The following is a 144179-nucleotide window of genomic DNA, read 5'->3' as shown; positions in this document are numbered from 1 at the left end:
TGATAATACATGTTTTTCAGCAACAGATGTACACAACTGTAATGATTGTCAGTAGTTTATTGAGGAATTCATCACCCCTTCCCCAAAAGTGTCTACCTTGGAGGAGTTAAGAGGGTCAGTGTTAAACCTGGAGCTGAAATAAGGGTACGATGTTGGGAGAACAGAGCTGTGGACTCACATCCTGGTGTAAAATTGTCTCCAGACTGATAGTTTAAAGAAGACACACACATACACAAGTTGACTACTGTGAGATTAGATAACACAGTACTTAACCCTAGCACCACTGCAGAAGTCTGTGTTTAACAGTGTCAGAGTGCAATTTACTGAGGATAAAATCATCATCATCAGTGTATGCTGAGAAGAAGATGTTGGGAGGAGTGTTGATAGAGCTGTAGACTCACATTCTGTTGTAACTGTGTCTCCAGGGTGACACACACACACACACACACACACACACACACACACACACACACACACACACACACACACTCAAGTTGACTTCTGTGAGATTAGAAACCCTACCTATCTAGTTAAACATGCTAGAAAACACTGTACTTTATGCTATCACCACTGCAGAAATCTGTCTTTGACAATGTCAGAGTGCAATTTATAAAGGATGACATTGTCAGTGTATTCTGAGAAAAAATGTTAGGAGGAGTGTCTGACATATCTGTGGAATCACATCCTGGTGTAAAATTGTCTCTAGATTGATAGTTGAATGAAGACACGCACACACCCACTAAAGCTGCTGAGATTAGAACCCCTACCTATCTAGGTACACAAGCTAAAGAACACAGTACTAAATGCTAATGGCACCACACAAGCCTAATTTGAATACTGTCAGAGTGTACTTTAGAGAGGATGACATCATCATCAGTGTATGGTGAGAAAAAGATGTTGGAAGGAGTGTCTGATAGAGGTGTGGACTGACATCCTGATGTAAAATTGACTCCAGACTGATAGTTTAAGGAAGACACACAAGCTGACTGCTGTGAAAGTAGAATCACTACCTATCTAATTACACAAGCTAAAGAACACAGTACTTAATGTTAGCACCACCACAGGACTCCGACTTTCACAGTGATAGTGTGAACTTTACAGATGATGACATCATCAGAGTATGCTGAGAAGATGATGTTGGGAGGGCTGTATGAAATTGCTTTCAAATCATAGCAGTGTAAAAGTATCCTCTGAATGCTACTTGCATGAGGACCTTAGGAGCTGGAGTCATGTTCTTCTGATTACTCACACCCCCCTCAGACATAGGCATGCACAAGCACAAGTTGACTACTGTGAGATTAGATCTCCTACCTATCTAAGTTCCACAAGCTAGAAAACACAACACATAACACTCATGCCACCAAGAAGTCTGAATTTAACAATGTCACAGTGCACTTTATAGAATATGACATCATCACAGTGGAATATGTGATATGATTGTGTGATTGCAATTTGCAAATGTACATATAAATACATCCTGGCAACCTAGCTGAAATAAGCTGTCATGAATGCATGTTGCAGAAATATACCTGTTTCTCAGGATATTCTGTAGATCATACACACACACACACACACACACACACACACACACACACACACACACACACTTTGCAAACACCAGTAATGCAATGATGGAGTTATGTGTCTTCATATTCAGATGGAGGTATGTCCACATTAATACACATTACTGGCAATAAAAATGGGATCTGATCATGGATGACCAATGTCCACTGTCACTATAAACCCATACCAAATGTACCAATGCAGTTATGCTCTGTATTTCTGTTGGCTGCTTGACAATGGCCCAAGTACCGCTATATCATATGCAAGTGCATTGCTGCAGTGAACACATGAATATCAGAAAGTATGTGTTCTGCAAGGACACATCATTACACTTTTCTTTTGTTTATGAATATACTTCCATGTATTTGAGGATTACAGTCCAGTAACCAGAGTTAGAGATGCTATACACCTCTTCACACAGCACATCGCTGAGAAGCTGACTTGCACAGATGACAGTAAAGGATTATCACATGTGTAATTCAAATTTCAGGAATTCAACTTGGACTTGTGAAGTAGTAGTGTCCAATGGTGCTCATTGCCAAACTGTTCATAAATAAAGACATACAGTAACTGACCTCTTTGGGTTAACTGCAAAATACATCTGTTTGTTTTTAATGTTTTATGTGTCAGGCTTGCAAGATAGTTATGGGAGAAATTGCTGGCAGAAATATGATGTGCATGCTGTAATCTATCTTTGAAATGTTGGGACTCAAGTTTTATTACATAAATAACTTTTGGCCTTGCCTTCCCCATTTGTATGAGGTTAAGAGCTGAGCAAACAAGGTTTTCTGTTTAAGGAAAACAGTGAAAGTATCAATGATTACACTAAAGTATGTGTCTTCCCTAAATTGTATCAGTAATACCTACCTCAATACACTTGTACAACTGATAGCTGTTTTGCAGGCCTCACTGCAAATCACAAGTTAATTGTGTGTACAGCTTGCTACAAATGACAAGGAGTGGTACATCTTGTGAAATGATTGCTGTGACTCCGCAGATATGTTAACTATTTGTGTAGTTCCAGATATCCAGAAAAGTGTATGCAATATGCTTTGTCATAGTAACAACAGTTTTCACATCACATTAGATGAACTTTTCATCCATCACCACCTGCACATGACAGAAAGGGAATCCTAAAGCAGATTCTGCACACTACAGGAGCACTGATAACCTATTGAATTAAAGTAACACATTGGTATTATCCATCAGCACAGTCATGTCAATGTGCAGAAACCATGAGATGACCTGTGCATCCATCAACCTAATAGCTGGACATACTCATAACAAGTTTATTGTAATGGAATGATCATGGACATCTTTTGGGTCTGTTCTCATTAATACGCTGCAATGCTGTGTGGCATGAAGTGAATGATATACGGGTAAAGAAGGGTTAGGAGAGGGACAACAGGTTCATGACAAGCAGAACAAGGTTGGATAAATTTATCATAGTTGTGGGGATGGCTGTCACTGTAAGTACTCTTTTAGGCCAGTACATCTCCTTGAGAACTTTTAACTGTGGCAAATGTTAAGATGTGTGTGGTTAAACATATCATATACAGTTGCATCTGGAATTAAACCCCTGATGCTAGGGCAAAAAAATATGCAGACAAGTGATTTATATCAACACTCCATATAAGAAGTTGCACTTTATTACATCGATCAGTCTAGGAACTATCAGAGTAACTGTCTCAAAGTAGTGTCTATGCTCTGCCTTCACTTTATATTCCAGTAGTGCAGCATGTTTAAGCACCACTGCATGAGGATAACTGTACTAGTGTGACCAATGACTAAAACTCATCAGATGTTGCCATAGAACTTGACCAGCCATTCACAGCTGCTCAGCATTAGTACACAATGCCAAACTCCATGCAAATTCAGAGGACAAAAAATTGAAGGCTTTTTCATGGGCCATTTCTGGCCATGTGATTATGTTTTCTGACCAGATTAAATGTGCAAAAATGGAGTTGAAAGGGAAGTGATGCAATGGGGTGGCAAGCAGAAGGAAGAACAAAGTGGAAGCAATACAGACATTTGCAAGAGGGATTCGGAGAGAACCACAGACATCCACTTCTTCATCACAGTAATGTGCACATGTAGACAAATTTGATGAATTTGGACTGTCACCACAACACGGATGGGTGACAAGAATACAATAATAGCCAACTGGACCAAATCAAGTGTGTTGAGAAGACACATATGAGAAGTGGAGAGCTAAGTATGAGACAATTTCTTTTTTGTGGGACAGGTGCTGATTTTTTTTTTTAGAAAGAGAAGAATATTGGGGAAGGGACCTAGGAATGCGAGGGTCTGGTAGATAGGGTAGGTGAGGAAACAGGTGCAGACAAACAGGACATACAATACAGATATGTGGATGGTGATGGACACTAAAAGGTTGAGGTACACTCTGACTGGGGATAGGTAGTGGACATCAAAAGCACTTGCCCGTCTAGTGTGGGAACAGTGAGAATCTAGTCCTCACCCAAAGAACTGTCATCACTGTCCCCTTCTACAGTTGCTTGTGAGACTATTTGACATGGGAGTCCGTTTTCTATTTTTAGAAGCAACTTCTCCAGTCAGCTGATGCAGGCACCAAGGCCAGTCTCTATTAGATTGCATACCATCCCACACAGCTCCTGGTGGGTGAGATAATCACTGCATCCACTAGTACTCTTGGATGGTACCACTGTACCACCAGCCAGGGCACTGCTACCTGACAAGGATGAACCAGGTAGGGCAGGGGTTATGGATCAAGTACTGCCAGGTTGAGTCCTGGAGGTACTGGGTGTTGGTGCAGCAGCCGATGGAGGGTTGCCAGGCTAAGCTGCAATTGTTAGCCCACCTTTCTGTGCTGAAATGGATTTGGTTTGCTGTCAAGAAAGGCATGACATCAGAAAAGTGTGATTCCAGGTACCCCCAACAAATAGAGATAAGGAGTGGGGTGACACAAAAAAGAATAGATAGGAATAGAACAATGATATGTCACATTCATGCTTTATTACTATAAATACCCTTTTATTATTATACTAGCTTTCACAATCCCCAAAAAAATATTGGAATTGTTACAAGTAATCCATGGAATATGCACATATTCCATATGCTTTTAAAGATACTACAACTTAACTTAACAACATGACATTAAAGTCAATATGGCTGCATTTCAAATTTAAAAATGATACTTGTTGAATGTACTATCCACGGTGGTGCAGCGGTAGCATTGTTGCCTCACAGCAAGAGGTTCTCCTGTTCGAATCTCGGCTGGAGTGCGGGGAGTGCCTCCTGTGTGGAGTCTGCATGTCCTCCCCGTGGTTGGGTGGGTGTTCAAAAGACATGCATAAATGGGCGTGCCTTCATTGAAGGTTGAACATCGAACTGGCACCTCGGTGTTCATGAAAATCTACTGCCAATCATTAGTGGACCGGAATTCTGCTGTGGTGGCCCCTAACCAGGAAAAGCCTAAAGACAAACAACAACAACTTGTTGAATGTGAATCTATAGGCTACTTGTGGGAACTGAACCCACATAATCTGAATACAGAATTACAGTTGCCTAATACAATTACCAACAGCTACAGAAGCAAGCTTCCTGTTACAATTAAGCTATGTATGCTGAAGTTGATATTGATCTATGGAATCACAATATTTACTACAATCAGGGTCAGTTGTGCTGCAGACATACCATTTGCCCCTCTGTATCACATAAATCTCTCAGCATATGCCTCCCTATTCTCTGTGATTTCTTCTGCAGTTGTAAAATAAAGAATGAGAGAAAAAGAGACACGGAAGTATTACACATACCAGTCTTGGCTTTCTACACCCTTGCATATCATTTCAGGTTGCTTGATTTGTTTATTTACACATTGGGGGTGGGGGTGTTAGCAGTTCTAAACTCAACCAGCCACTGGTCAAGTTTTGCCTGCTTGCACCTCTTAACATCACTGTAGTGGGACCTACACTGCTCCCCAGTTTGTGGTATGCCAGTTGTACTAGAGACAGCCTTAGCTAGGATGTTCCAAGCCTCAGCCTTGTACTGAGACCCAATACAGTCCCCCTGCAGCAGCCTAGGACTGTAAAGCTTCACAAGGAGTGCAACAAAGATTTTTTACTCCTTCCATACCCCATTTCTGTGCCCTGAATTTGGCACCATCCTTTCCATCTTCTCCCATGTCTGCAAAGGTCCATCAACAACAGTAGCAATGGTTTCCTGCCAGATTGTGAGCTTGCATTTTAGGACCACAGCACAAGCACAGGCATCCATGCCAACCACATGTGTGCAAGTTAAGCAAAGAGAAACATTGCCAAACAAAAAGGAAGGGAATTTGTGAAACAGTCATGATGATGTGACATTTGGCAATGATTCATGGCATCTGTGCTGATATACCTGGCCACACTTTGTCCAATGGTCAACACTGAAATACTAAAGGACTTGGCTTTTAAGCCATGACTTTGGAGGGATTAATAGGATGATTTGACTTGGCACATATTTTCTGAGGACATACACACTATTAAAAGTAATTTGTACAAGGTGGGATTCAAACCTATGTAAAACATAATGCATACATTTCCACACAGATAATTACTTCTCATTGCCACAGAAGTGTTTAGCAACCATGGTCATTACTGATATACAGCTTAAAGAGTGATGTATGCTATACTTCAATTAGGCCTGTGTGTGCATGGCATTAAAATGTCCTGGCTTATACATTCTCTGGTGTGATGCAGGACTAATGTGTGACAATATACTGGAAATGGATAGACCTGCATGACTTAGTTTGGAGTTATCATACATACCTGACAATACAGTCTGTTTTACAGTTATACTTGGGTTATGGGATGGATGTTAATGATTGCCAGTAAATATGGGAAGGGCGTAGATGATTGTCAGTAAATTATTGTGTCCATCACAGATATGCAACTGCATTTTTATTACATAATCATCACTGTCATGCTAAACCAGTTACTCACATAATCAACTGGGGTTCATATGTCAGTCATTAATGAGCTATGATACCAACAAAAGTGTGTGCATGCCACCAGTAATGACACCTTTCTATCAATCAACCTGTTATATGTAGCTAATGGTATGTAGTATTAACTTTACAGTCAAAGTTTTGTGAAAAATGACAGTGGGACACCTTTACTAAAAAGTAGAGCGTGCAAGACCTGTGTTCTGATCGTGAACCCACTGCACTTACACCTAGTGCCACAGGGAAAGCTAGGCAGTAGGTGCATTTTCCACACTCAGTACTGTCCAGAGGGTTGATGGACGTGCATTGACATTGACCCTGTTTGCGCAAAGGAATGCAAACCAAATTAAACTTTTCACTTTTTTCTTAAAATAGTGAACCCTGTTTTTGCACTGGTAGGCAATGACTAAATGTAAAAGGCAATAGCAAACATGCACTGCTTGTGTAAATAGTAATTATGACCACTCTTTAATGAAAATATCTACTTTAGGACTCCAACTCTGCTTTACTTATGTTCTCTCCTTTTTAGCTAAACATATTTACACCTTGTGCCATGGAGACAATCAGGTAACAGGTGTAATTTCTGCAGTCATCATCATCCATGCAGCTGACCACCTTGTAATGCCACTAAACCTGTTTGTGCTTTATAAGGAGAGTGAAATAAATTTTTTCACTTTTTCTTAAGCAGTGAACTGTTTTCACTATGCTATGCATGTGGTAAAGACAACAAAAAAAGAAAGATGAAAAAAGGGAAACCAGTTTAAACAATTACACATCACTGGATTTGAACCATGAGTACTTATACAGCATAGTCATAGTGGATCAGCTTTCTCTGCCACAGACAAAGCTTTGTAATGCCACTCAAATCATGTGCATACAAGCAATTCATATTTCATATACAGTATTAAACAGTTCATAGAGTTGGGCACTTTCAGTTAATTGTTAAATGTGTAGATAACATATTTAGTGGAATGAGTGATCACACAATATTTATGAATACGTTTCCGAAAGTGCATTTCTGCCTTCTTTTTATATTCTGGAAATCCTTCCTTTATCTCTGATTTACTATCACACTTTTCTTAGAATGCGTGATACAATAAATGACAGTCAACAGTTCTCAGCAAAGGCAGAAAACTATGTTATTATGCCAAGGAAATACACATGCTGGGTGTTTAGTTTTGTTTAAAAGCTCACTGCAGTTTGCTCCACACTTTATAAGTGTATCCTCACTGACACATCCACTTCAGGGAAGGGTGCCTGTGAAATAAGTGTTTTGCTTCAGTCAGAGTAATCATTCACAGTTGCAAGCCATTAGCACCTAAAAGTGGTGTAGAGGCTACACTATGTTTACATCTAGTACAAGAAGTCAAAATTTGGTATTCAGCAGTTCTAATGAGTTTGCACCTCATTTGCATATTCAGAGTGCTCAGACGGCTGAATCTGAACTGAAAGTCAACCATGTGGCTAGGGAACTTGAAGGAGGGGAGACTGTTTTCAAGCATGCTCATTGCTTCACTAGAGAAAATGTAGGGATAAGTAGAATTTTTGGACTGCTTTTTCTATAGTGAGTATTTCAGTTGCTTCATGCAGGCTATTTGGTAAAATGCATAATTATATATTACAGATGTCAGACATGTCAGGTATTGTTGGCATTGCTGGACAGCACATACACATTCTACATTGCTACATTTGCAAGTACCAGTTAGGCAGGTATATGCCAGCCATTCATATTCCTACACATGTATTTTTCTAGTACAGGTTCCACATTTACATTGACCGCCCATAAGTTACAACTGTTGTCATTCAGGCTGACTCTGTCTGATGATAGCAGTACGCAGCCATTAAATTGGTAAGTAAAGGCTGTGAGCATTTCCTGGTATCAATTGTACTGTATGTATTTGTATAGAATGAAAGGTGTACCCATTAGGTAGTCAGCATGTGCACTATCCATTGCCTCTTGGCCAGGGTGAAGGCTTATTGTGCATGCCTACATCTAGCTACACCCACAGCAGCTGGGGAGGGTAATCTTCTGATTCCTCACCTGCAAATGGATATGGTTACCCTGGCAGTGTGTTGGAATGTGTGTTCCTACTCTTTGGCATTCCTGCTGCAGCTCTTTTTGCAGGATGATTTTGTATAGGATAGCACAGACTGTAATAATTTTGGCACAAGTACTGGGTTTGTACTGCCTGGCTCTCCTGATGTATCTAGGTACCAAAACTGTGACTTCAGCAGCCCAAACACATACTCTATGGTGAATGTAAACCACCAAAGAAAAGAAACCAGTGAATAACAGCTCTACTTTCCTGAATAAAATTTATTCCACAATACAAATTTCTCTAGCGCTTAGGCCACAGCCTTTACAGAGTAAAAATTAATCTGTTAAAACAAGCTCTTTTTATATCCAAATATAGCATTCAAATCATTCAATCAAACAATTAATCAATTAAAAGGCATACACCCATTAAAGCTAAAAAACTAAATGAAACTTTGCCAGTTGCATTCTTTGTTCAATCAACAAGGAAACAATGTGTTATATTTCATTATTAACAAAGATTCTTTATGTCTCAACATATTTTTTTGTAATTCTGCATTACCATATTGCATTGGTATATGTTCCAACACTGTAACATATCCTGTAACACTCCTTTTTTCTACCAATCAGCAGACAAGGAGAAAGAGCGTGAGCTTTCAAAAAGGTAATACAACTACCGACCAGCATAAAAACAGAAGCTTCCTTTCCGGTGAGAGTGGTGCATCGTCGGTAGACGAGGAGGAAAGGGAAAATGAAGATTTTCCGAATTTACAAGGGGCTGCTAACCCAGAATCATTTCGGAGAACCTACAGGGGTTTGAATGGACAGAACACTACTACCAGGAAGTGAGGTTGGCAAGGATATGAACGCCAAAGAGACTCGGGCGAAGGACGATATAAAAACGTTAGATGGGCATAAAAATACAGTAACTGGTACTATGGTACCAGATTATGTTGTTAATTTATCTAGTTATGTATTTGATGCTATAGAACAGTCGGTATTGGAAAAAGGTTTAAAATTCATACCGACAAGTATCCCCAGAAGGCGTGAGATTAAAATAGAAATATGTAATTTAGTTCGTAAAATGAATTTAAGGGAATATTTTTTTTAATACTGATTATAATACTATAACTGAATGTAATGATGAAACAGATTCGGATAGCAATGAAAGTTTTTTTTTGTGTGATTCTGAGCAGGAAGTTAATGCATACAGTTTATTAGATACAAGTAAATTGAAAAATATTAGTTCGTTTATGCCTCCGTGTAAAAATGTTAACATACAGAGGTTTAATAATGCTTTAAATATTATATTGGATAAAGAACTTAGAGATTTTGAAAGTACAGACAAGGACTATAATTTAACAAAAGAACAATGGATAAAGTTGCAAAGTATGAGTAGAATTGAAGATATAGTTTTTAAACCTTCAGACAAAGGGGACAAGCTGGTGGTAATGAATTCTGGGGATTATTTAACAATGTGTATGGAACATTTAAACAATAGTGATATTTATAGTAGGATAGATGAGATTTATTTGAAAGAAGTGGAAAATGCTTTTCAAACTTTGTTAAAGAAAGGTATAAGATTACACTATTTTACAGATAGTGATGTAACTCGGAAAATTCTGATTAAGAACAGTAGGGTGGCAAAGTTTTTTTGTCTCCCCAAGATTCATAAAAATTTGGTACAACCACCAGGTCGCCCTATAGTGTCTGCAAATGTTTTTTTTACATATTACCTTAGTTGCCTATTGCATGAGATTTTATTGCAAGCAGCGCTGAAGTTACCTTCATATATAAAGGACTCTTGATTTTTTAAATAAAATAAAGGATATAGTATGGACCAGAGAAATGTATTTTATAACAGTAGATGTAGTGAGTTTATACACCAACATTTCTCATAATTTTGGTCTTGAAGCTATATTGTATTTTTTAGGTGAGAGTCCTAAAATACAGTACATATTAGAATTGATAGAGTTTTGTTTAACATATAATATATTTGAATTTAATGGTATTTTATATAAGCAGAAGATTGGAACAGCAATGGGGGCGGCCTTCGCCCCTGTTTATGCAAATTTATTTATGGGTTTAGTTGAAAATATGTATATTTATAGACATGAATTTTTTAGAAAATATGTAGTGAAATACTATCGATTTATTGATGATTTGATTTTTGTTTGTGAAGGTGGAGAAAGTTTGTCATCTGAATTTATAGAGTATTTGAATGTTAATAATTATGGTATCAAGTTTGATGGCATTCAAATAGGAAGTCAAGTTAATTATTTAGATATAACACTGAAAGGGATAATAAAGCAGAAAATTCAGACTAGTATATATAGAAAGTTTAATCAAATAAATTGGAAAATGTTTGGTAATAGCTGTCATCCTAGTCACACCTTGGCAGCTATTCCTTATGGGGAGCTCCTTAGGATAAAAAGGCTTAGTAGTAATAGCAAACAAGCACAGGAAGAACCACACAAAGTAGCCTCTATATTTATTGCTAGGGGGTATCAACAACAAGATGTACAAGAAAGTTTTGATAAAATATATGGCAATGATAGAACAAACAAACATATCAAATTTGATAATAGACATATAAAGATAACATATAATAAGGGTAAACAAGAAAAAGAAAAAATATTTCTTGTTACTAGATATACAATTTTTTCCCATATAATGAATGGGCTGGTGAAACAGTACTGGAGACAAGTAAAAGAAGAAATTGAGTCACTAACAAATGCGGATTTGATAGTATCTTATAAAAGAGGAAGAAATCTTCAAGATTTTTTAGTGCATAGCATATATAAAAAACCAAGGGATAATATATTGGTTAATATTAATATGGTGGGAACTTTACCCTGTGGAAAGTGTTCTATTTGCCAGCACATTGTTACTAAAGTAGACAAGATAAAACGAAAAGTTTTGATACTAGAGGTACATATTCCTGTTTGAGCAGAGGAGTAATTTATGTTATTTTTTGTTCATGTAGAAAATATTATATAGGTGAGACTAAAAGAACATTGGCAGATAGAATAAAAGAGCATGTAAGAGATGTCAAGAATAATAAAATTATGAGTCCTATAGCAGAACATTTTAATGATAAACATCAAGGAGATATAAAATGCATGAAAGTTACAGTGTTGGAATATATACCAATGCAATATGGTAATGCAGAATTACAAAAAAATATGTTGAGACATAAAGAATCTGTGTTAATAATGAAATATAACACATTGTTTCCTTGTGGATTGAACAAAGAATGCAACTGGCAAAGTTTCATTTAGTTTTTTAGCTTTAATGGGTGTATGCCTTTTAATTGATTAATTGTTTGATTGAATGATTTGAATGCTATATTTGGATATAAAAAGAGCTTGTTTTAACAGATGAATTTTTACTCTGTAAAGGCTGTGGCCGAGGAGCTAGAGAAATTTGTATTGTGGAATAAATTTTATTCAGGAAAGTAGAGCTGTTATTCACTGGTTTCTTTTCTTTGGTGGTTTGCATTCATCGTGTGTCTCATAGTAGTTGTATTTGGACATACTCTATGATGTTTCTTGTTTGAGTGTGTGTCTTATTATAGCATTCCTCCATGGGTGTGTGTACATTTCTGATAGGCATTATTAGCCATGGTGCCAATGCGTACCATGCATCCTCCAGTATATGGCTTTCTGAAACATTACTCCTGAAAAGCCTCTGGTAGAGCTGTGAGGTGTGCCAGATATGGGGGTCATGGTAACTGCTGGAGTTGCCAGTACACACATTCAGGATGATTCCGCTAGCATTACACACAACCTGGCAGTTAAGGAAGTGGAACCCTTTCTGTTAATGTAGACTGTTCCCTCGGTGTTGATTTGATCTCAATGTGGGTGCAGTCTATTGCACCTAAGACTTCAGGGAAGTGAGCTATGGGGTAGAACTCCTGCATAGTTATAGCTATGTCCTCGAGCGTATGGGGAAAATATATATATTCACTGGCCTAGCGTAGCATAGCATTCAGGAAATGAGGTGCAGTTATGGATGTTGATGCCCATGACGCACCCAGAATGTATTCTCTGGGTCTTTGAAAGGTTCCTGCAGCTAAAATTCAAAGTGCTACACATATCATGGTCTCCACTGGTATGGATTATCCTTGCTCTCAGGTGAGGATGACACAGGTTGCAGAGTTCCTAGAGTATATCTCTATCCACCCTGTTGTGCTCTACTATTTCCACTTCATGCAGACCATGAAAAGTTAAACAAGTTCTAAATACCTTCCTCCTCCTCCTTGCCCAAAGTCTAGCAGCAGCAGCATAACCAAGGCATTTACTATAGCATCTAAAGACAAGGGACACATTGCAAACACCACAGGACAAGCCACATGCTGTAACAACCAGAGAATAAGGAATACAGTATAACCACCAGAGAGCAAGGTATACACCACAGACACCAAAGGACAAGATCCCCAATGTAACCACCACAGAGTACAGCATACACCATAGCCACTAAAGGCCAATGCACACACACACACACACACACACACACACACACACACACACACACACACACACACACACACACATACTGTAACTTATAGAGAAATAGGCATACACTACAAACAGAGAATAAGGCCACATAATCACCAAAGCACAAGGCATAACTGAAACCACCAGAGCACAAGCCATACATCATGGCCACCAAAGGACAAGGCACACACTGTAACCACCACAAAACAAGGCCTAAATTCATGGCCACCAAAGGACAAGGCACACACTGTAATCACCAAAGAAAAAACATTCACCATAGCCATCAAATGACAAGGTGCACATTTTAACCACCAAAAGATGAAGGAAAAAGCATGCATTGTAACCATCAGAGAACAAGGCATATAGCATAACCACCAAAAACACAAGGCGCGCACTTTAAAGAACAGGGCATATACCATAACCACGAAAGGACAAGGCAAAACTGTAATCACCACAAAGCAAGATGTTCACCATTATTCACCAAAGTACAAGACACACTCTGTAACCACCAGAAAACAAGGCATACAACATAACCACCGAAGGACAAGGAACACACCAAAGCCACCAAAGGACAAGGCACCATTATAACCACCAGAGAACAAGACATTCAGCATAACCACCACAAAAACAAAGCACGCACTATAAAGAACAGGGCATACACCATATACACCAAAGGACAAGGCAAAACTATAATCACCACAGAGCAAGATGTACACCATTATTCATCAAATTACAAGACACACTCTATAACCACCAGAGAACAAGTCATGCATTGTAACCACCAGAGAACAAGGCATACAACATAACCACCAAAGGACAAGGTGCACACTATAGCCACCAAAGGACAAGGCATACACTGTAACTACAAGAGAACAAGGCACACACCATAGCCATCAAAGGACAAAGCACCATGGTAACCAACCGAGAACAAGGCACACACCATAGCCATCAAAGAACAAGGCACTACTATAACCACCAGAGGAAAAGGCATACACAATAGCCACAAAAAGACATGGCATACATTTTAACCACCAAAGGGCAAGACAGACATGTAACCACCAGAACAAGGTATGCAGCATAACCAACAGAGGCCAAGGCACAATTGGCAACCACCACAGATCAAAGCACACAACACAGCCACTAAAGAACAAGGCACATACCATAACTACTAGATAACAAGGCATAGACCATAGTCACCAAAGTAGAAGGCATACAGTCTAACCACCAAAGGACAAGCCACACACCATAACCACCAAAGGGCAAGGACTACACTGTAACCACCACAGAACAAGGCATATGTTTTAACCACCAAAGGATGAGTCACACAGTGTAACCAACAGAGAACAAAGCATACAGTGTAACCACCAAATGACAAGCCATATACCATAACCACCAAAGGGCAAGGACAACACTGTAACCATCACAGAATAAGGATATGTTTTAACCACCAAAGACAAGGGGCAAACAAAAACTGCCAAAGAACAAAGGCACACAGTGTTACCAACAGAGAACAAGGCATACAGTATAACCACCAAATGACAAGCCACACACCATAACCACCAAAGGGCAAAGGCTACACTGTAACCACCACAGAATAAGGATATGTTTTAACCACCAAAGGACAGGGCACAAACAATAACTGGCAAAGAATAAAGGCACACAGTGTAACCAACAGAGAACAAGGCATACAGTATAACCACCAAGTGACAAGCCACACACCATAACCAGCCAAGGGCAAGGACTACACTGTAACCACGACAGAATAAGGCTACGTTTTAACCACCAAAGAGCAAGGTACACCATTACCATCAGAGGACAAGGCACACGCTGTAACCACCAGATAATAAGGTTCTATATCATGCTATCGAACGATGAAAATAGCAAACGCTATTTCATTGGCCACTATTCAGCGAATGCTAAGAATAGCGAAGCTGCAGAACACAAGAATTCGGTTGGCCGTTTCTGTGGCTTCGCTATTCTTAACGCTGTGGTGGAAAGTTACAGGTCGGGTTCAGGTAAGTGTGCGATTGTGTGGATATTAGGGTTAGGGGCAGGTTAAGTGAGTTAGGGTTAGGACGTGGGTTAGGCAAGTGTGCAATAGTGACAGACTTTAGGGTTAGGGGCAGTTTAAGTGAGTTAGGGTTAGGGCACGGGTTAGGTGACTATGCGATAGTGACGGACCTTAGGGTTAGAGTTTGGGTTAAAGTAAGTGGGTAGATAGTAGTGTATGTTCAGTTTAGTGTAGGGTTAGTTATAGGATTTTAAGTGTATGCATGTGGATTGCTGTTTGTTTGGTGTGCTTGTGTTGTGTGTATGTGTTTCAGAGTAGTGAATTTTTTTCCATGGGAAAAAATTCGCTGCTCTGAATGTTCGATATTTTGGTGTTTAGATGTTTTGGGGCCGATGAAACAGCATTCGCTATTTTCATCTTTCGATAGCGTGATATGAACGCGATAATAAGCCATATATCACAGAGTATTCCTTTAATTTATTACATGGAAAACTAGCAGCATCAAATTACAACTTCAAACTCTGTGAAGCCTTCTTTCATTAATCTTGGCATATGAAGCAAAACAGCATGAGTGGCACAAACAAAAACTAACTTTGTCTTTCTTATTCATATGTTGACAAGACCATACAATACTATGATACTGTAATCCAGAGCTGCAGCAAAGTCAGCTAGTACCCTGGGCAATGCCCTTAATTGGCATCCCCCTTTCAGTTTGATGCCGAGGACAATAAAGAAGTCCTCTCACAGAGGAAGATCAAAAAAGTCCAACCCAAAAGAACATATTAGCTTTTTGCTGTTCAACACCTTTGCTAAACTTTAGCAAATACCCCCATTCTACAGTCTGAATTCTAGAATAGGATTTGGAATAAAACTTGCATAACTCATTGTACTCTTGTGTTAGTAGTCCTGTTCCTAGCTGACTTTACAGTTCACTAATCTGATTTCAGATAGTTTTAGCATTGCTATGTCTTACAATTTGTGCATTCCAGCAGTTACAGTTCAGTGTTATGACCTTCAGTAACCCTATTTCATATCTTTATATATTTAACTTTGCATTTAATGTTACTTTTAATTCATCCCTTTTGTTTAACCCTTCTGTGACTTTGTGTTTGAAAATTTGGACCTGGTCATGGATAAAATGGTCTTTGGACTGTTTTACGTGCCTACTTACTGAACAAGTGAAAACAATAAATAAATTATTAGCCTCTCATCACTAATTTTAAGATAGAGCCTGATTTGAAATGGAGGACTTCATTTCCCTGTTTCTATAATTAGACTCAGATTTTTGGCAAGCAACTAGTTCAATATATGCACCCTGCAAGACAGTAGAGATTATATGCAAGGACAGAACACATCAGGAACTCAACTTAACTACCCATTTCATTTTGCCTGCACAGTTTAAGATCTCCAGTGGGTAAAAGCATACTATGTTGAAATGAGTAGATGGCTGCTTTTAGGCTAAGTCCTTGGCAGGCAAGTAAGAGCTTATTGCATAAGCGGAGCTTCAGTTTTCTTCAACAAGTTGCAAGGTAAGTAAATGATCCATGTTCCATACTTTCACAAGATATTACAAGCTATATGATCTGTGTAAAGCCAAGAGAAACATTGTAAAGGCAGTATTTCAGAGGATGCTAGATAGTGCTTCCACACAGAAGCAGAGATAAGGGTTTGTTAGTCTACCCCAATATTATGGCTAGAGTGACACAAATAAAATGATAATATAGTATTGTGAGGTATTCATCATATCTGAATGTAATCTTTTCCATCCAAGTTAACCACTCATAATTTCCCTGTCAAGATAGGAGTATATTGTTCCTTGTGCCTGAGCTGTTATTGCCTTGCTCCTGCTAAAGCTGACAAAGTCATTCTTATCAGTCTTGCCACTTTAGAAAAAAAAATGGTTTGTGGAAGTACTTGTTGACTACAACAAGGAGCCATGTATTGTAGTTTTAATTGTTATCAGTCTAAGGACAATATAACATTTTTACGATTCCACCATCTTATTGCAGTGAAGTTAAAACACTTCATTACCATTTACTCCATTATCCCCGGATAAACATGCAAGACCTAAAAATAAATAAAACAGGTGATGCTCAGACTGAAACAGAAGTCAGAAGACAGAGGCGTACAAAAAGTGAAATGGAGAATCTACTTACTACCCACGGACTGAGAGGTTCGCTCTTATCTGCTAGATGTTTGGGCAATTCTTCTGAAATTAAAATTTACCTAGGGTGACTGAAAGATGTGATCTTATGAAGAACAAAATATTTATTTATTTGTATTTGTTTTCAGGGGTAGAGCACTGAACTGTATGGACCTTTTTCAGACACAGCCTGGGATTAACATTTGTAACCCCATGATCACTGGACATTAATGGAGGTAAAACTTGACATGAAGTAACAGTAATTTCTTTAGGAACACAATGTCTAGTATGTTCCATTCCCTAGTAGATTTTTTTTTTACATTCAGAAGCAATTGTTGATCCTGAACATACAATGTGAATAATTTCCTTACTAATGTTGTTGAATCGATGTTATTCTAGTCTGTTTCTGGTAAATTTAAGTCAGCATCTACTATTAGTCTTCCCTCTTGTATTTCATTCAAGAAATGTATGAATTCCTCTAAGTCATCAGCACTTAACTTTGGCGGTCTGTATACTCCAACAGTTGTTACATGTTCCAGGGATATCTTTATTGTCACAGTTACACAATTTATAGTATTGGTCTTAGCATTGAACTTAATTCCTATCAACACCTGGGAATTGTCTGTCATTGTAACAAAAAGGTTTAAGATGGACTCTTGACATAGTACTCAAAATATGTGCTCATGGATGGAGACACCATGGTTTTAACAAGTGCTGATATTTTCTTTGAAAAGGAAGAACTGTCTGCAGAACCTAATCCTCGCTGGTCTGACTGCTGCAACAGTGGTGCATTTGTCTTCAAGCCTTCCATTCAGATCTTTAACAACAGCAGGCCTCTGAAAAAGGAATCTTTTATTGTGGGGACAAGGATTACTGAACAGATTCCTTATTGGTTGGGCAAAGTAAGACCTGAACAAGTATCACCCATAGTTTACAACCTCAGCATAATTTTGATTTACTCATACCTGTCAACTTTTAAAGTTTGGGGTCATATGTTGAGGTGGGTCATTTTCTGGGCAGAGTGAAACTTTGGAACTACACATATATGCAGTCTAAAAGTGTCATGACTGGCATTCAGGGGTCTGATGTGAATAACTAAGACTTCTTTAATTTGTGGTGGAGGTGGAGCAGATATGAGGGTTGTTATCCTATCAAGTGTCAAACTGGCCCTTATGGAATCATTATCACAACCAGTGCAAAGAACTAGATGTCACTTTTTTGCCAAAATAAAAGTTTAGTCTTGAAGAATTTGAGTTGTTTCTGATGTTTCATATACTACTAAGATGTTTCAGATATAAAATATTTGTTATGCAATTGTTATAGGAATTAGAGGAAATTTAGGAAATATTTTTCCCAAAAATCTCAGGACATATGCCATTTTTCACGTTTTCATTGGAGACAACTGCACAAATAAGGACTGTTCTTTGTAAAGAGGGACAGGTAATATCCCTAAAACAAGCAATACATTTTAATAGAGAGCTCGGAAACACCCTATGTATATTTTTATTATTATTTTGGTTTTCTTTCTTTTTTGTGTATATGGATAATATTCTTCATATTTATTTCCTAACAGTGGAAAAATCTGGAGTTAATATGGCAAAGAACCATCAAAGAAATTATGTAAAATGTTTAACTAGTTAATAAAAAATATGCCTACTTCTTAGGCTTTTGGAAATCATTGCTCTCTTATGCACAATGGCAAATTTTTTTTGTATTATTATTATTATTATTATTATTATTATTTGCCCAGTTTTTATGAAATGTTGGGTGTAAGATAGCCAACATTGCTTAACAGAATATTCCAAAACTAAGACAAATATTTTGGGTACTCCATATACCATTACAGTTGCAAACCAGTATTGTACAGCCTATTACTTGTATAGCCAATAACCAGACATTGACTAAAGCTGAGAACCAAACCCTATACTTTGTGCTTGCGAGGTAATCATCTTAACCATTATACCAACTCCCACCCAAAGCAATCCATTTATGTGAGCTGGCATACCTTATCCACAGAATCAGTAATGTCCTGACATATGGTGGCTTCTTGAGAAAAGGAAATGGAATATAGTCAGAAAATAAAGGCAACTGGCAACCGTTACAGTTCCAGATTTTCTTTTACTTCAGAAAATGCATGCCAGTTCAAGTTATCTTACTCTGTTAAGTTTACAAGTCAGTAGCTGGGTTGCAGTATTTGAAATTTCCCTGATATGTGGCCTATGTTTCTGATTTTTGTCTTTGTCCATGAGGGCTTTGTTGTAATAAATAAAGCATTCAAGTACAGCATGTGACCTGAATGAGGAGACTGGAACTGACTGAGACTGAAGGCCATGACCACCTATTAGGTTAGTTATTTATTTCTGTGGCTGCGGAGCAGGTGCAGGAAGTTGACTGAAACTGAAGACTAGCTGTTGGGTTACTTAAGATGAACCACTACTGAGAGGTGTGGGGGGGCTGTTGTCTTGTTGTGGAGCAGTCAGCTTTACTCTAAATAATCGTAGCTTGGTATAGTGCTTTTGTTTTTGTTGTTCTATTACACTGGTGATTTCAAATTCTCATCTTCTGATGGCAGTAAATCAGCCAACTTCTCCAGGTTGCATCTTTGGAATTTGAAAAGGCTTGTCCTCAGAAAACATAGTCATTGTTTGTGCATAGAAGAGAAATACCTTGCATCTGGAGCAGACTGCTGAGTTTTTGAAACTGAAGGAACAAAAAAAGTGTTTGAGGAAATGGGGTCTAATCAGGTTTTCTCAGGATTTCACTACTAAGGTCAGTGTATGTATGTGTGTGTATATATAGATATATATATATATATATATATATATATATATATATATATATATATATATATATATATATATATAAAACTACAAAAATTACCACAAGGGCAGGTTGCCACAAACCAATAAGTCCAAAAACGATGAAATTGGCAAAGCACAGCAGAAAAGCAGGGAGGCATGTACTAAAACGTCAGTCCACTTTTAATAAACAGTAAAAGGTAAGCACTTTCACAATTAAAAATTGCTTCATCAGACGTTACTAGAATATACATCACTTCCTTTTATAACATCACACATTCAAATGAACCAATAGCATTTGCAGAATATTTTCCTGTGAACCTTAAAAATTCACTACTGTGATTCATATACTCAATCAGTTCTCGTAGTTTTGCTTCATCACCTACCCAGAAAATACAAAGGTCATCTACAAACCTTCTATAGACTACTAAGTATTCTCAGGCTAAGGGATATGTGAGCAAACTTTGAGAGCCCCATTCGGCCATTACCATGTTGGCGTAGCTATTGCCCATAGCTACTCCTAACATTTGTCTATAATACTTCCCATTGAACATGAAAACATTGTTTTTGTAAAATTATTTCAAGCAATTCACATATCAAATTTATATGCATTGCAGAATAAGAGCTATTACGCTTAAGGAAACTGCTGACCACCATTGTGCCTCGTGTATTGAGTATGGCTGTAAACAATGAGGTTACATCATATGTTGCCATCAAGACACCATTCAAAGACTTGTCATAGCCATCAATAAAACAATATAAATCTTGTAGCATTTGTTTTGTATCTCATAAAATATACTCATATTGTTCTAGTACTGGTTTCAATTGCTTCTCTACATAGATAGATAATGGCTCAGTGAGCCACCCCCCCCACCCACCACAATGGGTCTAAAAGGGGGTATCTGTGGATTCTTATGGACTTTGGGTAATCCCTGTAGCGTTGGAATCAAAGGTTTCTCAACCACAAGGTAACTAAATAATTCTTTAGTCATCATGCCACTAGTTACTTGCTGCATTAGAATACTAGTAACATTCTCAATCATGCCATCAATATCTGACAAATCAATATGTTTATATACAGAAACATCCTGCAGCATTTCAGACATCAACTCAAAATAGAAGTCACTATCCATGACAACTATCTGACCCCCCCTTCTCTGCAGATCTTATAACTATGGTGGAATTAGTTTCAAGTGCTGTTAAAGCTGTTTTTTTCATTAACTGTAAGGTTATCAAACCTCCTAGTATAATTATGTCTATTTTTATCAAAATAGTCATAGAATTCTGCTTCACATACTTTATAAAATGTGTCAAAGGTTGAATTATACTGTGGGTTAAATACATTTGTTTTTTTAAACACAGCATCCCTTGAAACATTTACAGTATTGTCCCTACATTCATCATTATACATTAGTCTTAGCTGAATATTTCTCAGACTCAGTTTAAAGTCAATTAAGGTATCTGCCACATTTGCCGATGTGGCAGGAATGAAAGACAATCCTTTATTAAGCAAGTCGCATTCAAAAGAAGTGAGATACCTGTATGAAATGTTCCACACTAAGTCATTTCTGTGGTTGCGAGATTTTCTTCAGTGTATTGCTATTCCCTCGACCCTCTGGCCTCCGTTTCGTTAACCCTCGGTTGTCCGGTGAACCTGTAGACTGTTTGTGCTTCACTCTGATGGATAGTGGCAGAGAAAAAAATGGTTGAAGAGGCATTGCCAGACAATAAGACTTCATTTATTTTCTCATATACTAGGGATAGTGGGGCAATAAGGGATAGTCTGCATAGGAATTGGAAAATTCTCCAAACTGACACCCATATATCCCAGATTGTGGGGGAGAAACCACAGCTGATGTATAAGAACATGAAAAACTTGAAATGTAGGCTATGCTAGCCGAAGACAGGGCCATATTCTGAATTATTAGTCTCAGGGCATAAATGTGGCCACTGTACCTTTTGTGATTACATACATGAAGGGATTGACTTTAAACACCCTGATACAGGAAATATATTTAACTTTTCTTTTAATGCCAACTGCAACAGTAGGGATCTTATTTATTTAGCTCGCTGCATATATTGTTATTCATTTTATGTTGGAAAAACAAACAGATGTCTGCATGAGTGTATTAGAGATCATGTATACTGTCACAAGAAAGGACACACTTATAGTGCCATAGCCAGACATATGCTGGAATCAGGAGACATGCATTTATTTAAATTCACTGTACTAGAGTTGGTGCCTGAGGGCATTAGAATAAGGAACTCAAATGGATTATTAAACTTAGAGCCCATTTGAGCAAAGGGCTCAATGGTCATCTAGCCATCACTGCTAGACTGAGAGACAGGAAACTTAAGAAATGATGGTGTTTTATACATTTTATATATGTCATTTAAGAATATGTTTCTTCAAATAATTTATATTCTGTGATTGGTTCATTTGAATGTGTGATGTTATAAAAGGAAGTGATGTATATTCTAGTAAGCTCTGGTGAAGCATTTTTTAATTGTGAAACCGCTTACCTTTTACTGATTATTAAAAGTGGATTGACTTTTTAGTACATGCATCCCTGCTTTTCTGCTGTGCTTTGCCAATTTTATCATATATATATATATATATATATATATATATATATATATATATAAATAACTTTGCCAATTTTATCATATATATATATATATATATATATATATAATATATATATATATATATATATATATATAGATATATAGATATATATATATATATATATTATTTATTTTTTTTTTTTTTTGCATTGCATTTAATGTTGTTAAAATGCTACATGTGTTATAATACTACAGAGGGATGGCTGTTAAGACTACATACTCAACAAAACAAAATGAACTTAGCAAAGTGCCAATAAAAAACTTTAATATGTCAAACTCAAGATACAACAGCAAAGCTTTCAGGTCGCAAACCCTTCTTCAGTGCTGAAACCATTAACAATATAAATATATTTAATTATACAATTATATTACACAGCCAATAAAAAAGCTCACCCGTATAATTAAAATAGTAAGCTCTTTGAAAAAGATATGACAAATATCCATAAAGAAACAACATAAAATCACTGACACCCTGACTGATGTGCTCACTGATTTAAAATTATTTACTCAGAATTTGGATTTAAAATTGACTTTTAAGGATTCTTTGACTACAACAAATACCACTTGTAAACATAAAAGTACCTTTTTTCCTATCAGTCACCCTGTAGTCAGGGCGTTCCATGACATTTGTGAATTCCATCTGCGTTGATATTACAATGAGCAAAAGTTCAAAAGATTTTATAACTTATCATGTGAGGAACGTACTGCTCTTTATAAATTGCAAGCAGATAATAATGTCTTGATAAAGGAAGCTGTTAAAGGTGGGGCAATCATTATAATGAACAAAAATGACTATTTGAAGTAAATGCATTTAATTTTGTCAAATTAAAATACTTTTAAGGAAATTGCTGATGTTGATGTAAATAAGTTCATTAGTCATAAATCTGTCAATTTTTGATCTACAGATGATGAATGATATTAATATTCATACTGTCCCTTCTCCTGTGATACCCACATTATATGGTCTTCCCAACGTGCATAAATCCTCAGAAACACCTTCCATGAGACCTATAGTCTCTGGGAGGGGTTGGCTCACTGAACCTATATCTGTGTATTTGTAGAATATTTTATGCTCTTATCTTAAAAATCTGAAGCGTTATATCAAAGATACTGCTGATTTTCTGAGAAAACGGAATGTATGGTTTAAAACTAAAACATGGACATGTTTTCAAATGGTTGTTCTAGACCTAATATCACTGTTTACAGTGATACCAAATGAATATGGTGTGTTATCTATTAGGGATCTGCTATTGGAATATGATCAGCTTATAGGTAGACAGGCTGAAACAATTTGTGAATTACTTAAAATTGTTTTAGAAAACATCTTTATTTTTGACAATAGGTAGTACCATCAGACTTCGGGGGTAGTGATGGGCACCTCCATTGCTAACACATATGCTACCTTAGTTTTAGATAAATGGAAGAATGAAACCATATATATAATGGCCCTGATTATTTTTCAAGTAAAGTTTGTGTTTTCAAACATTTTGTAGATGAAGTCTTTTTCATGTGGGATGGTGAGCAAGAACTTATTCAGTTTGTTGACTTTTTGAACAGTACAAATTTTTTGAAATTTTCTATGACTACCTCAGTGAATAATTTTGAGCTTTTAGATATTGCTATATGCTACAATGGGATTGATATGCATACATCCACATATAATAAAGCAGTTCACAAAAATAAGTGCCAACACAAAAAAGTATGCATGCACACCATGTATTTAACCGAATAGTAAATTCAAAGTTAAATATAGACTTCAATAAATATAAAGGGCAAACAGATGAGATAATACAAGAATTTATGGACAGGGGTTATGATACTGAATTATTAAGTAATACTTATAAAGGTGTCACTTTATTAAGAGACACCATAGCTAAATTGTATTTCAGTAGTAGATCAATAGTAAATAATACTGTTAATTGGATTCAAATGACAGTGCTATACAATACATAACTACATACAGCAGATGTAGCAGTGATGTAAGGAAAATTATATCTAACAATTGGGTCATTTTGAAAGCTATGCCAGAACTGCATAAAATAACTGGCAATAAACCTAAGTTTGCATACCGTAATTGCTCCGATCTTAAACAGCACTTATGTTATAAGGAGATGCATGCCAACTTTCCAACTAGACAATTTAGTAAAAATGGTACCTTTCTATGCTACATCTGCTGCTGTTGTAATTTTATTAAGAAGGATCCAAATTTTACACACCCGTCATTTAGTAGCACATATTATTTTAAATGTTCTGCAACCTGTAACTCAATCCATGTAGTATACCTTGTGACTTGCAAGGTATGTCCCAGTTTCTATGTTGGAAAATCAACAAGGATATTAAAAGGCAGAATTATAGAGCATAATTCTGATATCAGAAAAATGTATTGATTAATACACCAGCAAAACACATTAATGAGGCTGGGGCATCACATTGTTTCACTTTTAGAGTTATAGATACCATTACTAAAGATATCAGGAGGGGTGATTTGAATAATAGACTTGAAATGAAAGAATAGAAATGTATTTTACAATTGCAAGCTGATCACCCTCCAGGAATAAATCAGACCATTACACTAAAACCAGTACTTAAACACAGTCATGTTTAAGGTGATTTTATGTTGTTTCTTTACTGATATTTGTCATGTCTTTCTAAAAGAGCTTACTATTTTAATCAATTAACTGGGTCAGCTTTTTTATTGGCTGTGTAATATAATTGTGGTATTTAAATACATTTGTATTGTTAATGGTTTCATCACTGAAGAAGGGTTTGCAACCCAAAAGCTTTGTTGTTGTATCTTGAGTTTATACCTAAGCTACTCCACTATAGCCTGGTTCCAGAACTACCTCATAGATCGGCAACAAGCGGTACACTGGAACAAAGTTCTCTCACCCTTATTAGCAGTGACATTGGGAATGCCCCAAGGGTCATTTCTCGGTCCCCTCCTTTTTAACCTGTTTACAAATAATCTCAACAATGCTACAACTCTAGCCATCCTTATACAGCATGCAGACGACTCCACAATGATTTGTTCTGCCCCAACTCTACCCGAACTACAGAACATAACCCAAACATTCTTCAATGCTATTGAATCATGGTTGGCAGATGCCCAACTAATCCTGAACCCAAATAAAACCAAACTTATGCTCTTCCACTCCACTAAACTCAAAACCCAATCCACTTACTTCCGTATCACGTCTTGCAATAAGACTTTGATCGAACCAGTACCATCCACCAAACTTTGCAGTATTATTATTGAACAAAATCTGAGATTCGACTTACACATTGCCCAAACTATTACAAAAGTATACAAAAATAGGTACCCTATACAGAAGCAAACTCCAAAATAACTACAGCCAGAACTCATCTTCTGTCAACTTTACTGTATGCCTCACGCATCCTTACCAACCTTTCCAAATCAGACCTAAGCAACCTAGATGCCTGCTACAATAAGATAGCTAAATTTGCCACTAATTGTCCTCCTAGAACCCACAATTGTAAGGCCCTAAGACAATTATCTTGGTTAGAACTACCCCACCAACTCATCCTCACACAGCTCTTTACCACCCACCAAATGTTTTATAAACTCAATAAAACCCCAGCTCTACAAGGCCTCCTCATCCCTCATACAAGTACCCGTCCACTAAGATGCACTAATAAAGCTCTAACTGAAGTAACCAGGAGTAAAAATAACTCAGATAACTTTGTATACTCCTTCTACATTGCTAACTGTGGAATGCCTTGCCAATTGAAATCAGAACTATAACTAGCTTAGAAACCTTCAAGCATCACATTAAAGCCCATCTCATCAATTCCTGTACTTGCACATTTGGTGAGCATGGGTAGCCCAAATCATGGAACTAGCCGATGTTATAATTTGAACTGCTTATGTAATTGAGCATTTGAAATTAAGTCACATGACTACCTTATGTTGATTCCTTTCTTTCTCACTGTTAATATCTAGTAGATCTTTAGTCTTCCATTTGCTCTGTAACCTGTATATAAGACTAAGAAACCTAATTGTACTCTCAGTGTAAACAGTGTCACGACCTACTACTATTGTAAGAACGGTCTTCTAGATGTATTGTTATCTAGGATTATTGGTCTTGTCCTCCACTAGGCCAATTATTTTTTTTCAGTCTTTTTTCTGTTATGAATGACTGTTATTATTTTTTCTTCATTGCAGTATAAGATTTTTTTCTACTAACAATGGAGCTTTTCTCCCCAGGCCTCCGCTGAAAAAGGGTTTTATGCTCAGTCGGACTCTCCTGGTAAACAAATGTAAAATAAATAAAATAAATAAATATCGGTATATTGCTAAGTTCATTTTGTTTTGTTTTGTTGTGTTTGCACTTTTTATAAATTATTGCTTTACTTTGACTCTTGTTTTATTCTTGTGTTGAAGACTACTTACACACTTATTTTTTATGGCAAGATTGAACTTTAGAATGGGTGCAAAATGTTATATTGCTTGCTCTAAGAATTACCATAATAAACATTATCATAGCAAAAAAGGTACTGCAGTCATTGTTAAGGTTCAGTGTTCCTAAAATCTTAATATCATTTTAAATTTAATTGTCAATAGTTTGTATTCATGGATAAGTTTACAGGTAGGGTTGTTAATGCAAATGTAAGCTTTTTGTCCTTTTTATTGTATTTTTATGTATTTTATTGATATTTTGTTGATGCTTTGATGTGTTTTTGAAACTGGAATGTAAGTGTTGCAAACAGTAATTTTATTGTAATGATATACTTCTTTCTTTCTTTCCCTCCTACTTTGTTTTACCTGTACAAATGCACTGATCAAAACGTACCATTTACAGGCAGTGACTGCACCCCACATCACCCACTCTTTATACCATCTCTGAGATAGCACTACAGTGAAGACAATGGAAAACTTCCATTTCCACACTTTAGAGAGATCTCCATTGAAACATTAGAACATTTACACGTTCGATCATATGGTGTCGACCATATGATGTCCGAACATGTAAATTTTCGATAACATAATATAGGCCCAAATATATAATTTTAATAAGAGATAATCAAAGAAGGGTAAATATGTCAGGCTTTGAAAATTACATTACAGTTATCTGGGACTGAATTAAACAGCATTTGTGTGCCTTGAGTTTTGAACCATGAGATTATTTCTTGTACTATTGTAAGTTTGTCACAAATATATTTTGAATGATTCTGTATGCATGTTTGGAGGGGAGACATCTCTTATCTGTCATTATGATGTGCACACTGAATTTATTGTGCACAGTCTTAGGATTAAGTGGTTGTGGTGGTGGTGTGTGTGTGTGTGTGTGTGTGTGTGTGTGTGTGTGTGTGTGTGTGTGTGTGTGTGTGTATGTATATGGGGATTGGTAGCAGGATTTTTTCCCTCTGCATAAGGCTGTCATTCAGGTCTTTAGGTTCTTTAGATCTGTGATATTAATAATAAGTGCAGGAACTCTTACTGACAGCTGTGTGTGAATAGCAGAGACTCCAGCATTGCTGTAGTAATGTTTATAAGAGGATCAAACTTTATAAAATAAAACAAAATGGTGCAAAAACCACCCCAGAGTCTTTTACTAGAAAAGCATTAGCTACCAAATAGCTTTTGCTTCAATGCTTCAAGTATTTAAAAACTTTTAAAATCATTTCATACAGATAATTCATAAACTATGTGACAACTAACAAATCAGTATGTACATCACAGTAAAAATCTTGAGTATACTCTGTACTTATATTCATTTTATATATGAGTAACCTATGAAAAATGTGTATACAAATAATATTTAATACGTGTGGTTTTGTAAGGAAACAGAGGGGAGATATGCAAATGAAAATGGAAAATGTTGACTATACAAGGATTAATCTGCTGAGAGCAGACTAGCGTCCAGGTTTAAATGGTATGGTTACTGTTAACAGTATTTTAATCTAAACCATTAAGGACTTGTGTATGCATATATTGTATGTATATATATATGTGTGTGTGTGTGTGTGTGTGTGTGTATGTATGTATATATGTATATATATATATATATATATATATATATATATATATATATATATATATATTATAGAATACACTGGATACTTTTTACTGTGATATGCTGCTTGGTTGCTAGTTCTCACATGTTCTATGAGATATCTGTATTTAAATACATTTTTTAAATGACTGCTTTTAAACACTTAATGAAGCACTGAGGCAAAAAATATTTGATAGCTTCTGTTTTTCTAGTAAAAGACTCAGTTGTGGTTTTGAGCTGTTTTGTTTTATTTTGTGAGAGTTATTTTAACTGGCTTGCCATTCCCTATTTGAGCAACCTTTTTTGTTCAGGATTAAAGATGATAATATAGACCTGACGCTGGAGATCTGCATTTGACTTGGTTTACCTGTCTGTCATGGCAAACAGGATATTTTTGCTGTAAAAGGTAAATTGCTACAACACAAATAGTACAATATTCCCAAAGCTAGCAGAGGTGATTAAATGAAAAGTAAAGAACAGCTCAGGCTTTGATCATACTTGGTGGAATGTAAGAACACTGTTTCTATACTGGCCCAGCTTGGCTAATTATAGAGAAGGGACGTTAATGTGAGGAGTGGACCTCTGTGTGTTTGTCTGCCAGGTTAGTATTGTATATTACCATTTATGTGAATGGTCTTCTATGACTGGCCATGATGTGGCACAGAGGGGTGCTGACTGTCAGCAGTGATGTGAGTGGACCACTGTGGGACTGGCTACTATGGTGTGGTATAGAGGCTTGTCACAGTAGTGTGCTATAGGCCAGCTCTAGCAGCTTTCATACAGACCACTGTTGCACAGCAGAAATCTAACCACAAGCTAGGCTTTATGATGACAGCAAAGAGTTAATGTACCAGTGAGGGCATCCTGTGCTCTGTATTAGAAGGCCATTACCTGCTCTTTATCTTTTATTATGAAGAGAGTGTAAAATGGATCTGTGTATCATAATGCTGTGGCATGACCTACCTATACCTTTTGCAAGGGATGCAGTACAGCTCAAGTTTATACAGTTTGAAAATTCCTGGTTATACATCTGATGGTATCAATGGAAATATCAGCAAAAACTGTGGAAAAAGAATGGCTACAATTAGCAGCTGAGGGTTTAGGAAATAAGGAGTCAGATGCAAAGTCCAAAGATGGCGGTTATCATTCCAGAGTTTAAAAAAAACATTGTAATTGGCAATGCAAGGTTTGTGGCAGTGCAATGTCATATCACAACCAGTATTCATTTCATTATGCTAAGGGTGTGGATGTAACATGATGTCAGTGTAGCTTAATCATGACTGTGGACCTAATCTGTAGGATGCTTGCATTTCCACACGCAGCCCGTCCATCCTTTGCTAATGTTGTTTCTGTGGTCGCATCACTGAATCGGGAGAGTGAGCTCCACATCCCTCCTACCATGCTCACTGCTGTCTGTTATCAACATCTTTTGAGGATTCAAACTCATTGGTCATATGACTGAATCAGGAGAGTGAGCTCAACACCCCTCCTCCCATGCTTACTGCTGTCTGTTATCAACATCTTTTGAGGATTCTAACTCATTGGTCACATGACTGAATCGGGAATGTGAGCTCCACATCCCTTTGAGGATTCTAACTCATTCTGAAACTCAAGCCACAAGTGCAACCTGAGTGAGGCAGGGACCAGAAGCCTTACCTGTGTCCCCAGGCCAAGGGGTTCATACGCTATAGGTCTCTAATAGATGTTTGTGTATAATACAGTAAACCAATGCAGAATAATTTGTTTAACTAATAAAAGACACTGTGGCTTTTATAATGCATTCTGCAGATTTGAAATATGTTCTTATTTTACAATTGTAGAATTAATCCACTAACAGATAAATTGAAATTAACATAATTTCTGAGTAAAATAGAGATATAAAGCCAAATATGACAATCAGCATGAAAAAAAGCATATTCAAACTGGTACAAGGGAAGACATACTTTTAAAATAAATATTTTCTGTGTTTTCTTTTAATTGTATTTCATCTTATTTTTTATCACTCCTTTCTAATAACAGCTTATTAACTTTATTACAATAAAGAAATACAGAACAATCACCAAAGTCTAGGTTAGTGATTTCTGTTGAGTACTAAAAGATATAAACCGTACAAGTAAAAGACTAAAATGTTCATTGAAAATGTTGGCATCTTTTTAATGCAATTTTATTGATAAGTCACCTTTTGATTGAATTTTTTTTTTAGCTCTATTACTTTTATGCCAAAAAACAATGCACCATTCTTTATTTTATTTTATTTCTTGACCAATGCATTTGATTTTGAAGTTGACAATATTTACTGATTAACTGGGTGCTGTATCTTATGAATTACATATCTTTGTAGAAGGCATAGCTGTTTGCTATTAGAAATGTGCATTAGTACTACCTATGTATTCAGAGTATAAATCCAGTAGGTATATTTAACAAATAACTTCAGTAGAAAAGATTTTCAGATATTACAAATGGCAACCAGTTAATAGCGTGATTTGTTCATTATAAAAATAATCAAATATTTCAAGTCAATACACATAGCTTAATCTAAATATACACTAAATAATGTTCCACATTGATTATTACTGACACATTAATACTGAGACACATTTACCTGTTTCAGAATGTAACATATGTACCATATTGAAAATCATGTAAAAAGGCAAAACTTCCAAACCCATGAGCATACCACAGATTTACTACAATAAGTTATTTTTCATCTTAAGCAACTGTACCAATTAATGAAGAAATGCCTGAAGCATCTTATATACATTACATGCACTCAACATTATCATGATGAAAACATGGTTACTTCAACATGGATGTTAACAAAAAACAAACTGGAAATGATATCAAACCCTTAAATACTCTAAGCATGAAGTTTTACATGAATACAGATGCCGTACTGGTCTCCACAGTCACCCCATATGAACTACATGGATGTAAGCTAACTCTACGGCACGTTAATAATAGAACCCAGAATGTGGGTTCAATTTCCAACTCTGACTAGTAGTCAAGCAGGCTAGAGGAGGAGGGGATTTTGACTGAATAGCTCATACCTTTACTCTTACCAATGGAGTAGTAAAAGGAAGAATTTCAAAGGCCAATGAGTTTCACAGTTCCCTGACCAAAATACTAGGGAACAAGAAACAGACCCAACAGCTGCCACCAAAGAGGCGTGGGTATAGTGACAGTTGCCTCTCAGCACACACAGTATTGTATATGCAATGTGGTTCAATGTAATTACATGCTATATCCTCAAGAGGGAGTTGTTTAAGTAGGCATATGTCCTGTTCCTGTAGCCTTCACATGAACTATGTCAGAAGTACTCTATCCACCTCTCAGGTCAAACACAGGACCTAGCAACACTAACTATTGCATTTGACACAAGGGAGAGCTCAGTGTGGTACACAGGAATGTATGACTAACTGCTACGAGAAGTCAAAAGATTGGGGTTTGGAAAAAAAAGAAGAAAATAAGTAGATAAAAATGATTTATGAAGGTGTAAAACTTAATGCTACACCTGGCACACAGTTGTAAGGAACATCAGTGTTACAGCACTAGTAAGGGTTGCTCTTAGTCACTGTAACACTGAGATTTTACTCATTAACTCTAAATAAAGAACTTAGATTTCAAAACTGAGTAAAATGCTTTATTTCTATATTGCTTTACTGTTTATATGTTTGTTAGCAGAAAGGGGAACAGTAGGTGATACTGATTTTTATATATACAAGAGAAGGATTTCAGTCACAGCAGAAAGTTACAGGACACTGTAGTCATCCAAGTACTTGTCTGTGAGCTATTTTTGTGTATGTATTACCCACTACCATTACTACATTCCATATCTTTCCTTAGCTAAGCATGCTGGGAGAGTACAATGGCGGATGCATTATGTGCTAAAGATGTTCCAGGGAAAACAGAGAGGCACATAGGCAATGCAACCTCTAGTCAAGCTTTGAGGTTTTGATCTCTTGGGAGAGCAGTTTGCAAAATGGTGAAGGAAATACAATAGTGCATGTGTATGACAATAGTGCATGTGTATGCATATGAATATATATGGGGGGGGTCACATGACAAAGTATGGTGCATGAACAAAGCCCATGTCAGAGGTACAGAAACCAGGGTAATGCATACATGTAAAGGATCACAATGAAAATGAGACACAGGTAATTTAATGCAGTTGTGTTCATCCTACATGTTTTGTGCAACTATACCCTTCAGGATGTTGTCGATGAAGAATGTATAGTGCTCAGAATTTCCATTTATTCTGTGTTTTTCACTCTCACTGCTGTATTCCTAGTGAAATTTCCTCAGCAGGATTCACATCAAATTGAACTGTATCTCCCGATAAGTTAAATAACATTATGAAACCATCATTCATGTCATCTGAATGCTTTGCCAGTCTTGATGGTCTGCTAGGACTCAGTTTCGTTTGCACATGAAGGTAACTTTTGTAAACAGGCGGTGTCCAGGCCTCCCTGGGGACCATCGGGTACGGTACCAGATGTTGTATGTGAAATGCCAGCAGACTGTGGCAATGGCAGCCCCAACTATCTTTTCTGAGTACTGGTGGAAATAAACTACAGTGATGAGCAGCATTATATTCCACAGACAAAGCAGGATGCAGTTTAGTAAGAAGATGAGGTGTAAGGGCACGCCAGCAGGTTTGCCACGCTGTAGGTAGAAATAGAAAACATGGAGCTCTTCAACAATCACGAAGGAGCAATAGATGAGTAGAAATGTATGACCAGATATGTCATAACCATTCCACTGATGTCCTTCCTTTAAGCATTCCCTTTTGTTGGTGATGTTGTTAAGAAGCAGTCCCTCACTGACAGGATGAATACAGGAACCAGTAATATTTTCAATGAAGAAAAATGTCTCTGTGCTCGCAAACCAGATGAGGGTTCCCACCAGCAGACGGCTCAAGTGTCGCAGAGCAGTAAGGATTCGACGAGTGGAAAGATAGGCAAGCAGAAAGATGAAACCTCCCAGAAAGCTGCAAGTCCAGCCCCATCCGGAATATACAAAATATCTGCAAAAAAAAAAAAAAACAAGAAAAGCAAACCATTAATCTGCATATTTCTCTTTTTTGCTTATATCTACTGGTAAGGATTTGACGAGTGAAAAGTTAGGCCAGCAGAAAGATGAAGCCTCCCAAAAAGCTGCAAATCCATCCCCATCCAGAATATACAAAATATCTGCAAAAACAAGAAAAGCAAATCATTAATCTGGATATTTCTCTTGTTTTTGCTTATGTCTACCATTTTTTGTTTTGCTTTTTTTTTTCTGTCTCTGTCATTAAATGTTTTTATTGAGTGTGTGAATATGTCAGATAAGAAAAACATGGCCTTGTAAGTCTGCTTAACTTGCCATCCATGGCCTCTTTTCACAGCTTTCCATCCCACTGCTCACCTCCCTACCTCAGCCTCCATCTCACTCTATCCCATCTCAACATGAATGTTCATAGAAGCTTACGGTGCACCATCTCTTTTGATAGTATTCCACTCAACTACTACCCTCTCCATGAAGAAAAGTATCCTTACTTTTTTCTTGACTTATCCCCGCTCCAGTCTAAAACTGTAAGTTTGCTCACATTTTCCATACCTGTTATATTTTCTCTGCCATTTGACATTTTTCATTTAATATACCTAAACATCTTTGTCAGAGGTCTTCTGTGTTATTCCATCCATAGAATATGCTCTCGGGTCTGTCTGCCCATTCTCACATGGTTTACTTTAGGCTATGCATTACACTGGTGTAATGTAATAAAATATTGCCACATGTGCCTCAGTGTCAGCTTGCTTTTCATTACTAAGATATTGCCACAGCAATATATTAAAAGTTAAATACACGGTTCAGAAAGTAAGCCATCTAGCAGTTTTAAATTATGACCAAGATTTTCCCAAGATAAGTACCAAGGGCAAGGCTCACATATGGAATTCTACAATAAGGGAAGACTTACTATAATTCTGACAGCCTGTTCTTTTCAAAGGAGAGTATTAGTGGTTTAGCAATTGTCTGCAGCACAAGTGCAGGATGAGTACTGAAAGATAAAAAGCAAGGAAAATGTGAAAAGTGAAGGTTCATGAATTATACACTAACCAAATTAGATGGTCATTGTCCACTAGTCTGGAAGTGATTCCATTTTCTCTGTGGGAACTGAAACTTGTATTTGAAGGAAGCATGCCTTTTACAAAAAGCCTTACCTATCTGTGTGACAAACTGAGTGTATGTATAATAGGCTACCACCATATTCACTTCTGTGTTTTTAGATCCTTACTAGCAAACCAAATTTAGAGAACTGTAGGGATTTGTGTCACCCACAGGCCCACAGACATGAGAACTGTGTGCAATAACTATTACAGCAACTCAACATTTTTATGCACTGATAATGTGAACTTAACTAGGTGGGGGTTGTACTCCTTAAGGAAGAGTCACACAAAGACAAAACCCACAACCCCCTCCCCCCATTATAGTTATTTCAAAGAAAAAGAAAACATTGGCTAGAGTAAGGATACTGGGACTCAACCCTGGAGAGTGTTCTGGAGATGGTGTGTATTAACAAATGCCTAGTGCTGGCTATGTGATCTGTGTGGCCTGGTGAGATGCAGACCTAATCATTTTATGCACAGCTGCAGTGCAGACCCATCCCCTACAAAAGATCAGGGCCAGGTCCAGTCTTAGTAAAGTAGAAGGAAGCAGTCAGATGAAGTACAGCAGATTAGACCTTGATAATGGAAACTGGCTCATGAGCCATGGATTGCAACCTTACTCCTTGGAAAGCATTTAGAGCTTGTGTTTCAGTTTGAAGAGTATCCAGTTAGGTATAACTATTCTTAACCTCTACATACAGCATTGGTTCTAAAATAGATTTCTTGATGGGGGAGGGTTGTCTCCAACTCTAGAGTTGACCCTTGACAGAAGATATGCAGTTTCATAGTTGAATGCCAAATAGTTGGAGTTTTTGACAAAAGATGCTAGCATTGTCTTGATGTGACTGACAGATGCAGAAAGGAAAACTTTGTCATTTGTGCATAAACATCTCAAAGCACTTCAGGATATTCAGTTTTCCTGTACTCTTTGGTTGCAGTTCTTGATAAGTTACCTCAAACTGACTCTGTAGTTTTGCTAGAAGACTTAAGTATTCATGTGGGAAGTGAGGAAGATTCCTAGAGTAGTAAGACTGGGAGAAATGATTTCTTGATCTGAACCAAAATTATGACTTGTATTAAGCATTTGTGCTAGTAAAATAGAAAATCATAAGGAACAATCTGTCTGAATGTAAGGGGGCTTATTAGTGCAATTGGTACCAGAGCATCTCTGGCCAAAAGTCAATAACATGCTGACAAACGGTGTCGTCTGACTTGAGGTCATGTGTTCTTATGCTCAGGTGAGGTAAGCAGAGTTGATGAGCTGTCAAATGATTGCCAGTTAATGATAAGTTGGTTCAAGCTAAGTCAGCAACTGCATAGATGATAGAAACCCCCTAAGTGTAGTCAGGGTGCCCTAGAAATGCCTGCACATTGTATGAGTTCAGCTCCCACGTCCAGAATATATACTGGGGCAGTCAAGGACATGAAGTCAGAAAGCAGGCACTTCAAGACCACAGTAGATGGGATAGCAGGAAGGGCTTGGAGCCAAAAGGCTCAAACAGCTGTAGGGGGATACCAGCAGTGAGAGAAGCCATCAAGTTAAAGAAAAAGGCCTTCCTTATAATACTAAAATGGGATCTCCAAATCTGATACAGACTACCAGTCCAGCATTGCAGCAACTGCATCAGCTGCCAAAGCAAAGACACAAAGTTGAAGACATTTGACAAGGCTATGGAGAATGACTTCTGGATGACCTAAAAGAGGATCTGAAAAAAAACATTTGGTGGTCTGGGGAAGGAGATTACCCAGGCTGTTCTCAGCAGGAGTGGAGAAGTCCTTACTTTGAATAGAGGACATTGTCAAGAGGCAAAAGGAGTACTTTGAAAGATCCCTAATGTTGGTCAACATGCCCTCCTTTATGAAGGTAGTACCAGAAGGAACTAGTGGAGATTGGCACCATGCCTTTATATGAGATGGCTGCTGAGGTTCCCAGCCTGGGGAAAGGATGGGATTTATCTGGCTCTATATACATATTTCTTGATGGGGGAGGGTTGTCTCTTACTCTAGAGCTGACCCTTGACATAAGATATGCAGTTTCATAGTTGAATGGCCTGATTAACTTACCTTTGCAAAGACAGAGAGACAGTAACTCTATGCCAGCAAACTAGTGTGATGGTTCCATTTTTAATGGGAGAGAAGGGTATGTTCTAGTTCTATTGGGATCACATCTCTCATCCTCCCTAAGAAATCGAATGACCGCATGCTGGTATAGAACATTCATCTAACAGTTCATCCTTGGAGTCAGATGAAGAAATGCAGATTCCATCCTGGCCCTGGAAGAGTGTCTTGCACAGATATTGAAGGAGCTGTTGAAATTCAATGGTATAGTCCACGTATATGACAATATACCCAGGAATGTGCTGTAAAGGTGCCATAGGAGTACAGGGTCCATGGGTGCCATTGTGTTCCATTGGGTCACTATATTTGAGAAGTAAAAATTCTGAGAGCTAAGCTGACTATATTTAAGATGTGCACAGAACTCCTACAAGGGCCTTTCTTGCCTCCCCCCATGCATGATATCAAATAATACAGCAGAGGTGTGACAACTATCCAGTTTGGATTGTGAGAGTTGTATGTTTGTCATTTGCAGAAAATGTTTTCCTCCTGACCTCAACTGACCATGATTTCTGGCATGCAGTTTACTGCTGGGCGTGAAGGAGGTGGGATGAAAATTAGCACTTTCAAGTTACAAGTCTTAGCTGACTGCATGTTGGGGGGACATCTACCCAAAATTGGAGAAGTGTAAACATCCTGAGGGTTTGCTCATTTGTGGGAATAAAAGGAATCAGAAAACTAACAAAGGGATGGTTATCATGATGCTGATACTGCACTGTGGTGGTGAAGAGAAAGCTATGTCACAGGATAAAGCTCTCAGTTTGCCCATCAGACTATATGCCTGTCTTCGTTTGTGTAATTTGTGTAATGACCTATTGTTGCAGCAAGTAAGAAAGGGACAAAAGACCAGGCTCTCATGAAATAATTCTAAACCCTTGATTCTTGGTTTCGATGTAAATAAATCAATAACATCAGTTGTTTGAGAAATGGGTTTTAATTTCTTATCTATAAATGTGGCTAAAGGGTAAGTTTTGGAGCCCATTGCTGCAACAATAGATCATTATCTTAAGTTAAGGGTACCTTTGTGAATTTTGGCAATCATAAAAAAGTTGGGCTAATGGGTTTCTTAATAATTAAATCTAAATGAATATTCTCATCAGTCCTATCTTCCAGAAGCAACTCATCTACGAATAGATTGATTTTATTGTATGCAATATTTATATTGCTGCCCAAAGTGACAATGTACATTTCAGTGCCTAGTACCATACTGAGGATGGCCCCAGAGTATTGCAATCAATCCACTATAAAAAGCCCACCTCCTTTATCTGGTTTCATCATTTGAATACTTCTATCCTGTTTTAAGGAGTTCAAAATCTGCCTTTCCGGTAATGTTAGATTCCTTCCTTTAGAGGACCTACAACTCCCTGCCAATGCCTAGTAATCTTTACAACAATCATTTTCAAATTCTTGTAGAACTGGATGAGCTGGGAGATTGAAAGTACTTCTAATTTGTTTGCCTGGGGTCCTTCAAAACCCCTATTGCTGTAAAGAATGGCTAAATTAAGTTTTCTTATAAATAGTTTCAGTTCCAGTAAAGAATTTGCAATGCTAATTGAAGGGTTAGGGATAAATATGAAACCTCTGAGGAAAAGCTTAACGTGATCTATAGTAATAGAGATTGTACTATAGTTGTAAATATTAAATCCATTCTATGTGATGGTGACCCCTTTGCTATTTTTAATCATCACCATTGTCTTCCCTTTCATTTTCTCCTTGTGCTCTGTTGGTTAAATTCCATCAGCTAGGGTCCTTTGGATACACAGACTGGCAGGGCGACCTCTCTAACCTCCTCAATTCCGGAAAATCCTGTTTGGTATTTAAGTTGTAATCTGTCCTCTCCTGTGTTAATAGCCAGCACCTCCTGAGGATATACACTATTACATGAAGTGCACTGTCTACCTTGTTCATAAAATGTTTTAAAGGATAGGCTTTGTTTTCCTTGTATTGCTTAATATCCCTGTCTATTTTCTTGAATTTTCTATCCATATTTATTTTGCATTTCCGATCAATTCATGGAAAATTGTTGTTAAAAAAACTTCCTATTTTGTTCAAACAGCAAATCATTAATAATAATCCTGTTAATTTGTTCTGTCTCTTTAATTGTGTTACTAATAACCACTGAATTGTGCTTCATAATTAGTTGAATCAACTCCAAACCAAAACAATCAAACAAGTCTGTAAACTCCTTGTAAAAACTGTCACTGTACTGGAACTCATTAGGGGACTTAATGGACAACCATGACCTCAGACTCAAAAGACATGTTTATTTCATCATGGTTTGGTGTTTCCTACATTTTAACACCACTCTGGGACTATTTACAGGTTTTTAGATATTTTTATACATAATTTCTGAGCCTGGCCACATGGGATCTGGCATATTTAAGGAATTACAAAAGTTTAGTCTGCCTCTATGTATCCCAGTATGCATTGTTCATCTCAAAAAAATTGCATCACATCTGACACTATTTCCCTAGAGCTCCTGTCACTGCACTCATTTACAGGCATTCACTGCTGTGTTGTAAACACCTAGTTTTGGTTAACATTTTATCCTTTTTCAATGACTACTTTAAACCAAAGCAGTGCAAATGCCACAGAACAGAACTGGAAAGTGCATTTTATTGCTGTTTCCTCTTAAAAATGCTAACATGAATTCAGGCTTGACAAAAGAAATCTATTTCTTCAAGGTAAGCCCCCTCGCCCTTCACACCTACCTTCCCTAGCAGTCAAAGAGCTAAGTGTAATCTGACCCATTATCTGCATGTGATTGACAGCTCAGAGCAGATGACCAGACTAATCTACTGTTTGCTTCTCACAGCCTTTCCTTCCTTACAGTGGGACACTTTTTTGTTGCACTCCTCCTGTCAAATTTAGATCCAAGCTCTATAGCACTGGGAAAAAATCACTTCTTTGCAAACCAAACTCCCAGTTTTTTCCTTACACTGTGGTTAAATAGCTAACAAATGATAGATTATAAAAATATATATATATTTCAAGGACTTGCATGACAGCAGTTGCATGTTTTTTTAAGTGGTAATTTATGAAAATTACACTCTCTCATACTTCATGTAATCTTATGTAGTGTTCTCTATTAATTGTGACAAACATCTGATTCCTATGTAAAAAGATGCAATTAATGTCTATGCATGGTAATTTTTTAAATTATGCAGCTGTTACTGTACTTTTGCCTATACTTCCTCACTCAGCTTTGTCACATCAGTAGGGCTTTTTAGAAAATTGATATTAGTTTGAAATCTTTGCTGTAATATTTCCAGGAATGGAACACACACACACACAATGGCCTCCTTGCATGCATTCACACACACACCAGCCCCCCTGTGTGCATTCACACACACACTGCCCCCCCGTGTGCATTCACACACACACTGCCCCCCCTGCATGCATTCACACACACACCTACCACCCTGCGTGCATTCACACAGACACACACACACACACACACACACACACACACACACACACACACACACACACACACACACACACACACACTGCACACACTGCACACACACACACACACACACACACACACACACACACACACACACACACACACACTAAAAGCTGGAGAAGATGCAGGCAATGCAAACTTTCCTCAAATCCCTCAGATAAATGCAGCAAACAGGGTACACTTACACAGAAAAGGAGTTCCACACAGCATATACCCAGTAATATTAGGTTAAGAGTGGACTGGGCAAGGCAGCTCCGACATCACAATTCGGGAGGTTCACTGGCTCTTCTATTGAGCATGCAAATCAGGCAGTGCTTACATCACTTTGGGGGAGGAAACATCAGGGTAACTACAGCAAGTGCTCTGGCAGATGTGGTATCATCATTTAAGAGCCAGCTAGGGGGTTTTCACCTTGTTTTGCAAAGTGAAAGTAAAACAGTGCGGAAAGGTAGGAAGCCTGAGAGGTAAAACTGTTGACTGCATTACCTTTTAAAGCTGCAGTGAAGATTTTTTGTGGCTGTATCAAACAATGGGGACCAAAAGAGACAGCAGGTTGAGCAATCTGCTTTAATATGCCATTGTTATCCTTTAAATAATCTTAGCCCTTTTGGCACAATCCACATTTTAAGACATTCATTTAGATATGCAGTGTCGATTTGTAAGTTTTTCACCTTAGTAAGCTTCTTTTCAAACAAATGGATATACTCTTTCAGTGACTCAGGTCATTGTTGCTGAAAAGTTTTAAAATGTACATCTATATTAGTCTCTCAAGTAGAACGCGAAAAATTAACCACGTGATTAATCCAGGCACTAAAACTAAATTCTGGCTGTAATGTTTGGTTATTTACCCACTAGGAATAGAACAAGCAGTACCTTGTATAAAATTATGTTGTCCATTCATTCTGTTACTTATGTTCAGTAAATCCGATCCTGCCTTCTATGTAGAATTCCCAGGGATGTTGACTGAACTACTACTCCCAAGTTCCTGACTCGCCAGGGAATTCAATTTAATTTTCCCCTGTCCAGGAGGAATACCTTGACTACAAAAATCCCTGACATTCACAAATTTAGGCTGGTTTCAACAGTTCAATTAAACAGGTGAGATCTTGTTTAACCAACTACATCTGTCGCTACTTTGTAAAAATTTACCTCACTGTGGTCAGTATCTCCTACTGCCTAAAACTCAGTTTGTTACATGCTGGTACACACTCCATACACAAACCAATCACCTTTGAAGAATACATGCAGCTCCAACCAATAACCTCCAAATAAATACAAATTAGTCACATGAACACCCAAAAGGAAAACTGGTGGAATGCATATCAACAAACTGCAGGGAATATTATCACCACCAAAAAAGGCTTCCAACCACAGGGTTATGAAAATACTTATTTAATGTTGCAAAAAGATATTAAGCACTTTTGTTCCTACAAATGGGAGCGGCCATGGTGGTGTAGCGGTTAGCGTTGCCCCGTCACAGCAAGAGGTTCTCCGGTTTGATCCTCAGTTGGGGTGCATTCTGTGCAGAGTCTGCATGTTCTTCCTGTGGTCACGTGGGTTTCCTCCGGGTACTCCGGTTTCCTCCCACATCCCAAAGACATGCTGTAGGTGGATTGGACACTCTAAATTGGCCCTAGGTGTGAGTGTGCGCATGTGTGTGCCTTCTGTGGAAGGTTGTGCGCTATGCTGGCAACTCGACACCGCAAAACTCCACTGCCAATCATGAGCAGACAGATGATCTGCTGTGGCGACCCCTCACCAGGAAAAAGCCAAAAGAAGAAGAAGTTCCTGCAAATGGGAACTTCATCAGAATACATTGAAACCAGAAACATCATTGCCTTAAATGGTAAGACTTTTAAAGACACAATGACCCAATTCAACACCTATAATTAAACTAACTGCCAACCCTAAAAATCATCAGTTTTAAATAGTATGTATTTTAATGTTAAATAATAATGAAATTGTGTATGTAAATATTTTGCTTTACTAATAAAATTGTTAAAAAATACTAGAATTGTTATAACTGTTAAAAAAACATAAATCTGTGTGTGTGTATATATATATATATATATATATATATATATATATATATATATGTGTGTGTGTGTGTGTGTGTGTGTGTGCACACACAATAAACTTTTGTAAATTTCAAATTAAATACCTAAATACAAATCACAGAACGCAATTTTTGTATTTCATTAGAAAAACGTTAAATCCTTCTGCACCCTCTATAAGGTAGAATGAAACATAGCTAAAATTCAGTGTACAGACACCATATCATTAAAACCTGGTGAATTAATGGTGTTTAGCCTATATTGCTATAAATGTTTTTTAAACTCTTTTCTTGACACACACACACACACAGACACACACACACACACACACACACACACACACACACACACACACACACACACACACTCTGAACCTTCTCCAAAATACCAAATCTAAATTCACATTCCCCTTTACAGGTTAGGTGGTGTCTGTAAAGTGCGTTATTCACATTTTTATTTTTTACATCATACATATGTTCATAAATTCTACACAAAAGATTTTCCATAAACATGCATTGTTTGAATGATAATAAGTATGTAACTCTAACGTCTGTTATTATCGACTGACTGCACTGATGAGTAATTTACCAAAAAAAGTCACAAGTTTTATGAGAGGCAGGGAAAAATATGAAGCAAAATGAGAAGTCATTGAGGTACATGCTCTTTACTCATAACATTATAGCAATTTACAAAGGTCTTGTAAGTATGCCTTCATTCACGGCTTTATTACAACACCAGTCTCACTGTGTTCTGCTTCACTCCTGCAACACTGGTTGTCTGGTCTGCCTTGTCTCATTAAAGCCAACAGTGCTTGAAAGGCAGACCACTCACATTGTTATTGTTACAATGTAACTTTGTGTGCACTGAATTTGCAGCATTCAGTGTTGTAATTAAGCTGCTTAAATATGAGCAATTATTTAAACTAGGGTAAGGATATGGCCGTGGTGGTGCAGAGGTTAGCGTTGTCGCCTCACAGCAAGAGGTTCTCCCATTCGATTCTCAGCTAGAGACCCTTCTGTGTGGGTTCTGCATGTGCTCCCCATGGTCAAGTGACGTACAAAAGACATGCAGGTAAGTGCATGCGTCAATGGATGTGCCTTCTTTGAAGTTTGGGTGTCGGGCTGGCAACTCGGCACTGTATAAATCCACTGCCAATCATTAGCGGACCGGAGTTTCTCTGTGGCGACCCCTAACTGGGAAAAGCCAAAAGACATTACTATCTAAACTAGGGTAGGCTGGAAGCTGCTTTACTTGTTTAGTTTAAAACATTTTTCTCATAGATAAATGTAACTGACTTTGAGCTCCAGGTAATTGCTGTCCAGCCTATCAACCATCAGAAAATTGACACCTTAGTAACTGAGAGAGAGAACAGGTATGAAGAAGTTAAAAATGAAACTTTCTTGCCACTACAATGGTCATTATTTGTAAATGCCAGTTACAATGTAAAATAAACCATATTCTCCACATTAAACTGCATCATTGCCATCTGTTCTAATGTGCTTATTCTCTTAACTTAATCTTTGAACTTTAGTCGGCTGTTTTTCAACAGTGTGTTTTAAAATTTAAAAGTGGAGTCAGATTTTAACATTATCTTTGCTTCAGGACCCTAATGCACTGTTGAGAATAGTGATAAATTTTAACTGAATGCATATTGTATTAAACAACATCTGATGTTATCACTTCTCCTTCTATGTTACTGAAAGAATCTTGTACGTCGTGTACTTTGTATAAGTTGGAGTGCATTTTGCATAGTGGTGTGTTACACTGATTTTTCTGTTTATTATTATCTCTTCTGTAGACATTTAGAATTTTATCTCCTCTTTCCTTTCTAGCAATATTGTATACTTTTGTCTGGTCTCCTCCTGTGTTCTAATATATTCTCCCATCTTTTTACCACAATAATAGTCATATATACAGCCTCTCATCTTATTAAAATACTATTTTTCCAACTAAATATATGTTTTTCCTTATGGCTGACCTATTTACCTGCTATCAGCATGCTACTTTATACACACCACCTTTAATTTCCTGGTGTTTTTCCTCTTCACTAGACAGTAAGGGTTGGATAAAGTGTTTGGAGCAAGGATACATAATAAAAATACATTATTTGTTATTCTTGTAATAAGTGCCATCTGTAATACTACAAAATAAGAAGAATTCAAGTACAGGGAGAAGCTGCTTTTAAGTCTGACAAGCCCCCCCAGCAGTAAAGAGAAAAGTTATACATCAGCCTTCAAAGGCACCTGCAATGTACCCCTCTCTGCCTCCTTTCTGCTTTCAGTACTAAAGTATTGTTAAATACTAAAGTTAATTGTGGTACTGTTGTTTTATATCCTACTTTGCAGAGCTTCAGCATCAAGAACATCACCACAGCCAAGACTGCATATACAGAGGACATTCATTGTTTACCTGTATCTTTACTGATTTAATCTCCCCCTTTGTGAGCTGCTTTCGTGTTTAAACATCCTTGAGCACCAGTAATACGCCAGTGTTGTTGTATTGCTCCATCTCTGCAGAGTTTGCTTTATTACTAATTTACAGAGGCATACCTTTATTTTTAGTTTCTGCCTTTTAACAGCCACAGAAAAAGTCTGCCTCAGGCCATTTGATTACCTTTGTTGGGCTGGGTGTGCAGAATCACTGGGTTTGGGAATGCCCAGACTGATCGTTTCCCACTAAAGTGGGAGGTGTGGCCCACTTTGGTCCCTTCCAATACCCAATTCCCCAGCCACCTCCCACATCTACATATTTAATACCATTGCTCTCCTCCCACTTTTTCATGACATCACAAACCTGCTTAAAGACACAGCTACATATCAGTATACATTTTCCACACATTCACCCACCCTATATCATCCATCACAATAATACTAATATTCTCTTCCCTACTCACTCACTCAGTGTCAAACTGTTAACACAGCATCCACCACAGTACTTCTGACATTGCCTTTCTCACTCAGTCACTCTGACTGACCAGTAAATATTCACCCTTCCTTCCCTTTACACTACTGCAGTCCCCTCCCTTCTGAACTAAAAGCTTACCTTTTCCTTTACCAACCCACCTATAAGCTCATTTAAACAGCCCAACTTTACCTTGTTTGTTTTTACCCCTGACTTCACCACTCACCCCCCTTTTTCTACCTTACCACCTTATTCTTATTCATACTCAGTACTGCAAATTCTTGATTCTCAAATCTCTCTATCTCGCTCTTAACCAACTTGCTCAAAACTCTCATGCTTTCTCACCTGTATCTATCTCAGTTCATATCAAGCACACTCACTACTCTTATCACTCTTAATTTTCCCTAACATCACTCTAACACTTACAGATATTTAAGTCTAACTTCATTGCCTCCTCATCTCACTAGCTTAACTGGTCTACTTCTTCTGCTACTGGCTATCCTCACAGACTATCAAATTACTCCTAAACCCAACATTTCCTCACCTACCATAAACCTCCATTTAGACAATTCTCTCCAAACGTCTTCACCAGAAATTTAACAGCTTGCCTACTTTTTACTTTAATACAAAATGTTTACCTCTCCTCACTATCACCCCAGAACAAAGCAAAAATAAAAATAAAGAGTGCAATTATAAAACCAATTTACTCCCTCCACCATCCTTCAAGAATTAAAATATGTGGTGACATACACCATAACCTAGGCTGTCCTTCAATCTCTACCCCCATCATCCACACCCCCTCTGGTCACCTCTAATAACTCCAAACAGCTATACTTTACCTCAGTAAATATACTTTGCACTTCCAAGATGGCTGCACACTGATCAACAACTTGAATTCAGCTCTCCCAGTGTGTAAAAAAGAAACTGAAGCCAGACATACTAACAATATGAGTAAAATTCAGTTACTAGCTAGTAGGTACACTGCCTGGATGCCTGCAAAGAAAAAAAAAAACAAGAAAGCCTGAAAAAATCAACTAGAAAAAGTGAAGGGAAAACACACTGACTGGGAAGAATCTTGCAGCTATTCAGCAAAAAGCAGTTCAAGCTCCATCTGTGGTGCAAGGCATGCTTTCTAGCACTCTAGAGGAAAAGATACATCAAATATGCTCAGTGGTGATTAAAATAAACAAAACACTGAAGGAGTATATCAAACTTAAATAATAAAAGACTGGAAAAAATGGAAGAAGCTTTAAACAGATATTCAGATGAGATGATAAAACTGCAAAAATCAGATACTGAAATGGCAAAAAAGCTGGTAGAGGATGGACTCCTCAAGAAGACATGTTTCACAACATGGTAGAACTGGAAGACAGATCAGGTAGGGAAAATCTGAGATTTTCTGCTATACCAGTGAAACTAGAAGGCACATATTGTATCAATTTTATGAAGGAATTGTTAATTGAAAGAGTACACTGTGTTTATGCTCCAAATATGGTCATAAGAAAGCAGCCAAGACCTTTATTAGTAAAGAGGCAAACCTACCAGCAGAAAGGGTTGATCCTGACAAAACGATGGCAAAAAGGCAAAGTACTAAAAGTTTGAGACAGTGGCATGTTTGTGGAAAATGATTATTCACTGTACAGCAGGCAGAAGATAAACAAATTTATTTCAGTAATCAGAGAAAACTGAGAGGCATGTGTGAGATTCATGCTGCTGTATCCAGATGTCTTCAGAATATATTTTTTCCTGGGGGATCAAAGTCATTCTTTGATGCAGAACAGGCTAAGGAGGAAATGTAAAAGTTTGTTCAACAAAAAATGAGCCATCAAGCAGAAATGGACTCTGCTTCCCATTCTTCTGATAGTAAAGCACGGTGGATTCTTTTCCACTATTCCAAAGGAAAATGCTTGAGAGACAGAGAAAAGCATAGGAGTTATAAAAGAAGACTCAGGAATACCTTGGACTTAAACCGGAATCTGGAGATGGCCTATGGAGATGAACAGGAAGACCAGCAACATGGAAATTAATGAATAAATGTGAGACAGTAAAGCATTGGTCACATTTTGAAATACGTCTGTATAAAAGTAAGTAGAAAGACTGAACTTTTGTTGAATTTGATAAACTTGTCTGGAACCGAAAGCCATTTGCCTCACCTCATGTCATTAATGCTTGGGAGGACTCCAAGGGGAGAGAGAGGAGGAAAGAAATAGATAGCTGTAAGTGAAACGTTTTTTCTTAACAGTGTTTCTATGAAAGTTTTCACAATATAAATTGCATATTTTATAGTAAAACATTTTAGTTGTTTTTGTATGTGATACACTTATTAAACAGATACTTTTTTTATTTTCTATTTCTTTCTTTTTTTAATATTACCAAATGTAGGCATTACAGCACACAAAGAGAAGAAAAACTTTGTTAAGGTGGGTGTAAAAATATAAAAATCATAATATGTGTACAGCTGACTTCTATATAGCTGAATGTTGGAATTAAGACCCCAGGCTTAGTCTAATAACAAATTTTAAGTGGAAACAAGTAAATATGAGAAAACCAAATATAATGAAACGGGTTCCTTTAGCAATAAATGTTTCAGCTTATCTTTCAGTCTGTAACAGAGGACTTTATTTATCTTTTTTCTCTTACTTTTTCATGGAGGCAAGCTGATAATAGGGTAATAAAAGACAGAACATTGGTTTCTTCATAGCTAAAAATTAATGATTTATGAAAGTAAGCAAGTTTTTTTCACAGCTGGGTGAGAGGGAATAAAGATGAAAACAGAACAGGCATCAACCAGTGTAAGTAGAAGCAAAGGCAATAACAAGCATAGATGGATAATATCAATTTCAGGCTAAATAGGGCCTGTGTTAGCACCTGTCTATTTGTGGAGGGTTAAACTTCATTACTAGAAGATGTACATAGTTATGTGTGTTTGTATTAAACTAATATGTTATGGGGGTATTCTAACGATGTGTTTGTTTTCTGTTTGAGGGTTTTTATTGATATAAAAAGTCTTGTAAAATGTGACATAGGTTCGATGCTGACAATAAAATAAAAACTGTACAAAGGATTAACCTGACAAAATGAATGGCTGCATGTATCACAAAAGCCGGAATTAGGCATTTAAATTTGACATTTAAAAAAGCTGCCATATATAATAGGTGGCAATAATGACTTCTTACCATAATGGCAACTCTTTCCATATTACCTTGGAATGTCAGTGGTCTCATGAGTATGCACAAAATGGAAAGAATACTTAATTATATTAGGAAATGCAGAGTGCAAATAGCAATGCTATAGGAAACATATTTGGAAAGAACTGATTGTGTGAATTCAATAAAGAAAGGATTTCAGGATGACTATTCTACAGAATATCAAGGACAAAGGTAAAGAGGAGTGCTTATATTAATAGCCAGATGAGCCCCAGTAGTTATAGAAGAGGAAAAAAAGATAATAATGGCAGATTTGTGATGGTAAGGGGCAACTGGCAAGGGATGAAGACTACACTAGTATGTATTTCATACCTCTCAAACTTTTAGCACAAGAAATCTGGACAAAGACAAAAATAATGGTAGGACAAAGGCCAAAAATTAGGGACACATTTAAAATATTGCTTTTATAAACTTAGGAAGTTACAAGAATAAATGATTTTATGTTACCATACATTTTCTGAAGGATATGAAGTCTGAAACTGAAATGTTTGTCATAATTTACTGAATTCAATCCACTCTGATTTGCCAGGAAAACCACAAATTGTTTTAGGAGCACACCAAAATATGAGGCTAAAATCTGCACATTCTGTGAAAACCTGGACCAGTTGAGAGGTGTGATTGATTTATATTCCACCTAAAACTGCTATTTTGGAGCATAAAAATTGGGGGAGAAATAATCAGTTTTCAGCAGGGAACATTACTTATAGGTGGGGACTGGAATTTGATTTGCTATAATGCGATGTATCTGGGGAGCCCAGAAAATATAACAAAAGAGGGTAGATTTCTGAAGACATTTATGAAAATATTTGGTATGAGAGACATGAAATCAGTAGCAGAAACTTAGAGACAATTTACATATTATTCCCAATGGTATAACAACTGGGCTGACTTGATATAAATCATATTTCATGAGAACATGTCCATTTATTTAAGAACTTTGATATACATCTAATAACTATTTCACATCATGTTCCAGTAATTACTAAGATAAACATTAAAGGTAATGAAGTAAATATGAGACACTGGCACTTCCTCACCTACCTCTTTAAAAGAGAGGAATTTAAAGCATGGGTAGTGGGAATTATGTGGGATTTATTAGGGAAGATAGAAAGTAATCTGGAAGTAATAGCTAGTGAGTGGGATAAAATTAAAGTGGAGTTTAAAAATAAGGTAGTAATAAAAGAAAAAGGAATCTGGTTAAGAAGTAATAAGAATCATTTAGAGGGGCTGACAAAGATTAAAGTATTACAAAATAAGGGGAATCTCACAGAACTAGAGGGGGCACAACTGCAGGGTACTACAGAGAAAATAAGTGTCTGGATACTGTGAATCACTTTATAAATATTGCTGTTAAGCAGCTTTTTTTTTTATAATAAGTCCAGAGCACAGCACTTTTGGCACAATGACTTAGGCAATAGAAAGTAGAAAGGGTTATTGCCAAATTTAGGGAGCCTATAACAAAAGAAAAATAAATAACCAGAGATCATGTAAAGGTATTAGAGATATTTCAGAAATGTTATGAACATTTGTATTAAGTAGTGAAGGGGGGAAGACTTAATAATGACAAGGTTAGAGGTAGAAGAGGCTCAACAACTAACAGTTAAGATAGGAGGAAATGAGCTAAAAATGATGATGTCTAATCACTCTACAGGAAAGTCTCCAGAACAGATGGAGTTCAGAACAGAGTTCTGACGGAAGTTTTGAAGTTAGGAAGGAAGAAAGTAGTAAAAATCTGGAAGGTTTTGTTTAACAGCATTTTAAAAGGAGGGGAGGCACTAACATCCTGAAAAAAAGTTGTGGTGGCTGTAATACCTATAGATGGTAAACATCCATCTGATCCAGCTTCATAAAGGACATTTCAAGTCTAAACCATGATTATAAAGTGTTTATGTCTATGTCTATATATGGTTCAAGGAATAGCAAAGGTGATGCCAAAATTGATAAATATGGATAAATGTGGTTTTGTGGATGAGAGACAAACATTTGACAACATTAATAGAGCAATGATTATCCAGCGGGAACCAGCATGAAAGAAAATACCACTGTTATTGGTAGGGCTTGATGCAGAGAAATTTGACAGAGTAAGCTGGGATTTTCTGAGTAAAGCAATGGAAGCATTTGCACTTCCTGATACAATAATAAGGCTAATTTGAAGGATAGATGAGGGATCAGAGGCAAAAATCAAAGTGAGAGGGTTCCTGTCTGATAAGCTGTGTCTGAACAGAGGAACCAGGCAAGGGTGTCTTCTTTCCCCTTTGTTGTTTGCATTACATTTAGAACCACTTGCAAATAAAATAAGGGACTCAGAAATTCAAGAATATAATTGGTATGGTGTTCAAGCAAGTTGGCATTATTTGCAGAATATATTATTTTACACCTGATGGAACTAGAAAAGGACAACTCATTGTTGTGGAACATTCTGAAACAGTTCCATTTTTTTCGGGATATAAAATTAATGAAGTTAAAAGAAAGGCTACAGCTATAAACTATGTGCCTACACACGAATTTGTCCAGCAATACCAATATTTATCGGGACATGATAAAATGAAGTATTTAGGAGTATGGATTAATAAGGATTCAGCTATGGCAGCTAAGGATATATGGGGAGAGATTAAATAAAAAATAACAGAAAAACTGAGAAACTGGAAGCTCTTGCCTATGGACGTGGATAACAAAATACAAGGAGTAAAAAAGTTTTTATTGCTTTAGTTTTATATGCAGTCAGATATATTTGTATCAACCAGAGGAGAATTTGCGGACAGTAATTAATAAAGATCTGAATAATTTTATTTGGGAGGGGAAGAGGCAAGAGTCAAGTGGGATACGTTGATCCTCCAAACAGAACAAGGGCTAAGGACACTGTTAGTTCATGGGTGTAAAGCTTGTTTAATGGATGACCAGAATGTTTTAGTGTTAGATCTATGGTTATTTTGTAAATCAGAATAGCATTGCTTCTTATCAAGGTTGACTTGTTTAACTTAGAATGCTATACAGAGCTACAAAAATCCCCTACTGCATCCACCAGAGTCTCTCTTGCCATAGTAGCCTCCTATTAATTATATGGTTATCCCATCTTAACTATATTTAATCCCACTTCCTGCCCAGCTGTTAAGTACAATTCTCTACCATTTCCTCCTAAATTGTCACATTCAATCTTCTGACAAAAATGTACTTGTCATGTATAAGCCTTACAAAAACTATGGCAAAGTCTGTACTCATACTGTGTAGAAAAAGTTTGGAATACAATCCCCGCATCAATCAAGGCAATACATAATATTCATTTATTTAAGTTGCAACTAAAAAACATTCCTCTCTGACTCCTACCTTTGCACTTGCTACTCTCCTGGCTAAAATGGCTGCTCCTTCTCCTCCAACACCTATACACATCCTATCTCTCATTTTCCTTGTTTTTATTTCTTTTACTCTCATTTCCCCTTCTCTTATCTTGCTTTTACTCATTATTTTCCCGCCTCCCATAGCTACTCCATTTACTACCTCTAACAAATACTGTTCCCCCTCTCTCCTCTCTTCCTATCTTCCTCTTTATCCACTGTTGGAATTTTCCTGTCTGAGATTTGCTTTGTGAGTGAGTAATAAACTCTGCACCTATAACATATGAACAAGTTTCAGTGCTACATGATATTGTGTTTATCTTGTTTTAATGATGTCATATGTGTATCATTCTACATGTTGTATGCATATTAATATTTGTATTAATCTATGTATTTACAGTATATTGTAATATGTCACTTTTCACCTATATGTGTTTTCTGTTCTTTTACTTGCAGAGATTTTCTCCCCTGGCCTCCGATGAAAATGGATAAAATTATCCAGTCGACTTTTCCAGTAAACAAATGTCAATAAATAAATAAATAAAACTAACCTAAAATGAATCATGGTTTGAAAAGTAATTCATAAGTTAACCTGTTTGTAAATGTTCATTTAAGAAGTTGCTGCTACCTCCTGGCCCAGGTTGTGGCTTAAAACAGTGTTTGGATCTATTGACTTAACTATTTATGTGTATTCATGCATATATGTATATATGTACTATATATGTGTATATATTACCAAATCAATCAGATGATCAATCAATCAATTAATTTTGGGGCTCAGTAACCTGAACACCTAAACCCTTGGTAGTTATGTATTAGTGTTACTGTCATTGCCATTGGCAAAGATAGGTCTGAGTTACTTGAGTTATTGATTATGAAGTTTTGCATTTATGTCATGACACACTTGTACCTAATGCCATTTTACTGTCACATATTTTTCAGTGCTTCGATCTAACCTGCATATTGCCATGATTTTCACTGCCTGCTGACAGCTTATTTCTGTGCTATCCTTAATATTTAGTGCACATTGCCATTTCCTCTTTTCCCCTGTATATTATACAACAAAGTTGTGATGGACAAAGGGCCCTTTATGTTCAGTTCACACACCTATAAATAAATAAAAATTACTTTTAACATCTGAAAGAGATGCAAGTATATGCAAATTTTGAAGGCAGTGATTTCTGCAGCTAACACATGGCAATCATGTACATGTAGCAGTGAGAACATATGCTAACATTCTTATGAATTCTCCTCGACAAGCTACAGACGACAATTTAAAAAAAAAAGAGCATTAATCTGATAACTCAAAGCAACCTTTAATCACTACAACTACAACACAATTATGAAGTCAATATATTCAACCATTTGTACAAAGAATACATAAACTTGGGGATTCTAATGAACCAAGCCTGGTACATAAAATGCACACTTCAACGAGGTAACTTCTAGAAACATTCTCAACATAGGTTTATAGGTGTGTACTAGGCTAATGGCCTTGGAGCCTTTACAAGCCTAGCTATAGAAAAATAACTCCCAGTCAAGGAATCGAACCCCAGTCTCCCGTGTGACAGGCGGGGATACTTACCACTATACTAACGAGGATCAGCAACTATATAATTTTTAAAAAGTGACATTCTGGTCTTTATAAGCAACAAGTAACAGCTACCTGCTGGTAGAAAAATATATAATAGTAATATGCATGCTTAGTGCATTCAAGGTTTAAAAGGGTTAATACATTTATTCTGTTCACACTGCATGAATCTGCACAGCTATTAGAAACTTAACAAGAGACATTTCATTTCTGCTAATGTCATGAAAACAACAAGAGACATTTCATTTCTGCTAATGTCATGAAACTTAACAAAGAGATATTTCATTTCTGCTTATACCATGAGAAAATATGCAGCTGCTAGAAGCTTTGATAAAGAAAACAATAGATGCTTGAAAGTATAAACCATAGTCAGCATTACTTGTATTAAAGCTAGAAATGTACCTTGAATATAGACAAAGTGTAACACATGTATTAGAACTGTACAATTGAAGAATTGAAAAGTTAAGGTGGGCTGAAATAAGCCCAAGGCCAGGTTGTTTTTCTCAAAGTGTTTTTGCAAGACAGCAAATAATCCAACCATGTCAGCAGTAAGTGTGGTAACAATTTCTGTGAAACATACAGAAAGCTGTGTCCAACAACGTCAGCAATAGAATAGTAACATTTTCTGTGTGACATGAAGAGAACTGTATAAGAATAACATACTGATCATCGAAGAGCCAGACAAATCCTGTACCTACATGCTTTGTCTCCTTGCTGCAAGTAATAAAGGGTGCCTTGCTTGAACCTAACGTGCATTGGTCTTTGACGGTTTTTACTTTTACATTGTCGCCTCACTGTTAGACGTTGCCCGTTCGATTCTCAGTTAGAGCGTCTTCTGTGTGGCGACATGCGTGAATGGGCGTTCCTTCATTGAAGGTTGTGCGTTAGGCCCGGCAAGCCAGCATGTCAAAATCTACTGCCAATCATTAGCGGACCGGAGTTCCGCTGTGGCGACCCCTAACCGGGAAAAGCCGAAAGAAACAAACAAACACCTGCTTATTGGAGGCAACAATTAAGGACACAACTTGCAGACTAAATAAAATAAAAGTCAAAGCAAAAGCAAATGACAAAATTGCACTTCACCTAGGTATCAATAATTTGAAAAGCTCAACTCTTACAAATAATGTCATATAATAAAGTGACACCTCCCAAAATTGTTGCATAAGGAAAAAATGTCAGGCAGGACTTTCTTGCCATACAGAATATTCAACACATAAATCAGAATTCAGCATCCTTGCATGTTATAGTGAGTATAGTATCAAATCTTAAAAGAAAATGTAGTTAGCCATCAAAATCTTGACAAAACTGTTAAAATCAGCTTCTGATGAAATAATACTAGGCAGAAACTCAAAATTTCAAAAGCCATTCAAGCAAAAAATGACCAAACAAAACTTGGCACTTGAAATATTCAACTTAATTCAGGCTTGACCAAAAAACACATAAGAAAAATAAGTCATCCACTTTACCATTCAATCACACAAACGGCAACCATTAGAGAATACCATTCAAGTTGGCAAAACAGAAAACAATACCACATTAGACTATTAAAACTAAAATATAAAATAACAGTATTCCTCCGTGAGATTTCAGTAACCCAGATATCTGACTGGGACAACCGTTATACTATCTATAAATGGTTTCTGTAATTACTGGATTTTATAAAACAAAATGACTTCAAAAAGGTCATTCACAGTATGATGTTACTGTCCTTATTGTTAATCTATTACCAAGAAACCATTATATTTAATCTGTGAAATCGAACATACAAAATGGAAAATGGTTCTAATTTTCCAGAGTATAATGAAACAGTAATTTCTCTCAAAATCAGACATGGCAAAACTGGAAATGACTTGACATACAATAATACTTCAAGATGTTAGCGGACCGGAGTTCCGCTGTGGCGACCCCTAATCGGGAAAAGCCGAAAGACACAAACAAAATTGCAGCTGAAAACTGGATGAACTAGAAAAACGATAAAGTCTGTTTTTCGGCTTTTCCCGGTTAGGGGTCGCCACAGCGGAACTCCGGTCAGCTAGTGATTGGCAGTAGATGAAACATAAAAAGGTGCTGCACCATTTTCAAACAAATTATCTTAACCAAAGCACACAAAACTCTTAAGCCAAATAAATCAATTAACCAGGAAACTAAAATAACATCAAAAGTTGATAGTAACAATAAGGTGCTCTTTAGTGATAGCAAAAAAATAAAGGGAAATAGTGAATGTGGTAAACTTTTCAATGTCATGATATTACAATCACTGCTAAGCCTGAAAAGAGAGTGCCTAGATTAGTGTTCTACCATGGACAACAGCTGATCGGTAAATAAATAAACTTCAAAGTCTCTGATGGGAAGAGTCTTCCTCAGTTTCAAAACAAATTCTAGGGATGAAAGTTCTGCACTGTGTCAGTCAGAAATTATCCCCCTACAGTGCACAAAACAAAAAAGCTTAAGTGTTAAAAAGAGTAAATAACTTTAACTCTATGAGACCAGATAATACTAAAGGGATTTTTATACAATATAAAGTATAACATATTCCAGTCACTTGCAAAAGTAAACTTTATATAGCAGTACCTGTACAGTGTTGCAAAAATTAATGCTTTGACTGCTGCCCAGAAGGACTGGGATTGATTAGTAACCTGGATACTGGAACAGCCAGCAGGGGAGGATGGTAATGTGTAGTCAATGTCAACTTGACCCTCTGGAATGATGAAGGTTATCTGGTCTGTTGCAAAATAAACACCTTTTGCAGAATATGTGTACAGCATGTAGTATTTGGGCCAAGGATATGTGTTTTTTCTCTCTGCCAAGCTTAAAAAAGTAATAGCTTTCATCACACATGTGTAGAAACCCTCATACTGCTTGTGAAAGTCTTAGCAGCCCCTCACTTTGGTGATCACACATATCAGTCACCAGAAGAGAAATTAGACTTAAGCAAGAAAAAACACATCATCCCATATGAATGACAGCCATGATTCATGACTCTCAGCCCTTCTCCAAGTGCCGATGGATGCTGAGAAGAAATGGGTAAACTCATGGGTCAGCTAGAGGAAGATGGGAAAGATGGTCAAGGAGGGGAAGGGGAAATAATATTAAAAATCCATACACGTTGTGTGGGTTTGGTGCTAGACTATAACTGTACCTAAACAAAAACGGAGGTGCTAACTCAGATCCAGACAACTATTAGCCTTAATTGCATTATCTGACCTGGTAATGATCAGTCTTATCTTAACAGGCAAAGGTAGTCTTCCGCTAATAGATGCACAGTGTGCAGATTTCATGAACGGGAGATCTTCATTTATTCTCCAGTAATTCACTTAATCCAGATCAGAATCATGGGGGTGCCAGAAACTATCCCAATTCTTAATGCCCATTGGAGGCAAGGCAGTAAATCTAATCCTGAATGGGGTGTCAGACCATTGCAGGAGACACACACACACACACACATTCTCTCTCTCTCGCCCCTTTCACTCTGAGTCACATATGGCGCACACTTACAGGTAATTTGGAGGATCGCCATTTCACTAACACTATGTTATTGGCTTGTGGGAGGAAACCAAAACACCTGTCCAAAACCAAATCAGACCAAAGGAGGATGTGCAGGCCCCACAGAGAACACAGAAGGTACCTTAACTGAGAACTGAACTTAGCAAGCAAGTACTGTGGGCGGCGAGACAGATCCTTTCTCCTTAGTGTGGTATGAATTCTTTGTGGAAGACACACAAGATAAACTAGATGTTCAGGTAGCATTCTTGGACCTTACAAAGGAATTAAACACAAGTTATCATAAGGGTAGTACTGATAAGGTCATTCTACTAAATATTTATAGTTACACAACCCAACGTGTAAATAAATGGCTGATGGGCGAATTAAACACATGACAGCAAACTGTTATTTCCCTGTTCCTACTATCATGTGGAGTCCTTCTGTGTTCTGTGCTGAGAAAAAACACATTTTTCAGTATCTTCTATATGAAGAACTGTGGATGTTAAAATATACAGAAATTTGCAAGATAGGAAATATTATCTCTACAAAGACTGTTAAGGGACTTCAAACAGCAGGGACTAGCTAGCCAACACCAAATGTATATAAAAAGGTAACACACATCTAACATCTGGCAAGTTCTGTGATTTGACTACAATGAAAGTGGACAGAAGGAAACAGGAATTTAAAAAAAGACTTCATCCCCATACTACATAGCTTATTAGGAAAACAAGCTGAAGAGTATTTGGATGATAAATTAATTAAATGGGTGGGGAAAAGGCTAGGCAGTAGGTCTCACACACACTTGTTGGAATAAGTCAAATGCTTGAGGAAAGATCCAGGAGTCACTTTCCAGTAGTCAGACTTGGGTTCTGCACTCTGTAATGAATACATGTCTATCAAAACATAGAAAAGGATAAATTTCCATGTGGGCATTGGGATAGTGTGATCTTGAAATTAGTACATATGATTAGCAGGGGGTATGTGGGTGCAAGGTAGGCTTGCCCCCTGCAAAAATTATGTTTTTGCATTTTTTTTTTAACTTTCACTTTACATGCAAGAGGATTTTCCTTTTGCATGTGTGGTGCACTCTCAATATTTGCATTGTCAACATTTTGTGGTTGACATTATTAGCATTGATTAGCGTAAGTACACACACACACACACACACACACACACACACACACACACACACATATATATATATATATATATATATATATATATATATATGAGTCATGCGAACATCCAAAAGGGCATCCACTGTTTTGTTGACACGCTTTGCTCAACAAAACAAATAGTCAACTGTGTGACTTTGACAATCCTTGAGATTGGGGAATATGCCCTTTCCCCAGGGACTGTCTAATATTTGAGTTGGAATATATCAACAGGAGCTTGCCATTCTGTAAAATCTTGTTTTCCACTTTGCACGCTCCAAGGGTTAATGCTCAGAGCATAAGCAGAAGTGTGTTGATGTGTTGCTGTTGACATTAACGTGTCAACATTTGGAACACTGATATTTCGTGTTACATACCACACACTCATACATACACACACACACACACACACACACACACACACACACACATATACATACATATGGATCTAGGATGTTTGCTCGACTGAGCAAACAACCGAAATCCAAACAGCCAGGCATACTTACACAAAAGTGCTTTTCACTGAAGAAGCACATTTGCGTAAGTATGACTGTTGCCGAGGCTGTATTACGATGCGGGTAAGGGATATTTCCCTTTTCTCCACTGTAGTGCAGTCTTGGAGGGAGAATATTAAAGTACGGGGGGTGTGGGGGGGCACAACCCCCCATATGGGGGGTAAAGGAGGTGAAGCCCCCTGCTAAAAAGTAAATGTACTGGGTTTTTTTGTCACACGCTTTAACAAAAGTGCTTTTTCAATAAAAGTGCTTTCATTAAAGTGTGTTCGGGTTTTATGGATTCGGCCGTTTGCTCAGTCGAGCAAACATCCTAGATCCATACATATATATATATATATATATATATATATATATATATATATATATATATGTGTGTATGTGTGTGTGTGTGTGTGTACACTGGTCACTGACATAGCATGGTAGAGCTCACTAAATGGTTTAACACAAATGACCCGAATATTTGTAGTAATATACTGTTATAGTGCATTTGTTGTTAACAAAGCATTGTTACTTTATGTTGCAAAATTTCTTTACCATAGTGAACCTAGTTCTTTAAGAGCAAAAAAGAAATGTAGTTGTATTAGCCAGAGCATGCCTACTTAATGAAATTATCAAAGTTGTATAAAAGTAAAGTTGAGAAACCCACTAAAGCTAAATCTCAAGAAGACAATCTGTAGACATTGGAACAACCTGAAAGAAGCCAGGATGAAGCCAGAGATCATTCTTATTATTTAAATCCAGAAGAGAGATCCACTGAGAGGATCAGAGAGAGGCACACACTGTAAGAGGCATTGTTGGAGACGGTGATCCACCTGTATGAGAATAGCTTTAAGTTAGTTGCTGTGAATGTTTTTAAGCTGTACGTCTTTTTATTTTACAAAGAACCTGCACTTTTTACATTTTTGTATAATAAATCACATTCTTTACTAAGGCTAGTGTCTCTGCTGCCTTTAATGTTCCACATTGGTGGATTGCAGAGAGCACTTTTGGCACACTTTTTATGCAAAATCATAAGACTGTATGTATCACTGTCAGAACAAAAGGAGCCACCATCTGGGTATAAGATTCTGAAAACTGAGAAAGATAGTCCTGTGGTGGGTACTGGCAATTTTTCTTTCCCTGGTCGAGTGTACCCGTGTGTTAGTCCATTTGCCAGGATGACAACTATAGGACAATTCTTAAATACCATCACTGCTGCAGCTGAATGCAGAGTATTAATGGCTATGGCAAGTACAACTCCACCTGTAACACAGCTAACCAGGGAGGAGCACCTAGAAAAATATCCTGCCAACTTTGAAGAGTCTGCCCAACAAGATGGGTGGGAAAGAGTTAACTGATTGTTTAAACTCACCTGATGGAATAAACACTAAAAGCCTTCCTAGACATGAAAGAGGCTGAGTATCAGGAGGACAAGAAGGTTAAAAATGCATTACATGCTAGAGCTAGTGTGACTGCAGAGAAACAAGCTCAACAGATTCATAGCTTGACTTTTTCTCATAACAAAATAGTATGTGATTTAAAGCATGTGGTCATTTTACAGTAATATCCTGAAGGTTAACATACTAAAAATAAAATGACAGAAATGGCAGTCACTGACAAATGTAAGAACTCTTTACCAAATGCTTTAAGAAAGTAGCTGTGTCAGACTGACTCCGAGGACTTTGAAAGTTTTGTTCTGTTGGTAGAAAGATTGTTATGCCATGAAATTGTGTATGAAATGTAACAGTGGCTGTGTCAGACTGACTCAGAGGACTTTGAAAGTTTTGTTCTGTTGGTAGAAAGATTGTTATGCTATGAAATTGTGTATGAAATGTAACAGTCCCCCCAGGGAGAGGCTTAAGGGAAACCTTTGAAAATGTTGGTAACAAATAAAAAGTATCAGTTGTTGATATACACTGCTTTAATATGAAAAAGGATCACATAGCTAGATTTTGGTACTGGTGAAACCAACACTGTTAAAAGTATGATTTTTGAATGCGTGCTGTTATATTATGCCTATGAGTGTCGTAAATTAAATATAGAATAGTTGGGACTGCATTATGTTACTCTGCTTTAGCAAAATTAGCTAAATAGAATGTCTTAATTAGCAGCATAGAGTTCCAAGAGTTCCTAGATTTGGGCAGTATGTTCACATTGATAAAGGGGCAGTGAGAAATGGAACTCTTTTCTCTGTAACAAAGCTACTCCTTATCACTGTGCGGAGGTGAATCAGCAAGTGAAGAAGCCTGCAAATATACCTCTAAGTAATTTGGAAAAGGAGGTGAACAACAACCAGGCACATCCATTAGTATGTATGAATTCAAAAGAGATCATGGCATAATGCTAGAAAGGTACAACTATTTGATTAACAATACAGAGAGAAAAAGAACCTACACATGATAGAGCACTCTGTGAGAGCCGAACCAGTGGAAGGGACTTGAACCATAAAATATTGCAACCTGGAAGTGTTGCAGAGCAGATTATAAAAATGTCATTGCAGACTGAAAGTGTTGTAAAGCAGAGAGGAGAGGAGATGTAGCAATCTACATGGTTTCCATCAACTAATGAGCTCCCCCACCCGATTCCACAAAAATTCACCCTCTGGTTCCACTACTGACTGGATCCTCACTAACTCCCCTCACCTCTACCATAACCCTGCTACTCTACCTGACCAACTTAGTGATAACCTTGCCACCTCTGTACTCAGATACCCCACCCAACCCCCAAAACCTCACCTCTACAGAGACTGCCGTAAACTTACTAACTTTAACCTAAGCCCATTTAATTCTATACTATCTTCCACTGACTGGTCATTCCTTAAACAAATCCCACTAAATGATGCAGTAAACAAGTTTAATAGCATCTTCCTGAACACTCTTAACTCCCTTGCTCCTACTAGAAAAATTAGACTTAAATCCAACTTTGCTCCCTGGCTGTCAAAAGACACCAAGTCCCTTATGTTCAAAAGAGACAAAGCCTGGAAAACCTGGATCAAAACCAAAGAACTTCCCTCTCTGCACAACTATAGATATCTCAGAAATCTTACTAAGAAACTAACCAATGCTGATAAAAAATTCTTCTACAACACTGCCCAACTAAACAGCAAATCCAACCCCCAAAAGTTCTGGTCCACCATTAACAAACTTCGTTCTCCAGGCTCTCCCTCAAACCTTTGCCCCTACCCCAACACTTCCCCTTTAGAAACAGCCACTCTGCTTAACAGACACTTCGTAGACACCATCCAATCACTCACTCCAACAAATAGAAACACTACACCACTGTCCATCCCTCCCAACCTAACACCCTCCTTCCTCCATACATCCTGTTTCTACCTGCCACATTCATTCGCTCCTTTATAAGCTCAAACCCTGTTCCCCATCCAAAGATAACCTACCTCCTACATTCCTCAAACTAGCTGCAGACTCCATAGCTTATCCAGTGTATACTAATTAATCAATCTATATAGGAATCCACTGTCCCAACCTCCTGGAAATCCTTTTTCATCATCCCACTACATAAAGGCGGAAACTCTACTGACCCATCTATCACCCCATAGCCATCCTACCACCCCTCTCTAAGATTCTCGAAAAATGCATACACTCACAACTCCTAAACCACCTCCTCACATACAATCATCTCACTCCTACTCAGCATGGTTTCGTCCTAACCATAGCACTACTACTGCCCTCCTGTCCTTCACCCATACTATTGCAGAGGCCCTAGACAATAATAAACTAATCTCCTGTCTCTTCCTCGACCTTTCCAAGGCCTTTGATACAGTCTCCCATCCCCTTCTGCCATCAAAACTAGCTATGCTCAATCTATCCTGCTCCTCCCTTGCCTGGTTCTCCAGCTACTTATCTTGTAGACAACAATCTGTGAATATCTGTTCCAACAGGTGTACCCCAGGGCTCCATCCTGGGTTCCCTCCTCTTCAATGTATTTACTAATGATCTCCACACAGCAGGCCAACAATCCTTTCTAATCCAATATGCTGACGATTCCACTCTCATCTCCATCTCTGACAACATCTCTGAACTTCACACTTGCACACAACAGGTCTTCCTATCTACCGAACAATGGCTAACCAGTAACCTTCTCATCCTTAACCCTAAAAAGACAAAACTCTTACTCTTTCTTCCCCGTTCACTCTCTCTCCACAAATCATCCTTTATAATCACTACCTCGAATAACACTACTATCAAACCAGAACCCCACACCAAACTCTTAGGTGTAATCATTGACGATGAGCTTAAATTCAATATGCATATACTTCAAAGTATAAAAAAGACACACCAGAAACTGGGCTTACTTTACCATAACAGAACATTCTTAACAACAAGCACAAGACTCTCCCTTGCCCAAGCCTTTCTCCTACCCTCCCTCACTTATGCAGGCCCTGTATTCACTAACCTTCAAACTACAACCTTAAATAAACTCCAACAAACATATCATAAGATAGCTAGATTTGCCACTAATGCCCCAAATAATGCACATCATTGCCTATCTTTAAATTCTCTCCAGTGGCTTGAGTTCCCTCATGTACTGCTTCTATCCCAACTTCAGATGCTACACACCATTCTTTACAAACCTTCCTCCTATCCTGTTCTCAATTCCCTCATCTCTTGCTATTCTCCAAGTCATACTCTCCACTCCTCTAATCAACTACTACTCCATACTTACCAACCCAAATAAACAATAGGAAAACTCCTATATAAATATTCAACTAGCCAAGCTTGGAACAATCTTCTCAAAGACTTACGTGCCATCATCCACCCATCCCACTTTAAAGAAAAACTTCAAATTCATCTACTTAACACTAAGATCTGTCCCTGCCAAGCCCCAGCCTAAACTTTCAACACCCCCTCCCTTATCTACCCCACATACAATCTCAATGCCTCAAACACAAACAAGTTATTCTCCTCTCTATACCACTCGCCTAATGACTAATCTACTTCTTGTAAATATGTAAATAAATTGTTTACCTCTGAATTGTAATTACATTTACTCTGTATTATATATACTTTGTATTGCGTAGTTCACCACCTGCCTTACTGTTCCACTTACTTTTATTAATTAAGCAGATTTGTCTTACATTGTCAAGTTTATATCTTTTTCTGTATACTGTGTTGTTAAATTGGAGCTTTTCTCCTCGGGTCTCCACTGAAAATGGGCCACAAACCCAGCTGGACTAACCCGATTAACAAATGTCAATAAATAAATAAATGTGTTAATGTAGCCTGGAAGTTCTGCTAAAGACAAAGCAGAAGTGACTTGCAGAACTGAAGAAAAGGGATCTTTCACCAAAAGATTACATTCTGAGGGAATGAAGTTAGAAGAAGAAAAAGTACACAACCTGAGCAGAATTCTAAACTTTATGTCAAGCTAAAGTAAAATGTTCTAAAACTGCAGAATTCTAAACAGAAAGTGAATGCTGTAGAATACAAATTACCTGTATGAAAGACTTCACTTGTGAAGTTAACGAAGAAAATATAGTACTAGCAGAGAACTACACCTTCTTCTGTCAGTGCAAGACAGAAAAATCAAATAAGGAAACACTCTACCAACAAGTATGTATTAGTAAGGAAAACAGTTGTTGTTGTTGTTGTGTCTTTCAGCTTTTTCCCGGTTAGGGGTTGCCACAGCGGAACTCCGGTCTGCTAATGATTGGTAGTTGACTTTTATGTGCCGAGTTACCAGCCCTGACGTACAGCCTTCACCGAAGGTACGCCCATTCATGCATGTCTCCACTCAGAAGACGCTCTAGCTGAGAATCGAACTGGACAGCGTCTTACTGTGAGGCGACAATGCTACCGCAGCACCACCACCGCAAGTCCATTAGTAAGGAAAACAGTAACACTGAAAATAAAAAATGTTCTGAGGTACCATTTCCAGGGGGAAGCAACATACAGAAGTGATAAAAGTGATAAAGGAGAAATTGGCACACACTGAGAGACAAGAACATTTTGAAGAGTAAACTAATAACATTCATATCATACCAAAGTACAGGAACTTGAAACAAAATGTAAAGGGTTCTATGCACCAAGTTAATAAAAAAAGGAAACACTAAACAGTAATTAAGGTAGAGACAGTAAGCAATGTCGTTTGGCTTCTCCCATTAGGGGTTATCACAGTGGTTTGCAGATTGAGTAGCAGTGGAGTTTTTATGGTGTCGAGTTGCCAGCCCGGTGCACAACCATCACAGAAGGCATACACACACACACACACACACACACACACACACACACACACACACACACACACACACACATACACGCGAGCGCATGCATACACCTACTGTATGTCTTTAAAACTCACTCGACCACAGGGAGGACATGCAGACTCCAGTTAGGACATGCAGATTAAGGTAGAGACTGTAAATGACACTAAAGGATATTAGTATGTGTTGGCTTTTCTAAAAGAAGAGTTAGAGATTGATAACACACTACTTATGCTGATTGGAGAGGAAGTAGTACATTCTACGTCATGACAAGCTGAACTGGAGGAAACTACAGACTTGGATGATCGTCATAAGCTGGTTAAAATTTTAAAAAGTTACAGTGGGAAAAATGACAATTTGAGTACAGCAGTGGAAAACGTAGCTAGAATTCTGGGGGAAGAAGCTGAGCACAATGTTCCTACTTTGTACATAGTAACTAAGAATGGAGAGAGAAAGAAAGAGAGAGACAGCAGTACACCAACTTTGGTGCCCAAGACTTTCAGAAATATAGTAATGAAATTAACACAGTGGGGTACTATGTAGTGGGGGACACCTGGGAGTGTATAAGACTAAAGTTATTATCTTAGCAATGATTTATTGGCTATAAATAAAGAAGCTGAAAACCTTTGTACTAGATGCCCTGAATGCCAGAAAACAGCCTTATTCCCAGGTTTTAAAAACATCCAATATCTATCATGGAAGTGCTATTTGTATGTTTTGGTACGGACATTATTGAGACATTTGTAAAATTCCTCAGTGGGTTCAATATATTTCAGTTATTTTGGAGTCTGCAATTAAGTACACTAAAGCTATTCCACTAGGTAAGACTAAAGCCATATCTATAGTTACAATAATAGTCTTATTATTTTTCCAGAATTAAAACCATGGAAAGAAGTACAAATCTGTCTAGTCAGCTACGCAGAACAACCTAGTAATTCTGTCGAAGAAAGAAAACTAAACTCAATGCCGTCAGTTCATGTAGAAGACACACTATCCAAGTCACAGAAACAATGAGTAAAATATTTTTTGTTATGGAACAAGAAAGTGTTTTCAGAGCTGCCAGAAAGAACAAACCTAATTCAGTACCGTATTCAGAACATTCTGGGAGAAAATCTTAACTTAAAAATGGTAGACAAAAAACAAAGTCACACAGAAAGCCAGCCCAAGAGGACACATACTAGCTGCTTCAGAGGCTAGTAACAGAAAAGCCAAAGAATGGCTGGAACAACTTTATAGTACAGGTCATTAAATCTGGTAGAACCATCAGGCTCTGTATGATTTTAGGAAGATGAGCAACATCTCAAAATTTGAGATGTGGGGTATGCAATATCCAGGATAGATGAGCTAATTATAGAAAGGTTGGGGAAGGCAAGGTTTTGACTGTACTAGACCTCACCAAAGGATACTGGCAACTGCCAACATCAAGCAAAGCAAAAGAAAGCTAACGAAAAACAGCTTTTTGAACACCTGAGGGGATTATTCCAGTTTACCACCCTCCCTTTTGGGTTATATGATGCCCTTGCAACATTTTAGTGACTCATACTCCATGTGCTAAAGCCCCATGGGGGCTATACTGCTGCCTATCTGGATATTCTGGGTTCTGGGACTCCCATGTGTTCAAATTATAAGCTGTATTAGATGCTTTCAAATGAGTTGGGTTAACTGCTAATGCCTCCCACAGCACATTAGGCACGACAGAGGTTCAATACCTAGAATACATAATACAAAGGGGGATTGTTAAGCTTAAAATAGAAAAGGTAGATACAGTGAATAACTGACTTAGTGTGGACAATAAGAAACAAGTGATTGCATTCTTGGGAATAGCTGGGTATCATCAGAATTTTGTACTTCACTTTGCAACACAAGAATGTCCCTTCATAGACCTAGCCTAGGAGTGATGCTGCCTCAAAATAAAGTGAACACTGGAAGTTGACACTGCTTTCAAGCATTTAAGAGAAAAATTATGTTCATAGCCTTTACTAGCATCTCCTGATTTTAGCAAATTATTTATAGTCTATACTTACACATCAGAGGTAGGCTTATGAGAAGAGCTATGACAAAATTGAGACTGGAATGAACATCCAGTATGTTTCCTAAGTCATAAACTAAGCAAGGACAGAAATAAACATTCTGCAATTGAAAGAGCATGTCTAACTAATAAAGGGGTGTTTGTCTTTTTAAAATACTAGCTACTAGGGAAGAAATTCACTTTAGTAACAAACCACACCCCCCTTATTGGTACATTAACAACAAGATAGGAAAACAAAAATGTACAGGTGAGCATTATCTCTGCAGCCACTCAGATTCAAAGTTCAGCATAAGCCAGGCTACACCCACCACAGTACAGGTGGCCTGTGCCAGGCACACAGCCCATTCAATGCACGTGAAACTAAGGGTATGTAGCTGAGGCATGATGAATCTCACCAAATGGTAAAGTATGTTGTTTGTCTTTTCAGCTTTTCCCAGTTAGGGGTCGCCACAGCGGAACTCTGGTCTGCTAATGATTGGTAGTAGATTTTTATGGTGCAGAGTTGCCAGCCCAATGCCTAACCTTCAGCGAAGGCACGCCCATTCACGCATTTCTTTTGGAGGCCACTTGACTGCGGGGAGGACATGCAGACTCCACACAGAAGGCACTCCAGCTGAGAATCGAACAGGAGAACTTCTTGCTGTGAGGCAATAATGCTACCGCTGTACCACCGCGGCACTACATGGTAAAGTATAAGGGATCCAAAACTTTGTAAGTATGGATGTAAATAGTGTATATAGAACTGTTGTAGTGAACTTGTAAATAAAAAGCTTCATGCAGGAATGTCTGTACACCACAGTGAGTGTGTTTCTTGAACAGCAGAGAGAAACTTTGCTATATTAGCCAGAACAGGTATACTTAATGAAATAAAGATGTATACAAGGAGGGCTCAGGAGAATGCTGTTTGCCTGTTTTGCAGGGGGAAATGAAGTCCAAAGCAGTGGTCCTGGAAGACAGTCAGCAGAAGTCAAAAAAGACCTGGAAGAAAAAATCATGAGGAAGATGGAAATTGTTCACACACACACTGAAAGAGACTGTAACCCAGATATATGGACTAAGCTGAACATACATAGTATGACAGATAGACAAACAGACTTAAGCGCTTTTCGTACACACAATGTACGAACTTCTTCAGAGAACCAAGCAAGTGAAAACACAACATTTATATAACCTTCATAAGGTCAGCTGATATTACGCCCCTTGCTCAATTCAAATTAAAAGGTGTAGCATCACAATTGTCCCATTTTAAAACAGAACAAAACAGTCTCTATACATATATATCTCTAAGTATTAATATATCAATATACATCTATAGATTTAGACAGTGGAAATACTAGAATCACTATAATAACAATAATAATGAACTCTCCCTAATCAATATTATTCTATATTATGTACAAATGTTAAAAGAACCATTCTATATATATATATATATATATATATATATATATATATATACATATAAGATACATTGTATATGAATAAGATAATAATATTATTAATAAATATATAGTAGTCCTATAATAAATTATATACTTAAATTTATTAAAAATATCATATATATTCAATTATGCGTATTAAATCAGCACTTAATTTCATAGAATAAAAAATAAAAAATAAATAAATATGTTAAAAATATTTAAGTACTAATGAAGAATTAAAAAGATGCTTGAGCCTCATAATATTCTAAAACTTGACTACCTAATAAGGCTACGTAATTTTAAAATGGCCATAATTGAACAAACATCATTCAAACCAGGCAAACAATATGAAAATAATTTAATTTGCCATAATAATTCTAGGCGATCTAACTGCAGTTCAATAGGGCCACCTCTAATGTTCGGTATCAGTTGGTCTAATATCCAAAATTTAAAACTATGTGTAGGAAATTCAAACACATGTCTAGCCAAGGCGTTATCAAGGGATCCTTTTCTAGTGTTATAGGTATGTTTGTATATCCTATCCCTAAGTCGTCGAATGGTTTTGCCCACATAAAAACATGGGCATAACTGACACTTAGCCACGTACACAACCATTTTAGAATTGCAATTAGTTTTGAATTTACTTTTTAGCGTAAATTCTTGTATATTAATGGAATTTCCTATAATTATTAACTTACAATAGTCTTATTATTTTTCCAGAATTAAAACCGTGGAAAGAAGTACAAATCTGTCTAGTCAGCTACGCAGAACAACCTAGTAATTCTGTCGAAGAAAGAAAACTAAACTCAATGCCGTCAGTTCATGTAGAAGACACACTATCCAAGTCACAGAAACAATGAGTAAAATATTTTTTGTTATGGAACAAGAAAGTGTTTTCAGAGCTGCCAGAAAGAACAAATCTAATTCAGTACCGTATTCAGAACATTCTGGGAGAAAATCTTAACTTAAAAATGGTAGACAAAAAACAAAGTCACACAGAAAGCCAGCCCAAGAGGACACATACTAGCTGTTTCAGAGGCTAGTAACAGAAAAGCCAAAGAATGACTGGAACAACTTTATAGTACAGGTCATTAAATCTGGTAGAACCATCAGGCTCTGTATGATTTTAGGAAGATGAGCAGCATCTCAAAATTTGAGATGTGGGGTATGCAATATCCAGGATAGATGAGCTAATTATAGAAAGGTTGGGGAAGGCAAGGTTTTGACTGTACTAGACCTCACCAAAGGATACTGGCAACTGGCAATATCAAGCAAAGCAAAAGAAAGCTAACGAAAAACAGCTTTTTGAACACCTAAGGGGATTATTCCAGTTTACCACCCTCCCTTTTGGGTTATATGATGCCCTTGCAACATTTTAGTGACTCATACTCCATGTGCTAAAGCCCCATGGGGGCTATACTGCTGCCTATCTGGATATTCTGGGTTCTGGGACTCCCATGTGTTCAAATTATAAGCTGTATTAGATGCTTTCAAATGAGTTGGGTTAACTGCTAATGCCTCCCACAGCACATTAGGCACGACAGAGGTTCAATACCTAGAATACATAATACAAAGGGGGATTGTTAAGCTCAAAATAGAAAAGGTAGATACAGTGAAAAACTGGCTTAGTGTGGACAATAAGAAACAAGTGACTGCATTCTTGGGAATAGCTGGGTATCATCAGAATTTTGTACTTCACTTTGCAACACAAGAATGTCCCTTCATACACCTAGCCTAGGAGTGATGCTGCCTCAAAATAAAGTGAACAGTGGAAGTTGACACTGCTTTCAAGCATTTAAGAGAAAAATTATGTTCATAGCCTTTACTAGCATCTCCTGATTTTAGCAAATTATTTATAGTCTATACTTACACATCAGAGATAAGCTTATGAGAAGAGCTATGACAAAATTGAGACTGCAATGAACATCCAGTATGTTTCCTAAGTCATAAACTAAGCAAGGACAGAAATAAACATTCTGCAATTGAAAGAGCATGTCTAACTAATAAAAGGGTGTTTGTCTTTTTAAAATACTAGCTACTAGGGAAGAAATTCACTTTAGTAACAAACCACACCCCCTTATTGGTACATTAACAACAAGATAGGAAAACAAAAATGTACAGGTGAGCATTATCTCTGCAGCCACTCAGATTCAAAGTTCAGCATAAGCCAGGCTACACCCACCACAGTACAGGTGGCCTGTGCCAGGCACACAGCCCATTCAATGCACGTGAAACTAAGGGTATGTAGCTGAGGCATGATGAATCTCGCCAAATGGTAAAGTATGTTGTTTGTCTTTTCAGCTTTTCACAGTTAGGGGTCGCCACAGCGGAACTCTGGTCCGCTAATGATTGGTAGTAGATTTTTATGGTGCAGAGTTGCCAGCCCAATGCCCAGCCTTTAGTGAAGGCATGCCCATTCACGCATGTCTTTTAGAGGCCACTTGACCACGGGGAGGACATGCAGACTCCACACAGAAGGCACTCCAGCTGAGAATTGAACAGGAGAACTTCTTGCTGTGAGGCAATAATGCTACCGCTGTACCACCGCAGCACTACATGGTAAAGTATAAGGGATCCAAAACTTTGTAAGTATGTATGTAAATAGTGTATATAGAACTGTTGTAGTGAACTTGTAAATAAAAAGCTTCATGCAGGAATGTCTGTACACCACAGTGAGTGTGTTTCTTGAACAGCAGAGAGAAACTTTGCTATATTAGCCAGAACAGGTATACTTAATGAAATAAAGATGTATACAAGGAGGGCTCAGGAGAATGCTGTTTGCCTGTTTTGCAGGGGGAAATGAAGTCCAAAGCAGTGGTCCTGGAAGACAGTCAGCAGAAGTCAAAAAAGACCTGGAAGAAAAAATCATGAGGAAGATGGAAATTGTTCACACACACACACTGAAAGAGACTGTAACCCAGATATATGGACTAAGCTGAACATACATAGTATGACAGATAGACAAACAGAAATAGACTGATTTTTTTGTTAAGCCATAAGTCTTTATTTTGGGAAGAATTTGCACTATTTACATATTTTAATGTAAAACACACTGCACAGTCTTCTAAGACTGGCATCTAAGCTGCCTTTAATGCTCTGCAGTACAGACAGATAGATCCATACATACATACATAGACAGACAGATCGATTGACAGATAGATATATAACTATATAAATAGATAAACAGATATGTACTGTAAGACGTATAATATACATAAATAGACAGATAGACAGACATATGTACTGTAGGAAGTAGAATATATTGAAGATTTTTCCCTTAGTTCAAGCTCAGTTTAATGACTGTGAAAAGTGAAAGTAAAGTTAATTTTCCAGTTAACGAAAACCCACTAGTGTTTAACATACTTCTGGTTACTTACAGTTCTGTTCTCTGTTTTAAAGTCTTTCAGTGAAGCATATGATTCTTTACAATTCACGTGTCTGGTAATGCAGCTGAGGTCAAGCTGGCTTGCAATCTTCAGAGGTACCCAAATCCACACTTAGGCTCCTGGTGTGCCTTTAGTGAATACATAGATAGACTCCTGGTGTACATTAAGTAAATTCACAGTTAGGCTCCTGGTGTGCCTTATGTAAATCCAGAGTTAGGCTCCTGGTGTGCCTTATGTAAATCCACAGTTAGGTTCCTGGTATGGCTTAAGTAAATCCACAGTTAAGCTCCTGGTATGGATTAAGTAAATCCACAGTTAAGCTCCTGGTATGGATTAAGTAAATCCACAGTTAGGCTTCTGGTGTACCTTATTAAGTAAATTCACAGTTAGGCTCCAAGTGTGCCTTTAGTGAATTCACAGTTAAGCTCCTGGTGTGCCTTAAGTACATCCACAGTTAGGCTTCTGGTGGGCCTTATTAAGTAAATCCACAGTTAGGCTCCTGGTATGGCTTAAGTAAATCCACAGTTAAGCTCCTGATATGGCTTAAGTAAATCCACAGTTAGGCTTCTGGTGTGCCTTATTAAGTAAATCCACAGTTAGGCTCCTGGTGTGCCTTAAGTAAATTCACAGTTAGGCTTCTGGTGTGCCTTAAGTACATCCATAGTTAGGCTTCTGATGTGCCTTGAGTACATCCACAATTAGGCTTCTGGTGTGCCTTAAATACACCCAGTTAGGCTCCCAGTGCACCTTATTAAGTAAATCCACAGTTAGGCTCCTGGTGTGCCTTAAGTACATTCACAGTTAAGCTCCTGGTGTGCCTTATTAAGTAAATCCACAGTTAGGCTTTTGGTACTCTTTAATTAAGTTCACAGTTAGGCTCCTGGTATGGCTTAAGTAAATCCACAGTTAAGCTCCTGGTATGGCTTAAGTAAATCCACAGTTAGGCTTCTGGTGCTCCTTGAGTAGATCAACAAGTTTTCCAGTGGCTCTCCTGGCATTTTCACAGCTTCTACTGGTCAGGGTCCACCAGAAATCCCTACTCTTAGCCTTAAAATTCTCCTCTCTGAAAGGCAAATGTCTTTTAACATTATGGGCTTCCAATGCTTCTTTTAAAAGCTTTTCTCTATGGGATTCACATCATACTATGCAAAAGGTGTTTACTCCTGTAATTTGTTGGCCACACACAACCGTATTATTTTTTTTACCATGATATACATAAAAACAATATTTCTCATATACAAAATAACCACTATGACACAGTACTTGCATATATGCAAGTATATACTTATCTAGTTAAATTTGTAGCATGTTTGTATATATGTCAGTAAGTATATGAATGTATGCATGTATGTACATATGTATATATGTCAGTAAGTATATGCATGTATGTATATGAGTATGTATGCATGTCTGTGTCATGTTTGTGTGTATGTGTAAGCCTCCCACAATCAGAGTTAAGTGCCCCCACCCCGACTTTAAAGGCTGGCCTTTGTTATTACAAAAGCTGACTTTAGCACTCCCCAACATCACAGAAGCAGCATTTGATGATTGCAGTTTCAATGGTGTGAGATGTCACCTTGAGGTGATGCATTATATTATATTTCAAACAAAATAGGTAGTTATCAGCAAAAATGTACAGTTTCCTATTACCTTGGTTTCCATTCTTTGGTATCCAGCTAAAACAGCAAACACAGATCACCAGAAAATGGATCATATTCATTTATGAATGTTCTCATAATAATGCTAACATGGCTGGACTTTATCTACAATGTGTTCCCAAATAAATGGGCCAAAACAAGCTTTTTCTTCTTTTCCACTGTTGTGCATCCTGTCTCTTCCTCTACAGAGACCACTTTCATTCCTTCTTACATTTTCTTACTTTTGCTCTTCCCAATGATTGCCGAAACTATGTGTCCTTTGTTTATCTATAGAGTTCTAATCACTTATCTCACAAAAACGTTTGATTCACCCCTATTTCATTATTGTCTACTTTATTGCCTTCAAATGTTTTACATGTAATAATTTGGACTCTTTCTTAATCCTCTGGTGTGGAAATATTACTTTCATTCATTCATTTGGTTAGTCAGTCAGCAATTTTCTAATATTCACTTTATCTTATTCAGAGTTTTAATGATGCTGGAGACTCAACCCTGGAAAGGACACCAATGCATTGCAGGATGCATAGGCACACGCACACGCACACACACACACACACACACACACACACACACACACACACACACACACACACACACACACACACACATGCAGTCACAGATAAACAGACACACACACACTTGTGGGTATTTAGAGGATGACTAGATCACCAGTAGACATGCCTTTAGGATGGGGAAGAAATCAAAACATCTGGCAAAACCCTAGACTGACATGAGGATGCATTAACCCTGAGAAGAACCCACTCTCAATGGGACCCGAAATGGAGAACTAAGGAGTGTGAAGAAGCAACACTAACTACTGTACCGCTGTTCCTGGTTTGCAATTTTTCAAACATTGCCTGTTTTAGTCTGACCAGATATGACTCAGTAGACACATATGCTTGTTTTTAGGGGTGACCTTTGAGCATTTGTAAAGTTAAGAGATTAAATGTCATGCAGTGTGGGAAGAGAAATCTTACAGCGATTAAACCTCTGTTCAGCTTATTTATTTATTTATTTATTACATTTGTTAACTGGCTAATGTCCGACTGGACCAAGAGCCCATTTTCAGTGAAGACCCAGGGAGAAAAAGCTCCAAAACAGTAACAATAATATCCATGCTAATAAATTATATACAAAACAAATACAAATTCAAATAACAGTGTGCACAATATATACAGTGAAGCACTAACAGAGACGCCAACACAGTTGCAATTAAATGTACAGTGAGGAGCAGTGGTTCATATGGAGCCATATCCCACAGTGCCACAGAAAGAAGATGTGAAATAAGCAATTCAGCATCAAGATGAAGGGAAAAACTGGTAAAGACAGAAGCAGCAGGATAAGGACTAGAGTAAGAGGAGCAGAACTTGTTATGTAGTTACGGAGCTAGGAGGCATTAGCCTGGAGTATGGCAGCAGCTTCCAACATTACTGGTTGGTTTTGAGAAGCAAACTGCGTATAGCAAAATTTATTTAATGGAAAAAAGTGCAATGAGGAATACCTCAGTGACAGCACAGTAATGCCAATTTTACACAGAGTAAATGTGCTAATTAACCTCTCACAGTTGAGTAGAGTAGTGCCATATAATAATTATTGTGTGATTTAGACTGAAAACTGTTAATGGCATATGGTCTGGGACTTATATGTATCGAGTAACAGTGGTTGTACAAAGTTTTATGAGAAAAATGACTGTGTTTATTTGAAAAGTAGCTGTTCATACATCACTGTGAATATTTTCTGCTACCCCTTTCTAGTGACCCCAGCCTCTAAGTACCATAAAGGAATGGATTAACTGGCACCTGTTAGTAATAATTGATATGTATCCTGTAGTATTAGTTCTCTGTTGCAAACAGCAGCTGATTCATTGTTCTTTCTTTTTTTAGACAAACAAATTCATGTCAAATGCATCAAAGATCAAGACTACAAAAAGGAAACATGGCAGTGAACTGGAGTTTACCTACAGGCAAATGAAAGCTTAAATACAAAGAATGATATGTAATGAAAATAAACATTTCTGAAGATAAAACTTTTCATCGCCAAATCCAGAGAATTAAATGTTGTGAAAACTAAACTACAAGCTTGCATATGCAACTCATAATGCGATTTAATAGTTACCATGATAAGTGTTTTGACCTTCGCTGTTAATGTCTCTGTAAATCTGTTACAGGTCCTCAAGTCACAAACTTTGAATGTAAATTACGAATATTCATATGTTATTCATTATGGTTTGCTTTATTCATGAACACATTAAAAGTAGTTTGGAAGTACAGTACAATTGTATTATTTGTTTAATTGTTAGTGGTGTAAGACAGCTAATTGTAACAGACCTTTTTCAGTCACAACTTGAACCAAAGGCAGTAAAAAATTGCTAAGATATTGGAATAGCACATATATGTAGCAAAAGACACACCATGCAGGATTAGAATAGGCTACACATAAAATTAGTAAGTAGATACAGGGCTGAGTCAACTATAATGTATAGCATTACAACAGAGGGTCTCAAGGTTTATAAAATGTGTAATAAATGCATAAAACATGTGTAATGTGTAATGTATGCCGGCACCTTGATGTATGGCAATCCATAATCCTACAAGTGAACATTTTCCCAGAGGTCAGTGTTTTACTAAAGTGCATTACTTTGGTAAAGTGCTTCTTTGGAAATAATGACTTTCAATTGGCTAGGATGGAAAAATAGATTTTATAAGTTGTATTTATAAGATGATTTTTAATGGCAGTGAATTCTACAGTCCTAGATCACTAACGGAAAAGATCATTCCCCCTTCTGCTAATCCAACAGTAGGCACCATATAGATGCTCTGAAACTCCCAGGAGGGGAGATGGAGGGGGCAATGCAGTCTACATAAGAGGAATGTGGTTGTGAAAGGGACAGTTAGCTTGTTAACCCTATTGTGGATTGTGGAATGAAATTCATTCTTCAGTGAGAGGAGCATTAACCAAATGGGTTTGCCTTGTAAGATACACACCTTGCATTCATTTGTTGCTGAAGGTACGGTCACAGTGGGGGGGAGCATATTCTCTTCGCTGGACAGAATATATTTAGCTGCTACAGATCTGGACAAATGGAAAAGGATTTTTAGATGACTCTGCAAGCTTCAGGTTGGTTGCTGACCTTGATACTGCACATATCCTGTGTCAATACTGAAGAAGATAGTGGAGTCAAGGTATATACGATGGTAACAGCATGACTGAACATAACAAAAGGTTTTTTTATTGGCAATTTGGCAGTATTCCTAAAGAAAGTAGTTTTATCTGTCAGAAGTTAACAAGAAGTGTTTCTTAGGAGGAACTACGAATGCAGTTGATATTGTGTTCCATAGCTTTTATTCTACAATAGGCCCCTTTAGATTACCTTCATACAGTGTCGTTTTCCAATTTGAGGACTGTGCTGGGATGTAGAATTAATGTATACAGAGTAGGATAAAAGATCCAACTATAAATCTCTTGAAGTGGAAATGATCCTTAAGCATTTATCTGATTGACCATTTTGAGCCAGTGCTTCATGAAGCAGGTAACTGCCCAGTTAGTGAAGCCTAAAGATATTGGTTTCTTGATTGAATGGGTATATGTTATAGCACTGAAACCATAGGCAGATTAATGAACATAGCTAGTGAGCTGGCCACAGTCCATATTTTATAAAGTGCAATGGTAATTCTGTAATCCTTTATGAAATTATATGCGACTGCTATAACAAAACATTGTGGGTTCCTAAATATTCCTTAATGTATGTGCAGACCAGTGTATCGGTGGATTTTCCAAGACTTGAGTATTCAGAAGTCAGCACGTAGCTGCTAGGATTGATTAATGATGCACTCTTTCGTGCTGGTCTGATGAACTGTTTCCAAACTCTGAGGGAACATAATCCATTATAATGGAGCTACTGAAAGTGTATGTTTGAGACACAGATATTAACGTATACAGAAACAGAAATGTCAGTAACAAGCCAGTACTTCCAGGTGATCATTAGAGATCTACTTCATCAAGGAGTCTGGCTACTCAGCCTCAGGTAATCCTTTTAAATCCTTTTAAAGAAGAAAGGAGGGTACTCAGGGGTGTCACTAAGGCCAACATTACTGGATGAATAAGTGAAGGACTAAAGATACAGGCAATGACTGGTCATGGTGTCATTTCAAACACGTTTGCCATTTAATAGTTTCAGCTGGCTGCTAAATTTTCTTCCTGTTACTGTTACAATGCAAAGATGTCGCAAGAATTACCAGAATTATTTTTGAAAAGCTGATTGTGGTTGCTCCTGCATTGTGACATTTTCATTAAATACATTTCCTTTCCTGCACTCCTTCATGAGTTTCATATAGACTTCCTGGAGTTCCCAATATCCAATCTGTTTCTGTGAACTCCATGTTTGTCCCATGGTCTCAACTTCCACTGTGTGCTTCAGGGCTGAGTTACCCATACTGCTTTTGTGAGGAACATACTCATCCAGCAATGACTTGAGCTGGTTAGAGAAGAATTGAAGATCGTTATAGGTTCATAGGGTCATAGTTTATAGTATATTCCTAAGCTAACTGCCCTTGCGAGCCATTTTAAGCCTAGCCAATTATCCCTTGTGAGAGTCAAACCCTGCACCTTGGGTTTGTAAGGCAAACACCTTAGCCATTAAGCCACCCTCCCAACCCACTACATGACTTTGATAGGGATCAAAGTCATGTAGTACAGATGCTCAGTTACTTTCACTCATCCTTCCTGAAGGTGCACAGCTATCTAGGAGTTCAGAGGATTTCTTTAAGGTATGTACATGTTACAGTTTATTTTCCAAGTTACTGACATTTTTAGGGAAAGGTGAGGAATGTGGGGTACTCACCATAAGAACAGAAGACTAAATTTTCGTTGTTCGGCCCTCTTAGAAAATGCTGAAGACTGACAAAAAAAATTCCATAATAAATATATATATTGCCCCTGAACCAGAACTGGTTACGCGCATAATATTCATAAAAAAAGTTACAGCTGCATTGGCCTTACATCACCAAAATATGAACAGACAGGAACTCTAATAACCAAGTCAAACTTAAGCATTCTTGAGGAATTTTTATAAAACATTATCTACAATAAATCAGTGCCTTCTGTTCCCTAGCTATGATGGCACAAAGGGAAGTTGTATGTCTCTGAAAAACCACCATACCTTTGTGGAATCAAACCTTTAGCCTCCATAATGCATCCAGTCTGGAACCATGCTGCAGGAGGAGGAGCTACACAATGCAAAAAGTATAGCCATCACAATTTGCTCTAGAAGTATGCATGCAAATAATTCTTTTGAAGTGGCATACCTCTACTGTCCAAAGGCTTCATCATAAAGGACAAATTTGTAAAAATAATTGTGATCTTTTATAAGGTTTGCATCTCATAACAGCCTGATTCGCCAAACTCTATCTTGCTGAAGGAAGTCGCAATAAGAGGAATATTTTGCTTGTTAGAAATTGCTAAAATCACTGTGCTCTGATTCAAATGTCAGATGTGTCAAGATTTCCAGAACAAAGTTTACTTCCCAGCAGGCACATAAAGGACTGTCTGTATAAGGTAAAATGTAAAAAAAATCTAACTTGAAAAACAATTGGTCAGTAGGTCTAGAAACATGTGAATCCCATGGAAGACACACAGACATAGCAGGGCAATTTGCATTTCTATATCAAAAAGAAGCTCAGACATTTAACTTACAATTAATAGAAAACAAACCTGAAGTGATCTGTGATCATGGTCTTTGAACCAGTGAAAGTACAAATTTCCAGCACAAGGTTTTCATTTTTCTTGAAGGATCTTTAAAACTTACAATTATCTGTCCAGAATTAAAATTTCAACAATTATTGTATGTGATACATGGATGCTGATGCTGAATGCAGGATCTTAACCTGATATTGGTCGAGAAAGACTTCTCTGAATGGAAGATGCTGGAAGTATGATGTAATTCCTACGAGATGTGAGAACCATGGCTGCCAGGTCAGAACTGAGCTATATGGACCAGCCAGCTTTTTTCTTTAATGCTCTCTGCAGAACCTTTTGAACTAAAGAAATATTGGAAAATGTGCAAAGCCAATTGCTGGTCAATGTTCTTGACTAAATACTGTGGCATCTAGTCCAAAACAGTGGTAGCTTTATATTTCCTCAGCAGAATAAGCATACTAGTGCAAGTGTACAACAACAAAGGGGATATCCACAACTGTGGGCAGTACAGAGGTATCATGCTCCTGTCACATTGCATGAAAGTTCTGGAGAGAGTGATTGATAAATGGATATACAGAGTAGTAGAAATTCAACTTCATTCCTGCCTGTTTCTTCACAGAAAATGTAACTGCTCACTTCACTCTATACCTCCCAAGCTCCCCTCCTCCTTCTCTCCTGGCTAACCTTCATACCTTTCTAATTTCTCTCATAGACCTAGATTATAAATGTAACTAATATCAACATCCAGCCTTATGCTCTATGCCTCTCATCCTCCTGGACAATTTCTTTAATATCTTAGTTGCTTTATTGTATGATACCTATTCGACTGCAATTCTACCTGTTGTCTTTTGTAATACTACCTATTGATTGTAATGCAAATATTTTTCTTTGTAATTCATTATGTGATGTAACTTTGTATTGTGGAGCTTTTCTCCCGGGGCCTCCACTGAAAACGGGCTCTTGAGCCCAGTGGTCCTCCCCGGTCACCAAACTGGAATAAATAAATAAATAAAGAAGGGAGATTAGCAGTTCAGATTCAGATCAGGATGCAGCACAACTGACCCAAGTGTTTGCAGTGAGACAGGTAGCTGAGAAGAATCAAGATATGAGGAAAGAGTCCAAATGGGCATTACTAGACTTGAAGAAAGTATATGACAAGGTCCCAAGAAAGCTGATTTGGGCAGTACTGTGTTGATTCAACGTCCCAGAAACATTGGTAGAATTATTGCACACTATGTACAAGGACCCAGTGACTCAAGTACAAACAGTGTTCAGTCTCATAGAGGGGTTCCCAGTGGGAATGGGTGTACATCAGGGTTCAGCTCTGAGCCCACTGCTGTTCATACTGATGATGGACAACATAAGTAAACAGGCCAGAGGGACAGGTCAACAAAGTTGTTGTATACAGATAATGTGGCATTGCGGGCAGACTGAGCAAGAACATTTCAGCAAAGGATAGGGGAATGGAATGCAAAACTGAAGGCACATGGGACAAAACTAAGTACAGATAAGACAGTGGCAATGGCAGCAAATTGGGGAAATCAGAAGAAGATGAGAATTGAGATAGAAGGGAAGATAGTGAAACAGGATAATAGCTTCAAGTATCTGGGAGGGGTGGTTGAGGAGAAGGGAAGTTTGAATGAAGAGGTCAAAGCTGGAATCATAGAGGCTGCAGTCAACTGGCATAGAGTGTCTGGTGTAGTGTATGACAGAAGAATTCCAAAGAAGCTGAAAAATAAGGTGTACAAGACAGTGGTGTGACCAGTACTACTGTATGGTACAGAAACCTGGGCAGTAAAGGCAGAACAGTTGAAGAAGCTAGAGGTGATGGAAATGAAGTGCCTGAGATGGATGGAAGGATGCACACTGTCTGACAAATGAAGAAATGAGAACATAAGAGCAGAAGCCAAAGTAGCTCTGATTGCAGAAAAGATCAAAGAGAACAGATTACAGTTGTTAGGGTAAGTGTTTATTAAAGCAGAAGACAATCTGGTAAAGAAGACTGGAGACAGACAGGAAAAAGGTAAGAGGAAATGAGGGCATCCAGCAAAGAGGTAGATGGAGTTTGTGAGAGAAGATATGCGAAAGTCAGGCATGAGTGCCAAAGAAGGCAGGAGTGTGGCACTGAATAGGGAGAGATGGCAATAAGTGACACAATACCCCAACCCCATGTAGAAAATGGGAAAAAGGGAGTTGATGACGATGAAGATGGTGAAGAAAATACCTGTGTGCTTGCTTTGGTCATTTTTCTAAAAGACTTGTGAATGCAGCTACCACTCATGATCTAAAGGAAGTGCTTTGTTTAGAACATCTAGTAGAAGATTCTTCATGCTTTACAGATCAGCTACCTGTAACTGGAGATTTAGAGGCAAAATTGCTGCCAAATTTGCATGGCTACCTGCAGAGTTAGTACAGTCAAGGTTGTACATCATATGGCCACAGATTTCTTTTGGGTTTTACTTAAACGTCTTTTTAAAGTATATTGCTGTTAATGTCTTCAGTGCTAGGAGAACCCCTAACACTCCCTTAAGGCTGGTGTGCATATTTCTCTGCATGGAAAAGTGGTTTCCCTAGCTGATGAGTCTCAGAAATGAGCATCCAAGCCAGAGTCTAAGGTGAAACCTAGTAGTGGAGTTGGTGGGAAGGATTTGCCCAGATTTTGCTGCACTGGCATAAACCAGCATTTCAAGGCTTTTAACAAAAGTGATCTGAGGCAAAAGGAACATTCATTGAATCCATCATCTGATCCACTGTAAAGCTTGATTTTGTGCAGTATGAAGATATTAGCTGGCATTTGATTTAGGAGAGCAAAAGCTAGGTGGTCTGTGAAAGGGGGACGCCACCGTACAAGTTCTGATGAGAATGAATGACTTTTTAGTGAAATTAGTCGAAGGCTGTGCCTAGAAAAATGCTCATCTGTGCTGGTACTGAGCCTGATTCGTAATCCAGGGACCTTAGAAACAGAATGAATATCTCAGTGCTGTCCATCCATTACTGCAGACAACAAGCCTAAATGGCAAATTTATTGGACAGGTAAATGTGCATGTCTTTTCCCTGACAGCCACAATGGCTGGGGCATTTGTGTCACTTTGCCAGAACCCTCAGGGCAGTTGCAAGGCCATTGGCAAGAATGTAAACTCAATACACTGTTTTGCCACCAGGAATTTACCATGAGGAGGAAAGATGGAAACACGTCAGAATCTATCCATCCAATTCAAGGTCATCATCCAGTGGAAAAAAAAAAAGAAGTACTGATAAGTACCATTCGGAACTTTTGAATATTCAAATCCCTACGCAGGAAGGGTAGAGACTGAATATGTCCCCATGTTCCACATTATTTCTGAATACTGAACAGAATCTTGATTAAAGCCCTTTGAGAGGGGCATAAAAGATACACTCTGTGCTGCTCACAAGACAGGCTTGGATCTGCTCATCAACAACTTTGATGTCATTGGAATCCATTCAGTGAGTGGTGTAACTGACTTTCAAAACTATTTTTCAACATTTTCTGCATGGTAATTTTGCACTGAAGTTGCTGACATTGATCTATTACACTCCCAGCTGAAAATGTAAGGTAAATTGTGAGGGTCTGTGGTAAGAACAGTAAATTGACAAGAAAGGATAGAGATTCTTTCTTGATCTCAAGTATAAAAGGGACAGTTCAGAGAATTTCGTTGTCAGAGGGAGAGAAAATTAACACACTAGGAATTTGTTTACAGTATGATGACAACTTTCCTACATGTTTATTTAGTTACTATTTGATAACCATGTAGGTGGGCTTGTAGAATAACCATTAATAGTCAGGCATGTTGGACAGGTAAATGTGCATGCCTTTTCCCTGACAGCCACCTTGAATTGGATAGACAGATTCTGACTGACCGGCGTAGAGGTATATGAGATAGTGTGTAGCATGCACTGAGTCTACCATCTTGTGTTCCACAAGACCTACCTACTTTACGCATAATAATCTTTACTGGGGAATGTATATTGTCTAATACATCGATGTACAAGCTATACTACCTTAACACAGACATCTCATTTGAGTGCTAGTTTAGTGGAATATCTACACCGCTCAAGTCTAACATATGCACATTGCTATCACTTATTTACTTAGTCCACAGTGTCTGCTTTTGCTAGTGTGTCTACTAGACTGTTATGTCGACCTAAGGTTAGTGCTTAAAGTGTATGGGTAAGTACATGAGGCTGCTGTATACTTTGTAACTGTTTGGTAGTCTGCACTCTTTGGGGTCAGTTGCACATCTTGTCTTACCTGTCTCGTGTTAAAAAGGCTCATGCTCACACACTGAAGAAAGTAGGCTTTTAAATACTGTGTACTACCTATATTAGCATCCAAATGAGCTGTTTCTATGATATGTAAACTGTACTTTTTTTGTATAACCACGCTAAATGAAAACTTTCACAGCAGTTTAATGTTACCTAACTGAATTTATTCCCTTATGCTATCTATAGTCTTGTTCCTAGCCCTGCACATATTATAAGCTGATTCTTTCATTTGTTGATATAATTTGTTTTAGCCTATCCAGAATATTGAATGGGTTGACTTATAAGGTATTTTACATCTCAGTAATTAATTTGTGTATCTGCTTAGCCAAGACTTCATTGTTGTTCAATTATAAATGGTTTTCTGCTATGTTACATACTGTTTAATAACACTGCCTATGTTATAGTACTAAACTACTTGTTTCTACTACTTTCTTTCTCTTTCTCTCTCTCTCTCCTATAACAAACCCAGCTCTTCAACCTGATTATACTTTCACTAAGAAGCAGAGTTTAACTACCTGAAGAACAACAACCCTGTCTAAAATCCCTCCAGTCTCATCTTTGAGCCACCTATTCCCTGTACTATCTCAAGTAAAGGGAGCAAGAAAGTATGTGTCTACAATATCACTGCCAGCATAGCCTTTAATTTAATATTCTATTTTTGGTGGCTCTAAGAGTGCTAGCCAGGAAAGCCAGCAGCGTCACCCCCTCACCACTCTGTAACCTATATATCTTTTTTCTTTCCCCTCCACGTAAAAGTCACCTGAACGACTATTCTTTCTTCTGAATCTGTACACAAACGCCCACTTTCCCCCAATTTACAATAATATCTTTGTCCACTAGGTGGCAGTCTTGTCCTTCAGGACTTTGAAGCCTTTTCCTAGTCTGTAATACACCCTTACTATTTTATTTCTTTTTTGGAGTCCTTAGGCTTGCTCTTAAAGTATAGCCCATAACATCTTGTTTACTTGGGGTGAACCTCAACACCCACCTAGAAGCCTAGTTATCTTTCCTTACCTTCACTCCATTATTCAGGGTTACTTACCTGCTGTAGCCTGCTCCAACTGATTGTTCTTCTACTGCTCCTTACCTCTCTGTTCTCTACCTGCTCCGTTCACCCTGCGGGTTCACTCCGCTCCCCTACCCTGCCCCCATATCCCACCCGCCCCCAGTGCTCCTACATTTATACATCTAAACCACACACTCTCCCTCTATAAACCAATCACAACTACCTCCTCATTAACCTATTTAACTAATTATACCACTCTCTTTAACCACCCCTAGTATAACTTTTCCCTCCAAATAATATCAGTAAAGCTCATAAATTAAGATGTATACATTTACTTCCCGAGTTCAACTAAAGCTTCTAATCTTTCTTATACTCCTACCATCCCTATCAGCAGCCTACTTAATAACCTCCTATGAGCAGCCAAACTATTTACAGCTAAATCTCCCTAAAAAGCAAACAAGTATTATACCTCAAATTAACTTCCCCAAGCACATAAATATAACATCTCAACCTAGCTATTTCCCTCCCAAATATCACAGACTGACCCACATCAGATATAACTACCTAAAACCCCGAAAACCTCTCAACCACTAATGTAACCTTCATCATCCCTTAAACATACTTTTACACATCTCCTTAATAGATGGAGACATCCATCCTAACCCTGGACCAGGACTTAAAGTAACCACAGAACCACAAATCCATATTCCCACCTCACCTACTATCCCATCTAAATCTCTCGACTCCATTTTTATTGCCCACATAAACATTCGCAGCATAAATAATAAAATTGCCCATCTTCATGCTCTCCTGGATTTTCATTCCTTTGATATCCTTTGCTTAACTGAAACTTGGCTAAAACACACTACTCAAGATAATGAAATCATTCCACCAGCATACAACATCTTAAGACAAGACCGCAAAGCAAAAAAAGGAGGGGGAGTAGCTATTATCTATAGAGAAGGGCTACAAGTATCTACACTAAACCTCAGCGCCCCTCCAGAAAGCAATGTAGAAATGATCAGCACTAAAATACAGATTAATTCCAACAAATCACTAAATATAGTTTGTATCTACCTGCCCCCTGGTAACAATACCAGCACCCTGGAAGGTATCTTTGCTGAGCTTTCTTCAAAAATCCCCCAAGAGACAATAATTCTAGGTGACTTTAATAGTGACTGGAAGTGCTGCTCTACTGAAACACCAACTTCCCATATTAACCTTCATGGCTTTTCATAAACAATCCACTCCCCAACCAGAATAAATAAACCCAATAATAAACAGTCCATCCTAGACTGGATTCTCATTAACAATTACCAACAACACTACAAAGTAACAACCCTCCCAGATGATCTAAGTGACCATTCTCTCACTTACATAATCAGGCAAAAGTCTAGCATTCCCAACCCTACCATATATAGAACAATAAGAAGCAAAAAAAAATCAACCCTGATCACTTCCAAACTGAACTAAAAGCATGCGATTGGTCACCCATAAAACATCTCCCACCTGATGAGGCTGTTAACTACTTTAACCTAAAATTCTTAACAATTATTGACCACCATGCACCAAAGAGATCTACCAAAATTAAATCTAAACCTGCCCCATGGTTTACTAATGAAACCAGAAAAAAAATACATCATAGAAATACAGTCTGGGCACAGTGGAGATCAACAAAAAAATCCCACAGACCAACAAAAGTTCAGACAAATAAGAAATGAAACAAAAAAACTATACTTGAAGTTAAAAATACTTTTACTGCCATCTCCAGCAAACTAGCCACAATAATCCACAAAAGTTCTGGTTCAGCATAAACAGCTTACTTTGTCCAGGCCATTCCACTACACCACCCCCTACTGGGGCAAATCCTGACAATCCACAGCAAACTGCAAATGCTTTTAATTCCTACTTCACAGAGACCATCCAATCACTAGCTAATCAACTTACAGCTGATAGCTCTGCTCTTCCTACCTTTGCTGATAACTCTAATCCAATACTCCACTTGCAACCAGTCCCAACCTCCCTCATCTGCAACCTTTTACACAAGCTAAAACCATCTACCCCATCAGCTGACCAGCTACCTGCTAAATATCTGCAGAAAGCAGCCAAAGCTATAGCATATCCCATATCACTGTTGATAAATAGAACCATACAAGAAAGCACCATTCCAGCTATCTGGAAAATCTCCCACATTATTCCCCTACACAAGGGTGGAAATTCCATACAATATTCTAACTACCGTCCCATAGCACTACTCTCCCCCTTGGCAAAAATAATGGAAAAGTGCATCCATAGACAGTTACTAGACCATCTACTTCAGAATAATCTTCTAGCTGAGTGTCAGCATGGCATCAGACCCTTCCATAGCACAACTACTGCTCTCTTATCCTTCACCGACTGCATAAATTCTAACCGTAATAACAATGTTCTCTCTTCTGCATTTTTCATCAACCTTTCCAAAGTGTTTGACATGGTCAGCCATGATCTACTTATTAATATACTAAAATCCTTTTCTCTCGATACAATGGCTACTAAATGGTTCCAGTCCTACTTAGACACTAGACAACAGGCTGTCCTATAGGACAACAACCTATCATCCCATCTCCCTGTTACCTTAGGTGTTCCCCAGGGCTCCATATTAGGCCCCCTCCTTTTCTCAGTATTTATCAATGACCTAAACCGAGCTATTCCCCAAGCTAACTGCATACAATATGCAGACAATTCGACAATAATCTGCTCAGCTAAATCTCAATCCCAACTACAGACTCTAACCCAAAAAATGTTTAGTATAACAGAGAACTGGTTTCAACAACGCTGCCTCCTCTTGAACCGCCCCCCAAAAAAACAAACTTTTGCTCTTTACTCCTGCTAGGAAGTCACTCCCACTCACTTTCTCAATCTCATCCAACAATGGCATACTCATATCTCCTGATCTAATAACTAAACTTTTAGGGGTAACTATTGATAACAACCTGAACTTTGACACCCACATCAACAATACCATAAAAACTGTTAACAAGAAATTAGGATCTCTTTACAGGATTAAACCCTTTCCTCTTCCCACTAGCTAGAACCACTATTGCCCACTCCCACCTTATCTTCACACTTCTCTATGCTTCTTCCATATATACAAACCTGTCAAAATATAACCTGAACAAGCTGACCAACTCATATAACAACATTGCTAGATTTACCACTGCTTCTCCCTTCAGGACCCATCACTGCTATAACTTGAAACAATTAGGTTGGCTAGAGCTCCAGAATCAGATTCACTATAACCAACTCACCATTGCCCAAAAGACCCTCTACCAACCCACTAATACCCCAGTTCTTTCCAGCCTCATTACCCAATATAAAAACCTCAAAACACTAAGATCATCTAATAAACTACTTGTACCAACATGTAAATCTAATAACATGACAGGAGATGCCTTGTTCTCTAATGTAGTGGGAAAAAACTGGAACCAACTCCCTTACGAACTTACATCACTGTCTTCTTATACACTTTTTAAGCACAATCTGAAACTCTATCTGAAAACCCATTGGTTATGTCCCTGTACAAATCCAGACTAATCCTATCTGCTCCCCTCTCTCTCTTGCTTTAGACCTTATATCTGTTCTGACTTTTGTCAGTATCCACCTAGTACCTATCCTTTACAAATTCATATCTTACCCTTTACAGCTAATTTAACTTGTATAGCCAAGTCTTTTGTAAATACAGTGTAAAATACCTCATCTAATGCTTCCAACAAATTCTGTACAAATTGTGCAAGTTGTTTTTTTTTTTGCAATTGCTGAAACTTTAACTATGTATCTGCACCATAACTTGTTACCTAAGCACCATAACTTGTTACCTAAATTTATGTTGAAACTGTGTAAATTTTTGAACTGTTGAAACCTTAAGTTTGTATCTATATAATAACCTTTACCTGAATAGTTGCACTAATGTAGCTTCTTGGAGCTTATCTCCCCGGGACTCTACTGAAAATGGACATGCATCCAGTTAGACCATCCCAGTCAACAAATGTAAAATAAAATAAACAAAATAAATAATACCAAAGCAAAAAACACAAACTAGGAGCAACGCAATGAAGGGCATGTAATATCAATTCAAGAACACATAAGTTGATCTCGTTCCCAGGAATAAAAGTCCACAAACGATGAATGTAGATAAAATTTAATTTGGTGCACAGGAACAACGGTTAGCGCTTTCGCATCATAGCTTCATCAGACCAATAATAGATGGTACAACACAGTTTAAATAAAACCAAGGGCGGGAAAATTAATAAACATTTAAAGGTATATCCCTTGTATCATGAGAATGACATTTCAACATGATTCACTACATATAAATATATTTAAAACATTAATATATATATAATAGAAATTCATATATCAATAACGCGTTTAAGTAAAACGATATAGTCATATATAAAAAACATATTCTATCATAAAACAAAACACCCTAAAGATCTTTTCATATACTTTGTAACGTATATGCATGCACAAGTATACATACACTTTAATTCATATGCATCACAACTGCGTAAAATTGTACAACCTATCTAAAAAAGACAAGATATGTAATTGCAATATAAACAACGCCTATAGCCATATCTACTTGGCATAAAAACTCTAGAACCAAGTGTATGTAGGACATTCGAGCATTTAAAGGATATTTGAGCATTTAAAGGATAAATATGTATAATAATGACAAGTGAAAAACGCATATATACGAAAACAGACTGTATGTCCACCAATGTAGTGTATCTGGCTTCGTGCACTGCGTGTTCCGCATTCTATGTTGGTAAGACCAACAGGAGTCTTAGGGACAGAATGCGTGAACACGTTTATCATATTAGGAAAGGTACCCCCCACAATGCGTTGGCCAGGCATGTGAGTGAGAGTAATGTGAATCATTCTTTTAAGTTCAGGATAGTCGAGAGAATGTATGATACATACAGAGGAGGGGACATAGGTAATCTTACAGAATCCAGGGAGAGTAACTGGATTATTAAACTTAGATCTGACATGCCACCTGGTTTAAATAAGAAAGTACCCATTAAACTGTATTTGAAGATGAGGAGACTTAAGCTATAATTGGTGGTTTGGTCATGCCCCTTTGAGACGATCCTTTCTTTAAATTTATCACATATTTTTTATATATATATATGATATGTGTACATGTACATGTACCTATATTTGTGCTTTTTATATTTTTATGGGTTGTTTAATTTATGATGTTTATATATTTTTGCTTTTGAATGGTTAGTTCTTTATGACCATTTGGATGGGTTGTTGTTATATATATTTTTGTTATGTTGCACATGATGTACGCTGTGAGTGTATCAACTGCATGAGAGTGTGAGATGCTTCATGCATCACACATTTGTTTTCGTATATATGCGTTTTTCACTTGTCATTATTATACATATTTATCCTTTAAATGCTCAAATATCCTTTAAATGCTCGAATGTCCTACATACACTTGGTTCTAGAGTTTTTATGCCAAGTAGATATGGCTATAGGCGTTTATATTGCAATTACATATCTTGTCTTTTTTAGATAGGTTGTACAATTTTACGCAGTTGTGATGCATATGAATTAAAGTGTATGTATACTTGTGCATGCATATACGTTACAAAGTATATGAAAAGATCTTTAGGGTGTTTTGTTTTATGATAGAATATGTTTTTTATATATGACTATATCGTTTTTTACGCTTAAACGCGTTATTGATATATGAATTTCTATTATATATATATTAATGTTTTAAATATATTTATATGTAGTGAATCATGTTGAAATGTCATTCTCATGATACAAGGGATATACCTTTAAATGTTTATTAATTTTCCCGCCCTTGGTTTTATTTAAACTGTGTTGTACCATCTATTATTGGTCTGATGAAGCTATGATGCGAAAGCGCTAACCGTTGTTCCTGTGCACCAAATTAAATTTTATCTACATTCATCGTTTGTGGACTTTTATTCCTGGGAACGAGATCAACTTATGTGTTCTTGAGTTAATATTACATGCCCTTCATTGCGTTGCTCCTAGTTTGTGTTTTTTGCTTTGGTATTATCTCGTTGTGCTATCTACTAGGAGCATTAACTCCACGTGGATCTGTTTTTTCTATTTTTATTATAAACAAAATAAATAGTCATGACACACTCTTTCACTGAGTTCTTTCCGTATCTGCATAGGTTAGGTTCTGTATTCCTGAGACTGACCTTAATAGCAGGATAATTACTGACATCAGGCACCATTTCAGTTCATTTAACAAAGAATGCGGAAGATCCAATGGCAGCAGGGAATGCAGACAAATCCATTTCTGGTATATCTATCTTCATAAAAATGAAAGTTTATTAACCTCATCTAGAAAATGAGGAAGAAGATGTCACCAAAAGAGAAGAATAATCTGAGGAAATAAGAAAAGTATCAGACCCTTCTCTCTCTTAAGGTTCTCTTCCAAGTCACATGTCAGACCATCTACTTTTAGACAAAATAGGACAACATGTTAAACTGAAAACATCTTAATCTTAGTGTGACGTCCCCACACTGAGCCAGTGATCAAGGAGACTAAATCCTCACCACTGACACTGGAAAGGGACATGCACTTGGAATACAAAGGGATACACTCAGTATCTCCAGATGCAGACCTCTCTGCATCAAGAACAATTTCCCTTAATAGCACACAGGGAACACACTCATCCCAGGGTCTGAGTTCCTCTCTCTCTGTCGCTCCCCAGGTCCTCAGTAAGGCTCCCCACTGGTACAGCTGCAGAATTAAGTCCTCGGTCATGTGCCCCAGCCAAATCATCCACCACTCTCTCTCTGTGAAACTAGTGCTTTGTGTCCCTGCCCAAGTAGCTCACACACAGACACACACATACATACACACACACACACACACACACACACGCGCGCTCTTTGAGATTTTATTTTCACTCACACACACACACACACACACACACACACACACACACACACACACACACACACACACACACACACCTGGGAAAAGCTGGCACAGATTATCCACTGTGCCCCCTTCTGCCCAGACTATAAGAAAGTTATTACTGCCACCAGTGAGTTATTATAAGACTCTTAAAAGGGTATCCAATTATACTGAGTGAGGTTACTATTAATACAAATGGTAATGTTGACCAAACAGCAAGACTTTCAGGAGTGGCCAGAGCTGTCACCAAATAAATATGTGCAAATCCTCTCAAAACTTAAATATTTTTCTAAAAGGACCAGCCACAATAAGAAGTTTAAATCTATTTAATAATAATTAATAAAAGAAAATGCTAAATATCTATTCACAATAAATACCAGGATTTCATCACAGGAAATATTAAAAATAACGTAAATGGAAAGTTTCACACAGTTATAGAAAAACAGTATTTAGCTAGTATCACTATCAATTCCTGATTGACTGAAATAATTACTTTCCTACCTACTATATAGAGCAAGGCAAGATAATGCAAGGGATTGGTCTTTGTTGTCAGATCCAAGACAGAATCCAGAATACTGAGACCAAACTCCTACTAATATCTAAATATTATTTTTGGCTTACAGAATGACATCACACACATCTGGTCATCTGACTGTTTCTTGCACTATCCCCCATCACTAGAAGCTAACAGGATTTTAGTACCTATGTGTTACCATACACACAGATAGAGCTTTTCTCAGCTCTCATGGGAGTCATAGAAGCATAAAACCATTTCACTCTTCCTACAGGACCTACCAACTATTCTCTAGCACAGACATTGCATCACTGGCTCCATTCAAAACTGTGAGATAACATCTTCATGGCTTGACCCACAAAGTAATTTAATTTCAGATATATTTTAAAGTTTGCTGTAGCTGGATTGTGATTAACCTCTGATCTGCCAGTATCCTCTGTTGAAACATATACATTTAATTCAGTTGCAATAATGCATGTGCATCTCTTTTCTTTCCAGCAGGGTACACTGTTGACACATTTCAACACAAGCAAACCCCACAAATACATTTTAAGTACAAGCATCTGTACAAATCAGTTTGACACACAAATGACACCTAATTATCTACAAAGTTCCAGCTAGCCATGCTGGCATAAGCCACACATCCCCTGCCCTACTTCTCCTGCATGGCTGGCACAACCTTATATTGTCAGGCTTAGGTACAATATTTGCTGGATAAAATCTGCCTTTTACAGTATTTGTCTCCTCTCCATGGAAGAAGCTACAACAGTTTTAATGGAAAAGAAGCCAGATGATAGGTAGCTTTATGGATTTCATAGTTTTACAATCTGCATCATCCGTGGCAGCTTTCTGAATGCTATTGTTCATTTATATCTGGATGGCAGGTGATAATAAACATGAGAAGATTCAAAAGATTTAACAGCTACGGCAAAAAGCTGATATACTATACTGAAACTAGTTAACTGCATCACAGTTATAAAATAAAATAATATAGTATTACTGTAGTGAGGCCATCTTTGGAAAATCTAATCTCTTCAAATGGCTAAATGATCCTGTGGACACAAATCCAGAGCAGCTGTAAGAAAATTGCACAGTAACCATTTGAAATGTAGAGACCCACTTGAACTAGTCCCGAAATAAGGAGACTGAGTAGCAGAAAGAATGGAATTACATATACTAAGTCCGAGATGCCATTTCTTGTAATATTCCCTTTTCTCCAAGGTATGGTAGTCTCAGAGTTGGTAAATGCACGTTCAGGGGTTGTGGATGCTTGTCCCCCTGCAAAAATAAGTTTTAAGGACAAGAGCAATTTTTGAAATTTGATCTTCTCTGGGTTTTCTGTCTTTTTATAGCAAATGCAATTACTGGTCATTTTGCAAGGGGGCCCCAATTTTCAGTCCTGATAACTTTGTATGGTCATTAATGAGTGAAAAGATAGTTAATGTTGCTGTTTCACATGTACTGGTAGATAATAACCAATTTAAGTTCAAGTCATTTTCACATATTATAACATGGCAGAGTCATGGCAACCACTTCACTTACTCATTTAACAAATGAACAAACTAAAACTAAATTAGGTTTGCTTAATGGCACAAGCAGAAATTAAACTGGTGTGTTTAACATTAGACCCCCTATTCCTATCTTCTCCATATATATATAATTTTCTCCACTGTTCTCTTCCTTCTTGATTGTTTTATGGATTCCTTGATCACTACCATTTCTCATTGTCCTTTGCATGAGTCAACAACCCTCTCTATGTACATCAGTACTTCACATATGCAGGAAGCAGTTGGTATGTACAATATGCTACATGTGTCCCAACCTCCTTCCAACTCACTGTTTGGAATAACTCTCTCACATCTCCTTGATATGGCCTTATACACCCATGTCATGAACTCTTGCTCTTCTGGTCTCTGAAGAGAATTTTAGCCCGATCTTTTTATAATATCACTTCCATGCATCTCTCACACCCTTCCTCCAGTGACTCTTACACCAGTCCCATGTCCTTTCCCTTGCATGACCTCCAGGAATAGGTTCATAGATAAGTAGTAGGCCATTGGCCCTAGGGCCTATATAAGCCTAGCCAAAAGGGTACCCTAACATTCGCCACCCAAGAAAATTATTTTCCTATGCCCCTGTCAAGCAGAGCCACAGAAGTGATCCCCGGGGTGAATTTCCTATTTCCCATCCAATCATCAAGATTGTTCTTGAAGAGTGCTAATGAGGAGCTTTGTTTGATATAGATAGGTAGTTTTTTTCAGAGTATGGGAAGTATCTGGGACAGGAATCTATCCCTCCAGCATGTTCTGTTTATTGTGGTGACAAGGTTTAGGTCCCTAGAGCATGTAGCTCGGAGGGATTGGGATTTCTTTAAGTGGAGCATGTCCAATAGCTCTGGGTTTGACATAGCTTTGTATGTTAGGCAGAGATCGCCTCTGAGTAGGTGATATGCGATGGAGTAAAGCTGGAGTTTTTTGAGGACAGTCTGCATAGGGCATCTGTTTGAGGCCAGTAATCCTCTTTGTGAGGTACTTCTGCTGCCTTTTTAGTTGTTGTAGATGTTTTGTGAGGTACATACCAAAAGGGGCATTATACTCTATAATGGGTCTAATGAGTGACAAGTAGAGGGGAACAATGACCTCTTTTTTCCTGGATGAGAAACCTTTTGTGATGAGATGTGCCACGTAGAAGGATTTCTTGACTACTGTGGCGATGTGATTATCAAAGGAGACACTACTGTCCACCTATGTCTCAAGGTCTCTTATCACACTTTTGGTGTTAAGTAGACTACCGCCTATGTGGCAGTTCATGGGTACAGAGTTTTTACAAAAAGGGATGACAATGCACTTTTTGGCACTGAGCTTGAGGCCATGGCTTTGACACCAGGCATCTGTCTCAGTGAAGCCCTTTTGTAGGATGTCCACATCATTAGGAATGTGCCTAATACTCAAGTTGTCACCTGACCAGGGACTAACAGAGCAGTGGTGTGAGATATTTGCTTCTGGATACATGCCAGCATTTTGTTTACTGCTACCATGGTCTACCAGTGAGCTCTTGGTGTTCCAAGCCAAGTGCATTAAATATTCCCATAGCCTTCTCTGCTCTGATCACACCTTCTCCACATCCCCAGCTGATATTTCTCACCAGGGTTTGCACTGAACCTAAAGAGTTAACTTTCTGCCTATATGAACTGGCTTTCCAGTCCCATTCTTTCCAGGTGTAAGAGTGCATACATGCTGCATGGTTACTATACCTAAAGAGTTAACTTTCTGCCCATGTGAACTGGCTTTGCAGTCTCATCCTTTGTAGGTATATGAGTGCATGCATGCTGCATGGTTTCAGCAGCTATTGCTATGAGCTACTATGAGCTATGAGGGCAATGCCGATGAATGCATTACTAGTCTATGTCACTTTATGACCAGTTCCAGCATTACCCAACTGAGATCACTGTCTGAGACGAGTGCATCACAGGCAAGAGGCAAGGCTCTAAACCCCTTTGGCATGACCACTGGTATGCATTCTCACATACACTTTTCAGTCTGAGGCTGCTACAACAGTGCAAAAATTATGTGATGGGGCTATAAACGTGCATTTATTTATTTCCTACCTGTTAACCAACATGGTCTGACTGGCCTTTTTTAATTATTGATTTATTTTCTTTATTGCATTTGTTGACCATGGAAGTGCAGCTGGGCATAGATTCCCCTTTTTTGTGGAGGCTTGGGAGAAAGGCTCCAGATGATACATTCTAGATAAGGATTTATACATAAAGTAAAAAAATAAATAAATAAACAGAATTTTACAACTCCGTACACAGTCTAATGAAGAGACATTTTGCAAAAGTTTATACATAGTATAGGAAAGTCATTCAATAGCATTTTGAAAAGTCTATATAGTGAAGGAGTCATTACAGATAATACAATAATGCATGGATACAGATCAGAGGAAGATGATGAGCATAATTCATTATGTAGACATAAATTTGTAGACTGCATTGTATATTTCAGTAAGCAGTTTCATAACAAAGACATCAAATAGACAAAGTTGCAGAAAAGCTGATCCTTTTATATTTATTATTTATTTATTTGACATTTGTTAACCAGGATAGTCCAACTGGGTCGCAAGACCCGTTTTCAGCAGAGGCCCGGACAGAAAAGCTCCACAATTTTAGAAAGTTACCAGACTTACAAGCGAACTATAACATATAAGTATACAGTGAGTACATTGCTAATTTAACTGTGATAACATTTTACACAAAGACATTTAAGCAAAATTAGTAGACATAAGTATACAGTGAATACATTACATGTTTATCTTGATAACACTTTACACAAAATTATAAATTTGAAAGGCTTTTAACATGATACAGTGTCACTGCCTCAGTGACAGGATATTTGCACAATAGCATTCTTCATGTTTGAACTGGAAGAATACTTGTGCTGTTTAGATTACTTTGTAAGGAGGTAGAAAGATAGGAGTAGTATGGTACATTTTATCCAGTCGTGACAACTCATTACAGCTGAGTGACTTCTCCAGGCATTTCTGTAGTTACCTCCTACTGCGCTTCTAGGAGTCAAATATTGCCTGTTCATATTTGCATTAATATTTCCAAAACCATGCTACATACAAGGTATCAGGATATTTTATCTTGAAGCATGCATGATGGTAAACACAATTGCATTGATATATAACCTATATCAATTAGTATTTGGTAGAACTGTAAGGTGATAACTTCATTTTTTCAAGGCTGAATCCACACCCACTGGGAGTTACAGGTGCACACTTAAAAGAACTCTACTGGAGGGACGTCTCCAGGCGTTTCTGCAGTTACCTCCTACTGTGCTTCTAGGCGTCAAATATTGCCTGTTCATATTTGCATTAATATTTCCAAAACCATGCTACATACAAGGTATCAGGATATTTTATCTTGAAGCATGCATGATGGTAAACACAATTGTTTTGATATATGACCTCTATCAATTAGTATTTGGTAGAATTGTAAGGTGATAACTTCATTTTTTCAAGGCTAAAGCCACACCCACTGGGAGTTACAGGTGCACAATTAAAAGAACTCTACTGGAGGGAATGAGTTAATGGTAGTGGACATGTTAACGTAATTGAAGGAGGTATAGGAGGGCAGATTGTGTATTCTTTATGCTTTATTTTTTAATGCTACCCAGCAGCTGTTGTAGTAGAATAAATAGTGACCGAAGGAGAAGGACTAGAAGTAACAAAAAGTGTGAAGAAAAAGGAGATGGAGGTGAGAAGAGGGTTCTACAGGCGAATCTAAGAGGGATGAAGTCAGTCAGAAAGTGGGGAGGTAGTTAGGTATGGCAAGTGGCAACGAGTATACAGAAGAAGGCTTCTTTGAAAGAGATGAGAGATGACAGGGAAGAAGATGAAGGCTAGGTAAAAGTGTGGAACTACAGTTTAGTCTAGGGGTATTTATCCAGGGTTACTGTGGGGTCAGTGCCAGAGATTCTGCAGGTGTTTCTTTATCTTCTGTTTAAATGTTTGAGATGTTGTTCTCTTTTTAGAGGGAGAGGTATGATGTTCCCAGCTTTGGTGACATAGTTTGACAACATACTTTCACCAGCTATACTGTTGGATTTAGTAATGTTGGGGAGTAGCGTTTGAGTTGAGGGAAGAGGTCTACAAGGTTTGCATGGCTGGATTAGAGTTGATAGAGTTGGTCAGTTTGCAGATTTAGAGATGAGAATATGAGTAGTCGCACATTGGGGGTTTAATAATAAGTGGGGTAGTTCCAGCCAGTTTAGTTCTTTGAGTGCTAGGCAGTGGTGGGATTCTTGTGGGTGATTTACTGCAAACTTTGCTACTTTCCGGTAGCATCTTTTTACCTTTGAGAGCTAAGAGACTTGTAAGTTGATGAAAATAGGAGCCAAGAAGAGAAGTGTTAGGAGTAGCTGGCTAGAGTTTAAACGTTTTCTGGTTTGGTCAGTGAGGAAAATTTTGGCTGTATATAGGAAACCCAGTTTCCAGTGAGTTTTATTTTTACTGTATGTTGGATAGGGTAGTCAACTTTTAAGGTATTGTCAGTGTAGATGCCAAGCAGTTTAGTATGTGGGACAATTTCAATTTTTGGGTTATTTGCTGAGAAAATATAAAAGGAGGATTTCTGGGCAGACAGATGTTTTGGAATAAAGAGAAGTTTCTGAGGTTAAGAAAAAGTTGTAAGTCGGTTAACCAGGCTTCAATGGATGAGGAGGATTATTGCGTGATTTGATGCTACAAATGAGGATTGAGTCATCGACGTACTAAATTATTGTGGCTGATATGAAGGCATCTGAGAAGGTATTAATGAAGATATTGAAAAGAATGGGACCAAGAAGGGATCCTTAGGAGATGCTTACGGAGACTGGAATGAAAGGGGAGAAAGAAGTCTTTGTGCCATTTCATGTGATTTGATAGCAAGATAGCTGTTAAACCATGTAATAGAGGTTTCATCAAATCCTAGAGTTGAGAGTTTTGGGGGTATGATGGGGTGTGAGACTGTGATGAATGCCTTGGAAAGGTCTAGAAAGAGAGTAAGTTACTTATAGTAGTAGTGAAATGTAAGAGGGTTGTACCATGTTAGGAGGAGAGGAGGTTAGCATTGGTGAGGTGTTGGGAGAGCTGGGATTAAATGCATTTTTTCAAGAATTTTAGATAAGGGGGACAGGATAGCAATAGAATGGTAGTTTCAAAGTTTGGTGTTATTTCTTCCTTAATGTAGTGGTAGGACATAACTTTTTTCCATAGTGTTGTGACATATGCTTTGTGACAGAGCAATTTATAAGTATGGAAATGGGATAAGGTATAGCCTTGGCAGCCATTTTAAGATATTCGTTGGGGAGATCATCTGGTGCTAGGGTGATGGGTTTCACTTTTAAGAGGTTATTTAATGGTTGAGATGGGAAATGATTGCAAATAAAAGTGGGAAGAGAGTCATAGGTGTTGCTGGGGATGGAGGTGCTGGTGAGAGGATGTGGTGTATAATAAGAGGTGTGATCGAGTTTATGAAGTATATATTAAAGAGATTAGCAGTGTTTTTCTGTGTTGTTGGCACTGTGGGTTCAGGTTGCAAGGCAAGCACTGGTTTGAGGATTTTGTTAATAGTTAACCAGAATGCCCTTTGGGTTTTGAATGCTTTTTTTGGATTGTAGGTTAGTGTGGTAAGTTTTTTATCCATTTTGATTTGGTATTTTTGTGATTTCTGAGCAGTCAAAATACTTGTAGGTTGTTTTGTGTTTTATTTTTGATCCAGGAATTCCAGGCCTTGTCTCTGAGTTGCATTGGATATTTTGCGGTTCTAGTCAGTCAAGGCCCTTTTCTACAGAGTCCTGGGGGAAAAAGCTCAACAACAGTCACTTAAGTTGAAGGTTTAACAACTGATATATAAATACATATACAAGCACAATGCAGCTTATTTTACCAAATGCATATTTTATATACCTTAGAGTGAACAAGTTAGCTTTTCAACATGCAACTGATGAAAAGCTTAACAGACACTGTTTATTATGAATAATTCTTTCAGTATTTAAAAGAATAGACACAATGGGTGCTTGTAATGCTGAACAAAGACTGACGGGTTGTTGGTTCACATTGGGTTCATACTGAAAGAAGGGCATGCTTTGGTTTCAATATCCCTGCATCTGGATAGCAAAAGCAGCAATAACATAACCAACATAACCAGGAGCTTAAATAAATGCCTAAAGTATTTTAGGATACAGCTATCTTAAACAACAGCAAATAAAGATACTGGTTTTAGTATGTGACGTAACCTTTGTTTTGGGCAAGAGGTAGTGGTGGTTATTGGGTAGTTTAAGGTAAACCACAAGTTGGCTGGCTCATCTCTGCTATAAGCATGCCGTTTTCAAATCCTTCCCCTTGTACAACGTTGTCATGTTTTGTGCCTATGTAAACATAGGGTGAGCTCCCAAAGTGGGTTAATTGGTGATATTTACTTTACTGAGGCTGGTCAAATAAACTTGCAGGTCAGTTGAGAAGGGTTAGCGGTAAAGCAAAGCCTAAGGGTGAGGTTTTATGTGTAATTGGCACTGTTGTATACAATGCTGAAGAGGTAGGTTAGATTGAAGAATAAGGTAGACCAGTTCCGTGAGGGGAAGCAGAGTGTGTGAGCTCAGATTAAGCTTTAGGGCATGTGCAAAAAAAGTAATTTTTACTAGAAAGAGCTCTGACCTAATGACTTAGTGCTTATCTTTCAATATGGGCAGCAAATAGAGAACAGCCTGGAAGTATTCATGCAGATGAGATTCACTCCAAAATTTAGAGGTGTGCCTAGACCCTATATCCATTTAAGAATTAAAGGTAACAGACTTGTATAACTGTGAGTCTTCCTTTGTGACAGGTTTGTCATTCACTTTTTAGGCAGAAAAATAGCAAACTATAAAGTACTGCACAGGTAATGCTGGCATGAGAGCATGTTTTGCAGTGACATCTAATAGAGCCTACTTTAGCATTTATAGTCTCAGAATGAAACACTAACAGTAGTGGTAAAAATATTGCCCAGCGATACTTCAGTGAGCAGCTCAAATACATCTAACATACAGTGTGCCATAAATAAGACCTAAGAATTCAGGATGTATTAACACTTAGTCAGATGTACTCCTAGAATTACTTGTCCTTACTTAATATGGGACAAAAATTTCATTGAACACAGAAGCCAGATTGTGCTGACAGCATATTTAACACCAGGAGTAAAACAGATGCATATATATATATATATATATATATATATATATATATATATATATATATATATTCATTCTGTTCCTGTTTGTACTAGGATGATTATGTCACTAATTATAGTAGATCACACTGATTTAGTTAATTTAGCTTTGTTGTTAAACATTGAGCTTACTTATCAGTCATTCGCACATAAGCCTCCACACTACTGCATTACATTTCTACTATGTTTATTTGCATTTATTGTTACACCCTGAGTATAGTTGTTAATTATTTGCACTTACAAATGTAAAGTTTTACTGGACAACTTACAGTACTAAATACCTCTGCACCACAATTGTATTTATTACTGTAAATTGTCATTAAATATTTTAATAGTTTGTTCACAAAGAGGCTGGGATCCAGAAATGGTTAGCACAATGTGCATTGCAAAATAATATGGGAAGTAATCATATACAGGCTGTGTGCAATTCTAAGACACCTACTCAGTTTGGATTTGTAAAAGGCAGATCATGTCTCCTAAACCTGATTGACTTCTTTGAAGCAGTCACCAAAGCCACAGATGATGGTAAAATGGTTCACACAGCTTATCTAGATCTCGCCAAGGCTTTCGACACCATCCCCCACTCTGGAATTATAGATAAGCTCACTAAACTAGGTATAAATCCCTATGTCATAAGATGGGTTGCCAAATGGCTCACGGACAGAACCCACACTGTGAAAGTAGCGAATTCCAAATCTGACATCAGACCAGTGACAAGTGGAGTACCACAGGGTTCAGTCCTGGGTCCTCTCCTGTTTGGTATCTACTTCTCTGAAGTGCAGGCCAACACAGAAGGTCTTTGGCTAACAAAGTTTGCAGATGACTGCAAACTAGGAGCCATAATCGAAACTCCTAACGATGTGGACAAACTACAAAAGGGCCTCTCTGAGACAGATTCCTGGTGTCAAAGCCATGGCCTGAAGCTCAATGCCAAAAAGTGTATTGTCATCCCCTTTGGTAAAAACTCTGTACCCATGAACTACCACATAGCTGGTAGTCTACTTAATGCCGAAAATGTGATGAGACCTTGGGACACAGATGAACAGTAGCCTCTCCTTTGATAATCACATCGCCACAGTGGTCAGGAAATCCTTCTACATGGCTCATCTCATCACAAAAGGATTCTCATCCAGAAAAAAAAGAGGTCATTGTTCCCCTCTACTCATCACTCATTAGACCCATTATAGAGTACAATGCCCCTTTTGGTATGTACCTCACAAGACATCTACAACAACTGGAAAGACCACATAAATACCTCACAAAGAGGATTACTGGCCTCAAACAGATGCCCTATGCAGACAGTCTCAAAAAACTACAGCTTTACTCCATCGCATATCGCCTACTCAGGGGCGATCTCTGCCTAACATACAAAGCTATGTCAAACCCAGAGCTGTTGGACATGCTCCACTTAAAGAAATCCCAATCCCTCCAAGATATACGCTCTAGGGACCTTAACCTTGTCACTACAATAAACAGAACATGCTGAAGGGATAGATTCCTGTCCCAGAGACTTCCCATACTCTGGAACAGACTACCTATCTATGTCAAACAGAGCTCCTCATTAGCACTCTTCAAGAAAATCTTGATGATTGGATGGGAAATGTGAAATTCACCCCAGGGATCACTTCTGTGGCTCTGCTTGACAGGGGCATAGGAAAATAATTTTCTTGGGTGGCGAAAGCCAGGGTACATTTTTTGGCTAGGCCTGTATGGGCCCTAGGGCCGATAGCCAAGTATGAACCTATGAACCTATGAACAAATTGTACATCCATGTAATTGTCAAAATAGTGTGATATGCCAAGCATAATAACATTTAAATGAGGAGTCACATTCAAGTAAGCCATATGAAATATGCATATGAAGGAACCTAAAAGTAGACTAAACAGAAACATACAAAAGGTAGAGCTGTGCAGCAGACCCGACTTATCTGAACACTGATATTTGGGGATACATAATGGGAGCCATGCTAGGAATAGAAATAACAGCAGCATAGCAGCACACGTTGGGAGCTGCTGTTGGCACCAGTGTTTGCAATGTTGTGCATCACAGTCATCTGCAGCAACATGAAAGGTACAGCCAGTGACTGACGTACCACCACACGACAGAGCATCAGACTCTTTGATTCTCAGCTAGGGTGCCTTCTATGCGGAGTCTGCATGTCCTCCCTGCGGTCACGTGGATTTCCTCTGGGTACTCCAGTTTCACCTCACATTCCAAAGACATGCAGTAGGAGGATTGGTCACTTCAAACTGGCCGTAGGTGAGAGTGTGTGTGTGAGTGAGTGATACAAATGAACTACCATGGCAGGGCTAGCCACCCGGCGGTGTAAACCTTGGCTCAACATGATTATCACTGGTGAAGTGACACCCAGATCCCATGTGCAAAATGGGAAAAAGGGGTTGAGGATGGATGGATGGATGGACAGAGCATCAGACTGTGTACCATTTCCATGTGGACAGGGATTTTCAGGGGACCCATTCAATACATGTTGCCTATAAGAGGAAGTGAGGAATATGAATGTACTGCCCATTCCTGTGGACACAAACATATGTGTAACATTAACCATCTTAGATACAGGATCCTTCCAGCAACACAGCCCATGAAGCAATTATTAGGAATATCTCAAGCATCAGCGTTCCTTCGTTGAAGGTTGTGTGTTAGACCCGGCAAGCCAGCACATAAAAATCTACTGCCAATCATTAGCGGACCGGAGTTCCGCAGTGGCAACCCCTAACTGGGAAAAGCCAAAAGACACAACAAGAACAACATCTCAAGCATCAGCCTCATGAGTCCTAAACCAGTTACTTGAAATTATGTTATAAAATGAGGAGGAAAATATCTGGTTCTCTAGGACAGCAGAAACAAGAAACAACACAATGCAGGACTTTTACAACACAGCTAATTTTCCTGAGGTCGTAAGATAGATTGACCCATGTTGCTATCAAGAACACAATGGGTCCAAGGAACCTGCAAAGAAAAACTGATGGCCAAATAAAACAAAGCATAAACTATTGAAAACACATATAATATCTGTAACATATCAAGAAAATACTAAACATAACAAAAACATCCCAAATACAGGTACACATCAATACTTTGTATTCAGAGCAATCAAACAAAACAAAGAAATTTCCAATATATATATTAGTGTAGGTGCCACAAACACACACATATATTAACAAGCACAGCTGCCACCAAATACATTACCTTCCGTTCCCTGCTAGCATACCAAAAAAACTAAGTACACACACTAAATGCATGTGGGTTGCATCAAACTGTATGAAGCTGTAATTGTTAATAAAGTTACTTGTTATATAAAAAAAAGCACAAAAAGAATGATTTGCAGTGGCAAAGACACAAAACACATCCCCCAACATGGGAAATCCCCCCCCACACCTCCTTAATTGCATATACTTACCTAATGATCATATAAAGTATCCCCCACAGAGCCACATCACTGTAGGCTTAACTCAGCATGGGTCCACTCATCCATACTTATAACTGATCATTAGCATACTTAACAATTTCTACAATGGAGTTATGTCCCCAACAACCTGAATGGTAACATGGTAACAGTGTATTTCATATATGTGTGTGTGTGTGTGTGTGTGTGTGTGTGTGTGTGTGTGTGTGTGTGTGTGTGTGTGTGTGTGTGTGTGTGTGAATATATATTGAATATATATATATATATATATATATATATATATATATATATAGATATATAGCTAGAGCTATATATACTAACACTTTCCACTTAACTGCCCCACCAATCATCATAAAAATCACAGCAAAATATATTTCATCGACAAGAAACACACAAGCACATACACTGCAACAAACAGAAACAGGAAGACAAATAAAATTGTTACTGCAGGGAGTACTGCACCCCTCGACCCTCATTCTGCTTATATATATTAACTCCAAAATTGCACAGTGCAGGAAATGGCAAAACGCCCGTTCTTCAGTTATCAGTCTTTTCCCAGAACCAGTGTCCAACATTACTTTTAGTTTGTGTAGTTTTTGATCATTTAGATTTGCTCTAAAACGATAGCACTTTCATTCCCTCTTTTGAGTGATATTTCACAAGACAATTATATATATATATATATATATATATATATATATATATATATATATATATATATATATATATGTGTGTGTGTGTGTGCGTGTGCGTGTGGATGGATTTATGTTGAGCTGCAGTGCAGTGTTGACTTTCAGTCCAGGTCAAACTTGGAAATGGGTTTTAATATGGGTGATGCAGTGGGAGCAAGTTCAAAAATTCTCTCATTCCTATAGTTTCCAATGAATTTCGCTGGGCAGTATATATGACAGAATTCACTTGCCAACAACTCTCTCATTCCTCTGCTCTCCAATCAGTTCTCTGGACAGTATACGTGACAGAGTTCACTTGCATTGCATTCTAGTTTGGCCAGACTTCATGTATTTGGATACAACATATCATTTGCATCTCATTGAGGTACTAAATAGAAGAAAGCAGTTTGTGTCGGCGCAGTTTCTCAGGACACAGTGGGTAATTGAAAATTCATCTTCAGAAAATTTCGCTAGCTGTGGTTCTCTGAACAGTGCCTCAGCAATATAACAGTATTACATATGATTCTGTGTAATCTGTTTGAAAGTACTTTTCACTGAAAGAAAAATCAGCAGCCACAAATTACTGAATGTACATTTGACTGAAAAGCCATTTCACTGGAAGCATTTTTCATAATATACATAGCATTAAAAGTATTTTTTTACATGGGGCAACTCCCACACTTCCTTACCTATATATTCTAACTCCACAGTAACGCACTCATGGAGAAAAGAAATACTACCATAGACAGTGAATTAGTTCTGGTACTGAAACATCAACAAATTTGGGGATACAACGTGATGCTGGGCTTTGCTAACCCATACCAAATCTTCTACAGTTATTTCCCAAGAACTCCCATAATAAAAAAACAACATACATTTTATCTATAGACTTCTACAGTTTTTATTTGCTGTCAGTATTACATTGTTTTGAGTATTTTAATTGTGTGTGTATGTATATATATATATATATATATATATATATATATATATATATATATATATATATATATATATATATATATATATATATACATATATATATATATATATATATATATGTATATATATATATATATATATATATGTGTGTGTGTGTGTGTGTGTGTGTGTGTGTGTGTGTGTGTGTGTGTGTGTGTGTGTGTATCTTTCTTTGTATGTGTATGTGTTCCTTTATTGTAGCACTGTGGTCCAGCATTAAAAAAATGAATCAGAATGAGGTTTCTCCAGTCAGCCTCATCAGTTTTCTATCAAAAAATTGAAGCCAGTAGCAATGCTCCTTAAATAGTACTAAATCATGGGACCAGTCATCAAAATAACCAGCTGATTCAGGTTTCAATAATAGGAAGTGACAAAATATTAACATTTAAAAACTGCTTGGTCATAAAAGAAATTCATACTTAACGTTTAACATGTACAAAACAGGTATGCGTATATATTCCCACAGTTTTTTTTAATAAATATAGAATCAGAATAATTTAGATTATAACACATCTAAGATTAAAAAAATATATAGCCTGTGAGTGCACACCAGTGCAAAGGCAAAAGTATTGATCAAATCAAATTTTCAAAAAAATAGCAAAGCATTATCCAAAAGCTGAAAACAATTCATTCCATGGGTGCAGAGATCCCCCCCAGGAGGGGAAGAGAGCTTGGAGGGAGTGTGTGTGTGTGCGTGTGTGTATATCTATATCTATATATATATATATATATATATATATATATATATATATATATATATATATATTTTTTTTTTTTTTTTGACTCTTGGCATTGAGCATTAACACCTTGAGCTTCATTTTACTTGATTTTGCTGTGCTGGTAGGTTTGTCAAGCTGGCAATGCCTACAAAAGGTAATATGGGGGTCGATAAAGTTTTAGCCAGTATTCAAAAGCCTAGAGGGACAGGTGCAGACTATCCTTGGCAAATATATGTGGTCTGTTAACCATGTCTTCACAAACTGACAAATATTAAATCCCCTTAGAATGACACCAGAAAGACAGCCAGTTGTTGAAATCAGTCATTTTTTTGTTCATATTGTGGCACCATCCACAGTGATGGTAATACGTTGCTCAATGCTAGGCTCATTTTGGGCTTTTCCCTTGAGGCACAGTGTAAGTGATATGCCTTTGTACCAGTTAGAAGGATTTGTAAATAAAATGGGCTAAGATGAAGGCTACAGTACCATCTCAGCTTGAGATTTTTTTTCTGCAGCAGCTATGATGTTTGGGGAACCAGCAGAAGACATTGCTGCATTGCAGAAAACAGCTAACCTGCTCCATAATAAAGGTGGAGAAGAGATAGCTGACACCAGTGAGACCAAGTCTGAGGCACCTCAAGGAGGAATAATAAGCAGTACTAGAAGGATGATGCAATTTCCTGTATTTAGAAAACAACAGGTTTTAAAGGAGAAGTTTTAAAGATGGAAGGCATTGCAACTTAAAAATATTTGGCATAAAATCCTAGTGAAACCTTCTTGAGACAATGTTCAAATACTGACTGTATTAAACTAAAATGGCTTTACTTGTGATAAAAGGTGGGGAAGATTATGAACGTGGAATGCAGATGTGACTGTGTTGTATTGTGAGATGTGTTGAGAAATTGCAGAAGAGAATATATCAATACTTTAAGTTAACCTGGACTTTAGTAGTAATGTAAGAGAGGGATGAAGCAAGATCCTGTTGGTTACTGACATGTACGGTGCGCTTGTGTGGCTGCTTTGCTAAACAGACTCACGTTAGTGAAACACAAAGAGAGTTTAAAAACAAATGACACAACAGCAGCTGAGAAATGAAATAAAGAGGAAACTCAAAAGATACTGCTGCAATAAAAAATTTACGTAACATTTTGATCAAGGGAAATGGAGACAGTTTTACTAACAGAACTGTTAATGACTGCGTCAGGCAGAGAGTCCGTATATAAGTAGTAAAGGTTGAACGTGTTGGGGCAAAACTCTGGTAAAAATATTCAAATTATAAGTACAACACTGAGTTCATGTTACAAAATGGTCATGTACATGGGAGGTGTGTGTGTGTGTGTGTGTGTGTGTGTGTGTGTGTGTGTGTGTGTGTGTGTGTGTGTGTGTGTGTGTGTGTGTGTGTGTGTGTGTGTGTGTGTGTCTGTGTGTGTGTGTGTGTGTACAATGAGTAGGTGTTTAAATACTTACCTGTTAGTACTGAGAATGTTAAAGTAGATATCGCAAGATATGGATAAGTATTTGATAACAAAAGAGTGAACCGAGAGTAATATTGCCCTGGCACTGGAAAGTATATTATAATAAACGTCTTCTTCATTTTGTATATACCACTGTGGATAACTATTATGGTACTGTATGTTAAGAGTGGTTCCTGATGATTAATATGGGGGTTGCTAGTGATGTAATTAACTATAAGGAGAGAAAAGAAAGAAGAGGGATAAAGAAAAGTAGTATAAATAATAATTAAACTCTGAGAAAAGGTAGGCATCAGTGAAATACTGTTTGAGGGACTATGTCAGCTGTAAGAAAATAGGTAAGTGTCAGAAAAAATGAACTGAAGAAAGGTAAGTGTCAGTAAAAACGAACTGAAAAAACAGAAGGCAGTACGAACTTCCTCACAGCAGGCAAACACCAGGATTCAAACAAATAAAAAACTTAAATTTATTAAAAATAAATTAAATACATAAGCGCTTTCGTTTAACTAGTGTAAACTTCATCAGACAACTATGTAATGCCAAACAAGCACTTAAATAATGCTCAACCTCATTTGATTGGATAAAAACACAAAAGAAGTTAACCCCCCCCAGTTTCCATGATGAAACCAAATACATAACGTATGTAGGATGTTTAAATACAACCAGTATATCAAAATGAAACATCAACATTAAAAATTCAGTTGTCATTTTTATATGTTCACCAAAAAGCTGTTCCAAGTATTAAAAAAATAATAACAATATATATATATATATATATATATATATATATATATATATATATATAAAATATCAAAAGATATATCTGAATTCTATGTTTCATGTTATACTACTTCCACTATTTTATTTCTTTGGAGAGTTTTCAATTTTAACACTGGAATGACTGAAGTGCTCTCATTGATGCCTGGCCACCTATCAGCCTGTAGGCAAATTTTAATTATTTTAATTTTAAATGGTCTTTTGTCATTTATGTCCACATGGTCTATAGCCATGAAACTGAAGTTATGCTCAACATTATCATAAATATGTCTGCCAGGTCATTATTCAAATTGTTCTTTTTAATAGCATAATCATGTTCGTAAATTCTGTGGCTAAATTTCCTTTCAGTTTTACCTATGTAAAATACAGGACATAGGTCACAGATAGCCACATATACAACTGCTTCTGAAGAACAATTGTACCTCCCCTTGATAAAAAAAATTCAGAATTTTTTACAGTGAATGTATCCCGTTTTAATTTTGTGACACCAGTTACATGCTCCACATTTATGGATGCCTAAACAGCAATGGACACTGGAACAATGTCTACTCCTAAGAAGGTCCTTTAGGTTCCTACCTTTCCTGTATGATATTATGGGTTTATCATCTAAATGGGTTCTGATGTTAACATCCTCCATCAGGATGTCCCAGTTTTTCTGAAAAATCCACTTCAGGCTATAGAATCAAAGCTAAAAGTAATAGTCAAAGACTTCAAGAAAGCAACATTGTCTTTCCTGTGAATATTTTGGTCTTGCTGGGTGTTAGCTATCATATCTGAAGCCATAACATTGAGGTTCAAAAGGTTCATAGGTTCATAGGTAGGTACTAGGCTATTGGCCCTAGGGCCTATATAAGCCTAGCCAAAAAGGTACCCTGGCTTTCGCCACCCAAGAAAATTATTTTCCTATGCCCCTGTCAAGCAGAGCCACAGAAGTGATCCCCGGGATGAATTTCCTATCTCCCATCCAATCATCAAGATTTTTCTTGAAGAGTGCTAATGAGGAGCTTTGTTTGCTATAGATAGGTAGTTTGTCCCAGAGTACGGGAAGTCTCTGGGACAGGAATCTATTCCTCCAGCATGTTCTGTTTATTGTGGTGACAAGGTTAAGGTCCCTAGAGCATGTAGCTCGGAGGGATTCGGATTTCTTTAAGTGTAGCATGTCCAACAGCTCTGGGTTTGACATAGCTTTGTATGTTAGGCAGAGATTGCCTCTGAGTAGGCAATATGCGACGGAGTAAAGCTGGAGTTTTTGAGACGGTCTGCATTGGGCATCTGTTTAAGGCCGGTAATCCTCTTTATGAGGTATTTCTGCAGCCTTTCTAGTTATTGTAGATGTCTTGTGAAGTACATACCAAAAGGGGCATTGTACTCTATAATGGTCTAATGAGTGACAAGTAGAGGGGAAAAATGACCTCTTTTCTCCTGGATGAGAAACCTTTGGTGATGAGGTGTGCCACGTAGAAGGATTTCCTGACTACTTTGGTGATGTGATTATCAAATGAGAGACTACTGTCAACCTGTGTCCCAAGGTGTCTTATTACACTTTCGGTGTTAAGTAGAATACTGCCTATGTGGTAGTTCATGGGTATGGAGTTTTTACCAAAAGGGATGACAATGTACTTTTTGGCACTGAGCTGGAGGCCATGGCTTTGACACCAGGCATCTGTCTCAGTGAGGCCCTTTTGTAGGATGTCCACATCATTAGGAATTTTGATTATGGCTCCTAGTTTGCAGTCATCTGTGAACTTCATTAGCCAAAGACATTCTGTGTTAGCCTGTACTTCTGAGAAGTAGATAGCAAACAGGAGAGGACCCTGGACTGAACCCTGTGGTACTCCACTTGTACTGATGCACTTGGTCTGAAGTCGGATTTGGAGTCTGCTACTTTCACAGTGTGGGTTCTGTCAGTGAGCCAGTTGGCAACCCATCTTGTGACATAGGGATTTAAAACTAGTTTAGTGAGTTTATCTATAATTCCAGAGTGGGAGATGGTGTTGAACACCTTGGCAAAATATAGATAGGCTGTGTGAACCACCTTACTCATCTACGGCTTTGGTGACCACTTCAAAGAAGTTTATCAGGTTTAGGAGACATGATCTGCCTTTTACAAACCCAAACTGGGTGGGGTCCAGAGTTTGGAGATCACCAATGTCATTGTTTATAAGTTCCATGATGATATGTTCCATAACCTTGCAGACGAGGCTCGTCAGGCTAATGAGGCAGTAGTTCCCGGGGTCCGTGATGGCTCCTCCTTTGTGGAGTGGGATAACCATAGCTGTGTACCATTCAGTGGGCACAATGCCTGAGGTGAGGCTATGATTGAACATGGTACTTAGGTGGGGTGCCAGTTCGTTCTGTAGTTCATGTCGAACTCAGCCTGAGATGTTGTCAGGTCCCATAGATACTGTGTTCTTGGCTTTGGAGGGTGTGTTGTTTACCTGTGCAGCCATGATTACAGCAACTTTGCATTCTTCTGGTATAGAGATGGGCCCTTTAGGGGTTGAGAGAGGGTAAAGTTAGCACTGAACCTATCTGTCAGGATGTTGGCAATATCAGTTGGTTCTGTATATTTAGTGCCACTGTGCTGTAACTCAGAGCAAATCTGAGTGTTGCCATTGAGATTCTTGACATAGCTATAGAATGCTTTGTGGTTGTCTTTAGAATCAGTCGTGATTTTGTTTTCATAACTAGCTTTGGAGGATTTTATGGGGGATCTCACCTTTTTACTGAGGCTGACCAGGGAGTTCCTCCAATCATGGGATTTTACTCTTTTTTGCAAGTTTCTTTCTTCTGTTGTAGAGTTTGTTTATGGCAGGGGACCACCAGATTGGCTTCCTTTTTTTGGAGGATAGTATCTTGGTTCTGTTAGAGATTGTATGATCCATGCACTCGTGTAAGTGCTTATAAAGTGCATTTGTGTAGGATTCAGCAGTCGTACCTCTATTGTCCATCTGCATGGCTGTCATGAAGATTGCCACTTCTGTCTTAAGAAGTGTGAAGTTGGCTTTGCAGAAATTTTTTACGGTGGTTTCCCTAATTGGGGTGGGGGCAGGATGTGGATGTCTAGGGTGATTAGCTTGTGGTCGGATCTGACCAACAAGGAACTGACCTCTGGAGTGGAACACTAGTTGCCCATGTTAGTAATGACCAGGTCTAGGATATTGCTGCCCCTGGTGGGGGTTTGGATAAGTCGATCCAAGGCATTGGAATTTATGAATTCCAGAAAACGTTGAGCAAAAGAGTTGGTGCAGGAATAGTTTTCCCAGTTAATGGTGGGGTAGTTGAAATCACTCATTATTAGTGTGTTATGTTGTACCCTAATATTTTCCAGTGTATCAAGAAATGAGGAGTGGGAATCCAGGGGCATGGTGGGGGATCTGTAGCAAGCTACAATTTGGATTGCAGTCTTGTCCAGAGTTAGTTGCACTTGGATGATCTTGGATGCATTATGCTGAGCAACAAGCCTGGAGGTGTGAATCTCCATAATGAATATGGACACGCCTCTGCCTTTAGTGTTTCGGTCCAGGTTAGCTGGCCGAAAGGTGTGGTATGAATTATAGCCTGGTAGTGCAGGGGTGCTCTCTGGAGCCTTGAACCAGGTCTCTGTCACTGCACAGATGTCAGTGTTCTCCATTTTAAGGAGTACCTCGAGTGAGTGCATTTTGAGGTTTATACTTCTAGCATTGAGTAGCATTACCCTCAGATTTTGCTTGCTTGTACCTGTTAGGGTGTTGAGTTTGCCATTTGAACCTTGCCTAAAAAAGGCACTATAGGGGTGGCAAGAGCCTTAGCCAGTATCTGAAATCCCAAGGATGACAGGTGCAGGCCATCTCTGGCAAAGCATCGTGGTCTGTCGATCATGTCATCCCAGGCAGAGAGATACTGGATCCCCTTAGAATGATACCAGCAGCTTAACCAATTGTTGAAGTCAATCATTTTGTCCTTGTACTGTGGTATCATTCTGGGTGATGGCAGGATGCTACACAGGGCTAGGGTCATACCTGACAGGGCTACATGATCGGACAGCTCCTTCATGTCTCTTTTCATGTAGTCCAGGGAGATACATCTCAGGTCATTCACACCAACATGGACAATGACAGAGTCATATTTGTACTTGTAGAGTGACCTGAGTGCATGCATTATGTGGCAGAGCCTGGCACCCGACAGGCAGCTGACAATAACTTTCTCTTTGTTTAGCCTGGTGGGTGGAACATCAGTGTGCCTGACTACAGAGTCACCTGTGACTAGAGTGTTTGGTATGTTGTTATGCCTTATGGGCTGTAGTTGAGTGGCACACTGAGTTTGTGGGCTGTGTGCTATTTGGGTTATGTTGGGGGGTGGAGGTTTCTTGCATTTCTGCTTTGGGGGTCCCTGTTGCTTGAGCAGATTTTTATTGAGAGCCTCCATGAATGTAAGTGTGTGTTTTGTGTTTCTATGTGTGTGTTTTGCTGGTGTAGGTTTTGAGGAACTATGTGATGAGTGCGGTGTGGTGCAAGTATTTGCCCTCTCCTCTTGTCTGTCTAGTCCAGTCTTGGGTGAAGAGAGCTTTTCTTCCAGTTTGTCTATATAAGTGCATCTCTCACAGGTTGTAGTGTGGGGGGTAGGAGGAGAGGGCTGTCTGTGTACATGAGGCAATTGCTGCATTGCCCCAATATGCCCAGATTCATCAGATAGACAGGAGAAAACACCGGGAGCTGACCCTTAGACATGCCTGGATAGGTGCTTATTTATTAAGTACTAAAACCTGTTTTCCTCTAGACAAGTGAGGAAAGTTGAGTGCTGTAGTAATTTGTAGCTTATTTAGTGCTTACAATGAGTTCTGATCAAGTGCTGTGCTCAAAGATACAGATTTGAGTGCTAAAACTAAAAAACTGGCTAGTTCTAAGGGAAAATTTGAAGAGCAAACTTTATGGTGCCGGGAATAGTTTAACCCTAGCTAAGCGGCAGGGGCTCAGAAACTTACAAACAGTCCTGGATACCTGGATACAGCAAATCTGTATCTGGACTAGACTACTTACAGGAAAGGCAGGAAACAAGCTTAATTTTTTTTTTTTTTTTTTTGTAAAGTGGAAAGGGAGTAAGGAGGAGCAGAAGATAATTCAAGGTTAAGAACTAAGTGGGTTGGCCTTCTCAAATGTTCTCGCTATATTAGGTAGAATAATGACGTAATGACTCTAAACTTGGAGGAGTGTCCCAGATCAAATTTATAGTAGGGGCGGGCAACTGCAAAGCCATCAATGTAGGCAAGACTGTAAATAAACTTAAGCATAGGATTTCATGTCATCTATCAGAAATCCGCTCAGGTTGTAAAAATAATGCACTAGCCAAACACCCTTCTTTTCATAAAAGGCACACAGGTTTTATGTTCCAGATTCTGGATCACATAGAACTGGGTGATCTTGAAGGAGACATATGATCTCAAGTATATGACATATGATCTCAATATGAACTAAACTAATATTCTGGAGAAACATGAACTCATGTGGCAATTAAAGCTGAACTCTTTTAGGAAGCCAGGACTAAACTACTACTGTTCACTTAAAAGTGCACTGGCCACATTGTTTACATGACTAATTTTATTTTATTTTATTTTATTCTTCCAGTTGGTTTTAAATACCATGTTAAATCAGTTTTTGTTTCCATCATCACACATTTTTTTCTTTTTCTTGTTCTTTTTTCCACTTTATTCAAAATGATGTGTAATAACAATACTAATTATACAATAATATTTTATAGATAGTTTTTAGGGTTCTTGTACACAGACCTGAAGAAGTCTAGAAAGATGAAAGTGATCTTTGTTAACACTACATTATGAAAATACAATATGATTTTTACAATGGATTTTTATTTATTTATTTATTTATTTGTTTGTTTATTTTTATTATCAAATGGTCTATGGATTATATATTTCCAGCCAAGTAGTATATTGTCTTGAATAAAAATCACAGACTTAATGTTTGTTTGTGTCTTTCGGCTTTTCCCGGTTAGGGGTCGCCACAGCGGAACTCCGGTCCGCTAATGATTGGCAGTAGATTCTACTTAATAACCTGGTTACATTAGAGGTACCAGATCATTTTTAATTTTATTTAAAGTACATAAGGGTTATATTATTATGACAGCTACTAAGTATGGCAGGATCGGCTCGAGTGTCACACTGATGGGTAAGGGATGGGAATTTAACATGTATAGCATTAACAATGTTTTACAGCACTATAAACCACTCCCTTGTCTGATAAAAAGTATACATATATAGTTAGAAAGCTTGTGAGAAAACTATCACTCTGTTATTTTTGTTTTACATGGATTGCTTGTCTATGTACTTAATAAAGGATTTTCGACTGGAAACAGACTGCCTACCCTGCTTGGACTACTTTTGAATACTTAGTAATTCTGTATAATATTTCAAATTATATTTTTTTTATTATTTTTTGACTTAGGACAAGTTTAAGTTCGCTACTTCTACTACCATTATCTGATCTTATTAATATTCAGTGATTAACTAGATATATATGGATTGAAAATCTTCCACACAGAGACATTTCTTACAGTTTTGTTTTTGGACCCACTACACTTGTTTAGTGGGTTGTTTGAGATTTCGCAAAACCGCGGTGATTACTTCATTTTTTCTTTCTTCTTTATTTCTTTCTTTTTCATCTTATTGTAAGGAACAGCATTTCAACCCACAAAGCCTACTTGGTTTTAGTGTAGAGTTGTATAGCACAGTGTACCTATAACTGTCTACCAGTCCTTGCAATCGTACAATTCTGATTAATTGGAACAGCCCCAGAATTTGTTTTTAGCTCTTGTACACTGGTTTTGCACTTCATGAAATTTATAAATTTTCAGGTTTGATTCAAGTTATCAAGTCACAAAATGCACATTTCAACTCCACCTCAAAAATTATTAGTACTAATTTCTATTCTGGGTTGAGATTTCTTTCACAGATCTACAACCAAATATATGGTCGTAGGACATCAAGTATTGTATTTGCTCAGCTCATTAGATTTTGTTACTGCAGCTCCCAATACAAACATCTTTACTTTCTGACTGTTTTTATGAATGTCGTTACTAAAAAGAAAAACACCATAAACAAGGTTTTGCAAACCATTTAGGATAGATACAGACTTTGTGTCGGAACAAAATATGTTCCTGATGCATTTTTTTTTTTTTCAAAACACAAGTCTCTAACTGTTGAGTCTGACTGCATTTGAACTATCCGATGGATCAAAAACAAGTTATAAATGAGACTATACTGCTGGGAAGGGTGAGAGTTAATATCTTTCCTTTTTTTACATTGACGCAGCTATTATGTAGCTGTAGAGCCGAAACAGTTTATCTTTTTGGGTTTTGAACCTCAATTTGCTCTGCCTGCTCTGATCTGCTGTCAGTCTTGCCATATGATGCTTAATATTAACCAGTTTGTCACTAGCCTTAAAGGTAACTCTTTATTCCCGATGCATTTTTTAGCAGCTTAGCTCATCCGCTACTAATACGTTTTGACAAGCAGCCTGCCAGCAATTTCATATCACTTCTTTAGCATGCATTTAACAGTATCTGTAATTCTGCTTTTCTTTGTCAAGCGCTTCTTCAGAATACACCAGTGAACTAAAGACTTCATTCAGTGATGCTTTTTTTTGGGGGGGGGTCCCCACCACCACGCTTTTTCAGCATACTCACTGTTACTCTAGCTGTTACAGATACAGTTTCAAACATGTCTGGGGTAAATTCCAATGCCGACTTGTTAATGGTAACCATTTGAAATGTTAGGACCTGCAGCCTGCTTCACTGATATATGGAGTACATAACCAGAAAACAGACTTGCACATATACCAAGTCTGAGATCGCCATTTCTCTGAATATTACCTTTTCTCCAAGGTATGGCAATCTCAGAGTTAATATATTTATATCTATTTATCTATCTTATTCTCTTTCAGCTGTTCCTGTTAGGGGTCACCACAGTGGATCATCTGTTTCCATTTCTTCCTGTCCTCTGCATATTGCTCAGTCACACCAACTGCCTGCATGTCCTCTCTCACCACATCCATAAACATTATCTTAGGCCTTCCTCTTTTCCTCTTACCTGGCAGCTCCATCCTTAGCATCCTTTTCCCAATATACCCATCATCCCTCCTCAGCACATGTCCAAACCAACGCAATCTCGCCTCTCTGACTTTGTCTCCAAACTGTCCAACCTGAGCTGACCCTCTAATATACTGATTCCTAATCCTGTCCATCCTTGTCACACCCAGTGCAAATCTTAACATCTTTAACTCTGCCACTTCTAGCTTTGACTCTTGCCTTTTTGTCAATGCCACTGTCTCCAACCCATACAACATAGCTGGTCTCACTACCCTCTTGTAGACTTTCCCTTTCACTCTTACTGTACCCGTCTGTCACAAATCACTCCTGACACACTTCTCCACCCATTCCATCCTGCCTGTACTCTCTGCTTCACCTCTCTTTCACACTCACCATTACTCTGAACTGTTGATCTCAAGTACTTAAACTCATCCACCTTCGCCAACTCTACTCCCTGCATCCTCACCATACCTCTATCCTCCCTCTCATTCACACACACACACATATTCCTTCATTCCTCTCCTCTCTAGAGCATATCTCCACCTCTCCAGGGTCTCCGCAACCTGATCCCTACTCTCACTACAGATTACAATGTCATCTTATCATCATTACGTCAGGAAGGGCATCCAGTGTAAAACCTCTGCCAAATAACATATGTGGACAACAATCTATCTATACATATATATGGTTTACTATGGAAATTTTGAAAATGCAATCATCGGCAGATTAAAATTTCAACCCAAAATGTGGAAATCCGTAAAGCTGATCAGGCATACACGTCAAAACTGAATACACCAACACCCCTGGTTTGATGTATTCAATATAGCAGTACGTGATGTCAGTCAATCAAGCTATGCAGTTTAACGTACCGTTAGACTGTCAAGTCAATGACACATGGATTTTGCATGGGACAAGCCGCCCTGCACCCCCATGTGGAGGGCTGCACTTCCCACACCCCCTGATAATTATGTATACTGACTCCAAGACAGCACTGCAGTAAGGAAACCAGTAATGTCCCTGTTCCTCACTGTACCATGATCTCCCCTCACAATACCAAACTCAGACTACTGAATTACACCTGCACATTCAGTACTGTGTATTCGTTGTAGTCCGGTTTGACATTGTGCCCTATATATATATATATATATATATACATGCCATTGAATCACAGCATATATATATATATATATATATATATATATATATATATATATATATATATATATATATATATATATATATATATATATATATATATAAGTTTGGGGGTGTGGGGATGACCCAGCACATCAATAAGTGCAGGGTTTCTTGCCTCCTGCAAAAACCAAATTTAAAGGAGAAGAGCACTGTTCAACATTCACGCTTCTCCTGCATTTTTTTGTCTTTTTTCAGTATGTCATTACTTTGTATTTCAAGTGCTGACATTTTAATAGGGAGCCTTTAATGCACCATTTCATTCAGTCAAGTAAATGAGACAAAATTAATTTGGTTCATAGGTTAGTACTAAGCTGACTGCCCTTGTGAGCCATTTTAAGCCTAGCCAATTATCCCTTGTGAGACTCAGACCCTGCACCTTGTGATTGTAAGGCAAACATCTTAACCATTAGGCCACCCTCCCAACCCTGGCAAATACAAACCTTTAATAACACACACTGAGGTTGTGAACACAGGTACTACTAACATCAATTCATGCAATCTTTCCCTTAGTACAAAATTAGCTTCAATAAGGCACAGGACTGATGTACTCTTCCAATTAAAAGTAGTTGGGCCTTTAACTACTCCTTCGCTCTTTCTGATAGTACATGCCTCATTTAATGTACAGTTTGCAGTTTAAATTCACTTCTCCTTGCAAGAATAGTAGCATATAATCAAATGTCTCTCTCATTAGAACACCACAGTGGTTGAAGCCCTTCAAGACACACACATTAAGGAACACTACTCAAAAGGCAGTATTCCCACCTTCCTTTACTTTCATTTCATTGCATAAACAACCTGTATCATAAATCTTTTACTTCTGCAGAGCACACAAATTCTGTACTTACAAAATAAAAAATAAATTATGACTTCACTGAAGTAAACTTGTCACTTTTATGTGCAAGTTTAATAACTCTGAAATAGTTATCAAACTTAAAATACACAACTTAGTTCAGGTTCCTTCAGTCCCATTTACATTAAATTGTACAGGCCTTGCCTGTGCGCCCGGCCTTACATTACAGGCCTTGCCTGTGCACCCGGCCTTACATTACAGGCCTTGCCTGTGCACCTGGCCTTATATTCCAGGCCTTGCCTGTGCACCTGGCCTTACATTACAGGCCTTGCCTGTGCACCTGGCCTTATATTCCAGGCCTTGCCTGTGCACCTGGCCTTACATTACAGGCCTTGCCTGTGCACCTGGCCTTATATTCCAGGCCTTGCCTGTGCACCTGGCCTTACATTACAGGCCTTGCCTGTGCACCTGGCCTTACATTACAGGCCTTGCCTGTGAGCCCGGCCTTACATTACAGGCCTTGCCTGTGCACCTGGCCTTACATTACAGGCGTTGCCTGTACGCCCGGCCTTACATTACAGGCCTTGCCTGTGTGCCCAGCCTTGGATTAGGCTTCCCTCTTTCACTCCTTCTGTCCTCTGTGGTACTGTAGCCACACTCTGGGCTGAGTCTTCCCTCTTGCAGACTCTTGCCTGGATATTAGGCTCCCAAGTGTATAAGTGTCATGGACAAGACCTTGCCTGGTATAACTTCTTTGAAATAGACCCCCCCCCCCCATATCTCTGTAATCCTCTGCAGTATGATGTAACCATCTCTGTTCTCATTCTACAGAAAAAATATTATTATGGATCCACTTACAGCATAACAAATTTTCCAGTTCTCTCTAACTCCACCTATGGGACCATTTTATAGAATGATTGTACTTTCAAGTGTGTGTGTGTGTGTGTGTGTGTGTGTGTGTGTGTGTGTGTGTGTGTGTGTGTATGTATATATATATATATATATATATATATATATATATGTGTGTGTGTGTGTGTGTGTGTGTGTGTGTGTGTGTGTGTGTGTTTATGGGTCTACTGCTATATCGAAATACCACAACAATGAATTTTATTCCTTTGGACCAGTTCGTCGAACCTTACTATATTGACAACTCTTATCATCAACTCCTGTTTCTTCAAACATCCTCTCCAAAACTATCAGGGCGCTTCAGTCAGAGCACCTCCTCAACTTACAAACATCATTTAACAACAAATGTCACTGTTACAACACTTTTGCAGGGGGACAAGCCCCCCTTCACCCCCTCCACACCAGCTGTAAATTTTATATACCAACTCTCAGATTGCACTCCAGTGGGGTAAGGGTAAATTTCCAGATCCCCACTCTACTGCAATCTCCATTTAAAATGATGACAAGCAATAATGTTTTTCTTTAATACTATTTTAAAATGCTGGAACTGCTCATATGACTGCAGCCCGATAATTCTGTGTACCTGACTGCTATAGCAATGGTGCTAAAAATGAAACTACAGTTACATCTTCTTCAGTAGTTCCTCTTTAACTTCACAATGGTTTATTGGAACATCATCTATTTTTTTAGTTCAGTTTGTTCTTTTCAGGTGATTGAATTTTCCATTTCATTTTGTGGAAGTTAAATTATTTCAATTTCTAAGAAAAAATTCCTCGGCATTGACCTGTTAGTTTTGTAGAGGAAGTTTGAAGAAACAGGAGTCAATTATATGAGATGTCGCTACAGCAAAGTTTTGATGAACTGGTCTCAAAGAAATAAAATTTGACGTTGTGATATTTCAATATAGTGAAGTAGACCCCCCCCCCCCACACACACACACACACACATATATATATATATATATATATATATATATATATATATATATATATACATATATATATATATATATATATATATATATATATATATATATATATATATATATATATATATATATATATATATATATATATATATGGGTGTCACTCCCTCTGTCGAATTGGCAGTTCATCAACAAACAGAGTGAACTGCTTGGGAAATTGGCTGAAAGTTCCAATACTCAACTGTTGTAGATGTTGAAAAAAGGCTCTGTCCCCACAACTTGATAAATTATATATGTCATCTACATGGTCACAAACCAGTGGAGAAAAGAGTAAAAACCCTGTGGAACTGCTCTACTGGCTTACGTAATGTAGCATACTGTGGTGAAATGCAGCAAATATTTTTGAAGTAAAGCTATTCATCCTCCAATGCAGCAATGACCTGAAACTATGCCATGAGAGTAAGGTAAGTGTGGGTTTGGGATTTTAATGCCAACACTGTGGGCCATACCGAAACATTCAGCATTAGGGAGTAGGGGAGAGAGAGAGAGAGAGAGAGAGAGTGTGTGTGTGTGTGTGTGTGTGTGTGTGTGTGTGTGTGTGTGTGTGTGTGTGTGTGTGTGTGTGTGTGTGTGTGTGTGTGTTTGTATGTGTCTGTATGTCTTTCCATGTTAGGATAAGAGTAGGAATTAGATAAAAGGATAGATTTAGCAATGTGCATGTGTGCTGCAGTATGTGCTGTGTGTCTCAGTGTCCCATGCAGTGGTAGTGTTATGGAAAATATTTTTTCTAATGTAAAACCCCTCTGTCCATCCCTACTAATGCATGCTAACATGAATCCTAACCCTGTTCTTGTCCCAAATCCCAGCCTTACACTTTAACCTAAAATAACCCTTTCCATAACACTACTACTACTATCTTGAAAAAAATTAGCTATTTATATATTTATTTTAAGTGGCATATAAAAAACAAAGTGCCCACAAATTACCACCTAGGTGGTAATCCATTAAGTACAGAAGAAGTAATTAGGGACCTGGGGACCCAAGTTGATAGCAATCTCTCATTTGACAACCACGTGGCCAAAGTGGTTAGAAAAACATTTTATATAGCCCACCTAATCATGAAGGGATTCACATCTAGATCAGGGGAGGTCATTGTGCCTCTTTACTCATCTCTCATCAGGCCCATAATTGAGTACAATGCCCCTTTTGGGATGTACCTTACCAGACACCTGCAGCAACTGGAAAGACCCCAAAAGTACCTCACCAAGAGGATCAAAGGGCTCAAACAGATGCCATATGCTGCCCGGTTAAAGAAACTCCAACTCTACTCAGTGGCATACCACCTGTTCAGAGGTGATCTGTGCCTGACGTATAAAGCCATGTCCAAAGTGGAATTAATGGACATGCTGCACCTCAGAAAATCCAAATCCCATCGAGCTCTGGCTCGAGAGACTTGAACCTCAGCACTGAAATAAATAGGACATGCTGGAGGGACAGATTCATAACCCAGAGGCTCCCTTCACTCTGGAATAAAATCCCAGTCCAGGTTAGGCAGAGTCCCTCACTGACTCTCTTCAAGAGGAATCTTGATGAGTGGATGGGAGATCATAGGTTTACCCTGGGTATCACTTCTGTGTCACTGTTAGACAGAGGCACAGTATACTAACCTCGAAAAAGGGCATAGCAAAATAAATTTAAAATGGGTGGCGAAAGCCAAACACATTCTGGCTAGGCTTATAAATGCCCTAGGGCAGATAGCCTAGTATGAACCTATGAACCTATGAACCTATATGTGATCTAAAATATCTTGAAAAGAATTAACTTTTAATTTATTTTACATTTGTTGACTGGGATACTCTGACTAGGGTAAGAAACTCTTTTCAGTGAATGCCTGAGGAGAATAGATCCAGCAGTAATATTAAACAATGAAACAAGATAGATATATATATATATATATATATATATATATATATATATATATATATATACACACACATATATATATATATATATATATATATATATATATATATATATATATATATATATAAAAAAGTAAGCTATAAACCTATATATAAAATATATGTGTGTGTGTGTGTGTGTGTGTGTGTGTGTGTATATATATATATATATATATATATATATATATATATATATATATATATATATAATAAATGTGTCTGTGTATGCACAGTATACACAATCTATAAAATACCCATAAATCAGATGTGCAACAAGTATATAAATCACCCTTTGCAGAGCTGTTACACGTAACAATATGTCAATATGTTCCTTTACCTACATACCACACATGCAGCAAAACTCCAAATTTGTTTCAGTAAAATGGAAATGTGTGAAATTATATAACATTAACATTGAATACTGTGATACACCCAATGGAAATGTGTGAAAGTATATAACATTAATACTGAATACTGTGATACACCCCTAAAAGCACCTTCAACTTCAATATTATTTGGGTGCTTATTTCCTAAAATGCATAAAGAAATTAAAATGTAGCATCAGAATATGGTGCAATTACATGAAAACAATACTGCAAACAATAAAGAACTATTTAAAACATGTGTGCTATCATTATAGCATATAAAAAAGGCAATTAGTATTGAAATACAGATTAAATAACCAAATATATAATGGACAAATCTGATAAACAATTTAGAAAATAATTGCAATGAAAACATGTAAAATATGCATCCATTCTACTAGATCTTTAATCAGTATTCAGGAAGTAGCTCTGGACAATAAATTAAACTATAAGTAAAGAACATTGGTATAGTCGCTGTAGTCCAGCTTCAATTAGCTCGAGCACACGCAGCTCCAGGAAACTCACTGCTAGAAGAGAAAATGTACCTGTGAGACTCCATTGCCATGCCTAAGTCCACACAACAGAATTGTCCAACTATATCAGCTCCATAGCAAAAAACAATAAAAAGACCAAAGCTTTGGCAACCTGGAAAGTCTAACCTCCATTTGATTCACAAATATTCCCAATGTCCTCCAAGAAGCTGCTAATGCAATGAGACACTAGAAAGGCCAAAAGCAAAACTATGTGTTAGCAAGTAGCACGGGTGGTGACCAGGACAAAGTAAAGTCCAAGAGCATATAGGCAGTCTTTTCTTGGCATTTATTATTCAGGAGAAAAGGCATCCCTGCTTTGTTCATGTTCATAAGTATCTATCAGAAGTGGGAGACCCCGCTACTGCAAGTCCCAACACTTTGAAAAATACACTGTGATTTAAACAAAGAAATAAATTATATATACTTTTTTGCAGGAATGCTTTTTCTCCTGTATACCAAACACTGGAGAACTGTATCTCCCACATATCTTCCCCAATGTGAATAAAGTCCTAAAAGTTTAAGGCTGAGCCTGAAATTGGTCAATATTGATCAGTGTACTACCCAGGTAAACAAACAGAAATAAATAAATAAATAAATTACAAAATCCATTTTTATCCAGGTTGGGCTTTCCTTGATATAATTTGAATGGTAGATCAGATTTCCCTCAAAATAACTAAAATACATTCTTCACTGTTCCAAAATAATAACAGCAATAAAATAACTCTTGGATGCTAAACTTGAGGAGTCCAACAAAATGTCACTCCATATCAGAAGTGAGAAGCCCTGCTACTACAAGTCCCAACACTGAAAAAAAATCGACTGTAATTTAAACAAAGAAATAAGTTATATTGCTGTGTGTTTTGCAGGGATACTTTTTCCCCTGTACACAGACATTGGATGATTGCATCTCCCACATCTCTTCCCCAAAGTGAGGTCTCCAATATATATATATATATATATATATATATATATATATATATATATATATATATATATACACAGTAATTCTGAACTCAATGTATCTTCGGAGAAAGGGAATGCCCTGAGATACCACAATCATGGATTCATTCACACTTGTTGCAGTTACCATCCCCACCCTTAACAAAAGGCATCCCAAAAATCCATCCATCCTATCACTAGCTGGCAGCCAAAACAGTACAACACAACAGCAAAGAAAAGCTAATGAAAGACATTTTCTCAATCCAGTCTTACATTTTTTTTTAAAATACAAAGAACAAATGCAAAGCATATGCAATATTCCCTTTGGTGTTTATTTTTCCTGAGTACTGCTAGTTACTCCCTATAATCTTTGAGTAGTATATTGCAAATTCCATACATGTACCGCTTACTTTGCAGTTTGTTTCATATCACCCGCAGCACTCTGCAGGCACTTTGTACAAAACTATTCCTAGGAAATACTTAACTTTGTCTGATCCAAATTCAAAGCTTATAAAACTGCTAATGGCATTATTAAAATATTCATGCACTGTACTGTAAACAGAGAAAAAAAGAGCAAAGGCTGTAAATCCTTATAGGTTTATTCATGTCTTTTGTCTAAACTTGCATCTTTGCTGCACTCCAAAATAAAAATCTCTTCCATTTATCAGCGTACACTTTCCTTGTACTAGGCCTTCTAGCTTCCAAAATAACATTCAAAACTTGCTGAGGAAGTGGAGGCCCATTATGGTTCAAAACAGAATATGCCAGGCTGTTAGGTGCAGAGAGTGAAGCTTGACATTGAGCAAATGGCTGTCCTCCTGTGACAACAGGTGTGGAATCGAAGGCAAAGGCCATGGAGGCTTCCGTACTAGACTTCTTAGTAATGGGTACCAGTGCTGTCGAGGCCAATCTGGAGCTATTAAAATCATCCTTGGCTTGTCCTGTCTGACCTTCAGAAGTACCTTTGGGAGGAGAGGCAGAGGTGGAAAGGCATACACATGAAGATTGCTCAATTGAAAGAAAGAGCATCCACTCTCCAAGCTGTGGGATGAAACCTTTCAGGCAAAACTTTGGCAGCTGATGGTTTAGTGGAGAAGCGAACAGATCTATGTCTGGAGTTCCCCATGACACTGTCAATTTCTGAAATACATGAGGATCCAATTTCCACTCGTGGGGATCCATAATTGTCTGCTCAACACATCTGCTAAGGAGTTCTGTGCTCCTGGCAGAAACCTTGCCTGAAGATTGAGCTGTAAACGGAGAGCAGTCTCCACAAAATCATTGCTTGCCTGCATAGAGGATAAGAATGCGTTCCCCCTTGCTTGTTGATGTACCACATGACAGTTGTGTTGTCTGTTAGAATCAACACCTGTCCTGGAAGAAGGAATTCCTTGAAAGCTATTAATGCAAACTGGACTGCTAACATCTCCTTCATGTTGATATGTAGATGTTGTAGTCTGACAGGCCACTTGTTTTGTATCCACTTTCCATTTAGATGAGCTCCCCAAGCTTTGTCTGAGGCATCTGTCGTTAAAATCTGACTTGCCTCTGGCGGTCACAGAGAGTCCCTTGTTTAGGTGACATTCCTGAGCCCACCACAAAATTCCTTCCTGAATGCAAGGTATTATTTGAATGACAGTGTCAGATCCTGGCAGTGCTGTGTCCATACATTTTGAGATACCATTGTAGCTTCCTCATATGCAGTTTGGCATTGGGAAGCACCAGAATACAAGATGCCATGAACCCTAAGGCTTGAAGGACTGTCCTTGCAGTCAGCCCAGACTGATGAGATAGTTGATGGAAGTAAGGGATAGACTCTTTTGTTTGTCCGGGGTTAAAAGGCCATCTGGGCTGCTGTATTCAGTCTCACACCCAGAAAGCACATGTCTTGAGAGGGTACTAGACTGGACTTTATTTCGTTCACAGAATACCCTAGGCATCTTAGCACTGCTATCACATATTCAAAAAGGCGAAGAAGCTCTTCCTTCCTTGAGCCAGAATTAGGCAGTCGTCAAATAAGGATAGATCTGTATTCCTTGTAGTCTGAAGAAAGCTATCACTGGAGCCAGAACTTTCGTGAACACTCTGGGCAGTAGATAAGCCAAAGGGCAATGCAGAGAACTGATAGTGAGAAGCCCCAGCTCAGCAGATACTTTCTGCAACTGAGTCTGATAGGAACATGAAGGTAAGCCTCCTTGAGATCCAAAGTTACCATCCAATGATCTTTGCCCAGCAGAGGTAAAAGCTGCTGCAGCGTCAACATTTTGAACTTGGGAATGTCAGATAAGTGTTGAGGATAGATAAATCCAAAATTGGTCTCCCGTGTTCCCCTTCTTTGGTACTAGGAACAGGCGAGAATAAAATCCTAGGCCCACTTCTGGCAGAGGGACCGGCTGTATGGCCCCTAGTTGGAGCAACAGAGAAACCTGTTTGTGAGCCTCTATTCTTTGTTGAGGAGGAACGTCTGGCATGCCTTTGAAAGGAGGCAAGGTATGGAAATAAAACCTGTAGCCGTGGTGTACGATATCCAATACCCATCTGTCCTGGGTAGTTAAACTCCAATTTTCTTTGAAAAGTGCCAACCTTCCTCCCAAAGGTGCTGCCAGACGAGCAGGCTCTGGCAGCTGAAAAGGTAGGTCATTGGGCCTGCTTACGAAAGGACTGACCCCTGCCCTCACCCGAAGCCTGTGCAGGAGAACACCCTGTCCTAGGCCTGAAAGAGCCCTGAGCTCTGCCCTTACCACGTCTAGATCTACCCCTAGACTGGGAATCATAAGAAGGATACGTCCACCCCTTAGTAGGCCAATTTCTACTAAACTTTGGAGGCTGGACCTGCAAAAAATCTTTAACAGTCTGCATAGACGTAGCCATGTCTTCCATTTTCTTTAAGACTGTCTCAACAGGAGGACCAAACAACACGTCAGATTGTAAAGGAGCATCTAAAATCCTTGTTTTAACATGTTCAGACAAATTCTGATCCCTCAGCCAGGCGTGCCTGCGAAGAACAGTCCCAGTGGCAGCCACCCTAGACGAGGCCTGTACAGCATCAAAACCACATTGCAAAGAATGCTTACCCACCTGTTCAGAAACATGTACTAAATCTTGCAACTCTTTACAATCAATACCTACTGCCAGAGCATCAACCTTAGACTTCAATTGTGAAAGGAGATAATTTTGGTATTTCAACATGTGAAACTGGCAATTCAGAGCCCTCATAGCAAGAGTGGAAGAAGTATAAACTTTCTTTCCCCATCTATCCAAGGCCCTAGCCTCCTTGTCTGTAGGAACCGGATTCTTAACAACAGAAGCCTTACACCCTTAGGCCCCTGGCTAACAGTTTCTGGGTCTGCCCTAGGACTCTTAAAAAGATACTTGTGAACTTCAGGCACCCTGTAATACCTATCCGGCTTAGCAGGAGCAGGAGGCAAAGAATCAGGATTAAGAGAAGCCTCTGTAAAAACATCTTCCACTACATCCAAAACAGGAGGTATAGCCAAAGGCCTATGCTGGGGTAAAAACAGAAATTCTCTAAGCCGTTTCCTGGAATCAGAGAAGTCCTGAACCTCCCACTTAAAATGCTCCCTTATGGAATGAAGAGTTTCTGAAAAAGAAAAATCCTCAGGAGGAGTAGCAGAAGGAGTAGAATCATCCACATCAGAATCAGAATAAGGAGAGTACTCCTGCAAGTCTTCAGCCGAAGACTCTGAAAACATCTGAAGCTTGCTCAAAACCCCCCAGCTCAGGCTCCACCCTAGGTCTCTTAGCAGGAGGGGGCATAGAACCCCTAATCAAAGTAATCAAACCTTCTGCCATTTTAAGCATATGCTTCTTGGGCATAGTACCTGAAGAGCAAGGGGTAATACCAACTGAAGCTAAACCTGGCCTGCCCCTGGGAGAAGCCTTAGAAACAGAAGGAGCGGCCTAGCCACCTTAGGAAGGGAGGGTATAGTAACCTGAGAAGCCCCTCAGCTTGACTTGCCTCCTGAGAGGCCACATCTTGCAATAATAAGGTCCCACTCCGGGAACACAAAGAAATCTCCGGTGGAGCCACCGGCTCCACCGACACCTCTAAAGAACCGGCGTCCGGTACAGACAGTTCTTCTAGCCTAGGCTTAACTGCCTTGTCCTTGCGCTTCTTAGAAGCGGGCGTCGGAGCATCCGACGGCATTTTATAATTGCACCGCTTCCCAAAGACTAACCTTGCACAATCCAACCTTCTCTTATAGTGCGTTTATTAAATCTAGCACAAGGCGACAGCCAACAACGTCGTGCTCAGGCCTAAGCAAGGAATACACAAAGTAAGATAATCTCTATGCGGTATCTGTTTCCCACAAGAAGCGCCAATTATTAACTTTTCTGACATCCGGTAAATGACTGAGGCAAGAAAAACTAAAATATTCCCCAGCGGGTACTTAGTAACTTTGAACTCGGTCTGAAACTTCTAAATCGAAAAATCTCAGAACGTAACCGGCACTTGCAATGCTGCTTCTGCATCGGACCATGCGGCAAAAAGACTGAGGATATGACGCCGGTCATGCGCATTTGTACCCTGACGTCCTGACGTCAACTAAATGCGCCCTGACCGACGTCAGCCTTATACTTTGATATTCGGGCCGACCGTGGACAGCGGACTACCCAAGTGTAAGGACTGCAGCAATGTGAGATGAAGAACATCAGGCAATTAGTATTGAAATACAGATTAAATAACCAAATATATAATGGACAAATCTGATAAACAATTTAGAAAATAATTGCAATGAAAACATGTAAAATATGCATCCATTCTACTAGATCTTTAATCAGTATTCAGGAAGTAGCTCTGGACAATAAATTAAACTATAAGTAAAGAACATTGGTATAGTCGCTGTAGTCCGGGTTCAATTAGCTGGAGCACACGCAGCTCTAGGAAACTCACTGCTAGAAGAGAAAATGTACCTGTGAGACTCCATTGCCATGCCTAAGTCCACACAACTGAAGTGTCCAACTATATCAGCTCCATAGCAAAAAACAATAAAAAGACCAAAGCTTTGGTAACCTGGAAAGTCTAACCTCCATCTGATTCACAAATATTCCCAAAGTCCTCCAAGAAGCTGCTAATGCAATGAGACACTAGAAAGGCCAAAAGCAAAACTATGTGTTAGCAAATAGCACGGGTGGAGTCCAGGACAAAGTAATGTCCAAGAGCATATAGGCAGTCTTTTCTTGGCATTTATTATTTAGGAGAAAAGGCATCCCTGCTTTGTTCATGTTCATAAGTATCTATCAGAAGTGGGAGACCCCGCTACTGCAAGTCCCAACACTTTGAAAAATATACTGTGATTTAAACAAAGAAATAAATTATATATACTTTTTTGCAGGAATGCTTTTTCTCCTGTATACCATACACTGGAGAATTGTATCTCCCACATCTCTTCCCCAACGTGAATAAAGTCCTAAAAGTTTAAGGCTGAGCCTGAAATTGGTCAATATTGATCAGTGTACTACCCAAGTAAACAAAAAGAAATAAATAAATAAATTATAAAATCCATTTTTATCCAGGTTGGACTTTCCTTGATATAATTTGAATGGTAGATCAGATTTCCCTCAAAATAACTAAAATACATTCTTCACTGCTCCAAAATAATAACAGCAATAAAATAACTCTTGGATGCTAAACTTCAGGAGTCCAACAAAATGTCACTCCATATCAGAAGTGAGAAGCCCTGCTACTACAAGTCCCAACACTGAAAAAAAATCGACTGTAATTTAAACAAAGAAATAAGTTATATTGCTGTGTGTTTTGCAGGGATACTTTTTCCCCTGTACACAGACATTGGAGGATTGCATCTCCCACATCTCTTCCCCAAAGTGAGGTCTCCAATATATATATATATATATATATATATATATATATATATATATATATATATATATATACAGTAATTCTGAACTCAATGTATCTTCGGAGAAAGGGAATGCCCTGAGATACCACAATCATGGATTCATTCACACTTGTTGCAGTTACCATCCCCACCCTTAACAAAAGGCATCCCAAAAATCCATCCATCCTATCACTAGCTGGCAGCCAAAACAGTACAGCACAACAACAAAGAAAAGCTAATGAAAGACATTTTCTCAATCCAGTCTTACATTTTTTTTAAAATACAAAGAACAAATGCAAAGCATATGCAATATTCCCTTTGGTATTTATTTTTCTGAGTACTGCTACTTACTCCCTATAATCTTTGAGTAGTATATTGCAAATTCCATACATGTACCGCTTACTTTGCAGTTTGTTTCATAACACCCGCAGCACTCTGCAGGCACTTTGTACAAAACTATTCCTAGGAAATACTTAACTTTGTCTGATCCAAATTCAAAGCTTATAAAACTGCTAATGGCATTATTAAAATATTCATGCACTTTACTGTGAACAGAGAAAACAAAGAGCAAGGGCAGTAAATCCTTATAGGTTTATTCATGTCTTTTGTCTAAACTTGCATCTTTCATCTTGTATGCCTGTTCTTTCCACCTCCTATTTTTATATCTAATGACCTTTTTGCATGCAACTGTTCCCTCACAAGTGAACCCTGTTAATAGTTTCAATTTCTTGAGCTCTCTCTGACTTATTACAATTTTCATATCTACTTAATTGTTAATTAGAACATTGTGAGGCTCCTTTAAATTAATATTTAATTCTGCACGATATGTGCAACAAACTCCAGCACTTATACAAATAACATGCTTATAAATAGTATTGGAATAGAAAAACTCTTTAAATGCATTCTTTAAATAAATGCTTCCATAGATATGTAACGAAACAACAATTTTACTGCAACTTAAGTAACACAGAAGAGTCATAATGTTATCTCAAAACCTCACAGTCCTTAATGGATTGTAAAAGCAGGATATCTGAAAGGAATCCAGTGCTTTTTCACAGATATAGAAAAATAAGTTTATGTTAAAGGGTGCATTATGAAAGACTTTCCGTTTAATGTTATTTCTTATGTCGTTTTCATGCCAGAGAACACACAAGACTCACTTACATGCCACACCTATAACATGCCAAGACTGGTTTAAGGCAAACTTGGTGGTCTATAATTGCTATTACTGCAGCATGCTTTGCCCGTAAATCACTACAGAAATAATGCGTAACCTTCTGCAACCCTACAGCACCCCTGCATCATTAAATAGAAAGCAGTACACAATTCTCTTAATTCTGTGGTCTACCTATCACCAACTTGTTCTACTTACATGTTAAAGTAATTATTCTTTTTGGCAAAGATAGCCTTGGGGTTGGCGTAGAACTGCAACAGCGGCCCAAAGGTCACAAGGAAGGCCAGCCAGAGATGGTAGTACTTCCTTATGTAGATGTTCCCCAAAACTTTAGCAATTTGCGTACTGAAGAACACCAGCAGCTTTTGGAGAAACATATTTCTGTGCACTGATCGAAGAATGCCTTCCCTTTCTGCCCCACCCCCCATCTCCCTCCTTCTGTCTCTGTCTCTTTCTGTGGCTAAGCTTCAGACATGTGCTTAGTAGTTTTTGTGCCTGGTCACAAGGATAAGTCACAATAATAATCTCCCCAGCCCCTGAGAAACTGTCACTGTAACAGCCAGTAACAGCTGTCTCCCTCGGCCTTGTTGAAAGAGCTGCGACACTGCTTTTTCAGCTCTATAATTAGGTGACCAAATACAACGGAAAGGACAAAGCTACCAGAGGTGGCAAACTTGTTTACAGTGAGTTCATAATAAGTAGAATCACTGGTATAAAGTAACAGCAATGTCATACCATCTCTGCTCATATCAGGGGAAGAACATAATCAGGTCAAAGGATTATAGAAAGAAATAACCTTTCACACTACACAGTTCCATGACTAGAATCCTACTCCCTACATACTGTGTTCATAACTTCTTTCTTCTGAACTCAAAATAGAGACAAAAAAGTAATACTTTCTGATGAGTCACAAGTGCTAAAACGGAGGTTAATATGATGTTTATTCAAAATCCAATCCTTTAAAAGCATCACAAGCTAAACAGAGAAAAAAAAAACAATATTTTCAGTTGGGTCATGTTAAGTGTTAAAATATCTCATGTTTTCAAATTACCTGAAGTTTTTTTTCACCCAAAATATAGTCCTTTAAAAGTCTGAAATGCTAAAACAGAAATCATGTCAGGTTTTATTCATTTGTTAACAAGTAAATCCTCTGGACACAAGCATTCTTTTTCAGGGGCAAGCTGGGAACACTATTATACTAAGGGCACTAACATGCTAAGGGACTTACTCCGTTTCACGCAGTAGGCAAATGGAGGTGGAAGGACTTACATGGTACCCTTTACTATAGAAATTTGTTCATCAACACCTCACAGCCTTGCTCTCCTGCCCTAACTGCCAGAGGGCGAACAACAATAGGCTGCAGCGCAGTTTTGGTAAATGTAACCTAAGCAAGCAAAGAGGAAGTTTATGTGAAAAGGCAGCATGGTGATGTCTCCTCTTGTAGGAAGCCAGGCTGATTTTTGAAAGACTAGTGATCAGCTCTCATTTGTGTGATCACCAGTGACCAACCACATCCCTTTTACCCAGAAAAATGAAGCGCTGGTCTACCAGCTGTTTCCTGTTTCCCTCTGATGACGATGATGATGATGTGACCTCAGAGTTGGTGAATATATAACAAAGACATGAAAAGTGGAGACCCCCACGTCAGGGGATGCCCCCCCCCCCCATAAACATATTTTTTCGTGTGATTTGCCTTTAAGTCCTAAATTTGTTTTATGTATTTAGTATTTGATAATAAGATAGGTAGGCTGGTTTGATGACCCGAGCTCAATGAGGAGTCAGTATGGTAGATTATCAGCATATAAACGGAATACAGAGAGTATGAGATACGAGTATATGAGTACGATCAGTTAAAATTTCAGTACAGGCCAAGAAGCCTGCACTTTAGTTACTATAGCAACATCTACGTACACTAAAAACAGCGGCATTATTTTTATTAAGGTGCTCGCTATCAGTATAATATAGTGATAAAGTACATCCAAACACTGTTTACCTGCTGCAGCGTTTAGTCATTTATGATTAGACTTGTGTGAGGTCTTCATAAATGAATCGAATACTTGTGAGGGAGCCTGTCATGTGCTGTACCTACATACAGACATAGACCAAAAGAGTGAAGTGATAGTTTGCTCGGATGCAGCCATTTTCAAATACTGCAAAGTATGTCTGTGAAATGATGCATTTTGTTGGTTTTAGTGTTGTAAGTTAAGAGACAATACTCTCTACAGCCTAAGCCATTATGTACGTGCAGGGATACCGATGTTAAATGCATTGCTCTGCACTCCATCTCCAAATGATGTCAGCTCTGGTCATCAGGATTCTGTTTTCCAACAACGGTTAACTAAGTAAAATAATCCACCTCGTCTTTCTACTAACCCCTCTTTGGAGTAAAAGTATCCCTGGGATAATATTTACTCTTCAGCCCAGCTGGTTATGTAATGATCATTGTTAATGCTTGTTCTCAGTAACATCTCTACTATAACATACTAGGTGAGTTATTCAGTACAAAAATACAGAAGGATGACTTCCTTTCCAGTCAATACCCTATAAACTATGTCATATTATGATAATACTGCTTAGCTTATTGGGAATGTTTCTGCTATGAAGTCCCTGTAAGAAACTGCCAATGAATCAGAGTTATTTTGAAGTATCTAGGTCAAAACACATAAATTTATAACCCCCACCCCCACCCCACACTGTTCTAGAAAAAATAAATCAAAGAAAACAATAGAACAAAGAAATTATCTGCAGGCAATCCATAAAAAAGTTGTGGAACTTTGCTATATGGGCACTGCCCTGTCAGGCTCAGCTCTGCAGTTCCCTTAAGAGACCTTGTTGGCTGATAATAATAAAAGAGAGTGAATGATCATATGGGTGCTCTTACACTGACATCGTTGGTGTGGAGAGGTCAAGAGAGGTCATGTGACCATGTGCTTTATAATAAAGGAGGAAGCGAGGGTTGTTGCCCTCTTCCATTTTTAACCAGATTGATTACCTTCACGTGTGTTTATTTCTTCTGTAAATGTATGTTTAACCCGACTTTCTTGCCCTTAAGATGACACCGCCAACATGTTATGGGCCCAGGAGGGAAGTAGGAAGCCAATGGCATAGACTATGTTTTCACGGAGATGAAAAGAATTACGAGTTGTGGGAGACAAAGTTTCTGGGACAACTGCGCTTGCTAGGGCTGAAAGACGCCATTTTGCGAAATGTGCAGCAGGACGCAGAGGATGACAAGAATGAGAAGGAAGACAACGCTGAGAAAAATGAGAAGGCCTATGCAGAACTAATACAGTTCTTAGACGACAAAAGTTTGTCCCTCATCATGAGAGAAGCTGCAGATGATGGTAGAGAAGCGCTTCAGATCCTGAGAGACCATTATGCCAGGAAAGGGAAGCCATGGGTAATTAGCCTATACACTGAATTAACAAGCCTCCAGAAGGCCACCAGTGAAAGTGTCACAGACTATATTATTAGGGCTGAGATTGCCATTACGGTACTTAGAAGTACTGGAGAGAAGCTCAGTGATGGATTACTAATTGCAATGATTCTGAAAGGATTGCCCGAAACTTTTAAACCATTTGCTTTCCACATCACGCAAGATGATGATAAGTTGAGCTTTGGTGAGTTCAAAACAAGGTTGAGAAGGTATGAACATACCGAGAAATTTAATGTCAACATAAGTAATGATAATGTGATGAAAGCGAGTGGCCTTGGGGAAAGAGTAAAAGCAGAGATTATATGCTATAGCTGTGGCCAAAAGGGACACAAGACACGAGAATGCCTAAGAGAATATAAACGTCAGAGACAGTGGTATAGTTTGTGCAAAAACTCCAGCCACAGGGACAGTAACTGTAGACGAAAGAAGAAAGATAATGTGAAACAAGCAATTAACGTGGATGATCACACATCTGTCTTCAGAATAAATGAGCATCAGATTAGTGAATTAAAACAGAAGGGATTAATGGTGGACACTGGTGCCACGTCACATATAATTAACGACCTGTAAAACTTTAAACACTTTGATGCAACTTTCCAACTGAAGGAGCACAAAGATTAGCTGATGGGACTATAACCTGTGGGGTCGCACAGAAGAGAGGTAAAGTGGAGGTATGGCTGCTAAACACAGAGGGGCGCAAAGTAAAGGTGATGATGACTCGGGCGCTGTATATCCCGATGTATCCATTTTTTTTTTCTGTTAAGGCAGCAACGTCCAAGGGGGCCTCAATCAACTTTAAACAAGGAAAGGACCAACTCATCTATAAAAACGGCACCAGGTTTGACATAATTGAGTATGATAGACTCTATTACTTAGACACATATGATGAAGAAAACAAAGGTGAGATACATTATGATGCATATCAGAGCTGTTATGACATTCAAGCATGGCGTAAAATGCTTGGTCACTGTAATTTTGAAGATGTGTCAAAATTAGAAAAGGTGGTAAAAGGTATGAAAATTAAAGGTAAAGTTGAAAGACCTAACCTAGATTGTGAAACCTGTATGCAAGGGAAATTTGTCCAGAGCAGAAACAGAACCAGATGCAAGAGCAAAAACTGTATTTGAACTAGTCCATACTGATTTGGCAGGCCCAATTGAGCCAGCGTAAAAGATGGATTTAAGTACACTTTAGCATTTACTGATGACTACTCAGGTGTAATATTTGTCTACTTTCTGAAAGCCAAGAGTGACACAGTCAAGGCAACTGAAAATTTATTGCAGATTCAGCCCCTTATGGGAAGGTAAATTGTATCAGATCAGATAATGGCGCTGAGTTCATGTCAAAATATTTTCAGTCACTACTGAGTAAATATGTTATAAGACACAAAACATCAGCACCTTACTCACTCCATCACAATGGGACAGCAAAGAGAAACTGGAGAACACTGTTTGAAATGGCAAAGTGTATGTTGATAGAGAGTGACCTACCTAAAGAGTTGTGGACATATGCAGTAATGATTGCTGCTTTTATTCGCAACAGATGTTATAACAGGCATGTGGGGCAGACCCCATTCTTCATGCTAACAGGAAAGAAACCTGATCTTTCAAGGATGAGAGAATTTGGATCAGTGTGTTATGCATACAAGCAAGATAAAAAGAAGTTAGACCCAAGATGTGATAAGGGGATCTTTGTCGGATATGATAAAAACAGCCCATCATATCTGGTCTATTATCCAGACACAGGAAGGGTCCTTAAACACAGGTTAGTCAAGTTCATTACTAAGAATGTAGCTGAATACCAGATTCAGAGACCCAGAAGTTCTGAATGAAGATTTTAATACCAGAAGTGTGCATGTTAAGTCAGAATCAAAAGCTGGCAGTCAAATCACAAAAGAAATGTAAGTGAATTACACAAAGTCTATAATAAATGATGGAGACACAAAAATAAGACAAGAAGAGGAAAGGCAGGATACACACTACTCTAAAAGAGAGAGAAAACCACCTGCATACTTGAAGGACTATGAGTGTAAAGTTGAAAACGACGATTATGTGACAGTTAATGTTGACTATTGTTACAGACTAATATGCAACACACAGCAGAGCTTTAAGCCATGACTTCGTCTAACTCGGAGAAGTGGGTCAAAGCTATGAAGGAGGAACTTAAGCCTTTAAAGGAAAACAACACATTTACACTTACCACACTGCCAGAAGATAAAAATGCAGTGGGGGGTAGGTGGGTTTTCACTGTAAAAGACAATGCAGATAATACTGAGACTTACAAAGCTAGATATGTAGCTAAAGGCTACAGTCAAGTCGCTGGTATAGATTATAATGAAACATTTGCACCAACTGCGAGTATGACATCTGTACAAAGTCTAATGCAGATGGCAGCTCAGTATGATTTAGAATTGCACCAGATGGATGTACAAACAACCTATTTACATGGTCCTATTGACTGTGAGGTGTATATGGTGCAACCTGAAGGTTTTGAAAAGAAATTAAATAGCAATGAAAAATTGGTTTGTAAACTGAATAAGTCATTGTACAGATAGAAACAATCAGGGCATAACTGGAACAAAATGTTGCACGATTATCTTTGTGAATCACTGAATGATGTGAAAGAAATTATCAAAGCTAAATTTAAAATGAAAGATCTGGGAAAGCTAAGACATTTTCTAGGCATTGACTTTACCCAGAATAGTGGTGAAGTAAAGATGAACCAAAAGAGGTACATCACAAAAATTCTTGAGAAATTTGGTATGTCTAATTGTAAAGTAAGGAAATATCCCTTCTGAACAAAAAAACAAACTTTGAATGTGACAGTCAATCTACCGATCCAAGAAAATATTGTGAACTTGTGGGTAGTTTAATATATGTTATGACAAGCACGAGACCTGATCTTGACTGGATTGTAAGTAAACTTTCGCAATATTTGTCACAACCGAGTAAATCTTATTTAACATTAGCCAAACATGTGTTAAGGTACTTAAAAGGTACAGTGGACAGAAAGCTTGTTACAAGAAAAGTAGAGAGAAACTTCAGCTTGTAGCATACAGTGATGCAGATCAGGCAACAGATCAAAACGATAGGCGTAGTACAACAGGTTATTGCTTTAGCCTCAATAGAGACAGGCCTATTTCATGGAAATCAAAGAAACAACAAATGGTGGCTTTATCTACATGTGAGGCAGAGAACATGGCATTGGCAGCAACAACACAGGAGAGTTTGTACCTTGTGCAGTTGTTGAGTGGAATGGATGGAAAGTGCAAGTGTGTGCCAGTAACAATATTTGAGGGCAATCAAGGAGCAATCGCTTTGTCGAAGAATCCAGTAAGCCGACAGAGATGCAAACATGTTGACATTAAGTATCATTTTGTTAGATCAGCACTTAATGATGACAAAATAAGCCTTAAATATTGCCCGACAATGGACATGGTTGCATATATCTTTACTAAACCTGCTACGAAATCGAAAATTGAAAGGTTCATGTATTACGTATTTGGAATGTGAAGGAAGAGTTATCCAAAATATGTTCTTAAAATGTATTTGTATACAGAGTAAGAGCAAGTGTGGGTGTTGGCTGATAATAATAAAAGAGAGTGAATGATCATATGTGTGCTCTTACACTGACGTCGTTGGTGTGGAGAGGTCAAGAGAGGTCATGGGACCATGTGCTTTATAATAAAGGAGGAAGTGAGGGTTGTTCCCCTCTTCTGTTTTTAAACAGATTGATTGCCTTCACGTGTGTTTATTTCCTCTGTAAATGTATGTTTAATGCAACTTTCTTGCCCTTAAGATGACACCACCAACAGATCTGCACCAGGCATATGGTTCAATATGATCCGTTGAATAGTGGGACATCAATTAGTCTCAAATGAGTTCTCAGCCTAATGAGAAATATAATAGACTAATATAATCAGGTGAAATTTGTGGTGCAAAATAACAGTTTCATAGTGGAGGACCTTGGTATGCAAGTACATGCTCTTTGTTTGTCCCAGAATATAGGTCTGTCCATCAATCACCAGAGTAATGAAAACTGACTAGTCAGGTCTAGCTAACTGAAGGGAAATTCTGTAAACTGTATTTTATGTGGGCAGTGACCCTACATGCAAGGGAAGACTATCCTGCACACACACCTCAATCATAACTACAGTAATTCTAAAATTACCAGCCCTTGGAATAAATTATAAAACAAATCCAAACATTCTCATTCATCAGGTCTTGACCGATTGGTGTTTGAAAAGCTGGCCAAATAATTTTCCCCATTTCCCCAGTCACCCAGAGCAGTGACAAACAGGATGGAGGTGAAGGAACCTGTATTTTGATGAAGTCTCACAAACACTGATATCTGATTCTCCAAACTCCCTAGATGCAGTATGTCTGCTGTGAAAGGAGGCCTCAGGGAACCTGTGTCTTGGCCAGCTGTTAATCAGCACAGGTAGGCTATGCAGTCCAAGTGGTCTGTAGACCTAAAGAGTGAATTTGGTGAAAAGTGTGGGAGTTTGTCTGATACTTCACAAATAAGGCATCTTCTATCAAGACAACAACTGTGCAAAACCATTCCTTAAAACAAACTACTGACAGTCTAAGGGCCACAAACATACTGCATTCCTTCAGTGGCCTTTGTTTTCCACATACTGGGTAGATTATTTTTTTATTTATTAATTCATTTATTATTTTTTAAATGTGATTTTTATTCCTCCCCTAACCAAACTCAAGCGTATTGACAACATTGTGGTGAGAGCCAGCCTGAAGGGTTATCTTTCAGACAACTACAAGGTTTGCTTGTGCCACAACTGAACGAGACCCATCCATCTCAATGCATCTTCAATCCTTCAGCAGGGACATCCATGATAACAGCCTAAAGGACCCATTAGGAAGGTCCACCAAAAGGAGGTGCCAACAGCAATACTCTCCCTGCTTCAGCCCCACTGCCACCATTTCTCCCAGCCACATCCCCACAGCTACATAACCCAATAGACGTTTACACACTCAGGCAGTTAGAGCATTTCTTTAAGTCCCTAACTCCACCTCCAAATGGCTGACATGAATGCCAGCATCATCACAGGGTAAACAGTGTCCATCCCCTGAAATATACATGTTGCGATATATATATGCCCAAAGATACCAAGCCCTTGTCTTCCCAGTCTGCAGCTAACATGCATGCCCCCACTTATGTGGAACAACAGCCAACCAGGAACCAACTTTTCTGCCATCAGGAATGAGCAAACTGGCAAGGGATGCTCATTTTCCATTCTACCCTGCCAATCTGGCCCTTTCAATGCCAGAACTATTACTCAAAGTTGGGTCATATGGATTGAGCCACGGATTAGTGGAAAGGTGTTTGACCACTGTACAACCACATCCAGTGCACAAAGTTACCATATCTGTTAAAAAAGATGCAACTGTTGTTTTACTGAAGGTGAAAACTATATTTTCATTCCTCCTGATGAAATCAAAAAGTACTGACTCAACTGCCAGGCACATTCACATGCAATAATGATGAGAAAACACCTGAGTCACAGTGTAAGACCGTTTTTCAAGAAGTGATGTTTTGATGAATCCACCCTGTCAGGTTTCAGGTAAAAGCATGGCACTCTGACACAGATGTCTAATGACCTTTCAATGGAAGACTCAAAGGAACAGTTTCAATTTGGTTCATCTTACTCTTTCCTCAGTTTGTGACACTGTATTCATGGAAGACTGTCCCAGTGTTTACATCACATTTTGCAGAACTCCATAAAACATTTCTTAGATGGTTCAGATCTTTCCTTGTTTACAGCTCTCTGTGGGTAGTTGCCTTATTCATGGACATCTTCTGCTCTGCCTGAGGGCTTGCAGTGTTGTGGTGAACAATCAAAAAGATGGACCCTCATGACAGAAAAGTAGTAACTCAGACCCTTTAAAATGTTTGCTGAGCTCTTACCTCAAATATTGTGTACGTATCTATAGGTGGTACATTAAAATGGGCAAAAGGCTACTGGGCTGCACACAGCAAATAAGAAACTAAGATGGCTACAAAAATATAAGGAGATGTATTTATTTATTTATTTATTTTTATTAAGTAAATAAATATTTATCCATATTTATTTATGTAGTCCTTGGTTCTGCCTACTCTCAAGGAAAAGAGGGAGACAGTGATATGGTGAAACTGCCACTGTAATGGAATAGTAAGGGCATTTGGGGGGACAGAGAGAGGAAGACATTAATTAACCTGGGGTAAAAGGGGAATAAGTACAACAGGCACAGAGACAAAAAGTTTGAGGGTTTTGTTAGAAAATCGAGGAAGCAAACTTGGCCAGAACAATGACTGATTAGAAGGACTTTCTTCTGTCTGCAGAACTCATTTGCTAGACATAAGAATAATGCATACTGACAAGGAATACTCAGTAAAGAAAAGCAGGTGGGGAGTGCTAAAATAAGGGTAATGCCTGAGAGGGGATAAAGGGGGCAGCATATACAGACAAGGTGGTAGCTGCGTACAAGGGAGCCCGCAGGATTTTTTGCAGGGCGGGGGTGCAAACCCAAGCCCCGCCCACACAGCCCCACCCTCTCTGCTGCCCCCACCCACACAGCCCCACCCCTGCCCACGCAGCCATTCCAGTGTCCCAATACTTGGCTATTTTTCTCCATTTGTCCCAGACATTGTTCAAATCTCTCAGTGTGCATATTGTTTTATGCTTTACTTCTACAATGATTACAGATATTTGGATTTCATTTACAACTTTTATTTCAAATTCTATAGCACAAACACTGATAGACATTTACTAAACCTAAACAAAGCAATAGTCTTACAATGAAAAGAGACTTAGCATTAAAACTTCTCTACCTTTGAAACCCACATTCACCGAAACAACATTGAAACCCACATTCAAAGAAAATGCATCTAGCCAGTGGCAGGGTAAGTTTACCTTTGGGCTGTTTTCAAATCATAGGCTCCTTGCACACATTTTTAGAACCATGCAAAAGTTATTTGATTCACCTTCCTGACTGTATTAATTATACTATATAATAATTGAATTATATCCCTTGTATAATACAGCACCACTTGTTAGAGTGTGTTTTAAATTTATAGTTCTGAACATTTTTCCTTTAAGCAATGAAACAAATCATATGAACCAGTAATGACAACCTGCCCAATTCAGAACATTTCAACCATAAAGGGCCACTCTACTCAAACTTCTGTCATACAATCCACCAATATCAATCAATATGCAGAATCTTTGCAGAAGTAAAACTCATCTGAATAATTCCACATTAAAGAGATCTGACACCAGTGAAGAGGTTGTTGCTAGAAAACAACTTTATATTTCAGTGTTTCATCTACAAATTGACTGCCTGCTGCCCTTGAAAAATAAATTGCCTACATTATATTAAAAAAATGGTAAACTGGTATATTGCAATAGGGAATGGGTGGCAAGCTGAAAAACAAGTACATAGTTATTAGGCATCTCATCCAAAGGAGGACATACACCCCTTAAAATACAAATCTACATGTTGTGGGAGTAGAACCTACAGCCCTCTGTATCAAGATGCAAGTATGCTTCCTGCTGTGCTGCTTTAAAAATTCTATACCACAATAGTGATACTATTTGCTAAACAAAACAATTGCACATTTTAAGCAGACTTAGCATGAGCAGCAGTAAAACTCTCTTCCCTTGAAGCTCACAATTCCTTGAAAATGCACTTGAAAATAAATTCCACCTGCTAACTCTAGGGCATTTCACTCTCTCTAACACACACCTCAACCTCTAAGTGCAAGAAATCTGGACAAAGCCTAAAGTAAATAGGAGCAGATTATAAATATTGCTCTCATGAACTTAGAACATTGCTAGAATAATAGGATTTATGTTAGTATGCATTTTTCTAAAGGATATGACATCTAAAACTCAAATGTCTGTCATTATTTAGCAACTTCAATGCTTTTTAGGAGGAATATGGGGCAAAATCTGGACATTCTCCAAAAACCTGGACAGCTGAGGGGTATGCTTCCTCCTTCTTATACATATACACAGACACACACAGACACACACACACACACACACACACACACACACACACACACACACACACACACACACACACACACACACACACACACCATACCTCCCAATCTGTTACCACAAGAAATCTGGACAAAGCCTGTTATAATGTTGGGGATAAATGCCCAAAACTAGGGACACATTAGAAAGTTGCTAGAATAAAAGGATTTGTGTTAGAATTAAATTTTCTGAATGATATGAAATCTGAAACTGAAATGCATGTCATTATTTATTAACCAACTATATTCAGATATAGTTGGTTGTCTCAGTATTCACCGTGGCTTGCATTTTCTCCTCTCTTGAAAGGCCCACTCTGCTTAACTTGTGTATTATTTCCTCAGTCACTTCACCATGGGTTGCAAGGCAGCTTCATCCCTAGTGTGTGCACAAAATATAATGCCTTGAATGAGTCTTGCAAGAAATCACATGCAATCATCATGGCACAAAGGTTCTACTGAAGATGCTCCAATTTTTCTCATACACGAACATGACAGAAGCCAGAAACAGCTGTTATTCCATAGCTAGATGCAGCAGTAGCAAAACAAATTGCAGAGAACCAAAATAAATTGGAACCAATTGTATCTACCATTATTTACTGTGCAACCCATGACATTCCTCTCTGTGGAAAAGAAGGCTCTGGTGGAAATTTGTGTTACTTGTTAGATTTTCGTATTGAAGCTGGTGACACAATACTGAAACAGCACAGTGAAACAGCTGCAGGAAATGCTTGGTACACATCCCATAGGGTGCAAAATGGGCTGTTGGCAGAATACGAACGCGTACTTCAAAAGGAGATTGTTTGTGCAGCAAACAGGGCAGTTGGATTTAGTGTACTGGCAGATGAAACTGCAGATATCTCAGACATTGAGCAGTTGTCACTGGGCATTTGGTTTGTTGATGATTGTATTCGAGAAGAGTTTGCATTTTTTGTTCCCATTGTTGTGAGAGATGCACAGTCTGTATCAAATGTCATTGTCAGTGAATGCATAAAGTACGGTCTAGACCTGGAAAAATTACTCAGACAGGCTATGATGGCTGCTCCATAATGGCAAGCATCCAGAATGGTGGTCAGGCAAAGATTCATGAAAAGTATCCAAAAACAGCCTTTATCCACTGTGCATCTCACAGACTAAACCTTGTAGTCAGTGATCTAAATGATGTTCCTGAAATACATAATGTTGTTGATGTTATCAAGATTATTTTTTCCATGACAGTCCAAAACGACGAGCATTGGCACCAAATATACCTCTTCTGTGTGAGACACGATGGACCGAGAAATATAAATCCTCAGAACTTTGAGAAAATATTTGACTGCCTGGCTGATCTTCAGAAGAGCACTGCTGGTGAAACCAGACAAAATGCACATATGTTACTCAGCGCTTGCTCTTCGTGCACGTTTCTTATTTTTCT

General features: G+C 38.2%; 1 protein-coding gene across 1 annotated transcript; it reads right to left on the bottom strand.

Moving 5' to 3' along the window:
• Positions 1–30891: 30891 nt before the first annotated feature.
• FITM1 (fat storage inducing transmembrane protein 1) lies at positions 30892–131800 on the bottom strand. Its single transcript, XM_044058381.1, has 2 exons — positions 131488–131800; positions 30892–33677 (listed from the first exon to the last, which is right to left on the bottom strand). Exons 1-2 carry the CDS (start codon positions 131715–131717, stop codon positions 33065–33067), a joined length of 843 nt encoding a protein of 280 aa, XP_043914316.1. The 5' UTR covers positions 131718–131800; the 3' UTR covers positions 30892–33064.
• Positions 131801–144179: the final 12379 nt, after the last annotated feature.

The sequence above is a fragment of the Protopterus annectens genome, chromosome 16.part0 (assembly GCF_019279795.1).
Source record: "Protopterus annectens isolate FY-2018-M chromosome 16.part0, PAN1.0, whole genome shotgun sequence".
In the NCBI taxonomy this organism is placed as follows: domain Eukaryota; kingdom Metazoa; phylum Chordata; order Ceratodontiformes; family Protopteridae; genus Protopterus; species Protopterus annectens.
This window is presented reverse-complemented; position numbering and strand designations above follow the sequence as displayed.

Bases quoted from the DNA above. Each gene is read 5' to 3' on its own strand.
- FITM1 (XM_044058381.1), bottom strand. From the start codon at position 131,717: ATGGGGGGTGGGGCAGAAAGGGAAGGCATTCTTCGATCAGTGCACAGA. The intron at 33,678-131,487 runs GTAAGTAGAACA...TTTTTTTTGCAG, and splicing joins AAGAATAATTACTTTAACAT to ATATTTTGTATATTCCGGAT.